General features: G+C 40.9%; 1 protein-coding gene across 1 annotated transcript; it reads left to right on the top strand.

The window, feature by feature from the left end:
- Nucleotides 1-3,138: 3,138 nt before the first annotated feature.
- On the top strand, nt 3,139-92,730 carry LOC136874366 (gustatory and odorant receptor 24). Its single transcript, XM_068227733.1, has 7 exons — nt 3,139-3,498; nt 28,410-28,670; nt 42,566-42,653; nt 47,431-47,624; nt 59,229-59,300; nt 66,030-66,119; nt 91,554-92,730. The coding sequence occupies exons 1-7, from the start codon at nt 3,403-3,405 to the stop codon at nt 91,626-91,628; spliced, it is 876 nt and encodes a 291-aa protein (XP_068083834.1). The 5' UTR covers nt 3,139-3,402; the 3' UTR covers nt 91,629-92,730.
- Nucleotides 92,731-115,891: the final 23,161 nt, after the last annotated feature.

Genomic DNA, 115,891 nt, shown 5'->3' with positions numbered 1-115,891 from the left:
GTGATACTCTTCAAGCATTTGCCGGTGTAGTTGACACTGAAATAGAGGTCGAAAATTTGAATCATATTGTAGGTTGGATGGCTAAAAGACACAAAAGCACTCAGACACACTTAGGTGTACAAACAGACATAGGAGGAACAGATCACAGTACGTCTTGTTCGGAGTCCTGGATTCGAATTCGGTCATACGGTGGTCTTACAAGAACAGTTTTTATCTATCTGTAGTGTGTTTCATGTTTAAAAATGATCTTCTGTCGACACGCAGAGCTCTTTTGAAAAGGTAAGTCATTTTAATTTAACTTATTAGTCAGTTTTCAAGTTCATATAAGGTTTCAAAATAGTATTTTACATCATTTCTTCTTCTTCTTAATCTGTTTATCCTCCAGGTTCGGTTGTTCCCTCGGACTCAGCGAGGGATCCCACCTCTACCGCCTCAAGGGCAGTGTCCTGGAGCTTCAGACTTTGGGTCGGGGATACAACTGGGGAGAATGACCAGTACCTCGCCCAGGCGGCCTCACCTACTATGCTGAACAGGGGCCTTGTGCAGGGATGGGAAGATTGGATGGGATAGGCAAGGAAGAGGGAAGGAAGCGGCCGTGGCCTTAAGTTAGGTACCATCCCGGCATTTGCCTGGAGGAGAAGTGGGAAACCACGGAAAACCACTTCCAGGATGGCTGAGGAGGGAATCGAACCCACCTCTACTCAGTTGACCTCCCGAGGCTGAGTGGACCCCGTTCCAGCCCTCGTACCACTTTTCAAATTTCGTGGCAGAGCCGGGAATCGAACCCGGACCTCCGGGGGTGGCAGATAATCACGCTTTTACATCATTTAACGTTGCAATTATATAGATATTAAAGTCAGTATCTTTCAGTTGCCAAATCAGAAAAGACGTATTGCACAAAGTTGCGCACTTTGTTTTTCCGGCTTTTAGGGTATGACGGCCTCAGTTTCCCGGAAGGCCCTTTTTGGGGTATGGCTCGAAAGCCATAGTTGATTGCATGTCTTTATTTTGTTCTTGATTACTGCTATTTATTCTTTTCCAAAACTGTAGGTAAATGTATTACGTTTCTCGTTTGTATTTTTGTCATTCGCTATCTGCAGGGTTTTTTTTTCATAGCTGAGAATGCAGTTAAATGCTTTAAATGCAATGAATATCCGCTACATGGTTAGCGTGCTGGCCTTTGGTCACAGGGGTCCTGGGTTCGATCCCCGGCAGGGTCGAGAATTTTAACTATTCATTGGTTAATTTTGCTGGCACGGGGGCTGAGTATACGTGTCGTCTTCATCATCATTTCATCTACATCACGACGCGCAGGTCGCCTACGGGAGTCAAATCAAAAGACCTGCACCTGGTGAGCCGATCATATTCTCGGACACTCCCGGCACTAAAAGTCATACACCATTTCATTTTTTAATGCAATAAATCTTGTATATTTGTTCAAAATTGTATTTTATTATTACAACTTCTCCCAAAACAACAGAATTAAGGTGTATTTTGGTGTTTAGAATTTTTTGCACCTACATTTCCCAAATACCACTGTGCTTTGTGGCTAACCTGAATCAAATACAGTAGAGACAATACACGACACTGAGCGAGATATCGAGGGACAGCTATTGGAGCTCACTCTAGCGGATAGACCTGAACGGTTCTGATTCTGTCATAAGAGCACGTGTATTTTTGTGTGAAGTTTTTGGTGTTATTTATGCGTTTTCAGTGAGTTGACATAATTAAATAGTAGCGTGTGCCATTCCTTGATATCTCCTCTCAACATGAGGGGAAAGGTATGTGCTGTGTTTGGCTGCAGTAATTACGTAGTAGAGAAAAATGCGCGCTCGTTCTTCAGGTTCCCTCGTGACAAGAACATGTAAGTAATATTGTATTTGCATATATACCGTATTCTTCCAGTGACAGAGATTTTTATAGTACTTCATAATCTTCTGACCTGCTCGACCCATGTTTTAACGGGCTTAAAATATAATACGCATATTTTATTGTATAGTGCAGCAGTAAACCTTCAATACTGATGTGTTGTTGTAGGTGTGATCTGTGGGTTGTGAAATGTCACAGAAGCGATTTGGATAAAGTGTACAAGAAAGAAGGGACGTTACGCTTGTATAAGAATTATAAGATCTGTTCAGATCATTTCCAGGCCAGCGACTTTAAAAATCCTCGACTACACAGCCAAGGGTATGTTACATTTTTACTCTAATTGTACGTAAATATTCCTCAAAGCATCACTATCGACAACATTTTCAAACTTTTATTTCTTTTATCCCTCTTCTCAGATTAAAGCCGGGATTTTATAGATTTTTTTTCTGTTAGTAGACTTCATGTTAAGAGGAAAATTGTCCAGCTATTAAATGTTAATTCATTGCGTCATATGTGTAAGGAATGTGCCGATATTTTTATTGACAAATGTCTTAATGTGATGATACATTGTTTTTAAATGAGGAAAAAAGACAAATCCAACCGTAAAATTTCAGGCAGGTATGCTAAAGCTAAAAAAGTAATGCATAAATGAAAGATCAAGCCATTTCACAGCAGTCCATTTCACACCTTGTTTATATGTCTAATTTCAGTCTTTGAATAATAACCTTTTAAATAATTCTTCATTCATTTATCCAGAATTGCTTTAGCAACTTCGAAGTTAATATCTCAATACCACTTTCTTTCTAGTCGTAATTTATTTATCCATTTCCGTATATATATTTCCATTGATATTTGAATTTAGCGCGATTTGTTCAGGTCAAGTCACTAGGAGCGCCACCGTCGAACTGTCTCCCATTTTAGCAAGGCGAAATCCGTAAGTGTCGTGTATTGTCTCTACTGTATTTGCCTGAATGTACGGAACTTGATTTGCTGTAGCGTACAGTACACTGGTGCCGTGCGCAGTGTGGGCACCCTTTTAAACTCAAAGAGTTTTTTTAGCTAGTTGCTTTACGTCGCATCGACACAGATAGGTCTTATGGCGACGATGGGATAGGAAAGGCCTAGGAGTTGGAAGGAAGCGGCCGTTGCCTTAATTAAGGTACAGCCCCAGCATTTGCCTGGTGTGAAAATGGGAAACCACGGTAAACCATCTTCAGGAAACTCAAAGAATCATAGCACCAGTTTTTCTACTCGTTCCGCCACTTGCAAACAAACAAAACAGAAAGAAACATACAGAAACTTGTTTGTTGAGTACTTTGTTTACTTGAACGAATTTTAGTGTACAGAAATAACGGTATCAACAATATGTTCTGCCCTTTCCTGTGTGATTTCAGGTCAACAACAGACTAAAAATGATACCTGATAAAACAGAGATTAATGCCATTGAATATATTTTACTACCTGAAGAAATTCCTAGAAAGTTAAATATAAACTTGAGAAGAAAATTCCGCATTAACGACGTCATGGAAAAGAATGCCAAGAAGACACCTTTCCTGTACAACGAGCTGCAGCCTCTCTTCATCATATACAAATTATTCTGTCGATTTCCAGTATGCATGTCAAAGAAAGGTAAGTAAGTTAAAATTAGTCGTTTTTATAAGATACAAATTACGAAGATAATGCTATTTTTTTTGCAAGTTGTTTTACGTCGCACCGACACAGATAGGTCTTATGGCGACAATGGGACAGGGAAGGGCTAGGCGTGGGAAGGAAGCGGCCGTGGCCTTAATTAAGGTACAGCCCCAGCATTTGCCTGGTGTGAAAATGGGAAACCACTGAAAACCATTTTCAGAGCTGCCGACAGTGGGGTTCGAACTTACTCTTTCCCGAATACTGGATACTGGCCACACTTAAGCGACTGCAGCTATCGAGCTCGGTACGAAGATAATGAAGTAACGACTTTTGTTTTTGTATAGTGTCGATAGGTTTAAAGATTAAAAAAAGCATGGTTAGTCGTTGACTTGATCGATCCTTTCCTTTTTCCTTTTCTACAGTTTGCTTTACGTCGCATCGACGACTGGAGAGGAAAGGCTGGGAGTGGGAAGGAGGAGGCCGTAGCCTTAATTAAGGCAAAGCCCCAGCATTTGCCTGACATGAAAATGAGAAACCACGGAAAACTATCTTCAGAGCTGTCGACAGTGCTGTTCGAACCCACTATCTCCCGGATGTAAGTTCACAGCTGCGCGTCTCTAACCACACGGCCAACTCTCCCAGTTGATCGATCCTGAAGGAAGTAGGTGACATTTAATTTTGTTTAGATGTGAAAGCTCCGAGTTGTTCGATTTTAAAACGTTAAAAGAAATTCTAGTGGGGTTATATTGCAGCACCTCAGCTTCTGTTAAAACAGTTTTTTTTTTTTTTTTTGCTAGTTGCTTTACGTCGCACCGACACAGATAGGTCTTATGGCGACGAGTTAAAACAGTTGGCAGTTCGAACGGATCTTACGCTATATGTGCCCACTGTTCCGTTCTGGAAGACTGAAATTCCCTTCCGTAAATTTAAATATGTTTTAATGCGGGAAATATTATTAGTGAATTACTTTGGTGCTTATGAATTTGTCAGTTATGCTCTTTTTACGAGAGTTTAATCCTGATGCAAATAAATAGGCGAAGCATCTTGTCTTTGAACGTGGACGTAGGCATAGTTCATTAGATCAGCAATTGTCGCACATACTCGACTGTATGGGAGCTTTTTAGTCACAGATGTAGTAGCTTTGTATATGTTGAAAGCTGGTCAGTCTCTTCGCGTATATATTTCCAAATCTCATCCATGACACAGTCATGTTTGGTCCATAGATTGCATCGTATTGCAGAAGAAATAAGTATCCTCTTTCCATCTGTCAACAAAGTAATTTCAAGTGGGGGAAAAAACTGTTCCTAAAAGCACCGGCTCGTGTACAGTTGTACAAAACTCATCTGCCACAGGTTTCTCTTTCGCCGGAACCTGGGGAACTTAGTTATCCGCAGTATCGTTCTACTAGGAGAACTTTAATCAAGTGAAAGATGTAGTTAAAAGTATTGATGATAGTCATACTGCGTGTGTTCTTGAAGCAAAGTGTGCATTCGAATCTGAAACACTGTATAAATATATCAGTTTCATTCCTGTGCATTATTCGTCACTTTCAAAGGAGATTAAGGGCGTAGAAACTCGCGGTGTACCCCTGCAATAATCCCTTCAGTTAATTCGAAACACCATTAGTTCTTTAAGTGGTGTCCCTGGTGAAACTGGAGAAAAGTTAAAAGGAAACTCAGTGCGGTGTTGGACTCAGACTCAGGACTGAAGAAGACTCAATCTATAAGCAACTGCATAAGTGGAATAAAGCAGTCTTTGCCAGAAGAATGTTCCGAGCAGTCAGTGCCAGTATACAAGTATTGCCCAGTTTTGCTCGTCGACGTATAACGATTATTTTCATCGTATAAATAAATTCTGTTTGACAACACAAAGTTATTGACCTCTGATTGAAAAACTGTTGATAACCAACTGTCTTGCATCATTTTGCAAGGAATGAAACATGTTTATCAATTTAACACCGAGTTAAAAATAAATAACGGGTTTGGTAAGTGTATTTTGTTTCATTTTTAGTGCATATCTGCATGCATATTTTTGGAGGTTTTAGTCCATATGCATCCGCGCCCCATATTAACTCACCTATTAACGCGAAAATTAAAAATCTGGTTTCAAGGTGCATTTGGACCCACTTTCATCTACCTACGTTAAAAACTTCTTCAGATCCCTGAGTGCCACAGATTTGACTGCACACACACACACACACACACACACACACACACACACACACACACACACACACACACACACACACACACACACACACACACTTCCTTTTATTTATAATTAGGATTTGAAACTATCAGCTACTTCTCAGACAATCTGTGCGGCCACGGGGACAAATTTTTACGCGAAGCTAATTAATATCAAACTTAAACTTGAATTAAACAAATGTACCAAAGAGCAATGCCGCAATAAAGAAATCCACAAGAAACCACTTCAAACAGGTGATACAAATCCTAAAATTAAACTTTCGTAAAAATACCCGAGTAGAGCTAGTGTAGATATATAATTTTCAATACCAATGTAAAGTCAGGTCGCCTGTATGGCTACGAAACATGAAAAGTTACCTTTACATCGAGCTGTTCTCAGTTTTTTAATTGCAGATGATAAAGTGGCTTAGGTATGAGCAATGCTAATAATGCAGCTTCTAATTCAGCCAGCGTTCTGATGAATGGTGAGGAAATATGGCGCGTTTCAACCTTTTCAGTGACATCTGGGTTTTCCGTGAAAGTTAAACGTGGTAGCACCGGGAAATTACACAGCTGTAGGTTTCAAGATTCAACAACAATAAAAGCTTTTATTTAGAAACTAGCTGTACAAGTTTGGTTAAGATGTATACCGCAACATACACACATACATCCATAATCTCTGTCATTTGAGTCATTTTCTTTTTTCATCCCTTCTCACCCTCATCCAAAGGGTGTTGAACTTGGACTTAAAGGACATCCGGAGTGTCACTAATCATCTCAGCCACCCAGAAAACTATGGATTAGACACTAATATCGGTCGTTTTTGGTTATTTCGCCCCTCCTCCTCCCCTCCTAGGGGCGTCCTGTCCCCACACTTTTTTTTTTTTTGCGGGTGAAAAATGAAAATCCACGCCTGTTTCCAGTTATTCGACCGGGTCAGGAATGGAATGAACGAAGCCCCTATCTAGCGGCGAGGATTGGAATTGTACCGGCTGCCGAAGCCTGTCGCTCTCCTCTGGGACAATGATTTTAATGACTGACAGATGACATAAAATTATATTGGAGAGTGTTGCTGGAAAGAAAGATGACAGGGAAAACCGGAGTACCCGGAGAAAATCTTGTCCCACCTCCGCTTTGTTCAGCACAAATCTCACATGGAGTGACCGGAATTTGAACCATGGTACTCAACGGTGAGGGGCCGGCGCCCTGCCGCCTGAGCCACGGAGGCTCTTTTTGCGGGTAGTTAGTCATATTTGCGCCAAGTTTGGTTGAGAGTTATGCTGGAACATACACACACATACATCCATGAACTCGGTTATTTTACGTTTTTCACCCCTCCTTTTCCCAATGCCGAGTGGGGATGAACTTGGACTTAAACGGAATACAGAGTATCACTATTCATGTCAGCGACCCCGAAAACTATGGATTCGACACTATTTTCGATCATTTTTATATGTCACCCTCCTCCCACCCTACCCCTAGGGGGTATTTGTGTTTGTTTTTGTCACTTCTATCATTCTTAGAAGTATGAGTATTGAATTTTGTTACACCTGGTATAAGAAAAAGGACAATATTAAGTGTTCACGAAATTTTGAAAATGGAGACTACAAAAAGGCCACATACAGAGCAACCAAATGTAAGATTGTAACTGCCCTAGTTTCCCATTTTTACATCAGGAAAATCAAGGCCACTGTCGCTTACTTTCCTATCCCATCGTCGCCGTAAGACCTATCTGTGTCGGTGTGACTGAAAGCATGTAAAAAATAACTGAACTGTGTCCCCTGAATCATGGATAGTGATAGTATAAGCGATTATGGGGCAGTCGCCGCCCCCCACCACTTTGTGGAGAAAACATTACATTTTTATTCCGTTTTAGCCGGCTGAAAGTAGTAATTATAGGAATGATTAAAAAAACAGTATTTACAAGCCTTGTCTTATCAGCTAACTATTTCCTTTATCATCATCATCATCATCATCATCTGTTTACCCTCCAGGTTCGGTTTTTCCCTCGGACTTAGCGAGGGATCCCACCTCTACCGCCTCAAGGGCAGTGTCCTGGAGCTTCAGACTCTTGGTTGGGGGATACAACTGGAGAGTATGACCAGTACCTCACCCAGGCGGCCTCACCTGCTATGCTGAACAGGGGCCTTGTGGAGGGATGGGAAGATTGGAAGGGATAGGCAAGGAAGAGGGAAGGAAGCGGCCGTGGCCTTAAGGATGGCTGAGGTGGGAATCGAACCCACCTCTACTCAGTTGAACTCCCGAGGCTGAGTGGACCCCGTTCCAGCCCTCGTACCACTTTTCAAATTTCGTGGCAGAGCCGGGAATCGAACCCGGGCCTCCGGGGGTGGCAGCTAATCACGCTAACCACTACACCACAGAGGCGGACTATTTAATTATTAACATAATTATTAGCGGAAATACGCTCAAAATGTCGTTCGTCATGGCTGACCGATTTGTATAGCGCCACAGCAAGTAGTGGAGACTTTCCATGAGCTGTGAGGAAGGGCAACAGGGGTATATTATTTTGCCAAGGTGAAGGACGCTGAGGTGTGATTCACCCGCTTGACGCGCGCATTCGTCAGTCTGGGAGTCTCTTTTGAGTCTGTTTGTTTGTTCGTAGTCAAATACGAAATGATTTTAACTTTATAATCACGTCATGCTTCTATTCAATTGCAATACATGTTTAATATTGTTCCTTTCGTGAAAGTTATTTTTGTATAATATTGTATTAAAATCTCAAAACATTATTAGCGCACTTTCGTTGGTAAACTGTCAACCTTTATCTCTCTGTTGAAATTCACTCGGAGAACGTGAAGAACGTCAAAAACCTAACCATTTTGTACCCTTTTTGTTTCTCAGTTTTGATGTATATACCCCCCCCCCCCTCCCGCCGGTATAGACTATTCCTCAAATCCTGGTACTTTTCTTTACCTGTACATCCCCCCACCCCCCACTTCTAATTCTCAATAGCCGCTACTGATAGTGATGTCCGGCTCCATGGCTAAATGGTTAGCGTGCTGGCCAGAGGGATCCCGGGTTCGATTCCCGGCAGGGTCGGGAATTTTAACCATTATTGGTTAATTTCGCTGGCACGAGGGTGTGTCGTCTTCATCATCATTTCATCCCCCATCACGACGCACAGGTCGCCTACGGGTGTCAAATCCAAAGACCTGCACCTGGCGAGCCGCACATATCCTCGGACACTCCCGGCACTAAAAGCCATACGCCATTTCATTTCACTGATAGTGATTACTGTTAATCATTTCAACGTTCTGTGTGAATATGGTCGGTTCACGTGAACATGGTCTGTGACTCTCACAAGTCGGAAATCTGTATTTTACATCCCTTCAACTACTCATGGTCTTAAGAAATGCCGGAGTGTCGTAATATGGACCTACGAAAGAATGCATTAATCACCTATGTAGTTAAGTACGTTAAATAGGTAATTGATTGGTGTGGAATTCGATTCTGCAACCATGCTCAGTGGAGGTGGGTACCTAAGCAATTACACTGCAAGTTACTACTCGCAACAGATTTGTTGTATCTGTTGAAGACTTGATGTGTGAAGAGTATGAGAAATGGCTTGACTATTCTGCGTTTTATTTGTATTATATACTTTGTGAAATACAAAAATCCTATACTATAATTGTTCAAAAGAGCCTCGTTTATTCGTATTGCATGGGACTGGAGGTGATCCAGATTAACGAAAATTTGGTATAAAAGCTACATAACCTAAGTTATACAAATGTTTATTCTGACACAAACAAAGATTGCTGTACTAATTTATATTTACTTAAATACTGTGTAGTTTTCTTTTATTTCAAAATTGATTTATCGGCATTATAAATTTGGTTTGGCATTTAGGTTTTGGAAGGAATAATGCCTTCAATTTTCTTGTTTTTTTGACATGTTCTGTAACCACTTTATCTCCCCAAAAAAATTCACCGGTCACTGAAAGCTGATATATGTCATCACGATCTTTCCATACTTGTAACTAACTCTGCCTTGCAGTGAGATCAGGACATCCATCGCGTAGGTTCTGAATAAGCTTCTTTCCGCAAGATCTTATTGAATGTCGGAACACTATGCTCTCTGTTTTCACTGAAATCAGACGAATAATATGTTATCTTGGGACACATTCCTTGCTTTCTTTATCGTATCACCATTCTGTAAATTGTTTTTCGTCATGATTCTGAAGCAAAATACCTCAATATTTTTCCATTTCTTTTTCCAGTCATACACAGTCGAAGTTGTCCTTGTTGACCCTAGTTTGAAAATTTTCATTTACCGCTCCATTTCTAGAAAGAATGCTTCCTAGGTAACAGAACTTATTAACTCGCTCTATTTCTCTAGTAGATGTAGGTTCGTGGTTCTGGCGTTTACCCTTTGCTCCATAGTCTTGGCAACGTAAATTTTAAGTCCCATCCTATGCGCCCCGGTGAAACGAGGTTCTTATGTATGTTTTGTAGAGTGTTGGATAATGTATCGTTTTCTTCTGTGATCATACATTTCAGGTCATGTGCTAGCCTCATTACTCTCCAGAACCAGTCTCTGCGCAGCCATTGTGCAGTTATTGTTATCCATCAGTGCTATCTATCTGTTTTGTGAAATCATACCGCAATACGGAGGCGAACTAAGTGTTCTAAATTTCTTTATATTAACTGAATCCATACTTGTGTCTGCCGCTGCAGTCCTATACTCGATTACTATGTGGCGGGATGCCAAACATTTGGTCAAATATATCAATGGTTGGACAGAGTTTGAGGTAAGTGACCATAGAAATATATCATGCTATTATGTAAGGTGAAGGTCATTAAATTATCTGATGGCCAGGTGGTTGAGGAAACTGCATTACTCGATAAGTTTTAACTCACGGCCATCCGCGCTGCACAACACACGGTCGTAGCAATCTTAGAGTGACAGCGTAATAAATCCCAATGCACTTATAAAATTACGTACTTAACTCATGTCACCTAACGAAGTTCTGGAACTGTCTACCTTCATTTTCCAAAAATTTCTGCCATCCGCCTATGAAATGGTCTATTATGTGTCCCGAATTAATCTGCTAGCCCGATATTGTCATTCAGTTTCTTCAACCAGTTCAGACCTGAAAAAAAAAAAAAAAAAAACATGGCTTCTTGAATGAGCACAAAATGGGAAGACGTTTAAAATGTATGTATGTATGTATGTATGTATGTATGTATGTATGTATGTATGTATGTTTAGCCCTTCTTTCGTTTCTCTACGGGGCCGTGTGTGTTGAATCTTTGTGGCGAGTTTTTACGACCGGATACACTTCCTGACTTCAACCTCATCAGAGGAGTTAATGAGATGAATTGAATGACGTGCTATATGATAGGAGAAAGGAAGAGGTTGAAACCCGGTGTCGGCACATAGCCTACTCCTGTCGAACAGCACCAAGAGGTCTGCTCAAAGCTTAACGTCTCCGTCCGACGGGTGAATTACCATCAACAGCGTCATATGCCGTCACTCCATATGAACACTGCCGAGAGATTTGGAACTGAATCCGGGCTTGTGGCACGCAATCTAGTGATTATGAATTATGATTATGAATTGTATACCTCTACCCTGCCGGTCAACATTTTGATGGCGATTTTTTTTTTGACCAACGGGATTCGAACTAGCTAACCACGATATCAAACATATAGATTTGACGCCTTAACGATCATAGTCATAACGGGAAAGAACATTTTTCAAATTATTTTGAAAATATTTGTTAACGTTTATGAATTGCAAATATTTTTATACTTTTTGTTGTGAAAGGCGTCGTTGACTTAATCTTGAATTGTATCATATTTGTGCAATTACATCCCATATGAATATACACAGATGAGCGATTGAATTAGACGCACCGGGGTAGTTGCGTGTAGCAATCCTTTCACCCTGATGACGACGGTAGTGCGGCGTGACAAGAATTCCACAAGATACCGGAAGCATGATAAATCATACTGTTCGATGACCAGTACGCAACCTACCGTAATGCTCAGAGATGTTCGAAGCAAAATCGACGGCGCGCGCATCTCTCTCGACAGCAACCTAGATATGCTCAATAGGATTGAGATCGGGTGACCTTAGGAACCAGACAAACATCCTTATGTTCATAGTGCGTTCATCAAGCCAATCAACCACAATTCGGGAGTGACTGGACGGTGCCTTGTCTTACGGTACATTCAGTCACGTACGTACGTACAGGTGTCCTGCAGTGTGCTGGAGGTGAACAAATAGGTGGGCAAGACCTGACAGCTGGTTCCTGTGTCGTTCGTTGGTGACAAGAGAATCCGATGTCTCGAGTGTTTGGTGACGCACTCCTACCCTGCCATCATAGTGTACAAACTGGTGAGACGACTCATTTGGCCATACGATCTTTCTGTATCCTACGTCAGTTCAATGGTGGTGGTGTTCTTCCAATGTCGTTCTTTGTTCCTTGTGACGTGCGGTGAACAGTTGAACCCAAGTGAGACGGTGGCTTCTGTACTCTATGGGTACGTCCAAGATACACGGTGGTTTTCTGAGTCAGACAGTCGGCGCCGAGTCGGTATAAGTATATCCTTTGTTGCCAAGCGGGACTGACCATAATGCACCTGCACGCAGGAAGCCTGCGCACTGGTAGTCTGACTCAGATGTTTACCGGAATGATTAGTTCATTCTGGTTTCAGACAATCTGCCGCACAGGCTGTTGATTTTCGTGTTGAGTGTGTCTGACATTTTGTTAACGATGGATATCGAGGAAGAACAGGGGTTTTATGGTAATTCGCTCACTTCTTCGTAAGCCTGTGTTCAATTTTTTAACAAAATAAAATAAAACGTATCCGAAATCATTCTGAAATATTCGAAAAATCTCTTTCGTCGGCAAGTAACTGTGGAAAAAGGTGTTTGTACTCCCCGTAAATAGATCTTCATTCATTAATTGGATGTATATCACTTCTCATTCGTTTCAACTTGGTTGTAACATTGTCACTTAGCAGCAATGCAGCTGTAGCCTGTTCTTATGTTAGTTCCGTGCTACACTGATCAGTTGTATCTCATATCTTTTCTTTTGTGGCAGCTCTGTCTGCGCTGACAACCAGCTTTCATAATGGCCACATCCCACCTGCCACCAACGCCGACTGTCTGACTCAGAAAACCAGCGTGTATCTTGGACGTACCCTATATTGCTAGAAGTGTGGTCCTGGCTGGTATGGCTGTCACACTTTGTTATTATCGAGCACAGAATTGGGGAGTAATCTGTTGCACTGTGACCCGTCTATTCGCTCTTACCATACAAGTTAGTGGACTATGACAGCTGTCAAAAACACACATTCCACGGCACTTGTCTTTGGCGATGGAGATTTTGCCCGAATCTACGTACTAGTGGTACACTCTGGACACGCTTGTTGATGGAAGGCCCATTGCCTGAACGACTTCGGAGATGCAATAGCTCATACGTTTGGTACCCACAATCTGGCCGCAATCTGACGCTCTGAGATCTCGTGTCTTACTCATCCTGTACTCACCTGTTATTCACACGGCCAGTACAAAGTTTGACGACTTAGTAGTCATGGGAGTCATGTAACACGCCCAACTATTACATTCGACGGGCCGACAACAGCGACATTTTTTCCAGCTGGTAGTTATCTCTAATTCAATTGCTAATCAATACGTTTTTATTGCTAGTTGCTTTACGTCGCACTGACACAGATAGGTCTTATGGCGATGATGGGATAGGAAAGACCTAGGAGTTGGAAGGAAACGGCCGTGGCCTTAATCAAGGTACAGCCCCAGCATTTGCCTGGTGTGAAAATGGGAAAGCACGGGAAGCCATCTTCAGGGCTGCCGACAGTGGGACTCGAACCCACTATCTCCCGGATGCAAGCTCACAACCGCGTGCCCCTGACCGCACGGCCAACTCGCCCGGTAATATAATATGTTACAGGCCCTCAATATAAAATAAAATTTGTCTACTTTGTGAGGGCATTGTGCAAGGTCATGCGTATAAACTTGTGTACGAATGAAAATATTTAATTATGACTTGAAAATAATTGTTTATTACCAAAAATTCTGAATAACCTTAATACATTTAGCCAGGTAGTTGAGTTTTAAAATTACTCAAATATTAAATAGAGCAAGTCAGGATGGAGAGGCAAAAGATGTTCTGTGCTCTGGATACGGTAACGAAATTATAAAGACCCGTGATAATTGAATTGAAACTTTATTAATAAGCAGATTGTAACAATAAAGTAATGATTGTTAAAAGGATCTAGAGATGGGTGGGAAAGAAGTGGCAGAGCTATAGAAATGGACGAATAAATGACCACATAAAGGAAAACTCTAATATACTTCTATCTTAATATTTTTTTCTCTTTCTGGTACCTTTCTTTCAACAATAAATAATTGATTAGTAGTGGTGTTTATCACCCTTTAATAGCAATGAATAACAACAATAGAGATTCTACAACAGTGGGATTGCTCTCAGAGCTTCATCAATAAAAAGAGAGAATTGAGCTCCCAATGTCCTAGGCCTACGGACCTTTACATACCATAATATACTATAATGAACACTCGTCGCCCTTTCATTTGTCAGGGAAACCAGCGAAAATGCACATAGCATCGGGAAGAACCCTGAGCTAATCAGGAGCAGAGCTCATACTACAAATACAGGCCAAGACTATGTTAACTTCCAGAAGATAAGAATAGATCAACAAAGAAAGAGGCGATGCTGAAAAACAGCAAGCAATCCTATTTTATAGCCTAGAATAAAACCAAATTGGGCACAAGACCCAGATATACAGAGGATAAACCCATACTATCTTGTGTCTAGAAGGAAGGAAGGAAGGAACGAAGGAAGGAAGGAAGGAAGGAAGGAAGGAAGGAAGGAAGAATATTGACCGTAAAGTGAAATATGCAATTAATTTAGAAAATCCTAGTCACAAGAAAGAAAATTTGAGAAAAGGGAAACGATGGTCCACACTCGTACATCCCCTTACACCCATTAGGGTGGTTTACCTTCACTGCTTGAGAACGTTAGAGAAACATACATGATATAGCAAAAATAAATGAAGATCCCTACATGAAATAGGTACAGAACGATCCAAAACTTTACATTCTAATGGAACGCTGCTATCTTCCCGAAGGCACTAGAACCTTCTAGAGTTACATAGTTTAGAATAGGAACCAACCTTACTTGTTACAACAGCACGTCAGTTACCTCACACGAGGTGAGAGTCTCGTCCGTCGATCACACAGCCAAAATAATTTTTAGCAATTCATTTTATAGAGGCAGATTAGGTTATGATTGGTTGAATAAAATTCAGTAGGGTTGCCAACCTCAAACTATTACATTTCCTACCAAATGAACATAAATAAATGTTCCAACATAGGTTCCTAGGTTGCACCCTAAAACTAGAAAGTGCTATCTGTAGGTAGGCTTCAAGACTTCTTATTAACATATAGTTCAGCCTATCTTCACCATTGGCCATAATAGGTAGAGTTGCCAGTGCTGTCTATCTCTATGGAGAGGGCCTCTTCATGTTACAGAACTCCCCTCCTAGACTTAACAATATTTCAAAACTACAGAGGAAGAGGTTTTGAATTGATCAAAATCAAATCAATCTTGAAACTCAGTTGATATTTTATAGTTTATCCAGCGGGGGAAGTTCAGTTGATGTGGGAGACTGCATCCAAAATGTCCGTGCGCATCTGACCATGGTTGAGGGCGAGTGAGGCCAACGTTGCCGATCCACGAGCCGGACCCCGCAAGTACGCTGAGATACCATGCAAACGGCACTGTGTCAGAGAGAGATTATGGGTTCTGTAGAAGTCCCAACCATAGATAGAGCCTCCATACAGTATGAAGTAATATATGCTGTTGCGCCGTTCCAGGGCAGCAACCCCTGCCGCTAATGTCCCAGAGTGACAGAGAATAATAAAGATGATGATGATGATGGCACAGCAAGACTGCGGCTCGAGGTAGATTCGAACAGGGCCCAAGTTCACGATCATCACAACACATCCCGATGATACGTCTGCGTAATCCGTCAGCACAAATAATGGGTACCGAAACACAACATCACTTGGCGATAGTTAAGTTGATTGACTGCGTTGTTTAAAGGTTGAACACAGCTATGTGAGAAGATTTCGGCTGGAACTTTGCTTTATTACGGGGCTGAAGTATCTTTCTTACATAGGGTGATATTATGGGCGGTTGGGGCAACTAGGCAAAACTAAGAGACTTCGGGAGATTTAAGAAATATATGTTTATCAATATTATATACTGTAGAAAAGGGGAGGAGAAGCAAAATACCACACATTTATGTTAAAATGGGCACACCCTAACTTATTTATTAGACGACTACATATTTTCTGCAGAAATGGAAGACTAATTTAGTGGTTGTCAAACATTAACATTTGAACACCTGTAGTAACTGAAACACAGAACATCTCTTTATTGCCCACCACAGTTTACACCATCGGCTTACAGGCAATAAAGACAGAGCGAAAGAAAACACAGAAAAGGCAAACAAACAAAATCTACTATATCTGTCTTAAAAACTACTTAACTACCTCACTAAATCTACTGAGCTGCCTCTAACATAGGCGGATATCCTAACTACATGCTAGGGCACCCCCTACATAGCGAAACAAAAACACAAAAAAGCAAACAATCAATATCCACTATATCTCTCATAAAAGCTACTTAACTACTTCACTAAATCTACTGAGCTGCCTCTAACATGGGCGGATATCCTAACCACATGTTAGGGCACACCCTACATCAACTCTAACATGCTAACTATTTATTTTACTACCTACAACTAATTAACAGAAAAACTGACTGGTCGCTGTATCGCCCTGGTAAGGAAGCACCCGTTCCAAACCGTGATACTACTCCAGCCACACCCCGTGGGTCAGCTGTCTTCCCCCACCTACAGCTAGTTGGCAATGTGCTTCCCTCCCCTCCTTTGTGTGGCGAATCACATGAGGCGGAAACCAATCCATCATGCGATCCGTCACGCTCTTATCTGCTGTCCCGCCTACTGTACCCGTGTCGTATTTCTTATACATTGCCTGCAGCCATCTTTGATTCTCCTGTTCCATCACGTGCGGACATGCTTATTCTTATCACCCTGGGATGGGTACGTCCCATCCCCCCTTTCCACCTCTTAAACCTCCGACTCCCTATTCCATGTCTTCAGTCTCTATTTCTCACTTACAGCCTCCTTGATCTACCTTATTTGTAACTTATCCTCTGCAGTTACACACTGCTTGCTCCTTTTCTTCCACTATGTCCTAGAGATAATATTTACATACTTTTAACAACACAGAACTTGTCAACAATTCAACAGTTTCCTTCTTTCGCACAGTTCTTCCATATTATTTGCATCTCTTAGTCTAAAACCACTCACTAATTGCACATTTCTTTACATTACCAACTCATTTATTATACCATCTCTTTACAGGTCCTCTCTCCACTTACTTTCACCTATCTAATTTCTTTATAACAAGGTTTTCCAACCTCACCCTTATCTAGCAATTATCTGCTCATCACTTGATAGAGTCTTCTACTAATATTTACAGGCTTCTTCTTATTGTTCCTAGATTATCTATAATATAACACATTTGTCAACTCATCCTCATCTTTATCTAGCTATTACTAGCTCATTACTTAATACCAATATCTACCATTTTCTTCTTTTGTCTAAATCATCCTCATCCTTATCTATTACCAACTCGTCTCTTAATGCAAATATCTACAATCTCTTTTTATTGTCACTACATTCACTGTATATAACACCTTCGACAACATCTTGTTCACCCCTATCTAAATATTACCTATTCTTCTCTTAATACAATCTTCTACCAATATCTACAATTTTCTTTTTGTAATACATTATTTTCCAGTATATATAGATCTATTCTTATTATATTTACATTATATATAATCTAACAATTTCATCTACCTCTTACTTCCCATTTCTCTGCAACACCATTCTACCTGTTATTCCCTTAATTTCTTTAAAAATCTAGCTCTAACCACATTTAAATATTTTGATACATTTGTTCCTCTTTCCCACTCTCTACACAGCCATGATGTCATATCATAACACTTTTCTACTTTTTCTATATCCTTTTTATTCAACACTTTCTTTTTTAATCTCTTCTAGCGCACTACACTGGTTAAATATATGCAGGTCCGACCATCCCTCCCCACATAAAATACATCTATCCTTATTTTCTGGACCTACCCATTCCCTATTTTTTGGAACTCCCATTATCCACCAGTACAAACCTCTTTTTCCCCATCTGCTCTCAAATTCGGTTCTCGGGTTCGTTGTTTCCACCAATTTGTTTAATACTGATAGCGAGTCTCTTTCCCTACATTCCATTACTAAACTCTGTCTTTCTATATCTGCCACTCTCCCTTTTGCCTTTTTATATACCCATTCTTTCCTCTCTCCCATCCCGCATACACTATATCTCCTAACCCTAAATTTTGTAATTTCTTTTTATACTTATTCACCCAGTACCCCTCGTTTTCCATATTTTTCTGGAACGTATACACCTCATGTATTAAATCCCCTCCCTTCCCTTATTCCAATCACATCCAATACTTCATCACCCTCTTAGCTATTGTAATTTCTATCGATTCTTTACATACTAATCTAGCCCCCACATTTGCAGTACAGTCTGGAACCCCAATCATAATCTTACTAAATTTAGCCACCACTTGGTTTAGTTCCTTCCTACCCTCCTCCAATCCACAAACTTCTACCCCATATAACATTTTTCCTTTAACCAATGATTGGAATTTTATACCTTATACTTTACATCCGGGAATTTCTTTTCTAATCCCCCACTGCTGCAAGTGCTCCCCTACCCTTAAATTTGGCCCTTCTGCACTGATCCTTCCTTCCAAGATCCGTTGCTACTAAATAATCAATTTATTTCCCTGCACTTATTTCTTCCTGCTCCACTATCCAAAATTTATTTTCTTTCTTGGCTTTCCTTTTCCTGCATACCATTATCTGAGTCTTCCGTACATTTACTCCAAGTGCCCGTCTTCTAACCCTCTTTGCAATCCACTTGCTGTTAATGCCAAGATCAATAAATCGTCTGCAAATAGCAAGCCCGGTATCTCTCGCTTCCATATCCAAGGACATTGCCATCTCTCGCCTTCATGTATGTCTAATATATTATTTATAAACAGTAAAAATAATATCGGTGACAGCTTACAACCTTGTCTCACACCCTTCTTTGACTCAATACTCACTCAACCTATCCCCCTGTAATTTAACCATCACCATTACTTTCTCATATATTCCTTCTACTGCCATCCTCATTTTCTTCGATAACCCAATATCTCTTAATCTAGTAAATAACGCCTCCCTATTCACTGTATCAAAGGCTTTCTCTAAATCTATTGCTGCTACATATAATCTCATCCCTGCTATCTTTACATACTTCGTAATTAAGGTATTCAAAATCCACACATCCACCGTGTTTCTTTTCTAAACCCATTTTGATACTCCGATATCCTTCCATACTTCTCTGCCCAATTTGTAATCCTATTGGCTAGAATTCCTGTATATACCTTCGAGAACGAGTCAAGGAGTGGTATTCCTCCATAATTATTAGGATCACTTCGACTCCCTTTATTATATATTGGACATAATACCCCATTTCTCCACTCGCTAGAAAATTTCACCGTTTCCTATATCTTATTAAAAAATTTAACCATCACCTTCAACATCTGTTCATTTGCCCCTACTACCGTCTATACCCTGTTTGTAATACCGTTGGCCCCACCTGCTGTATTAGTTTTTTCTTTGCTTAACACCTTAATTACTTCCTGACTTGTTATTTCCTCATCTAGCATCTGTACTCCTGCTTGTAATTCTGTTACAATATAAGTCTTGCCCATTTCCCCATGCCAGTCTCCCCTCCCACCCAAAAGACCTCTAAAATATCCTACCCACTCATTTCCCCTATATTTGTTCCCTTCTCCGTAGGCATAATTCTCTTTATATCTTATTTATAGCTTCCGAAATCCTCTCAAATCTTTTCTCCTTGCAATATCCGTTTACTCTTTCAGCTTCCGCCTCTCTCCAGCATTTATTTTTCTCGTTCAGTAACTTCTTGTAATCTCTTCTTATTTCGCAATATCCCTCAATTTTTTCTTGTTTCTCTCCCTTCTTAAACTCTGCTAGAGCCGTCATTACAACCTCTCGTTTCTTCTTACAGTCTTCATCAAACCACCCCATACATCTGTTTTTGTCTCTCTCTTCTCTTATCTTCACTTTCTTTCCCACCTGCATTACTGGGAGTTCTATTAATTTTAAAACTTTATCCATATCCTTCCAGCGCCCTTTCAATTTCTAACGTTACACTATCTCCCCTCTCTTTTAACTCTAGTCTCAATTTCTCACTCGTAGTATCATCCCAGATAAACTTCCATCCCTCCTTATACCTCACCCTTTTTCCTATCCCTCTCTTCACTTCACCGTCATCATCTCTTAGTTTTATCTTAATGGGCATGTGTTCTGTTGTCCCATATTCTGCCACCTCAAAACTTAATATTTTACTTAACGCTGTTTCCGTGCTTACTCCTATATCTACTACACTCCTTCCCTTCGATGTGATGAATGTCAATTCCCCTTAGTGTCTCTCTTCATCCATCCGTTTAAAATGTATAATTTTTCTATGGCACATAGCTCCGATAACCTTACTCTATGGCTATTTATACATTTGTCTTTACTACTTCTTCTATACCCTCTCACTTCGGTATCCTCCCTCCCATAATCTGGAACCCTGTTACTCACTCTTGCATTCCAATCCCCCATTAATATCATTCCATCTTCCAAATACAGGCCTTTTTGTTTATTTCTTCAATCAGTTCTTTAAAAAAATTTATTCGCATACATTGAATCCTTAGGATGATTATATAATAGAGCCAGACAAATTGCCTCCTTTGCGTCACTTCCCATTTTAATTCTAAACCACACCACCTCTTCTACGTCATTCTGTATCGTCTCTACCTCCCCTCATTTTTTATTAAAACTGTTATCCCACCAGGGTTTCTTCCCATCTTCCCCATTTTTTCCTTATCCCGTTGACTACCAAGTTTCCACTAGGGCAATAATCTCAAACTCTTTTACTATTTTTTCAATTTCTTTGTTCCCTAGCTTCCCCACCAACCCCTCAATATTCTACAACCCTATCGTCATATCTAGTTATTTATTCCCTCCCTCTCTTTGCTTCTGTGCTTCTCCACTTCCACCCTTACTCCTTGTCACTCTTCCTTGCAAGTCTTCTCCATCTCTCTCCTCTTCCTTTCCTTCCTTCATTCCTCTCCTCCTCTTTCCCTTTCTCCGTACCTACGCCTTTTTCCTTCCCCATAAATTTTTCAAACTTAGTGATATTTCCTTATTTAGCACCTGTCTCCTCTCCATCTTACTTTCTGCGTTCCTTTTACTCGGTGAGGATGAATCATTACCCTGCCTCTTATTCCTACATTCACCCCTTTCATTTCATTTCACTCAGCACCACTCGTGACACATTACTTGCTTCATCCACCTCTGCCTTGTGCTGGCTCTTCAAGGTCTCTGCATTCCCGACCGTCTGGTTGCTGTCACTGCTGTTCAGCACTTCTCTACTTCCTGCACCTGCTATGATGTGGACTTCGCTCACTTCCGTAATATCACTCTCCACTACGTCACTGCCACTTCTCCTTGTGTCCTTCGTTGCTACTCCCTTTTCCGCCAAGGTCTCCTTCTGCTGCTGTTTGTGTTCCTCATCAAGTTTCTTTAGTCGAACCACTCCCCATATACGTGACCATCTGCTGTCTTCAACCGCCAATTGCTGCCCTCTCATACATGCTTTAAGGCCTTGTTTTTTGACTCCCTTAAATGTCTGTTCAGGTTTCTGTTCTTCTCGATGCCTTCCCTGATCATCTCCCTTCTTATCCACACTTTTTCTCTAAATTGCTCGAATTCCTTATCACAATGTCAGACATCAATGTAGATAATAATTTCACTCTGATGGGCCTCCTTCCCTTAACTTTCCCCAGACGGCGCACATCGTCTATATCAACTTCACTAAAGTTGATCTTCATTCTATTCTGGACCACTTCTACCACTTTATATACTAGTTCCGCTTTAGTCTCTTTTCCCTCTTCTTGCTCACCATACATATGAAAATATTCTTTCTCACACTTTCTTGCTCACCCCTCTCTACTAATCTCTTCGTTTCTCTCAGGTCACGCTCCAAACTTCTTACCTTCTGTTTCAACAGATCCAACTCATCTTTATTACACCCCTCCTCTTCTAAAACCTTCTTCACGTCTTCCTTAATACTCAACTTTAAGTCTATAAACTCCTTGGATAACTCTCGAAACATTTCTCGTATTTGCTCTGTCTGACAAGCCTCTCTTATCATCTCTCTTATCGGTTCGAATTCTTCCCATCCAATGGAACCCACTGGACCTGGACCAGGATTCACTTCCACTCCTCTTATTATCAACAGCACCATCACCACCACTGCCACTAGTAGAGTAGCCACCATCCCCCTCTTTTCACCCTTCAGCTCCATTTTTTGTCTCCTTTCTACTTCCCTTTACACAGTTCCAGCTATCAATCGCTATTCTGTATTATGTCAACGTGTTGCCCATTGCTCCGCGCTCCACTCTGCACATCCGCACTCCTTGCTGACTCCAAGACGACTGACCTGTAGTAAATGTAAGACGATGAATCGAACCTAACAGTTAGAAAATACAGTAGTTTTACCAGTAGTTATTAAAAAGAGGAAAGGCTCAATATACATCCAGTAATTTAACGTTTTCACAGTAAATCGGTAAACGGTTACGGTTAATCTTGCACATTGGCACTATATAGTCATGTTGTTTTTTCATGACTTGTAAGATTTCCGTATTGACACTTTCGCATTATGAAAATCACTAGTGTTATATTTGCGGGTATAAGTAAAGCTTATGTTGTTTTCCTGTAGGATTATAAATCTGTTTGGATAATACCAGGTAAGTAGAATTGTGGTATTCGAGTAATGAATTTAATAATGTAGCTGGTGTTAAATGACGAACGCAGCATTTTAATAATGCGGTTTTATTTTCTCCAATTCGTATGTATAGAATGCAATTAGGATGTGTAAGAAGCAAAAAAAAAATCTTCAAGAACTCCTCCGAAAAGGAAAGCAGCATTGCCTTCTCTATAAAGATCAGTTCGGTTGAAATGGAACCTTGTCTTGTTCCCGATATCAAATTCCAAATTATTTAAAAAGAAATAAACATAAATAATTATTTCTAAATATTTGAGTGTAATTAATTGAACATGATGATGTTCTTACAAGAACGAAACATGTCATTATATTTTAATTACCGTAAATTGTTTTTTTTTGCAGATGTAAGATGTTACCATAGGTTTTCTTTTTCAGGTAGTTTTTACATTTATTTGCTCAAAGTTAGTTTCGGCAGATTTAAGAGCCTAACAGTTATAAATTAACCGAGTAGAAACTCAAAAGAGATGGATTCAGTTATTAGAAATATTGTAGCAGTACTGCTGAGACAGCAGATGAAGATGCATCAGTCTGAACAGTGAACTTTCTCGAATAATAGGCATGGCCAGGACCGGGGTATTACATAAGCCAAGTTTCAGATCATCAGATATCGCCTATTGGGACGAACATAAAACAAATATTCACTGCCTTACGACACAGAAGGTTAAGAGGAACAGCACGGTAAAATTTGGGAATACATTTCCCGAAGAAATTAATCATGCCAATAAATATGGCTTCCACTTTAACGTCAGTGGGAGGTTTAAAATCACGAATAGCCTTGCGTCCTACGTTGATCAACAGACATTCAGATAGGCGAAGCAGTATAATCTAGAAAGGACATGCTACATTTAGCATGGACGGTTTGACCGTAAAACCACCCTTCCTAAGGCGCTGTAAAACCTACTCAACATGAGCAAAGTGGTTCTCAAACGACTCACTGTACACAACATCGTCTAAATAATAATAGATTCAGTGAAACTTGACGTGATATAAGGTTTGGTCTAGCAACCTTGTGAGGACGGCCACACCGGTAGATAATAAGAACAGAACTCTGTTAAATTCATGTGCGTTCTAGTCGGTAGCGAAACTGTCAGAGGTTTAGACTCCTCGAATAACGGTATCTGATAATAAGCTTGTTTGAGATCAACGGTCGTAAAAGATTTAGCCTTTGGAGATTGACCATCTAAATGTCACCAGCTAAGGTCGTTCAGACCTGAACAGGAAACGGTATTTTCGGTTTCTGTCATTAATCTGTATCGGTTTCATTAAAGTACCGGTATCGAATAATTTGCTTCCTTCTGTACGTTACTCACTAGTTCCCTCCTTTGTCCATTCATCACTTTACCATTGAGTTTCGAGGAAACATCAGCCATTTATTAGCAATAAGTTAGACAACGAAACTAAACATGTACTCTCGCCTGTGTGCAAGAACCTACTGTCCTACGCTTCAGTGTTCTCAGACAGGCACACATTCGGCACGGTACCCACTCCGCTCATCATCCTCTCCCTCCGCTGCGCTCAAACAACCTGGGACCTGGGGGGATGTTTTCATTCCCCGGGAAGGGGTGGGCCACCTAGAATGTTACGCCTTCTCTCTGGCCAGGAGATTTGACGGGGTTTGGAGGTTTGCTGGAGTTAGGAGATGGAGAAGGGGAGCATTAATTATTAGGGAGGTGTGAAGATGTGACCTCTTGGCTAAGGTGCGTAGCTGTTCCGTGCTTTATTTACAACTAGCTGATGTATCCGTGCTTCGCTACGGGATTCTCAGAAAGACTGACGTGGTTTTCCTAACTGAAGTCAACATAGGTCATTACAAAAAACGTCAGTAGGAATGTAGCGACTAAAAGCAATGTAATCATATAAAATACTCGATCAAACGGAAAACCGCACTCTTCTACCATTATTCCGTTAAATATGCACACTGCTCATTCCAATCAGTGCCTCAGAGAAGGGATCAAAAAGCTCGAATGCTATGATGAGCCAGTGTGTTACGTACCAGTAGTATCAGAAAATGTGTGAACCAGAGGAATGGCATGCTAAAGAAGAAAGTTATCTAACTCCCCAGCTAATTCCCGCCAATATTCAGGCAGTCTGTTACACTCGGTACGACTGGGCGAGTTGGCCATGTGGTTAGGGGCGCGGAGTTGTGAGCTTGTATCCGGGAGATAGTGAATTCGAACCCCACTGTCGGCGCCCCTGAAGATGGCATTCCGTGGTTTTCAATTTTCACATCAGGAAAATGCTGGGGCTGTATCTTAATTAAAACCAAAGTCGCTTCCTTCACACTGCTAGCCCTTTCCTATCCCATCGTCGCCATAAGACCTACACCTATCTGTGTCGGTGCGACGTAAATCAAATTTTAAAAAAATCGGTACGCAGCAGTAATCCTATCTATCGGAGATCAGTGGCAACAGAAGGCACAAAGCACATCACAACTAACAATAGTCAACGTATTGCTATTGTTGATCCATTTTTGAGCTTTCTATATTGTAGTCCTTCACATTTAGTTTTCTTTCAACTGTGTGATATTAGGGCGTCTTATAAAATTATTTGTAGCGTAGACTGTAGTTGCTTATTCTCCGACTTCACATACCGACTTTCATTAAATTCTGTTCACCAATTTTCTCGTGACTGCGCTGATATGGACTTAGCAACAAAAATCCAAATTCATGAATATCTCTGTGATCATAACCGGTATAGTAACAATGTATGAGACATAAATGATCGGAAATGTAATACCATATACCTTTAGTTATGTAGTATTTATAGATACAATCACTAATAACATAAATATTTGAGAATTAAATTTTAGGCCTTCCCCTAAACTACCATTTCACTCAGCGTGAATAAAATCATTTAAGTCTAAATTATAGCGACTTATTCCCCGACTTCGCATGCCGATTTTAATTACGATAGAACCACTAATAACATAAATATTTGAGAATTACATTTTAGGCCTTCCCCTAAACTACCATTTTCTCAGCGTGAATACAATTATTTATAGCCTGGATTGCATAGACTTATTCCCAAATTTTGCCTACCGCTTTTCATTAAGATACGACCATTAATAACATAAATATTTGAGAATTAACTTTTAGTCCTTCCCCTAAACTACCATTTCACTCAGTGCGAATACTATTATTTATGACCTAGATTGTAGCGACTTATTCTCTGACTTTGAATACCGATTTTCATTAAATTTGTTTCAGCCGTTTTCTCGTGATGCGTGTACATACATACATACATACAGATAGATAGACAGACAGACAGAAATTACGGAAAAGTAAAAAGTGCATTTCCTTGTTACTGGTGACACGACTGATACAGAGATACCATCCATTTTAAATTCTGAGCAATGTACAGACAAAACTCTTATTTTATATATATATTATATATTTAAAACAGTAAACGTCATTATTAAGAAATTATCAGCAAAATTATCTGCACCGCCATACAGTTTGTATCCGCCAAGACACTAACTTCGCGGATAACCGCGGATGAAACCGCGGATGTCCGCATCTGTGCAGGGCTCTAACTATCAGCTAGTTACACAGCAATTTCACAAATTTACTGTAGCTACAGTTGTACTATTTGGCTTATTGTCACAAAACTTAACAGTGATTTAGAGTAACTCAACAGGTTTTGTTTTGTTGCAGCCACATTTCAGATTTCTGCCACGAGAGTGCAGCTGATGTTAGCAGTTGAGTAAATATGACCACAGACGCTGAGGAAGTTTATGATGTGCTCGAATTTCATTCACATCAATCTGCCGTGACAGTGCAATGACACTTCAAGTGGTGGTGGTGATTACTGTTTTAAAAGGAAGTACAACTAGGCAACCATCCTCTATATAACACTAATCAGAGAGAAAAAATGGAAAGGGTCCGGCACTTCGAAAAATGAAGGTATCGGGCAAAGGTAGACAAGGGGCATGAAGAGCATGGAAATGAGAGACTCCCTAGGCCTCCATACGTAATACCGTCGAGGTCGGAAAAGAACAAGAGTTGACCAAGGGAGGTTGGATAGGATAGATGAAAGTGAGGAGCGTGGCACAAGTAAGAATGACACTTCAAAACAATGTACAAGAAAGATGCACCAACTGCCAACTCCATTCGACGATCTTATGCGCACTTTTACAGTTTCAGGACGCTTCTATAAGGGGAAATTAACGGGTCGGTCTAAAAGTGACTGAAGAAACGGTCGAGATTTACACGTAGCCTACAGAAGTCGACGTGTAGAGCAAGCAGAGTGCTGAACATTCCTCGACCGACCGTTTGGAAGATCTGACGGAGAAAATTGAAGAAGAAGCTTCTCCGCTTGCACGTTCTACAAGCCCTGACGTCCAATGACAATGCCGCTTTGAATTTGCGGCACAGTTGCAACAACTTGTGGAAGAAGATGGGTTTTGTGAGAAACCCATCTTCAGTGATAAAGAAACATTTCTTTGTGAATGGCACATTGAACAGGCACTATGCTCGAATCTGGGGCACACATAGAATCCCCACGCTATCGTGCAGCGTATTCGAGACTCACCAAAAGTTAATGTGTTCTGTGCAATCTCACGGTTTAAAGTGTATGGCCTCTTTATCTTCCGCGAAAAGATCGTTCGAGGACACGTGTGTTTGAACATGCAAAGAAAATTGCTCATGCCTCAGCTGGAGACCGACGGTGTGGACTTCGTCTACCAATAGGATAGTACTCCTCCTTACTTCCATAACAATGTTCGTGAATTCTTATACAGGAGATTAAGAAACCGACGGATTGGTCGTGGTGGGGATAGTGATCAGCAATTACTGCCATGGCGTCTACGCTCTCCCGACCTAACCCCATACGATATTTCTTGTCGGCACACAGCCTACTCCACCGGGCGAGTTGGCCGTGCGCGTAGAGGCGCGCGGCTGTGAGCTTGCATCCGGGAGATAGTAGGTTCGAATCCCACTATCGGCAGCCCTGAAAATGGTTTTCCGTGGTTTCCCATTTTCACACCAGGCAAATGCTGGGGCTGTACCTTAATTAAGGCCACGGCCGCTTCCTTCCAACTCCTAGGCCTTTCCTATCCCATCGTCGCCATAAGACCTATCTGTGTCGGTGCGACGTAAAGCCCATAGCAAAAAAAAACAAAAACAAAAACAGCCTACTCCTGTCGAATAACACAAATGAGTCCACCTAAGTTTTAACGTCTTCATCCGATGGACGAGTCACCATCAACTACGTCATATGCCACCATTCCACATAAACATTCCGGAGAGGTTTTAAAATTTGGGTCGAGGCATTTAGCATGCAATCTGGTGATTATCAATTGCATACTAACCATACTCTCCTACACTGCCGGCCTCCTCTACCAGGAAACCTTGAGACCGCGATCTCTGATCAACATTAATCTTGAACAGATTGATAGGACCATGCTGCACCGAGTGTGGGAAGAACTTGATTATAGATTTACGATAATATCCGCGAAATCCGTGGGAGGGTGGTGGGGGACATACACCGAGCCCTTGTAGTATGTTAAATAAAACCTGGTGAGTTTTCCTAAAAGTATTGTGATAATATGTCAAGTAATATAGCTATAGTAAATTTGTGAAATCGCTTCAATAATTTGTAATAACTTGTATGTATGCATATAACCAGTTTATTAAATTAATGACACTACTGTTTCAGGTCCTATTTAAGAAGTGCACGAGACAAGAACTCAACCTGGGACTTAACAGAATAAGCAAGATCTTCGCAATTATCTGCATTATTTTGACGATTTTGTATCCGATCTACTTCACTGTGTATAGAGACTTATGGAAGCATATTTTCATTCTATTACTTACGTTGATCCATACAGCAGGTTCAACAACGTGCTTTATCTCCCTCTGGTGCATCAACTGTATGGCCCTAGCAAGAGCTGGTCAGCGACTAGCAGATAATTTCGAGGTGAGACTTTCTATTCTTCTTCTTCCGGACCTTTTCCCCCAATTTATGGGGATCGGCACCTGATGTGAATTTGACCCATTTTTACGACTGTACGCCCCTCCTGACGCCAGCTCTGTGTAAAGAAATGTATTCAGTTCAGTTTTGCATGCTTCTGTGGTTGTGTTTTAGTGAGGTGTGTTGTATATAGTGGGAGAGAAATGTATTAATACGAACACGCAGTCCCCGAATGAGAGGAATTAACTATTCGCAGTTAAAATCCTCGGCCCGCCCGGAATCGAACCCTCTGAAGCGAAGGCCAAAAGGATAACCATTTATCCAAGGAACTATACGATCTCAATAACTGACATTTTCAGACCGGAAGAAGGCCGTATAATTGGGATGTATAGGCTATAAATATCTCATGAATGAGTGCACTGTAGAACGATTTACAGATAAATTTTCACCTGAAGTCGATAGGAAAAGCAGGACAAATTGCTTCCTCAACTTGTTCAGTCATCCGTCACGATTTCTACCCGAAAAGTCGTACCACGGACATTTCGTCACACTTACAGTTCGTGCTAACGGACGTTTGCTTATACGCTCTATACGGTCCAAAGGACTCTTTGCCAAGGAAAAATTGCATTGATATGCTGTGTAGAAACACCAGCAATATTTTGTTTTATTTGAATGATATTTTCAATAATAGTGTGCAATACATAATTTGTCCGACTCGTTGGCTAAAGGTCAACGCACTGGCCTTCGGTTCAGAGGGGCTCGGGTTCGATTCACGGTCAGGTCGGGGATTTTAATCGCTTCAGTTTAATTCTTCTGGCTCGGGGACTGGGTGTTTGTGTCCGTCCCAAAACTCTCCTTTTCATATTCGGACAACATACCACACTACCAACCACCACAGAAACACGCAATAATGATTACATCCCTCCATATAGGATTGGCGTCAGGAAAGGCATCCGGCCGTAAAACAGGGCCAAATCCACATTGTGTGACACCGTTCGCACCCGCGACCCCACAGATGTGGTAAAAACTGGTAGTATAAGAAGAAGAAGGAGGAGGAGAAGATTGTGCTATACATATTTTCCTTATTTCAAAATATGTTTATAGTAATTGTATTGCGTTGAAATCAAAGATTGTCATATTTAACATTTTAAAAGTTCCGACGAAGTTTTGGCCATTACGGTTTCTCTGATAATACCGGACACTGTAAGCTCAACCCACTTATCAACTTCCTCACACTGCTTCTTTACACAGTTCAGCCTAAGCCACTAACGAGTGCAGACGTATTGAGCGGAGGGTCCCTGGAGTGGGAGAAGGGAGTGTAGGTGCTGAGTGCAGGAAGGTAGTGAGGAGTTTACTGACAATGATTCGTGTGGAGCAATACAGGGCGATCATAGGAGGATGGCAGGGAAGAAAGGAGAAGTAAAGACAGGAGGGTGTAAAATAGAAATGGAAACGAAAGGAGAATTAATGCTATCAGCGGCGGTGATTATGACAATGCTATGGATTGGGGGGGGGGGGGTAGAGCTGAACCCAGGTCCGACTTCCAGTGGAAATATGAGCTGGGAAGACATGGAAGCAATCAGAAGAGTTGTAAAAGAGGTGGTTGTAGAAGTCTGCCCCTTTGAGAAACTTAAAAATATGATTCAAGAGCAAACGGGGGAGTTTGAAAAAATGAAGGGATGGTTCCGAGAAAGGACAGAAGACACAACATCGCAAGTGAGGAAAAATACCGAAGAAGTTGCAGCATTAAGGGAGAAAATAGGACGATTAGAAGAGGAGGCGCTGAAACTGAAAGCAGAAGTGGAAGCCAACACTAAATCGTAGGAAGAAATGCCTATTTACATACGGAGTGCCTGAGGAGAAGAGGGAGGACAAAGTGCTTACAATTTATAAATTAGTGGACCTGATTCAGGGGAAAATGAAAATCAATTTTAGTGAAGCGGACATAGACGATGTGTAGATAGTGGGAAGAATTAGAGGGAACCGCCATATCAAAGTACAACAGTTTTCTACGTTGATGGCTGATATTGTGGTTGGCAATGCGGGTAACATGCAGAGGGAAAAAGTATGGATCAAGAGGGACTGGGAATTGAAGCGATCAGGAACGAAAAAATTTTCAGAAAACATATGATACGAGCTAGACATCAAGGGCTGAGAGCAATCATCAGAGGACAGGAACTAGTGGTGTCAAGCAGCAGCTGGAGTAGAATCTGGTCTGTGAATAGATTGATGGACCTAGAAATGAAGATAAAACAAGACGAAGAAACAGAGAGAAGTGTAGCGAGTCGTGGGGAAGATACGCAAGTGAAAGATAGTGATATTGGAGAAGATGGGGATGGTAATAATATAAATACCGAAAGTATCAGTGTGCTGTGCGAAGTGAGACAGGGAGAGGTGCCAAGTGAAACTGAGATTATAAACACCGACAAGGAAGGAGCAGTGGATATTGGGGCGAGAGTAGGTAGGCCAAGGGACATAGACACAGTCACAGCTGGAGGCAAAGGAAGTCAGCAGAGTGGAAACAATGAAGAAATGGCGGCGCAGAGAGAAAGGGAACGTGCGGAGACAACCTGGAAGAGAATAGAGCGGCGCTGGAACGAAGGGTGGAGCAGAAGTTTAAGGGACGAAGGAAGAATAGACGAAGGAAGGCCTAGAAGCTTAAGAGGCATGTGGAGAATAGGTGGAAATGAGAAGGGTGTTGTTACAGGAAGTAAGAACATTGTTACAGAAGGTAGGATGACAACAAAAGGGGTGAGCATGGTATCTTTGTGAAATGGGCTATGGTAATTTTATGTTAAGTGTATGTGAATCGGTGTTTGGTATGATGTATGAAGAAGAGGTGAATGGGAGGTATGAGATTAGAGAGTTTGAAAGTTCGAAGGAAATTTGGAGAAGTAATTAGTGAGTTGTTTATTGGATTTAGGAGTGAAGTATGGTAATTTATGCTATTTGTATGTGAACTGTCTTTGGTATGAATAGTGAATTGATGAATATGGCGGTATAAGGTTGAGAGAAGTGAGTATTTGGTGTGTAATTTGGATAAGTAATTAGTGGGTTATTTGATAGTGTTATTTGTTTCGAGGTTTGTTTATGGGGTATAAGGCTGAAAAAGTGGTTAATTGGTGTAATGATAGTTGATGTTAATTGTATGTAAATCTGTGTTTGTTATGAGGTACGAATAAGAGGCGAATAGGAGGTATGAGATTAGAGAGTTTGAAAGTGAGAAGGGGATTTGGAAAAGTAATTAGTGAGTTGTTTATTGGATTTAGGAGTGAAGTATGGCAATCTCATGTTATTCGAATACGAACTGCGTTTGGTATGAGTAATGAATGGATGAATATGGTGGTATAAGGTTGACAAAAGTGAGTATTTGGTGTATTGATGATGAAAACATGAAAGTAATTGAAGGTTGAGGTGTGAATAATTGGCGTAATGATAGATGAACATGTTGGATGCTATTTGTGCGTGTGTGGTTAGTATGCATAGTAAGTTGATGAATAAGAGACGAGGGAGAGGTATGAGCTTGGAGAGTTTATGGTATTATAATTACCTAGAGATGTTATTAATTGTAGTAAGCTAATGAGCAAGAAGGCATTTAATAGAAAGTGAAAATAGAGTTGGATATAGTTGAAGAGCTCGAATCATTGAACTGCCTTCTCATTGCACAATTGAGGGCAAGATAGAACTCTAAATAGTGCAGTGCTTGTGTGGTAACAGAGATAGTACAGCGCAGCAGATTGAGTAAGTGGAGTAATGATATTAAGAAATTGAAATGTTAGAAGACTGCCCTGTGTAAACATAAAAGTAAGCGCACTCAGCAGTAAACGTGATCTTGCCTGGGTTTGCTAGGAGTGGAATCGTGTTCCAGACTAGCTTACTCAGGCAGGCAAATCTGGGACATGGTTAATGTTGCGTAACCCCAGCGGATGCGCAACATAGTCAAGTCAACCGGTTACCAGTATCTGTCGCTCACTGTCATTTAATTCTGCCCCTATCAGTGGCGCATTTCATTTCAATTTAGTTTGTTTTATTGTATTTAAACTTTCCATTATAATTTACCATTTTAAATATGCCTGTTTGTAAATAAGTGTGCCGTTAATGCCGCAGTGCCAGGGCCATTGGATCTCCGGTAAGGAGTTGTGCATGGCCATTTGTCAGTATTTGTTGTTCATAGCATTGTAGTTTAAATCTGGCTATAGGCTGGACATTGTTATTTTTCTCATTTATCATATCAAATATTTACTGTAGCTCTGGAGAAAACTAATAAATAAATAAATACTAAATACTAATACACTGAGAAATACTAAATACTTCTTTAGAGGCGATTGTCCACTAAGCTCTGTGAAGTAAGTAAATGTACAAGTGGAGTGACCAGATATTTATAGACAAAAAGCGGGACCTGATCAAAAATATGGTCTAGTCTCGAACTTGATCGCCGAAATTTCTCGTTTCCTTTTAAGCGGTACCAAACGTAAAAAAAGCATAAGTTACAACAAACCATACATTATTACTCACTATTTAAACACACTCTGATTTATAGATTGTATAACAAAGGAAATAATATGTTTCAATAACAAAAATTACCAAATTTTATAACCCACTCACCTATTATTACAGTTATTTTTACATTACAACACACAGTGTTACATTAACACGTTGCAGTGTGAAGTCATTGTGACAGGCTCTCGTACTTTTTACTTGAATGAATTGCCTTCAGCAACTTAGTTTCCAAGCAATATGTCATAAAGAACTCTATATGCTGTACTTATAATCCAAGTTACACCTTGTCACTAGCATATGTTGTACATTTTCAGGCTTTAGGCTGGATTTTTCATTTGTCCAACGATTGCTCATTAATGAAAATATCCGTTCGGTAGGAGTATTTGTAGCAGGCAAGCTTAACCCAAATTCTACATCACCTAAGTTCACCGGACAAACAGTTAGTCACGCTAGTGCGAACGCACAGACGGATCATTAAGCATGTACAGAGGACGCAGCGAAATAGTCTCGTGCTAAACCGCACGCTCACTGCCTCTACATGAGCATAAGGTAGTAGCGATCAGTGAGACGTTGATGTTTCAAGCGGACAATGTACATCAACATGGGTAGATGCAAGGATATGACAGAGTGGCAAAAAGGGGCAATCGTGTTTGGCCGTGCCCAGGGCCATACGGTGCATGAAGTTGCAGGATTTGTTGGTGTTTCGCAGCGGACTGCTCAACGTATCTACGAGCAGTGGTGTACTACACGTGGCCACGAAACACGAAGTCAGAATTATGGTCGGAAGTAGATCCTAACTGAGAGGGACTGGAAATGCTTTTCACGGTTTGTGAATCAAAATCGCTTTCAAACCCGTTAGGAATTGTTGCAGTCACTGAATGAAGATCCATCCCAACCTGTTAGCGAGAAAACATTGCAACAGGAACTGCATGCTGTGAACATTTGGGGTCGGTCACTTCGAAAGAGACCATTGCTCACACAGGCACATAAAGCTGCATGTCTTCAATGGGCCAGAAATCATCCAACATGGACAGTAGCTGAATGGCGGACCGTAATGTGGTCTGACGAATCACGTTTTTCCTGTATTCCAATGACGCACGTCGCCGAATGCACCGAAGGCCAAATGAAGCATTTTATTCTGGATTTGTGCAAGGTCAGGTTGAAGCCGGAGGTGGGTATGTGATATTTTGTGGGTGTTTTTCGTATCATGGATTGGGCCAACTCACTGAGGTGACCAATAACATGAACCAGCATGTTTATTTAAACATAGTGGATGATCAGGTGTTGCCTTTCAGTCAACATCTTCATGATGAGTATGCTATTGATACTCCGATTATTCAAGATGGCAACAGCAAAATTTCATCGAGCTGGCCGCATAAGTAACTGGTTTTATAAACATTCCCATACCCTATTATATTTCGACTGGCCTGCAAAATCACCTGACTTGAACCCCATTGAAAATCTCTGGGACATGTCGGAACAGCGGGTAAAACGCCGACATCAGCATCTCCGCAATTTCATGGAAATACGTGATCAAATCCTCAATGAGTGGCGACCTACCTGCACAATCTTGTGGACTCACTTCCTAACCGATTAGCCTATATACCTGAAGCCAATAGTCTTATCTTCAAAATTAGTGAATATTTCCACCCACCTCAAATAAGTTGGTGTACGAGCCGAATTTCATCCTTACTTAGGAACTATGAGATATTCGCTGACATTAACAATCTCACCAAAAAGCACTGTATTATATATGTATATCCCAGTGCACTTAAGTACACAATCTAATGACCTTTGTACTGTGACTATAAATGGTCACAAATACAGGTAACGATATATGAATGAAATAGCATTAGAATATTCATCAAATAAAATACTCAATCGTCGAACTATGTACTCACACTTAGAACTTACCTGATTATATACACATATAATTGTTGATGGGCGCCAGCTACAGATCAGTGTAACGATAATAGAATGAGAGTCTTGAATGTCTCTAGGATGTGAGGTAATTAGCTTACTTTGACAGCATAACATATAGGTTCTAGGAAAAGGACATTGAAGTATGGTTTTCCCATTAAAAATTGAGGTTATCTAATTCTACCACTGAAATAAAACCATAACTTGTATTTGATACTAAACTAAATATATTCTTTAAATTGATAATTGAAATGGCAAGACTTGTTGCGATAATATCGATATAATATAAAATTCTGTAATTGTAACTGGAAGAAACTCTAGGCATTAAATTTGAAATCCTCTAGACCGGGCATTTAAAAGTTGTACAAGAATTTTATCCCTTACTGGTTCACGTAACAGTACCTTCAACAGTTTGAGTGTTATTACGACGTATTCCTTTGAGTTGGTATCAGCTGTAGGTATCTCAAACCTAATTTGATGATGTATCATTTTAGTTTCACAAACGAGATATTTTTTTGCTAGGGGCTTTACGTCGCACCGACACAGATAGGTCTTATGGCGACGATGGGATAGGAAAGGACAAGGAGTTGGAAGGAAGCGGCCGTGGCCTTAATTAAGGTACAGCCCCAGCATTTGCCTGGTGTAAAAAGGGGAAACCACGGAAAACCATTTTCAGGGCTGCCGATAGTGGGATTCGAACCTACTATCTCCCGGATGCAAGCTCACAGCCGCGCGCTTCTACGCGCTCGGCCAACTCGCCCGGTACAAACGAGATATAGCATGACTTGAAATTATATTCACACTTCACAATCAACTTTACAAGTAATTCACTGATAACTGTTAGCCTGCATTACAACGACTCAATATTCGACTGTCACCGAACTGACACAAGAATTTGACCGAACAGATACAAGAAACACACTCCGAACATATAATCCATTTGGTCACTGACGGTTACGTATCCATATCACTGTTCGCCATCCGTCTCCTTTCAATTGACTTCATGGCAAGTCTCTCCATTCAACTTCCAACCAACTGAACCATCCAACTGAACTATCCAACTAAACTCCCGCTATAGGATACAGCTCTTTATATAGACATATGTTGTCACGCACACGTCATTTCTAGAAGAATACATGATGTAATTCCCACCCAGCTCCAAAGTATTTCATATAGTGATGAAATAGCATCACGCAAACCAGGAGTTCCCTAAATTATCTCATAGTCTAAATGCATACAATGACAGAGCAATGACTCGCCAGTTACTGTAACAGTATTGCACCATATGTAGCAATAGTTTAAAAGTAGTATCACAAATAATATCCATATCTGATATTAGGCAGTAAGTCTCATTCTACATGATTTTAATGCTAACACACACATATACATAATAAATGAAATACCATAAGGCAAGCGATAAATAATTAATACATAGCGAAATCAGATTACAGAATTGAATCAAACAATAATAATAGTTACAATAATAATAATAATAATAATAATAATAATACAGATGAAAACATGAAATGGCGTATGGCTTTTAGTGCCGGGAGTGTCCGAGGACATGTTAGGCTCGCTAGGTGCAGGTCTTTCGATTTGACTCCCGTAGGCGACCTGCGCGTCATGATGAGGATGAACTGATGATGAAGACGACATATACACCCAGCCCCCGTGCCAGAGAAATTAACCAATGATGGATAAAATTCCCTGCCGGGAATCGAACCCGGGACCCCTGTAACCAATGGCCATCATGCTAACCATTTAGCCAGGGAGCCGGACAATAATACAGATGAATGCTTGTAACGGGATTTGAACCGTTACAGTACATCACTCCATTCAAACACAGAATTAACATCTTCCTAAATTAACACACTGAGTTCAGAAAAATGAAAAATGGACCACCGGTCTAAGTATTCCAAGCAAGTAGAGTAAAATAACATAACAATGATTTGGAGATATTGGGTCGCGAAATGTTAATAATTTGCTGACTCGTTTAGATCCTACGACCAGGATCGTCTTCAGAGCAGTAACAAATAATGTATTGTCAACTGTCACTCCATAGTAACCAGACCCAAGGATACAGAGGCCCTGTTAATAATATAGTTCATTCCAGGGCCTTCAGAGTAAAGGAGAAAGATGTTGACGAGTTAACTATGGAGAGTAGCCATGATCTACTCACTATATAGCCGTCAACTTTGTTAAATTACTCGGGCGTTTAGCAATTTCTAGCACCTCTCGAATGATTCTAGGTATAATAATTTCCTGACGATATACAGAATGTTAAGGGTATACGTGCAGATATTTCTTGTAGCAATCGAGAATGATGTGTTGAACATACATATATCAATTTTTTATAATCGTCGGAAGTTACTTTAGTGAGCATAGGGATATGATGTTTTTAGAGTAGTTAATACACCTCTCTAATGTGAAAGGATAGCTTTGCTCTGTTTATGTATGTGGGCAGCCTGTCCGCAATAATAGCTGAAGACTGGTGCTACTGGATCATGACAAGTTATGCTCCATACCTGTCAAACTGGTTTTGTTCATGTGTTTGGGCGGCCTGTTCAAAATAACAGCTGAAGGCTGGTGCTACTGGTTCATGACAAGTTACGCACCATTCTTGTCAAACCGGTTTTGTTTACGAGTATGTGCATCCTGTCCAAGATAACAGCTGAACGCTGGTGCTACTGGTTCACGATATGTTATATAATATTCTTCCCAAATCAGTTTTGTTTATTTACGAGCAGCCTGTCCAAAATAAATTGTTAGCATTTTGTTTCCGTTTCAAGATCTTCAGGGAGCCTCCGTGGCTCAGGCGGCAACGCGTCGGCCTCTCTCCGCTGGATACCGCGGTTCAAATCCCGGTCACTCCATGTGAGATTTGTGCTGGACAAAGCGGAGGCGGTACAGCTTCCTCTGGGTACTCCGGATTTCCCTGTCTTCTTTCATTCCAGCAACACTCTTCATTAACATTTCATTTCATCTGTCAATCATTAATGAAATTAAATGGCGTATGACGTTTAGTACCCGGAGTTCCCAAGGACAATTTCGGATCGCCAGGTGCAGGTCATTGCCCCAGAGTAGTGCGACAGGTTTCGGCAGCCAGCACATTTCCTATCCTCGCAGCTAGATTGGGCTTCAATAATTCCATTTCTGACCCGGTCGAATGACTGAAAACAGGCTGTGGATTTCCATTTTCAAGATCTTCAGATGCCCTTGGTCATCGATCTCGGTTAATGGAGATGTATTGAATAGCCAGTGTTAATGTGGGTTCTGTTGCTGTTAGGTCCTTTAGGGGATTGGGGTATTTGTCGTTATCAGTCCCATAATCTAGTGAGTGTGGAAATGGCCTGATCATCTGTGTCGGTAAGGGGTCTGTAAGATTGTGTGGTATTATACTTATTCGAGAGTTGTGTTAGGATAGGTACTCCAGGACATGAAGTATGCTACTATCCCGTTTTGTATTGCATAAACGGAACAACGCTCCTTGCGTCAAGGAAATAATACATGAGATAGGATATCTAAATAGGTAGTATTGAAAGTGAATTATTAAAGCTCATCGAACGTTTTTACATTATTTTTTTTTTTTTTGCTATTTGCTTTACGTCGCACCTACATGGATAGGTCTTATGGTGACGCCCCTAACCGCACGGCCCACTCACCCGGTCGTTTTGTTTCAAACGGATAATGAACATATTATTAAACTGCATAAATTAACGTACCTACAGTTCATCCTTCGTAACGAAAAGAACATGTATAAAGGTAGAATAAAAACATATTAACTTGTTGCTGCGTTTGCAGTGCTTATTAACCGCATCAAAATTCAAGTTTACGGGCTGAATGGCTCAGACGTTTAAAGCATTGGCATCCTGGCCCTTACTTGGCAGGCTTAATTCTAGCTCAGTCTGGTGGTATTTAACCTTCTCAAATTCGTCAGATTCCTATAAGTAGACTTACTGGCACGTTGAGGAATACATGTGGGACAATATTTCGGCCCCTCGGATCTCCGAACAAAATTCCGGCACCTCGGAGTCTCCGAGAACCGTAAAAAGTAGTGGGACGTAAGGAAATAACGTTATTATTATTATTATTATTATTATTATTATTATTATTATTATCATTATTATTAAAATAAAAGCTATCCGTCACACTCAAACTTTGTAGCTCTTAATTTGTCACAATACACGAAAAAGAAAATAATGAACTGTAAAAACTCCGAATTATTATCCGAATTGTTAATCATAATTCTACCGGGCGAGTTGGCCGTGCGGTTAGAAGCGCGCAGCTATGAGCTCGCATACGGGAGATCGTGGGTTCGAACCCCACTATCGGCAACCCTGAATATGGTTTTCCGTAGTTTCCCATTTTCACACCATGCAAATGCTGGGGCTGTACCTTAATTAAGGCCGCGGGCGCTTCCTTCCCATTCCTATGCCTTTCCTGTCCCATCGTCGCCATAAGACCTATTTGTCTTGGTGCGACGTAAAACAAATAGCAAAAAAATCATAACTCTGAGCACGACTGCGAAATTACTGAAACATGTACTTCAAAGGCACCGTTCTGTTCCTTCATAGGAGGTGCTCGAAATGTTGTCCGTTAACTCGACGACAGACTTCCATGTGGTGACAGCATAAATCCCTCACCCACCTCCATGTCAGCTCTCAAAGTTACGATGGCATTCCCAATACGTCGTCTTACAGTAAATTCATCGGCATTTCCACTTGGTACACCAAGTCTTTGAGGTGCACCCAGAAATTAAAAAATCTAGTGGATTGAACTCGGGGGAACTCGATTGGCAACTGACGAGACTATACCGACAAACCCACCGATTGGGGAAACGACATTCTAGTGATCGACGAGCATACATACCGAGGTGAGGAGGTGCCCCATCGTGCATGAGCGACATCCGCTTACGTATCTGTAGTGGAACGTCGTCCAGAGGCTCTGGCAGAGACAACTGCATAAATTGGAGATAACTAGAGCCAGTCAGTTGCGCAGGCAGCTCCAATGGTCCAAGAAGCAGATCTCCCGAATTTACAGCCTTAATATTTTTAGAAAACCTGTGCTGGAAATGACCTTGGTGAATGTCATGAGGGTCTTCTTTTGCTCATGTATGGCCATTGTGAAAAATAATTATACCCCACCTCCCTGGTAAATGATACCTCATCTGTAACCAACTCCCTGTGCGGAACGTCTGCATTTCGTTCACATTGTTACAAGAACCAGGTACAGAATTCAGCTCTTGGTAGGTAATCCGCTTCTTGGAGATGCTCAACATTTTTTTTACAATTGCCTATCGCATCGTCTTACTGCGACGATGGGATAGGAAAGGAATGGGAAAGAAGCAACCGTGGCCTTCATTAAGATAGAGTTCCACCATTTGCCTGGTGTGAAAATAGTAAACCACGGAAAACCTTGTTCAAGGCTGCCGGCAGTGGGGTTCGAATCCACTATGTCCCGAAAGGAAGCTGATAACTGCGTGACCCAAACCATGCGGCTACTTGCTCAATGAGATGCTGAACTTTGTGGTAATGCTGTGGGTACAACAGCTATTCACGGAATGTACAATGAGCAGTCTAGTTAGATGTACCTACTTGTCTTGCCAAGCTCCTTGTGCTTATAGTCGGTCCCTCTTGGACTTCTTTTAAATCCTTCTTCCCGCAGAAGATCCAAGGGATCGCGATGCGATCCACGGCACTCGATCCGAGAATGAAGCGAGCCTGATTCCCGAAGCCTTCGGTACACAGTGGCGAACGGTCGGCTACTGGAAATACGGCAGTTTGGAAATCTTTGTCTGTACAGCTTCCTCGCTGCATGTGCAGTTTCTGCAGTTGTCCGTAAACAAGGTGAATATCAGCTAATTCGGCACATGTAAATGTTTCCGTTATGTAATCAATTGGCTACAGTGATGTTAACCCACGACTGCGGGACAGCCAGCAACTTGCCAGCAGTGACAGTCGGGCAGGTAGCGTGGAGCCTACATCCAGTGTCACATTCACTTGTTCACGCACTACTACTAAATATAACGTCACTCGGATTGCTTACATAACAGCTGCGTAAAATCTTCTCCTCATCTGATGGGTATACGTAGATTTAACACTGTCTTGAGATTCAAACATATTACATTTAAAATAAAAACAAGAATGCATTTTGGAATAAATCAATGGAGCGGAGGCATATGTAATAATAATAATAATAATAATAATAATAATAATAATAATAATAATAATGGAAGAAGAAGAATTGACTACTCGTAATTAATGCTCTGCCTAGAAAACACTAATCAACGTTTATAACTATGGATCTCAACGCGTGTATAATGTCTTAAATATGGTGAAACGGATGCTCTAATTCCACGTTGATTAGTTGGACGGTACAGCGCTGGCATTCTGATCGCAACTTGGCAGGTTCGAACCGGCTCAGTCCGGTGATATTTGAAGGTGCTCAAATACGTCAGCCTCGCATCAATAGATTTAGTAGCATGTAAAAGACGTCATGTGAGACAACATTCTGGCGTCTCGGTGTCTCCGAAAATCGTAAAAGTAGTTAGTGGGACGTAAAACCTATTATTATTATTATTATTATTATTATTATTATTATTATTATTATTATTATTATTATTATTATTACGAAAGCTAGACCGGTTTACGAGTACGGCATGACGTCGTCTCGCACGTGGCCTGTCACCCCTCTTCCCCAGGGACAAGGGGAGGAGCACACCAACATGCGTTTGCTTGCGATAGCAAACAGGTTCAACATCTCCTATACTCTGGTACTGTAGTTGAAGACGTGACTCAACGACACGAGGACAGTATGACATAACCAGTGTTTCCTACTACGGCAATTGAAAACACATTAGCTCCTGAAATATTTGGCTCATTTATAGGGAAACTAATAAGACAAGGTAAAACGTACATAGTATGTGTTGTGAGGTGTACTTTTCTTTCCCGACTAGCGAAATATCTGCACGTATACACCTAACATCTGTATAGTACTACGGAACGCTGAAAAGAGGATACGCTGTACTGCTGCTAGGAACAGTCGAATGAACTCGTAAGAAGTGTCCAGTGCCAAGAAGAGGGTACTACCAAGAAATACAAATATTATATTTTTTAATAATGATGAAAAATGAGGACAATAAAATGAAATAATACTCATTAAGTTGGTAATGGATTAAGTTTCTAACTACATTTGGAAATGTAATGCTTGCCTTACATGCTTGATACATACTTACATTTTCCTTATATTCTGTTATGCATGTGATCATTCCGTCAGCAAGTCTTTGTGTTTGAACAAAATGGCACTGTAAATTTATTTATATTCTCACCTTTCAGTCTAAAATGATTTATCATTTCATATTTTATTTTTCATCCTTCTAAATGTCGCCGTCATCCTTAGCGAACATGTTTCCTTTCGGGAAGCGTAAGCTCACTGTATCCTTGATTTCAGCATTAATTCAGTGTGCCCTTGTTTCTTTACAGGAATACTCACGAAATGTTATTACGCCACATCGTCTGTACGAATATCGTATGGCTTGGAGAAAGCTGTCTTCACTTTGTGATGAATTAGGTAAGTCACTACTCAGTTCCAAAGCTATAGCCATTAAAAGTATTTCTCACTTTCCAGAATGTTTTTTTCGGACACCAATAATGAGCTGGAAGGAACAAATTAATTTTAGTATGGTTACTATGTAATGATTCTTTAATCGACCAACTCCAAACAGTATACCAAGGCCGACTTCAATCCACAGACCGTAATATAAAAGAACATGGCGGCCGAAGTAGCCGGACTGCTGGTATTGGCTAACACGAAAATGTAACGTGCATATTATAAAATCGGCGGTAATTTAACATGATAAATGTAACATCGTAGGGAAAATCACCTTTTCAGGGATGAAAAACGCTTCGGCAATAAGTACGCACCGCATATAATTAACTAGAATCACATAAATTTTACTGGAAAAGAGAACAACAGCTAATTATTTAGAAATTTTAATTTGTCAAATAACGTTTTCTCTTAGATTTTGCATCGCTGGATAGATGAAAATACATGGTAAAACTGTTAAAATGATATTTATAATCATTTTGAATGTTTCAAAATAAATTAAGATGCGAAATTCCTCAATTTATTCGCTCTCATGAGAACATTTCCGCAGGCAAGCACAGATTATTTTAAATACACTTGGATCTCAATCATTCGACACTTTGAAGCTCATAGACACTGACGGAATATCACAATATCAATTATATTCTATCTAAATTAATATTTTTCGAGGAACACGAATAGGTTCACCGTTTGGAATTACAGAAAAGTCTTCCCTAACCTCAGACTTATTATCAAAATTATGTATGCACACTACAGTTTTGTAATCACGATGGATATTCCTAATCCATTTCTCTCTTAATGTTTTATTTCTTAGAAAACTTAAGAATAGTTGTATGAGAGTCATTGCCTGGTTCACAACGCGATCCAAACAAACGCATTCTTATATTACTACATATAAATTACATATCCTATGTAAGTATCCACTGCTTCATATAAATACACTCGCACACTTATATTCTACAAAGAAACTAACATTTATCGTCAACTTTCATGAAATTACACCGACTACATACGATAACAACAAACCAAAACAAACCCATCTTCCGTTTACTTAATTCAACATCTTTGAACGATCGAGAGTAGCATTAGGTCTGAGGATTGGAGTCGGTCTTGATTATACAGTAACGCAGAATCCAACATGCAGTCTTAGGCCTTAGCCGTACGCCTAATAGGCCCTACCGCTGTGTGCAATTATATTAGAGGAAAAATATGGACGTGTATACCACCTTTTAACAACAAATCACAACACTACAAACTAGATTTATGGAAAAAAACATAAAATACCAACCCTATTACCTGAAAATGTATTTTTCGCACAACAAAGTACAGTAAACAGCTTTAAATCTGCGCATAAAGACGTATTTCTAAGAGTATCAAACTATTTTCAATGGCATCACTAAAGACTGGATACAAAATATGTCACTAAATTGACACGTTACCTTCTGAAGAGGATCACTTGCTGATAATTTGTGGCATTCCCTTAATTTTAGGTCAGGGACCAAATACACTATAGAGAATTTTACCATCCGATGTGAAATGGGGAAACTCCTGTAATCAATTTTTAATTCAAAACAACTTGGAACCTGATACTTTCGGCATAATTTGTAGTGTATAGTGCATTACTACACTCAGTTTCAAGGCCGTCTCGCTAGGTGCGCTGGCAATAATCAATGTCTTGCTATATCTCCCAAAGTGGCAGTGTATTTACTGAGACCTCGTATACAGAAATAGTACTACTCTTCTTCTCATTTTTGATCTGGTTTTCCTTTGGAAGTTCCTTAGGAATTTTTTCAGCAGCTTTTATATAATTTAGTAGAATTCTTTGCTACCCACGTAATCTGCTTTTTAATTATTATTTTCAAAATAACACCACAAGGGCACTCATCATCAAGATTGTACATATTTGTATTCTATACTTTGGCGAATTTGACTTCTTTCCACACTCAAAAGTGCAGGGAAAATTGAACTTTACGCTTCGTAGTTATTTTCCGTACAAATAATTTTTAAACAGCGTCTCTGATTGGTTCAAATTTCCCCTCGAGTTTTGATTTTCTGAACTTCCCTCCATGTTTATCATTGTTCATGTATTGTTGAATCGACTATGTTGAACACGGCCGCCTCGAGTATGCATGATTTGGGTGGTAACATGCCAAAGTTATTTACAATAACATATTCAATTCAGAATAAGTAAATTCGACGTAGTATGGAATAAAATATTGTACGCAACAACCACTGAAGTGACCCATTTACCTTTCTCGTTCCGAAATTCATACATTTTACTAGTAGCTGTTGAATAAATAACTATTCCCACTCAATTAATTTCTAAAAATTCAGATTCATGATTGGCACTGATCATGGCCTAAAAGCGTCTGATAACTTCGCAACACAAGAACATAATCATTGTAAGAGGACATATACTATCTCTTTTGAATAGATTAAACTATGAAAGAATTTCGTTCCCAAACTTGAAAGGAATCACTGTATACCAAGGGCGTCTCGTCTTAAGGATCACGTAAGCACGTGAACACCCTGGTAATACCAAAACTCTTGAAATTTACACGATATTGTATGATGAGAACAAGATTTCTATACGTTGAGAACGTATTTACGAAGTTATAAGTGCCGATTCACTTTCCGTTTCCATTTGAAATACGCGCCACGCCAGCCGATCACAACACTGTTTTGAACTACATACAGTACTTCGGCAGATTGAATAACTAGAGCTTGAAGGGGCAATGCTGTGTGTATGGCGAATACGATCACAGTTTACTGTGTGATCATGGCACTGCCTGCTCGATATGCATCCGATGGCTTCTTCATATCGAGCAATCAGTGGATTTTAAGCATCCGAGGCCACTGCTGCTCACCATAGGAAAATCTTCCTCCCTCATGATAAAAAAAAAAAAAAGAAAAGAAAATTACGCTTAGTCCGTGGCAGTGGTTAATGCACAGAGCTTGTTACCCCGGAGTGAATAATAACTGCATGATGCTGTTGACAGTGGCATGTGTAACAATACTGCTTAATGAACCAAAGAGGTGACACAATAGACTAACTGAGCTCCTGTTAACGTATTGACCGACTGAGGAGCAACTTAGGGCTATATATAGGATTTTTTTAATGTACTGTCAGCTCTGTGTGAACACCCAAAGATTTTAAGCACGCGACGCCACTGCTGATCACCATAGGGAAACCTTCCTCCCTTATGATAAAAAAAAGAAGATAAACATATTTAATACTCCACGAACTACTGTCAGTTACTTCAAAATTACTGCGATGAATATCCCAAACCAGTTTTCTCCGTAATTGTGGTCCTTAGGAAATCCTTGTAGAGTGGTATTTGCAGATCAATAATTAAATCGACAACCAGGCAGAGAGCATTTGCTGTACTGCACGTATCTATTAATTGTTCTTATTTAAAACAACTCCCCTAACGCACACCAAACCAGTTAACAAAAGCACCACAGTAAAACATTCTGAATTCCGTATACTTAGATGTATCATTAAGACCTGGATCACTAGTAAAACGTACAGTATTCAACTCATAAAAAAGAACTATTAGGTAAATAAATCTCGAATTCACACAACAAGAGGAGGGGGGGTGGGTTCGATTCTCTTCTCAGCCATCCTCGAAGTGGTTTTCTGTGGTTTCCCACTTCTCCTCCAGGCAAATGCCGGGATGGTATCCAACTTAAGGCCACGACCGCTTCCTTCCCTCTTCCTTGTCTGTCCCTTCCAAAATTCCCATCTCCCTATAAGGCCCCCTGTTCAGCATAGCAGACCGGACCCCCGTTTACTTGTCCCCATATCACTGGTCTCGTCCAGGCTCTACCCTAATCTAACCAGACCAATGGTCTTGTTCAACCCCTACTCTAACCAATCCACACCGATGGTTTTGTCCAGGTCCTACCCTCCAACCTGTGGGATTACTTCCTAAGTAAGTGCAGGCTTCGCGGCTCCAACCTGTGGGCTTAGTTCCTAACTAGGCTGGTTGACAGCCTTGTGCATCGCCCGACTACGTCCTCCGCGAGAAGTAAACAAATGATAGTTGTTCCGCGCGTACGTGTATGTGTTCAAAGTTGGGTGGTGAGGGCTGGAGTAATGATGAAATCAGAACAAAATCATATATCTGAGACTATCTAGGCCTACCTCATCCGCCACGCATTGAATATTGACTAAACCTATGCACAATGTCACTTTCAATCAATCACGGTCGTCTTTTCACTAAAATATAATCGATTTGAGGTTATTGCACCTGATACGTAACTGTTTGTAAATTATCGAAGGTGATTCCCAATCGTTTCTGGTTCGTATCCCAACGCGTAGTACTTACGAGACAACGAATAAACCAAATATGGCAGCAATCACAAAGAGATTTGCAGAAGCGATCCAGCACATTGGTATGCAATAAATTCAATTAAATAATATTAAACACCTAGTTTATTTTCATTTTATGAATGTTGTGTAATAAACATTTAATTCAGTCGTCTTACCAAATAAAAATCGTGGTTCCATCTTGTTCAGATAATTTCAATTGCGCTGCGCCCTCATGAAATTATCGAAAAGATTAAACACTCTAGTTATATTGCCCTTAATTAGTTTTTAAGACATACTAAAGCTAAACTGCACTTATTCTCTGTTAGAATGTTTATTCCCGGTCGTTGACCAAGACGACCCTGGTCATAAAATAAAGCAAACCTGAAAGCATACCCGAATCTAATTTATTGTTTATTCTTGTTTCAGGTGACGTGTTTTCTCTCGTCCTATGGATACTTAATATGCATGCGTTTCTGGGCTTCACCCTAGCGGGATACGCAACAGTATTCTACGTGCGCCGGTTGAAGCTGAGGCCACTTGCTATTACACTTTATAGTAACTTACAATACGGGGTAGTAATGTTCATCCTGTTCGACTTCCCTGGTCGTGTACCCAACTCTGTGAGTACACAAATCATTTTTCTATTTATTTATTTCTTTCTTCTTGTTTCGTTGAGGCCCATTGTACCACGTGGTTCCTATCTTCTTAGCCCAATATCCCTTCATCTTTGTACTGTGTGTTGATTTCCTTTCCTGAATCCACTTCACTCCCACTACAGGACGCAATATTTCAACTGTCAGTGACTGGAGAGTGTCGGATGTTCCGATCAGCTTTCTAAATTTATCCCTGTTGAATACATCCTCGGGATCAATTTTTTAAAATTCTACGTCTTTTCGAACCTGTTTCGTCCATTTAGCATTTGTCTCCTTCCCTCTAGAAATGTTGAAGATTCTTGTGGTCAGTCTCTTGTTGCCCATTCTGACAATGTGACCGGGGAAGGTAAGTCTCCTTTTTCTCATGGCTGATGTTATGCTATATAAATGTTGGTAAAGCTCGCTGTTATGCCTGATTCTGTATTCACCTCTCTCTTTAATGGTACCCATGACTTTTCTCAAGATATTTCGTTCTTTCTGTTCCTAACTCATGAGTTGTCCTGTTTTTGACCATGTTCAAGCATTCTAAGGTATACAGCACCGAAGGTCTCCCTACGGTTTCATAGTATCAAAGTGTGAGGCGAAAGGAAAGGGATTTGGGCTTGTAAATGTTCTTACAGATATGGAAAGCTCTCTCCAGTTTGATACACCTGGCTTTCAAGGCTAGATCCCCACTAAAGTTCCCTGTTATCCATTATCCGAGGTGTTTGCAGATGTTAGTCCTCTTTATTACTGTATCCTCATGTGCCATACAGGTGGGTGCATCTCTGATATTGGTGATGAACTCCGTTTTGCCAATGGCAATCCTCAATCCTACTTTAGCTACTATTTGACTGAGGGAGGAGAGTTGGTGTGTAGCTTCCTCCAGATTTGTTTATTTATTTATCGTACGGCGATATATATAATATACAAATATCTACTTTCTCATATGGCAAGGGCTTACGGAATCAGACCAGATGCCTTGATCCAATTCGTTAGGCATATTGGCCTATAGCTATCCCGAAGCTTTGAATCTCTATCTGGGTTGGGTGTTGGTCTCACAACTCCCTCATGTCAATGAGTTGGAAAATGCCCCCCAATCCATATTCTAACGAATGAAGTGACGATATCACTGAGGCATAGTTCATTCAAATGTGTATGCATCTAATTGTGAATTTTGTCCGGCCCAGGAGCCGTAACCCTGCACAGCGCGTGTGTGTGCGCGCAATTCCTACTCCGTGAAAGGCATGTTACAAGATTACAAAGCACTAGTTAGAGGTAAAAGGAATGTGGCGAGTATCAGCGTAGGCAGAAATGCAGAAATCTTCCATAGTTAAAAGTATGTACAAAAATGACGCGATGTAATCTGCAACGATGAAATGAATCGTAACTGTCTCTCCAATAATGAAGACTTTGCAACAGTCAAAATTCCAATAGTAATGGAACAAACGTGATCGTCAACAGGCCCAGGCACCCCATCGGCGATCACTGCACGTTTCAAAGACTCTGCCCAATTTGCTTAACAAAGGAGCCAGTGCTTTGGCCATTTACTCTGTTTTAATTCAAGATCTTGCGATCTAACATATAGGATAATGGTCACTGTAACTGAGGTTATCCTGTACTTGTCACCGTAACAGGAGAGCTAGCACGTAGCACCAAACGAAATCCAAGGTGTGAGATTATTGTATGTGCGCTTCTGAAGCGTGTCGGTGCACGAAGACGGAGTGTGTCAAAGGGTATTGTTACGCGGCCCCGTGGTAGCCCCTTTCGGTACTTCCAGGAAGGGGCTGGTGACTCAGTCGAAATAGGATCTCCAGCCGGCTTGAGAGGTGGGGCCGACATTTCCGTGTATTGTTTCCGTCGGCCGGCTTACTTGTGAGTCTCTTGGAAATTCAACGGGAATGTTCCGCCTCTAGCCACCTCGCGAAAATTCGGACTAATCACCCGAGCTGTAAAAAGGGAGGCTAGCCACGGACAGTCAGTCAGTGCTTGACTCGAGGTCAGTATTGGACTCCGTGGTGATGTGGTGAAGTCGGTGAGAAACTCCGTGCGTTAGGGTTCGGTGGCTGGGCTGAGGGTGACAAAGGTGTTGGCTGTTAATAGTGTTCCACCGAGGTCTGAACCAGGAGCTGTTGTTGTGGTGTTGGAGAGTCCAGTAAGTAGGTGGGCTGGAGAAGATGGAGCAGAAACTGTGTACTGCCTGAGAGTACTGTATGTTTGCGTATTTCTGTGGACTGAGTATCGCCGTGAGTCTGCGAGGGAGGCCGCCATCGTGAGTGTGAGGGTAAATGGGCCTGTGTGAATATTCGCTGTTTTGAGTATCGTCCTGCTGTTTAGTTCTTCACTGCATGTGACTGTGTGAATTACTGGACTGTCTTTGCAATCGAACCAACTAACAGTCATCCTGTGTCGAGTGGCCCGTAGCCCTGTGTTCAGATCCAGCTCTCTACACACAGCTGCTGTATGAGGTGACTGGACTTGGGGAAAGTGAAAGTAAGGATTAAGCGTCCGCAGGTATAGCAATGGGCTGGACTGCCTGCTGCACCGTAAGGAAGGGGGTCTTATGAATAGACTTGTAATTAGTACGTGTGGCCATTCATGGTTATTTATAATTATGTGGGTATCCGTGGCGGTTTCTGGTATAGCGCAATGGAGCAATGAACCTCCAGTTTATATCATATTGTACTTAACTACTTAATTTTCACAACTGCCTTGTCAATTTCGAAGCTTTTGCTAAGCTCATCTATCCGTAATATACTCGTACTGACTTTCAATTCAAGCGAGCCGCACGAAGTCCTGGCTGGATACTCGTCTGGAATGCACCCCCAATGCAAGGCCACATCTCCGTCCGTACCTTGGCGAAGGGTGTGGTGAGGTGCGGGGAAATGCCGACCAACACGTATAAAGACTAGGATATCGCAGAAACGAATATCCGTGATTTACGCATGCGCAATATGCCACTCTCTCTCACCCGTCTTCGTAATCGCAAGTCGTGTTGTTGGGGTTAGAAAACTAGTACATGCCTGCCATCTGTTGCCCTTGCAGGAATTTAACTACGGCAGCAAAGAATAGTACATCTAGTTAACACTAGTGTTGGAAAGCATCATTACTACCAATCATTACTACCAAAAGTCACATTAAACTGCCAAATTCCGATTGATATTTTGTCCCAAATATATTACTAATACTTACTGAACATCTATTCATTTGCCTTCTTTGGAGTAATCACTTCTTAGAGAGAAACTTAACTTAAAAATCATTGAGGCAAAAAATAGCGGGAAGGTAATACCAATGAAAATGCTAACTGCCTAGCCAACACGAGTTCATAAAATTAAGTTACCAACGTTGTCAACAGTGCGAACACACATCCCTAAAGTTTCCTTCTGTTTAAGTTTCCTTCTGTTTTTCAAATGTGATAGTAGTGTTTATAAAACTTTGCAGTATTTATCATTATTCGTTATATTATTGTACACTGTGCAAGCGTGTCAGTGTACTATTGTGTCGTATAGAAACTTAATTTTTAGAACATAAAGAAGTTACAATCATATGTCCGTGTGTGTGTTTTTGTGCATTGTGGTTGCGTCCACAATCTTTGTGCTCGGGAAAGGTAAGGAGCTACAAAATGAAACAGTGTCCAGATACCTAGAAAGACAAAATTTTCTTCTCTCTCTCTTGAGCGCAAACTTGATATTAAGAATGCCGGCCGCCCACTGCCTGATCTTGATATAACGATGCAGATTAAAAGTAAAGAAATCGTGCGTACATTCAGAATGGATATAGGCCCTATGCAAAAGAATCGAGTGGATGTGTGGGTGCGAAATTACCAACAGGATGTTTTGTTTTCCCCGTTTATTTTTTTGTGAGTGATAAAAGCGAAGGGACTTGGACCAAAGTCGGAGTGATAGTATGTGTGGGCGAAGGGCGGGGGGAGGGGGGCGGCACAAGAATTCTTCCTTCTGCTGAACCCCCAGTGACGAAAGTCACGCGCCGCCACTGGTGGGTATAATGTGTCTGTGCATTTATTGCGTCATCCTGAAATAAATTAGAGTAAGGAAACAGATGAATTTCATTCGTAACAGTATTATGAGCTTTGACTTCTCCCAGCGAGTGGAAAGGATAAGGCAACTCAGCACCTAGATCTTGCTCACTTATGTGAAAATCGCAATCTCGTACAACAATTTGTCATTGTCATTACGGGCAACGGAGTGGGGGTTACGTGAATGATGTTGATCCACGAAATATCACTGTAATATTTGTCACAAATGGAAGATAGTAATTGCTTTTATTCAAATAAAGTCTCAAATCGGAGGTTGATTAAGAAATAATACGAAATATTTTATTTTAGAGATACATACTTTACTGCCTTACAACTACTATTTCTGCTACGTCGCAGCGCTTCCGTAAGTGTTTTGTTTATCTAACACTGTCGTATGTGATGTCTTTGCTCACTGAAGTTCTTTGGTGTCATTTTATTGATTTTTCTCATTCGATGTAATTTGATGGGCTGTCACTTAATGTGCCTTAACAGATTCATTAAACGATTTATTGGTCCAGTGATCATGCTGTTTTCCTTTTAATATATATATGTGTGTATTGGTCCAGGGATCATGCTATTTTTCAACAAAATACCCGTGCTCGACATACGGAGAAAAAAAGAGAATTCACAGACATAGCACTCACATTCATCGTGCCAGCCCTGGACGTCAAGAAAATACAAACGACGGCGCGAGCAGAGGAATGCAAGACATATGGACAAAGATAATGAGAATTCACAGACATAGCACTCCCATTCATCGGTACCAGCCCTGGACCTCAAGAAAGAAACAAAAGACGGCGCGAGCAGCGGAATGCAACATAATGGAGTCCTGTTTACAGCCAGTAAATACGTATACCTTCTTGCTAGTAACGATGGTATTTCTTAATCAACCTCCGATATGAGACTTTATTTGAGTAAAATCAATGATTATCTTCCTTTCCTGGCAAATATTAGTGATATTTCATGGCTCAACATCATACACATAACCCGGAGTGGGAACTAAAACTGCCTCCGCCTGAGTTCATAGCGGTACTTATTCACTGAATATTTCAGGAAGGACAAGGGCACAAGTTCCCCCTAGCCACCCCACAATTCAAAACTGGTCGGCCCGAGCAAGTGGCTGTACGGTTTGGGTCACGTAGCTGTCAGCTTGCATTCGGGAGGTAGTGGGTTCGAACCCCACTGTTGGCAGCCCTGAAGATGGTTCTTCAAAGTTTGCCACTTCAGACCAGGCAAATGCTTAGACTGTACCTTAATCAAGATCACGGCCAACTCCTTTCCACTCCTGGCCTTTTCCTGTTCCATCGTCACCATGTGCCGGTGTGACGTAAAGCAAATTGTGTAAAGAAATAAAAAATCGTCGGTCTTTGGAATAAATATGGAATCTTATTATGGTCGTGTCGTGTCATGTTCACCTCTTAGACGATATACCTATAGATAAGCTATGGTGGCCGAATAGAAATATATCAGGTGACGCAACTCAGGCGACGGATCAAAAGGATGGAGAAACTAGGATAATTGCTTGTTCTTCTTATGCCCAACTCACTGCCAGGTATTGTCGTCGTTGCCATCCACGCAGTTTAGTGGCTCTGCCGCCATGTTCTCAACAGCGGGTAACGTGGAGATTGAGCACGCTGCAGATGGTGAGCTCGCTGATCGAGAACGCTGGACTTTCTTTCTTGAAGTATAGGCTCCCCTGAAAAGGAACGAGAAAGACGACGCTGAGGCTCCTCACTTTTGCCACTGTTTCCTTTCCTTTAAGAGGACAGCTGCCCGATTGTTTGCCAGGATTTTTGGGCATGCGGTGAACCCCGATCGAGATGGAGAAGGCTTCTCAACGGGAGCGCTGTGGCCTTCCCTTCTCCTTTCTCTTGGCTATGGTAGATGGGCTGAATCCAGCACTACTTGGGAAAGTCTTTCTTCCGTCCTTGTGGAGGAAGACTTCCCAGACGAAAGTGTCCGGAAAGTGTTTTTTTCAGACGACGTCGGCAATAACATACTAGTAAACAGAGTGGATGGAACGGTAGTTTATTTATATACTGGCTGCTGTTATTAACTATCTGATGGTTTAATCTGGTTGTTTGCATATGCTGCGAGAGTTACTAAACTTGCAGGTGTTATGCGTACACTCGAGGCCTTCTTAGGGAAGGTGATGGAGAATTCCGGGTGAACCGTGCACTTGATCTACTGCCGTGCCTCTGGATAAAAACCTTCTTATCCAGAAACTTCATCTCCTTGATCTTTCTTTCATCCTTAAGTGCAGAACATTTCCTGGACTGGTGGTATGCTCACCAGTGCAATTTACATACGAAGGGTGTTAAAAAATAAATCGACTTTTACTGTAACATCTTTATCGGTTATTGTACAACATTTTAAGCACTGTCCACCTCAAAATAGTCCCCTTTACTGGCAATACACCATTCTCATAATTTATTAAATTTTTGGAAAGCCCCTTGGAACTCACCTTCTGGGATGACACGCAAGTCTCTTTCCTTATTGTCCTGAATCTCTTCTTATGGTTTCGAAACGGCGTCTTTTCAACTTGATTTTAAGTTTGGGAAACAAAAAAAAAGTTTTCTGGGGATAAATACGGAGAATACGGTGGATGGGACACAACGGGAGTATGAAGTTTTGCTAGATAGCTGCGGACAAGGAGTGACGCCTGAGCCGGCGCATGTCATGATGCAACATCCAAGTCTGGTTTTCCCACAATTCAGGCCTATTCCTGCGCACAGCAGCCCTCAAACGTGCTGGAATTCCTTGGTAGACTTCCCTGTATACCATCTGACCACACGGTATAAATTCCTGATGGACAATGTCTTTGCAGTAAAAAAACACAACCAATATTACCTTGATCTTTGAGCGACTCTTACGGGTGGTTCTTTTAGATCAGAGACCCTTCATGAAAGTTATGCCAAGTTAGTAGCAAAGTTTCACACACGCACACACACACACACTCCCTCTCTTTGTCATTTTGGCTCTAATCTGACGAAGAACTTTGCGAATGTGCTCACGTCAGTGACTGTAGCTTGCCAACTAATGGTCAGAGCGAAACGCGGCAAATGGCAGTTTGTTGTCTAAACCTGGCACTCCGTGCGCTCAATAGCTGCAGCGTGTTCCCTCCACCAGTTGACGCGCTATTTCAAAAAATCGGTTTCTATCTTAACACACCTCGTACGCTGGTGGTGCTCACCTGTGAAATGTATACACGCTAGTGGTATTGTGCATTCTACCTCGGCATGCTCCCCTTTCCCACGTCTTTCATATCTTGCCGATATCTGGCAGCGCATGAACCTGTGACCAAAACTCTGGCATTTGTAGCATCGCGTCGGGACTGGAATATAGGATGAACATTAAGGCGACACGCGGAAATATTTATACGTTCGGGCAGTGTCTTTGAATCAAAGGTTAAGATGAAAGCACATGCGTCGTACAGATTACCACCGACACGCCTCTTGAACCACTTAACGTCCGCAACTCCCGACAACAAGTCTCTAGAACAGCTCTTCATGAAAGGCTATGATTAAGTCCGTATGGGAGATAACTCCCTTACAGGAGTTCAAGGACTTGATGCTTATCTATCTTAACAGGTATTGGTCCGAAAATGTGGCTTCCAAAAGCTTCATGCTCTATTCAACCGTACTCTTTTGATGAGTAAGCAACCATCATGCTGTTTTCGCATTTCATCAACTTTGCCACCTGCAATCCTTTCGACTGTACTGTTTATTTATTTATTTATTTATTTATTTATTTATTTAGCGTATGTGCTTCCGTGGCTCAGGCGGCAGCGCGCCGGCCCCTTACCGCTGGCTTCCTTGGTTCAAAACCCGGTCACTCCCTGTGAGATTTGTGCTGGACAAAGCGGAGGCGGGACAGGTTTTCTCCGAGTACTCCGGTTTTCCCCGTCATCTTTCATTCCAGCAACACTCTCCAATATAATTTCATTTCATCTGTCATTCATTATTCATTACCCCAGAGGAGTGCGACAGGCTTCGGCAGCCGACACAATTCCCATCCTCGCCGCTAGAAGGGGGCTTTATTCATTCCATTCCTGACACGGTCGAATGACTGGAAACAGGCTGTGGATTTTCATTCTCATTTTTCATTTAGCGTACGGATATGGAGTACACGGATGAACTTAAAGGTGATTAAGGGGGTGCCAGAGGACATATTCGGTTCTCCTGGTGCAGGTCTTTCCATCTGACTCCCATGGGCGACTATTAGATCTAGATGTGGGATGATGATGATGATGATGATGATATTGAGGTAGGGAGAGGGTGAAACCCTGTATCGCACGTAGCCTTACTCCTGTCGAAAAAGATATTTGGAATTGAAACCCGGGCTTTTGGCACGTAATATAGTGATCTGTAATTCTGTACCACCACTTCTCCTACCCTGCCGGCCAACATTCTGATGGTGAATGCTTTTCCTCGAACCGGCTAACCACGGTGTCGGACAATATAGAATTGAGGTGTTAGCAATCATGGCCACCAGGCAATAGGGGAGGCTGATTTAACCGGTATAACTAGCGGAACTGTCCGTTCTTTGCATAGTGTTTGGATGTGACTGTCTTACAACTCAGTCTCATGAAATTTTGTTCTCGGGTCCATGGCAATTACTCTTGAAGAATACGCAGTACATTTAATGTAAATATATCACTGCATAGGTCGGTCGTTGGAATACATGTTTCACAATCATCCTGTTGACGTCATCAGGCCGTGGGGGGAAACTGCGCCGTGGACCTCTGATTTCGAGTCGTTCACTATACTTCGAACCGCTGTAGCGAACAAACGGCTCATCCGCTCAGAGCAATGATAGTTCCAATTTATGCTCTAACAAGCAGACAAATATAATATAATATAATATAATATAATATAATATAATATAATATAATATAATATAATATAATATAATATAATATAATATAATATAATATAATATAATATAATATCCAACAAACAGTCCGGCTCAATCGCTAAATGGTTAGCGTGTTGGCCTTTGGTCCAAGAGGTCCCGGGTTTGATTTCTGGCTGGGCCAGGGATTTTAACTTCTATTGGTTAATTCCAATGGCTCGGGAGCTGGCAACTCGTAGGACCTGCACCAGGCCTTTCCGGAGGTCACACGCCATTATATTTTACGAACAAACACACATATTGACTTTAAAACCCAAGCAAGCATCTTCTTTGCAGGTTACGAGCCAAACCAGCGAGGTGATAATCTAAATATCAATTTTGACCCGACTCCCCTCCCTCTGCTGTGTCTTTCTGCACACATACTAGGCAGACATTTCAAGATGGTACTTTTCCGGAGTTATGGAAGTAGTGTCTATTATTTTTGAACGTCCTAAATAATGTATTATTTAAGTTTAAAAGATCTCTACATGTTCTGACATTTTATGAAATCCGTCCCTACGTCCCTTCTGTTATTAAAGAAGGACGAAAGATCCTATGTGTAAGGCCATGTCCCTACGGTTGGCAACACTGGTTAGAAGGAATGTGCGTGACGTCAATGTTGTTACAATAACAACTACCTTCGTTACAGAACACCACTTCGACCTATACCAATGGTTTACTACACTAATTTTAATCTCTTTGTTAAGCTGTATACACTTTCGGGGAAAGAAAAACATGCAACATCCTCATGGACTGTGTTCAGGGACACCATACTGAGGGGATTGTTGTGTTAGTGATTCATTTGTCACGGACATCAGCGATCAGATGGCGCTCAGGAGGCCTGTTCGTACGCACTGTGTTTTAATTCTGCAGGCAGTAACTGTGCTGAGGATAGAGGTTAACAGTGTTTGCCACATTCATTCTAGGGTACAACCATGCCCCGCCGGCGATAACGTACTCGTGTTGAACTGGGTCGCATTGTGGGCCTGCGGAAAGCTGGATGGACGTATCGACGGATTGCTGCACATGTTGGGCACAATGCATCGGTGATGTGTCACTGCTTTCAGCAGAGGTCTGTGGAACAATCCCACACCCGTAGACCAGGTTCCGGACGTCTGCGTAGTACACGCGCACGTCAACATCGACGCATTGTGCGAGCAGCGGTGGCCGACCGAACATCATTCAGGAACGAAATCCGGTCACATGTTACACCTGCTGTGTCACCAAGAACCATTGGGAACCGTCTGCTTGTTGCAGGATGAGGATCACGTGTGCCTCTCGCCAGACCACCACTGACACCACGACACCGCCAATCACGGCTACTCTGGTGTCGTGAAAGAGTCGAGTGGAGGGTGGAATAGCGCTCTGTTGTCTTCAGCGACGAGAGTAGGTTCTGTCGGTATGCAAGTAATGGACGTATACGTGTACGGCGTAGACCTGGAGAGCGGCCTATTCCAGAATGTATTCGCCCACGACACCCAGGTCACACCCCGGGCTTCATGGTGTTACAACTCGCTCTCACAGTTGGTATTTCTGCAGGTAACGTAACCGGTGTCCGCTACATTGTCCCTGCGCTACTGCAAACAGACGGTTCCATATGGTCCTTGGTGACACAGCAGGATGGTGATGTACTTTTTCAGCAGGACAATTCACGTCCTCATACAGCTGCTGCGACGCAACGGGCTCTATGTGGTGTACAACAACTGCCCTGGCCAGCAAGATCACCGGATCTCTCGCCAATTGAACACGAATCGGACATGACGAAGCGGGAACTTACGCGTTCTCAAGAGCCTGCAAGAATCATTGCCGAAATGCATCAAAAGGTGTAAGATACTTGGGACAATCTATCGCAAGATGCCATTCGGAACCTTTTTTAATCGTTTCCATGTGCGAATACACGCCTGCATTGCCGCCAGAGGGGACACACTTTGCATTGATGTGACTGTTAAGGCAACCTTTGCTGTTACATGTTGTTTCGTTTGGTTTGAATTTGTAACCATATACTCTTGCAATGATGAACTGTTACATTATTTGTGAATAAAATGACCTTATCATTGAGGATGTTGCATGTTTTTTCCCGGCAGTGTTTGTGCCGTATATTAAATAAGAAAATACAACTATCTCCTATTAAAGCCACCACAAAGTGAAGAACCACTGCCGCATCAGTATCTGTACTTTCCACATGCATATTTACGTAAAGGATTACCAAATTTTCTGTGACATGAAACACATAGAATAAAATTATTTCACTTTCAACCAACACAACAAAGCAAGAAGCGGAGTTGCACACTGCTCCATCTTAAAATATCGTGTTCCTGGCACAGCACAGAGGAAGTCACAGCAAGAGATATAGACGTTACCAAGTGGCACACAAATGAACTATTACAGCAGCCCGCAACTTACCGCTCCGAAACATTGCCCATTTTTGGAGCCCCCCACCCCTTTTGGGTTGGTTGTATAAAAAAGTGCCTGACGTGTTACGCATGGTTAAGAGGAATCTCTATGGTCTATGCCCAATATCATTCTTATTAGTTTTGTCATTCCTGAGATATAATGATGGCATATTGATAGAATGGTATTTTCTATTTGTGTACATTACAGGTATGTATATTTTATACAGATAATGTATGTTCATGGAAAACTTGATATAATTTATATTCTAGATAACCGGTGGAATGATGCGGGAACTTAACAAGATTTCACCACTATCAGTCAACGAACAAACATGGCGTGAGGTACGTATATAATGCACTATACCTTTACTCAGTGAAGGGTGATGTAGAGGTAATTGGTTGTGGAAGTATTGGTTGATTGATTTAGCGACTGAATTACTCGCAGTTACTACCAGTGGAATCAAAATGAGGTACAATCCAATTCATAGTCAAGCGTTTGTATAACACTCTTATCAATATGCACTGTTCTATTTAATACTAGCTGATGTACCCGTGCTTCGCTACGGGATTCTCAGAAAGACTGACTTCGTGGTTTTCCTAACCTGAAATCAACATAGGTCATTACAAAAACGTAAGTATGAATGTAGCAATTAAAAGCAATGCTATCATATAAAATACTCGATCAAATGGAAAGCCGCGCGTTTTATCACTTTTAACGAACAGTGCTGCGGTTAGATTGCGGTGTCAATCTAATAGTCCAAAGTTCCAGAGCTGGGATGACCAGGCCGCAGATTGCCAAGAACACTCATCTGCCATTATTCCGCTAAATATGCACACTGTTCATTCCAATCAGTGCCTCAGAGTAGGGATTCAATAGCCCGAATGCTATGATGATCCAGTGTGTTACGTACCAGTAGTATCAGAAAATTTATAAACCAGGGGAATGGCATGCTAAAGAAGAAAGTTATCTAACTCCTCAGCTACTTCCCATCAATATTCAGACAGGCTATTACACTCTGTACGACTGGACGAGTTGACCGTGTGGTTAGCGGTGCGCAGCTGTGAGCTTGCATCCGAGAGATAGTGGATTCGAACCCCATTGTCGGCAGCGCTGAAGATGGTATTCCGTAGTTTCCCACTTTCACACCAGTCAAATGCTGGGCCTGTACCTTAATTAAGGCCTAAGGCACTCCTAGCCCTTTCCTATCCCATCGTCGCCATAAAACCTATCTATGTCGGTGCAACGTAAATCAAATAAAAATACTCTGTACGCAGCAGTAATCCTATCTACCGGAGATGAGGGGCAACAGAAGACACAAAGCACATCACGACAAACAATGGTCAATGTAATGTTATTATTGATCAATGTTATGAGCTTTCTATATTGTAGGCCTTCACATTTAGTTTTCTTTCGACTCTGTGATTTGTAAAATATTTTATACCATAAACTGTAGCTTCTTATTCTCCGACTTTACATACCGATTTTCATTAAATACTGTTTACCCATTTTCTCGTTACTCGGCGCTGATATGGACTTAGAAACAAAAATCCAAATTCATGAATATCTTTGTGATCATAGCCAGTACGGCAACAACGTATAAGACATGAATAATAGGAAATTTAATACTATATAACCTTAGTTATGTAGCATTCATCGATTACACCTCTAATAAGAAATATTTGAGAATTACATTTTAGGCCTTCCCCTAAACTACCATTTCACTCAGCGTGAATAAAATAATTTACAGCGTAGACTATAGCGACTTATTTCCTGACTTTGCATACCGATTTTCATGAAGATAGGACTACTAATAACACGAATATTTGAGATTTAAATTCTAGGCCTTTCCCTAAACTTCAATTTTTCTCAGCGTGAATACAATTATTGATAGCCTAGATTGTAGCAACTTATTCCCCAACTTTGCATACCCATTTTCTTTAAAATACGACCACTAATAACATAAATGTTTGAGTATTCAATTTTAGACCTTCCCCTAAACTACCATTTCACTCAGCGTGAGTAAAATGATTTATAGCCTAGATTGTAGAGGCTCACCCCCCGACTTCAGATACCGATTTTCATTAGACCACTAATAACATAAATAGTTGAGAATTCAATTTTAGGCCTTCTCCTAAACTACAATTTCACTCAGCGTGAGCAAAATTATTTATAGCCTAGATTGTAGAGGCTCATCCCCCGACTTCACATACCGATTTTCATTAAATTCCCTTCAACCGTTTTCTCGTGATGCGTGTACATACATACAGACAGATAGACAGATAGACAGACAGAAATTACGGAAAAGTAAAAAAATGCATTTTCTTGTTACTATGGACATGACCGATACAGAAATACCATTATTTTCAAATTCTGAGCAATGTACAGACAAAACTATTATTTTATATATAGATAGTTCGTGCTACAAACCAAACTTTGTAGCGTGCCGAACCATATGATTCAGCTATGGTCAACACATTTTTCAGGAAGCGTCCGTCGCATCTAGTCACCTACAGGAGCTGTGGAAGAAATACACAGATTGATTACTGGGTGGTACGAAGACGTGATCTAAAGTAGATCACTGAAACAAAAGTTATTGCTTCAAACATCATTGCACCCCAACATTATCTACTCCTCCTGAGCTTCAGGATTCACCCTTATATTCGCGTAAAAACTCGCAAAACCACAGATGAACGAATTAAGTGGTGGAAATATAGCCAGTACCGTGCACAGCTGAAAACCTTCATTGGTGATTCAGATTTTATACAACATGATCAAAATGCTTCTTAGGTTTGTGCAAAAGCCACCAAGACTTTAAAAACACGTGCCGCAACCATTGTGGGCACAACGAAACCTGGTCGTTGTTTCATCAACAAGGGGGTTTGGTGGTGGAATAAATCTGTGCAACTATTAAGGCAAAGAAGTTAGCCTACGAGACCTAGCTTAGGTCGAGACTTGACAAGGATCGTCAGAAGTACAGACAGTTGAATTCGATGGCAAAACGAGAAGTGGCAAATGCTAAAGAAGTCCACCAAAAGGCTGTCTACGATCAGACGAACACACCAGAGGGTGCTAGAAAGATCTATCAGTTAGCGAAGGATCGCCGTCACTCTGCGCAGAATACTGAGCACGTTATGAGCCTAAATGATATAAACCAGAAACTTCTGCGAAGTCTAACTGAGATCCCTAACCTTTGGAAGAGGCATTTTGGGACCATCTTCTACGGAGAATTTCCGCTTCCACCAATACCAACGGTAGAACCTATGCTTAGACCATCTCTAGCCATCACTGATGAAGAAGTTACCACTGGTATCAAATGATAAATGGAATGACGACCGGGCCAAATGACTTTCCGGTTGAAGAATGGAAACTGAGCCAGGTCAGTTTCTGGCAGATCTGTTTAGTAAAATCACTGATGAATATGAAGCCCCTCCCATTTGTCTAACTAACATTACAGTTCTAATATCGAGAAGTAAATGTGATGTCAAAGACTTCACCAGTTATAAACCAATCAACCTACTTTGCCACACTATGAAGATTTTCTAACGTGTATTGGACGCGCGTCTTCTTAGTATTTTTGATGTCTCTCCGAACCATACATGTCGCACGCCTCATAATGGAACGTAACCGAGAGGAACGGAAACCGCTCCACATGGCATTCCTTGATCTTGAAATGGCATTTCTTAGAGTGCCACATGATCTTATTTGACACGCACACATGTTGCACAGTGTACCAGAAGTTAACTTTCGATGGATCCAGTTCCTGTATCGGAATGTCATAAGCTATGTCCGACGTGGTGCAAGAATATCTGCACCGTTTCAGATCCAAGTTGGCGTTCACCAGTGATGGGTCATGTCTCCAATTTTGTTCATCCTATACCTGGACACCATCACTGTAGAGGTGCAGACACCATATCTTTGGGGTCTGGTTATTGCTGATGATATCATGGCCTCCTGTCAATCTCAGCAAGAACTAAAACAGCAATACCAACGCTGGAAAAGTAAATACGGACTACGACTTAACGCTAGGAAAGCGGAGTACTTGGCATGTGCAGAACAAAGAAATTACCCCATTGACATCGACGGAGTTGATCTTCCTAAATCAAATCACTTTAAATAATTGAGATCAATCATTTTTTCAGATTGTGATAAACTGCCGAATGCAAGGAACAGAGTAAACGCAGTCTGGATGAAGTGGCGACAAGTTATTGGAGACATTTTCGACCGGAAGATACCGTTGTACTTAAAATCAAAGATTTATAGTTATATCGTTATTCCAGTAGCACTATAGGGGCCTACACCTGTCGAATAGAACCAAGGCTTTACGTCCCTATTCGACTGACGAATCACCATCTACAGCGTCGTATGTCCTCATACCATATGAGCACTGCAGAGAGATTTGAAATTTAATCCAGGCTTTTTGTACTCAATCTAGTGATTAGAAATTGTATACCACCACCTGCCGGCCAACATTCTGATAATGAAAATGATTTCGACCAACGGGATTCAAACCAGATAACCACGGTGTCAGACTATTTATTGACTTCACGCCTTAACGATCATGGCCACCAGGGTTGGACTAACTACTGTAAATTGGACCACGTAAGAAACAGGATGTCAGAGCGGCGTTTGGAGCGACTCCAATTAGTGATAACACGAGGGAGACTCGCCTGAGATGGTATGGCCATGCACTGCGCAGTAGTACTTCAGTTGCGAAGATCGCACTAGATTTCAACACTGAAGGCCGTCCACCACGTGGACGAGATGGCTTGACGCACTACGAGAGAACATGGGCTTGGTGAGCACCACGCTCGTTGACGCCGAAGATCGGAAGCGACAGGAAGGGAAGTAAAGCGGACCCTGTAATAACATGGGATAAACGCTAGGGAGAAGAAGAAGAAGAAGAAGAAGAAAATTTCGTGCTAGAAAATTACTGTCTGATCATTGATGAAAGCTCTGCATCAGGTAATTTTGTTGATGCCTGTCTGTACGTCCTTTTTGAAGAAGAAAAAAAAAAACCAACAACTGCGCATCATTCCACGCCTCGTTTCAAAAATGAAATGAAATGGCGTATGGCTTTTAGTGCCGGGAGGTCCCAGGACGGGTTCGGCTCGCCAGGTGCAGGTCTTTAGATTTGACCCTCGTAGGCGACCTGCGCGTCGTGATGGGGATGAAATGGTGATGAAGACAACACATACACCCAGCCCCCGTGCCAGGCAAATTAACCAATGATAGTTAACATTCCCGACCCTGCCTGGAATTGAACCCAGGACCCCTGTGACCCAAGGCCAGCACGCTAACCATTTAGCCAGTGAGCCGGACTGTTTCAAAAATAGTTGCAATGGTTTGAAATGGCGTATGGGTATTAGTGCCGGGAGTTTCCGAGGACAAGTTCGGCTCGCCAGATGCAGGTCTTTTGATTTGACACCCGTAGGCGACCTGCGCGTCGGGATGAGGATGAAATGATGATGAAGACGACACATACACCCAGCCTCCATGCCAGCGAAATTAACCAATTATGGTTAAAATTTTCCTACCCTGCCGGGAATCAAACCCGGGGCCCCTGTGACCAAAGGCCAGCATGCTAACCATTTAGCCATAGAGCCGGACGTTGCGATGGTAATTTTAGGTTATTCACTTGGTTCTTCAGTTGCAATTTAGTATAATCTGCCAAGTGTTAAATTAAATGTTGTACTGAACGTTATAATTATGTCGTACCGAGCTCGATAGGTGCAGTTGCTTAAGTGCGGCCAGTATCCAGTATTTATTTATTTATTTATTTATTTATTTATTTATTTTTATTTCTTTATTTCTTTATTTATTTAATAAATGAGCCACCAACATAGACACGCTCCAATTATAGGTGGCTTTTACAAATTATTTGAACAAATAACATAGAAATACCAAAAAGAAGAAAATGTGAAAACGCTATGTAAATGAGATGATAATGCTCTGTATGAAATGGATGAAACAATATATCATATACAGAAGCCTGTTAATAAATCAAACAAAAAAATTGTAACAAAATCATGTAAATATTATACATATAAACAAATCACTTCGACGAGAAAAATTCTTTTAATATATTTACATATGTGTCATATTCATAAGCAAAGTCAAGATCTATATGATACTTATTAATTAAGTTATTGTATGTTTCACACATATTGATAAACGGAGAGTTCTTAAAAATACAGTTTTGGAAATTGGAGTAATAAACAATTGCCGAAATCTTAAATTTCCTTTTCTAACATTAAAGCATAACTCGTGAAGTGAACTATTATCGTCAATTAATGCATTAACCATCTTATAGAGATAAATTTGTTGAGCTATTACACGCCTACTGGCTAGCGATACATATTTAAATTCATTCAACAAAAATCCATATGAAACATAATTTCTAAAGTGGAATATCTTATATTTTTTATAATAAATATATCATAAAAAGCGTTTCTGCACCCTTTCAATTTGATTTTGATAAGTTTATAACATGGAGACCAAATTATACATGAATACTCAAGTTTTGATCGGACAATACTATTGAATAATAAGGTGAGTGCATACGTGTTAGAAAAATCTCTTGAATTTCTAATTATAAAACCCAATTTCTTATAGGAATCATTAACCATTGTATTAATATGCTCCTTGAAAGATAAATTTCTTGTAACAATTACCCCTAAGTCATTAACAGAGTGAACAACTTTGAGTTCTTCATTATTAATTTTATATTTATAATTCAATGCATTTTTCTTATTTGAAATCTGAAGGAAACAGCATTTATTTATATCAAGTTGCGGCAGCTCTGTAGATGGTTTTTCGTGGTTTCCCATTTTCACACCAGGCAAATGCTGGGGCTGTACCTTAATTAAGGCCACTGTCGCTTCCTTCCCATTCCTAGGCCTCTACCATCCCATCGTCGTCATAAGACATATCTGTGTCGCTGCGACGTAAAGCAAATAGCAAAAAAAAAAGAAAAGTAATTAATGTTTGCTAGTGTCTTTTGATAAGTATGAAGGACTTAACTGAATTTTCTGGCAATCTAATGAAAGCTACTTTCCACGTCTTTGTTGCAGGTTGAAACGTTCATACGGGTCATTGGTGACAACAAAGCTGAAATTCACGCAAATGGTTTCTTCGTCTTGAACAGACAGCTTTATGTATCTGTGAGTCTATCATATAAAATTGTAATCAGTTGCATTGAGTTCAAATGTTACTAGAACTCGTGGTAAGAACGCGAAATCTATTATTAATTACGGAAAATCATGCACATTTTCTAATAAAACTTACTGTGCTCTGCACCATTTTTTCCAATAGTTTGAATGCAATTTTTTGAGTTTCTATGCAACTAAAATAGCAGAGACTCTTAAAATCACCTACATTTGCATCGACTGCGCATTGTGCATGGAGTACGTCACGTGTCGTGAAATGGCTTAATGGTTTTGCACTATCTCATCAAGATTATAGGGACACCTACAGTACTTGAAACTGTCCTCTTAGTGTTCCTCGGATATAAATTACTGCCCAGTAGTGGACTTAAATACGGACCACACCCTTGGCCTTCATTCCATCTCTAACGTCTCCGGGGGAATGACCGACCGTTCTTTCTGTAGTGTTGTTGCAAGCGTAGTTAGTCATATGGGTCGTTGGGGTCAGGAGCGAAGTCACCGTTGTAGTTCATCTCAGAGGTATTAGATAAGATTGAAATCGGACCTCTGGCTTGGCCACTTCGTTATGAAACGGTTCAAATCTCGTTACAAGATATCTGTATTTTATTTTTATTATTATTTCATCTGTGATATTATTATTATTATTATTATTATTATTATTATGTCCGTATTATTATTATTTTATCTGTGAGATCACTATTATTGTATTATTATTATTAATGTTCAATTCAATTATGCAATGATGATCGCTTGCGTGATTGTACTTAAATGTATGTATAATACGTGTGTGTAGATTAACACTAAAACAAAGTACAGTAAGAGTTTCTGTATATCAGATGTGGATGTGACATTGCTACATGTTGCAATACTCTTAGCGTAACTGCCGAGTCATTGCTACGTCATTGTGTGCATTTGGCGGTGAGCTCATGTTCTTGGAAATAGCTAGGGTGTCGCAGGCGGTTTCACCACGGTGTGTCATTTGTCGCTGGGACGGAGTAGATCATAGTTATTTCTGGAGATTGCGTAGGTGTGTCAACTAATGTCTATATAAGCTGGTCCAGTGCCTTATAGTGTCAGTCGAAAGGATGGAGAGGCCTCAGTGAATCATTAGTCAGTGGTCATGGGGAGAGTGAGGCCGCAGTTGGTCGGTCAGTGCAGTTGGAAGGAAAGGCTTGCCACGAAGTCATAGAAGGATAGACTTGGCATGAAGTCATATAGGACAGACTTACCAAGAAGCCATCTGAATGGAGAAGAAGCAGTCACATGGATACTTAGTCGTCAGTGAAACAAAAAGGATACATCACCAAATTAGGCTTGATACATCTACAGCAAACACCGAATCAAAGAAATACGTCGTAATTACACTCAAAGTGTCGAAGGTACAGTCAAGTGAACCAGTGAGGGATAAATTTCGTGTGTAATTGTTAAATGTCCATTCAAGAAGAATTCAAATTTAATGCCAAGTTTATTTCAGTTGTAATGTCATACTTTTATATTCTCATCCGATTTGCTGATTTTACTATTGTTTCTAAACAATTCAAGAATATATTTTGTTCTATTAAATTAATTTATCATTTTATTTCAAGGGTAGAACTAGATAACCTCAAATTTAATAGGGAAACCGAACGCCAATCTCCTTTTCCCAGAAACTATATGGTATGTTGTCAAAAGTAAGCTTATTACCCCACACCCTAGAGATATTCAAGATTCTCATTTTATTATTGCTGCACTGAGTTGTAGCTGGCGCCGATCAAATAACGTATGTGTAAGTAATCAGGTAAGAACTAAGTGTGAGTACAAGGTCCGACGATTGCTTCTTTATTTAATGAATATTAATTTTCATATTTTTCAATTTAAATGCAATTGTATGTTTTTAAAGTTAATAAAGGTGTCAGGAACATCTAGAGTTACTAGAACCTCATTGCACATAGACCGCTCACGAATGGATCTCGCTTTATGCCGGAAACGTTATCTTGTTGATGATCTCGACGATGATGCTTGTTTAAAGGGGCCTAACATCTAAAGTCATCGACCCCATTGATGATCTCGAACTGCTCATGTACAATAGATGTGGCTGGTCAAAGTGTCATTTAACGTGATCTGTAGTGTCCCTTCCATGAAACACACCCCCAATCTGTCACCTCACCTCCACCAAATTTCACCATGGACACTGTACAAGCTGACATGCGTTCGGCTGGCATTTACCACACCCGAACCCTCCCACCTGACTGCACATTATATAGCATGATTCGTCACAAGAAATCATGCTTCTCTAATAGTCCATAGAGCAATGGCGCAGATTATCGTTCATCGCCCAAGTTCCCATTCAGGACTATGGAGCTCAGGGCTCAAGAAAAGGTTCGCGTAGTAAGAGTGTGCCTGAGCCTTGAAACCCAGTCTTCCTCTCGGCGCAAAGTCGTAGTCCTAGCTTAACAATAACTAGTAGACCAGTGCTGCTATGCATCATTCGTTATAAATAGGTCAGATAACTCGTCTTGATACGCCTGTCGCAGTTATACTGTTTTGCTTACCCTTTTCAATAGTTTCATGAGCATTTATTACCGGTAATGTAGTTTATAACTCTTCTTTCCATACAGTATTCTCTGTGCTTCGATCATTCGCCCGTATCTGGATTTCAACATTTTCAAACGATCTTGCTCGAGATAGTGCGACAAACAGTTGACCGTGACTGAATACTGGTTCGGGTAAGTAGATTACTCACTTGTACAAGAGTTTGTCCCTGCACTTTATTAATGGTCTTGCAGAAGGCTAGTCGACTTGATACCTTCCCATCTGTACGTACGTAGACTGTTTTGTCCTATAACAGCATGTAAGTAATTAGGAACGTTCTGCCATCTGCTGAGTATATTGAGAAGCTTTGGAAGGTCAGATAATCAAAGAGTATCTAGCAGAGAACAGTATTCTTCCATCATCAGAGGAAGTGTATACTCTCTGGCTTCACAGGTGATATTCGAACATGGCTGCATGCAACGACATTACTAAGGATGAAAACTACATATGTCAGAACATTAATGAAGGGTTAGTCGCTTAGCAATCTGGTTAGGGAAAGCCTTCTCCTGCAATTGGAGTGATCATTTAATGATTTGATTTTATGATCACTCAAAGTTGGTTGAACTTAGAGACATATCAGTGTCTCATGATTCATTGGCAGGTAATTCGGAGAGAAGGAAACAGGAATGAAGCAACCCGGTCCAGTAGAACGGACGGACGGACGGATTTGCCAAAGCTGTTTTTAGTAAACTCTTTTAATATAGTTTGGTGGCATTGGGGAGTTCATGGGTGGTGGTGTCATTTTCCTGATGGTCAACACACGTCACCTAACCGGCTGTAGTTGTGTATTCCCGTTTCTAATTCACAATCACAAACTCGTAGTCGGCTTGGGTAACTTGAGAAGGGCAGAAATAGCTCTATGTGGCTATCAATAACAATTCTACTCTTGAAGTTACTAATCTCCCTTGCTCCGCCCATTCTCCATGTATCACATGACAATGAACAACATCGAACCCTCGGCCGCCTCTTATAGCAATAGCGGTGGTCGTAGTGATATCGTAGGCTCTAGTTTACGTGTACAGAGGGGTTTCCGGATACTTTTTATCAGATAGTGTATTATATGCGATAGGCCATCTGCACTCGTTGATGATTACAGAAAGAGAGGTGTGTCGGCTTTCGAACTATTGGTGAAAATATGTCCGGTAGAACATATTTTGTGAAATGTTTGAGTAGCGAAACTTTATCGTGAGTAGGTAAATGACATCGTTGCGAATAACTGACGTGAAAACTGTGGGGCGCCACGTTCCATTGGTGTAAGGTGAACGTTGGCTACGAAGATGCGTGAAAGCCAAGTACATTGGAACAACTTGCCGTCGAAATGAACCATGGTTCCACCTGACGTGGGTCTACAACGGCATTTCAACGAACCCTGCTGCGCATGGAGCTGTGAAGCAAACACTGTCACAGCACCTACGCTATCGAAGGTACATTGTTGGAGAATACTTGAATATTTACGGAAGTATCAGAACTAGATCTGTCCGGCTCCATGGCTAAATGGTTAGCGTGCTGGCCTTTGGTCAGAGGGGTCCCAGGTTCGATTTCCGGCATGGTTGTGAATTTTAACGATCATTGGTTAATTTCGCTGGCACGGGGGCTGGGTGTATGTATTGTCTTCGTCATCATTTCATCCTCATCACGACACGCAGGTCGCCTACGGGGGTCAACTCGAAAGACGTGCACCTGGCGAGCGAACATGTCTTCGGACACTCTCAGTACTAAAAGCCATACGCAATTTCATTTCATTTCAGAACTTGATTTCCACTGATTAACAAACATTTCTCTTTTTCTGCTTCAACATTTTCCAGCAGTTGTGCGATTCACTGCAAGCAGCAGATTCTTGTGACAAAGATCCAGCGCTTTACTGATTCTCAGGCTGTCTAAACAGCTGTCATTGCTGCACACGGACATTATTCTGGACATTAGCTATAGATCATAATTATGTGACTCGACTATTTATGAAGGTCGTTGCCTTGTAAGAGAGGCATCAGTGTTTTTTGTCATTTACTTGGATTACTTGAGAGCTTTTACAAATCTGTACGGTGCATTCTAGTATATGATTTACGTACTAACAGAGCATACATTTTTGTGATACCAGTCTTGTCAGTCTCAAACTGTTGATCTTTAGATAATCATCTTAAGTCTTGGACGACGTTACGCTTTGTTCCGTCCAAATCAAATTAGTCTTTAATCTCTTGGTGGCGTTTGATTCCACATCATAATCCTGGTTAGGATCTGACATTCAGTTAGCCGATATTTCGCGCAGCCACCGTGTTGGTCCGAAGGCGGGGCAGAAACCTCGCCCGATAATAGTTAAATTTGTGTCATACAGAGATCGCAGCAGACTGTTTCATAATAAGAGGAAGCTTAAAGGGAGTGGGGTCACTATCCGGGAAGATCTGACGACCTGCCGGCTGAGCATCCTTCGTGCAGCAGTGGAGCTCCACGGACTGCGTAACGTGTGGACCAAAGACTGCACGGTCATCATTCGTAAACCAGACGGCAGCAAAATCCGAGCAACACGGATGGAACACATCACATTGTAAATATTAAGATAACATTATTTTCCATAGTTATGAAACTCCGTTGCCCACTGTTCTGAACTGTAACTTTGAAATTTCAGTATTACTATATTTGTATATACATTTCCTATTCGTAACACTTCATTTTAAATTTTAATTAACTTTTGAATTTAACCAAATACGTGTATTTGCGTTCTTATTTTTTATGATTAGTATTAATGTAATATTTTTTAAATAGTTTCAATACTTTACCAGTAATATATACTTCATTAATTTAAGACAAGACACCCCTAGTTTAGTTGTCCTTTAAAAATATTAGGTAATTTTATGCACAGTCAATTCATTACCTGCACCCTTGTAGTTCAGTTCCTCCGCAGTACGACCTGTCGACAAACAGAAACTTATGAACCATTACGATACACACCCCACCCCTGATAGAGATAAATTCTATTTCAGTCACGTGACACCCCTCCAAGTCAGGAAAGCAGTCCTTAGGATAAGCACAACAGCGAAAGGAATTGATGACATTGGGACTGACATGGTGAAACTAATTCTTGATTTTATATTACTAACTTTAACCCATATAATCAATTTCTCTCTTCTATACTCCACATATCCAACTCTCTGGAAGAAGGCTATTGTGCTACCTCTTCCGAAAAGTCAAACGCCTTCGAACAATATGTATTTTATCAGCTTTATCTAAAATCTTAGAATATTGTACCGGTTACGACCTGTACATGAGTATTTATTGAGTATAAATAACATTTAATTATCACGCGTGATGTTATGAGCACGCCTGGTTTGTCTACCGTCAGCGGGGCAAGCAAACGAGTGAAGGACAGCTGTGAGCTGTGACGTAGCCACAGGGGCTAGTTAGACCACCCGCCAGTCACACACGTGTTCCCAGCCTGGACTCGTATATTCTAGATTCCACGTCACATCTTCCAGATTGTTCGACGGGGAAAATTTTGTTACTCCCGTAATAATTGTGCTAGCGGCTTGAGCGATATGTCATCTTGTTTGGGATCACCTGAAGGTCGCAATGCTCGAGTTTGAAGTAAATCCATCGAGGGATTCAGGAGATATTCAGTCAAGCCGTATTGTGACGTAGACGTCCCGAATCGAATAAAAGGAGGGCCCACTGTAGCCTGTTCACTCAGTTACAGCTGAGTAGTCAGCGTGGACACTCTCGCTGCTACTTTCGTCGTGTAGTGACAGTCTCGAAGAGGAACTCTGTAATTTTCTAAGTATTCATAAAGTGAACTTGTATTTTCTTCGAGTGTAGGAGAACGAATTCTTCCAAGTATTCTCAAGTGGACTTGCAATATTTCGAGTGTTAAAGAACATTTTCTAAGTCTTCATAATTGAACTTACAATATTTACGGGTGTTCGAGACTGGAATTTTTCCAATTATTCATGAAATGGACTTGTATTATTTACGTATGTTAAAGAACGAATTCTTCATAAATTGAACCTGCAATATTTGCGAGTGTTAAGAGACTCATTCCTCTAATAAACAGTGATTTATAAACATTGCCGGTGATGAACTCTAACTTAATTCAACGTCTTTAAAACGTACATTTAGGATTTCACTTGTGTTTTTCGTACATGTTCACTCAAAGACTTGTACATTCGCCAGTGTTGATTCAAAGACTTATAAATTTCGCCAGTGATAGACTGTAAATTTATTCATGTGGATGGACTTGTGTTTTTCGTACATGTTCACTCAAAGACTTGTACATTCGCCAGTGTTGATTCAAAGACTTATAAATTTCGCCAGTGATAGACTGTAAATTTATTCAGATTTTCATGTGGATGGACTTATGTTTTTCGTCCGTGTTCATTCAAAGGCTTGTACCTTCGCCAGTGATGAACTTTAAATTGGGTCATAGTTACATGAGAAGGGACTTGTGTTTTTTGCCAGTATTTATTCAGAGACGAAGACTTTTGCTAGTGGTGAACTCTGAAATTATTTTCCTCGTATACAGAGACATATCATTTTTACGAGTGTTAAATTTTGAAAGTCTTGATGAATAATAACCAGTGACTTCGCTAATAGGTTAATCACCCAAGGCTTTTATGAACTCAGATTTATCAGTACTGCGAGTGACCTTGGAGACATCAACCCTCTCAGTCACATTGGACTGAGGTAGTAAATGATTATCTGCAACATCACCAGGATCATCGGGGTTCAACCTGGGCCTCGAAAGTTCGAGGCATCTCTACCTTCTACCAACCCAGACAGTCCAGCTGCTTCTGTACGGAGTCCCTGGAATCTTCTGGAACGTGTTCCAACCTGCTCGGCTTGGTGAACTGGAGAATCCGAGCCATATTATAGGACTATGTGGAAGACAGCTTATATCTACCTGGAGGTGATGTGCAATTTCATGTCTTGTATGAATAAACTCATATGCAGTCAGAGTCAAAGTTTTCTTGTAGATAGGACCCTACCTCCTGTACCGAGCCCTAGCTACTAGTCACCCAGTTTTTGCCCTGAGAACTATATACTTGCTTACTTTTAAAATATAATCTGAGAGTCGGGCTCTTTTACCGGTACAGAGAGGAGGGTAATATACGTGGCACCCTACACGTTGGGGCACGATAGCTAGGTTAACAGTGCTATCAATTAATAGACAATCACAACACCCTGGACGTGGTGTTCTTTTTTTTGTTTACAAAGTGAAACTTATGCCCTGGACGTGGCAAATAATTTGTGTTTTATGTGTTCTTTTTCATATGGTTGATTTCTATGTGTTGATATATGATGAACTGAGTGCTTTTGAACTTTTAAAGCCACTGATATTGCAATTTCCATTTGAAATTTTCTAAGTGTCACATTTTGAAATATTTACATTGCTCTAAACATGGAAAATATACTAGCAGCAATTGAAGCCCTTAGGCTTAATATGAGTGAGGCTCATGCCAATTTAGAGACCTGCCTTACTTGAACTTGTGCTAACTTAGAGCGACGTCTTACCGAAACTAATACTAATCTTTCTAGCTTGGCTGAAGCTAATGTTCAAACTAATACTAATCTTTCTAGCTTGGCTGAAGCTAATGTTCAAACTAATGCTAATCTTGCCAATGTAGACCAACGTTTAAATAATTTAGTAGAATCAAATGCCAACCTAGATAGGCGCTTAGCTGAATCAAATGCTAAGTTAAATAATTTAGCAGAATCAAATACCAACCTAGATAGGCGGTTAGCGGAAGCTGATGCCAGATTAGATAAGCGCTTACACGACGTGGTTCAATCCCAATTTACTGAAATGAACACGAAATTAGAATCGCGTTTCGACCAAGCAAGTGTTAGGATAGAAGAAAGAATCTCTGAATCCAATAAGAAAATTGATGACCGATTTACGGAAATTAATTCTCAGCTTACTCGTAACATCGAGGAGATGAGAAAAACTATTAAAGGTCAAGTCTTAGAAGTTGTTAAGGAAGATTTACAGAAGGTTGTTCCTTCCGTTCGACAGCTTTCACAGGATATTGAGGAATTCAAGGCCGAATTTCAAGAGTCACATGGTCAGCTTTCGCAAATGCAGGCTAAAATTGTTTCTGTCCAAGATACTCTTCGGGACACGGTTAAGAGTGACATTTCTAGAGTTGGAAATGAAGTCACTTTATTAAAAGCTAAGCAAGGCGAGTTTGACAAAAAGTTCACTCAGCAAGCCGATGATACGACCACTCAAATTAGTCGTATTTGCAAAGATGTTGGTGAACTTAAAACTGAATTGAAGAACGATGTCAAACAAGTCGAAGGAATAGTCCAACTCCAGTTGGGAGATGTCAAAAATAATCTCGAACAACTAGCCACTAAGGTCGTTAATCTTGAATCTCGAGATACTTCTAGACCTATTTCTAGTTCGATAGAAGGAGTCGAAGGAACGTCATACCAGACGACTATCGTTAAAATCCAAGAGGAAAAACCTTCTAAATTCTCCGGTAAAGAAGATTATACTGCTAAAGGATTTCTGATTAATGTAGCGGAATACTTTCAAGAACATAAGATTAGCGAGGATAGAAAGCTAAGAACAGTTGCCCGATTGCTTGAAGGCAAAGCTCTTTCTTGGTATTCCGTATTCAAATCTAATTTCAAGGCATATTCTGATTTTGAGAAGGCTTTAATTGACCGTTTTTGGAACGCAAAAACTTAACACCTTATCAAACTTTACCTGTATTGGAGAAGGTATAACACCTCCATCAATACTTCTCGATACGCAGATTTTTATTATCTCAGTTGAAGAAGATGCAGTATTTAGATCCTCCTCTGCCTGAGAAGGAACTTATTCAGGTTATTACATTACAATACCCTTCTCACGTTCAAGAGATCTTAGTAGCTGCGAACATTCAGAACTTGGATCAATTCGATGCTGTATTACGACGTCTTGATACTGCTCATGCACAGGGTACTTTGAAACCGAGCAAGAGTAAGGACATAGCTGCTCATCCAGTTTAGGTTAATGCTTCTGAACAACCACGACAAAGTCCAGAACGAACGGATAGAAAGGAAGAAAGGGATACTCAATCATCACCTACGCGGTATAGAGGGTTTACGAAACGCCCATACCGTGGCCAGATGCCATACCAAACCAAACCTACTTGGTTAAAACAAGAAAAAACAAGAGAGTAGAGACTCAAATAATTCGGACTTGCACAAACGATGGAAGGAAACACAGGACTACCTCCATCAGATGAAACAAGAGGGTCATCAACCTGGAGCGACTTCTCTTGAATATCGAGAATATCATAGGAGAAACAACACCTTTGGTCAAAATCCAGAATCCACAGGTGCTGTTACCAAAAAAAAAACTGAAATTTTTCAAAAATAAGATTGCCTGAAAATGAGGAGGTCGGGTCATTTCACGTAGACATAATAAATTATTGGCACTTCGATGATGACTTTGTGTTTGAGGACGAGTTACCTATTCGTCAACATGTCCAACGAAGTTTACCCATAATTAGTATTACCATTGGGGGATTCCAAGTATCATCATTAGTGGACTCGGGAGCGCAAGTGTCCCTAATTTCTGACAAACTGATAACATTAATTAAGGATAAATGTGATCTTCAGATTTTGCCAGTTGCACAAGTGAAAATCAAGGGCATTATTCCTGACTGGGATATCAAATGCAAGCAGCAAGTATTCCTTGAATTCACCATTAATGAGGAAGTGTGGAACATGTCTTTCTGATAGTTGCGCCTATGAAATTCAACCTTATTTTGGGTTCAGACTTTTTGTCTAAATATAAGGCTACAAGTGACTACTCTGCCAACACCATTCGTCTATGTAGGATTGGATCTGTAGAGTTGCAGCTGGTGGATGGTGAAGATTTTAGGCTTCAAGGGATTGATTTACCCTGTACACAAGTCGATGGTGTGATTGGCGATGCCGCCCCAGTCGACCAGGCACTGAAAGAAGAGGGTGATCCCGAGGAAGAAGAGGGACCCGTGTCAGAAGAAGAAGGAGATCCCGATGAAGGGGGACCCATTGATGAAATTTTAAATGACAAAGGGCCCGATTTTCTCACCTATATCTCCAGTGTAACTGAAGCCCCAGATTACCACCCTGACATAGCAGCGGCGGAGGAATAAATCTATCAGACTTATCCGGACGTCTTCGATGAGAAGCCCGGAGAAATTAAGAATTTTAAGCACCACTTCAACGTCAAGGATGCTTCGCCTTATAAACGCAAACCATATCCAGTGCCCGAGAAGTACATGGATGAAACCAGGACACTGATTCGTCAGATGGAGGCTGACGGAATTATCTCAAAATGCGTTACGCCCTATATTAATCCACTTACCATAGTAAGGTAACCCGATGGTAATCTACGTTTGTGTTTGGACGCTCGTGCCTTGAATGACCGACTGGTCCTTGAATATGACCACCCTCCTCCGCTTAAAGATGTCATTAAGCGATTTTATGGAAAGAAATATTTTTCAGGTATGGACATGACACCATCGTACTTCCATATCGTACTGGATGAACATAGCCGGCTCTTCACTGGATTTATCTTCGACAATATTACCTATGTCTTCAACCGGTTGCCCTTTGGCATTAAGAACTCGGGAGCCGTTTTAATAAGAGTGTTGGAAAGCCAGTTATCTGATAAAGTAAAGGCCATCGCCACTATTTATGTCGACGATATCTTGATAGCATCTGATACATGGGAGCAGCATTTGGAAGATGTACACACTGTACTTAAGGAATTGAGAGAAAAGAACTTTAAAATTAATTTGAAGAAAAGTCAATTTTTCAAGACGGAAGTTCTTTTTCTTGGGCATGTCATTAGCGGGGAGGGCATCCGCCCAAATCCTGCCAAAATTCAATGCATTGCGGATTTTCCTATGCCTTGCAGGATTAAGCAAGTTCGGCAATACCTGGGACTTTGCCAATTCTTTTCGCAACATTGCCCTCAGTACACAGAAACTGTAGCGCCTCTCCAGGAATTACTGAAGAAAAGAAATCGCTGGAAGTGGACTACTGAATGTGAGCAATCATTTATTGCTACTAAAAGGATGCTCAAAAATAATGTGCAGCTCTGCTATCCTAATTACGAGTGGCCTTTCCATATTGAATGTGACGCCAGTAAGATAGGAATTGGAGCCGTTCTTTACCAAGTCGACCCTAATAGGCCCGATGTCAAGTTGTTCATTTCATTTGTGAGTCGGAAGCTTAGGACACATGAAAAGTCATACACCATTACGGAGCTAGAAGCCCTCGCGATTGTATATTCGCTTTTGTATTGGAAAAAGGTTGTCTTTGGGTTTCCAACCACCATTTACACGGACCACAAGGCACTTACCTTCATTCTGTCTTCCGACCTTACGAATGAACGAGTCACCAGATGGGCATTATTCATCCAACAATTCAATGTCTCTATTGTGCATCGATCTGGAAAGAACAACGTATTAGCCGACGCTCTCAGTCGGAATCCTTCCGATGCGGCCGTAGCTTGTCCAATTTCAGTCACTAATAGTGATGACGAAGAATTTCTGAGAAAACTTCGATATCTAGCCCAAGCCCAACGGAGAGATCACAGGCTAAGAGAAATAATTCGCTTCTGTGAAGGATCGATTCCACAATATGATCCAGACTATGCACGGATCGAGCAGGCAGCCCAATATTTTTCTTGGGACAACAACCTACTCTACAAGTACATTAATACAACCAAGACTGCTAAAAGGATTTATGCCCCGGCTAAACTTCGGAAAGCCATCATCTGGCATTGCCACTTCATCACAGGACATGCTGGAGTAGACAAAGTGGCTAGTGTAATTAAAGAAAGGTTCATCTGGGAATACCTCCGTAATGATATAAGAAAGACCATAAGAACCTGTGAATTGTGCCAACGGATTAAACCAAACAATTACCTTATGAGGGAATATCCGAGACCTATCATTCCGGAGAAGCCACGGGAGGTGATGGCGCTTGATCTGTACGGCCCACTTCCAAAGGCAGCCAGGGGTAACAAGCACGTCTTAGTTATTGTCGATGTCTTTTCAAAATTCACCATGTTGTTACCTATCCAAAAGGCAAACACTGGTAATATTTTAAGGAGACTCCGCAGGAATGTCTTCCCTGAGATGGGGAAACCAACGTTTCTACTAACCGATCATGGAAGCCAGTTTACATCTGCAGAATTCCAGGCGTCGATAGAAGAGTTGGAGATTCATCATGTAATGAATTCCATTCGTCATCCCGAAGCCAACCCTGCTGAGTGATTGATGAGAGAAATTGCCAGATTCTGTCGGGTCTACTGCCAGCAGGAACACTGGAGATGGATTGAAGTACTTCCAGTGATGCAGAAAATAGTCAATTCCACTGTCCACGAATCTACAGGAGATATTCCGATGTTGGTGCATCATGGGCATATTCCTCATCGCCCTTGGGATGCTATTCTTCCTGCTCCGCCTGGTGCAGCCATCGGTCAAGAAGCAAGAATCGCTAAGGCCCTGGGAAAATTGAGAAACGCTGCAGATATCAGACAGCGGAGAAATAGGAATCGAAAATTCAGACCACCCTTGCAAGTGGGAGACAAGGTGTTAATTCGCAAACCGGCGATGTCTCGTCCGGAATTGAGGATCTATGCGAAATTTTGCCCCTTGTACATTGGACCTTTCAGGATTTCTAGATCTTTGGACAACGGTGCTCATGAGATCACAAGATTAGATGGCAACCTTGAAGGCATCTACAATGCTTCCAATCTCAAAAAATACTTTGAATAAGGTTAACTAATGAAAATCCTCATCGTATTTTCTTTTCCCTTAGAGGGAGGGATATGTACCGGTTACGACCTGAACATGAGTATTTTTTGAGTATAAATAACATTTAATTATCACGCGTGATGTTATGAGCACGCCTGGTTTGTCTACCGTCAGCGGGGCAAGCAAACGAGTGAAGGACAGCTGTGAGCTGTGACGTAGCCACAGGGGCTAGTTAGACCACCCGCCGGTCACACACGTGTTCCCAGCCTGGACTCGTACATTCTAGATTCCACGTCACATCTTCCAGATTGTTCGACGGGGAAAATTTTGTAACTCCCGTAATAATTGTGCTAGCGGCTTGAGCGATATGTCATCTTGTTTGGGATCACCTGAAGGTCGCAATGCTCGAGTTTGAAGTAAATCCACCGAGGGATTCAGGAGATATTCAGTCAAGCCGTATTGTGACGTAGACGTCCCGGATCGAATAAAAGGAGGGCTCACTGTAGCATGTTCACTCAGTTACAGCTGAGTAGTCAGCGTGGACACTCTCGCTGCTACTTTCGTCGTGTAGTGACAGTCCCGAAGAGGAACTCTGTAATTTTCTAAGTATTCATAAAGTGAACTTGTATTTTCTTCGAGTGTAGGAGAACGAATTCTTCCAAGTATTCTCAAGTGGACTTGCAATATTTCGAGTGTTAAAGAACATTTTCTAAGTCTTCATAATTGAACTTACAATATTTACGGGTGTTCGAGACTGGAATTTTTCCAATTATTCATGAAATGGACTTGTATTATTTACGTATGTTAAAGAACGAATTCTTCATAAATTGAACCTGCAATATTTGCGAGTGTTAAGAGACTCATTCCTCTAATAAACAGTGATTTGTAAACATTGCCGGTGATGAACTCCAACTTCATTCAACGTCTTTAAAACATAAATTTAGGATTTCACTTGTGTTTTTCGTACATGTTCACTCAAAGACTTGTACATTCGCCAGTGTTGATTCAAAGACTTATAAATTTCGCCAGTGATAGACTGTAAATTTATTCATGTGGATGGACTTGTGTTTTTCGTACATGTTCACTCAAAGACTTGTACATTCGCCAGTGTTGATTCAAAGACTTATAAATTTCGCCAGTGATAGACTGTAATTTATTCAGATTTTCATGTGGATGGACTTATGTTTTTCGTCCGTGTTCATTCAAAGACTTGTACCTTCGCCAGTGATGAACTTTAAATTGGGTCATAGTTACATGAGAAGGGACTTGTGTTTTTTTGCCAGTATTTATTCAGAGACGAAGACTTTTGCTAGTGGTGAACTCTGAAAGTATTTTCTTCGTATACAGAGACATATCATTTTTACGAATGTTAAATTTTGAAAGTCTTGATGAATAATAACCAGTGACTTCGCTAATAGGTTAATCACCCAAGGCTTTTATGAACTCAGATTTATCAGTACTGCGAGTGACCTTGGAGACATCAACCCTCTCAGTCACATTGGACTGAGGTAGTAAATGATTATCTGCAACATCACCAGGATCATCGGGGTTCAACCTGGGCCTCGAAAGTTCGAGGCATCTCTTCCTTCTACCAACCCAGACAGTCCAGCTGCTTCTGTACGGAGTCCCTGGAATCTTCTGGAACGTGTTCCAACCTGCTCGGCTTGGTGAACTGGAGAATCCGAGCCATATTATAGGACTATGTGGAAGACAGCTTATATCTACCTGGAGGTGATGTGCAATTTCATGTCTTATATGAATAAACTCATATTCAGTCAGAGTCAAAGTTTTCTTGTAGATAGGACCCTACCTCCTGTACCGAGCCCTAGCTACTAGTCACCCAGTTTTTGCCCTGAGAACTATATATTTGCTTACTTTAAAATATAATCTGAGAGTCGGGCTCTTTTACCGGTACAATATATAGTCCATAAACAAATGTCAGAGTACCTTCAAACGCACAATCTCCTTAATCCTTTCCAGTCCGGTTTCCGACAAGGACATAGTACAACTACAGCCTTGCTCAAAGTGACTGAGGACGTTCGACAGGAAATAGACAGAGGACGAGTCACAGTTCTAGTACTACTAGATTACAGTAAAGCTTTTGACAGCGTAGACATTGACATATTACTTGTAAAACTTAAGGCTCTACATTTTTCTCAAAGTACGATTGCTTGGATGCATTCCTGTCTTTACGGACGTCAACAATGTGTGAAAGGTAACAATGGAATTGTTTCATCGTGGCGTTACGTGAATAGAGGAGTCCCTCAAGGCTCTGTACTTGGACCACTTCTTTTCGCACTCTTTGTGAATGACATATCATCGAATTTAAGACATTGCAAATACCACATGTACGCTGATGACCTTCACCTCTACACAGATTCTACAGCACAAGATCTTGTCGGTGTGCGGGAGCTGCAATGAAAATATTCAACTTAAAGAGGACTTTATCGTATGTGACGGCTGTGGTAAGTCTTATCATAGAACTTGTGTCGAACTTAACAGAAGAGAATTTAAAAAACTTATTTCCTCTAAAATGGTATTGGTGGTATTGTGGTGATTGTGACGACAGCGGATGTGTTAGCGACAAAAGCAATAGTGACTGTCCTAACCTCAAGGACCTGGCTAGTGTGATTAACCAAATCAACAATAGACTCACTAAAATTGAATCTATCGAGTGTGAACAGAAAGATATTCAAAAGTCTGTATCGTTTTGTGCCGCAAGTTTTGACGAAATGAAATCTGAATTAATCAAAATGAGTGATAATTTCAACAAAGCTATGACGGAATTCACTGTTCTGCGAAACCATGTTCAAACACTTCAGAACGAGCGTGAAGTAACTAACAACGAGATACAGCGGCTCAGATCAGAAAATAACGAGCTCCAGCAATATGTTCGCATAAATAACCTAGAAATGCATGGGCTGCCTGTGGTTATCAATGAGAAGCCTGTCCAAATCGTGAAAGATGTTGCCAAGTGTCTAGAAGTAGACATAAACACCAATGACATTGACGCGTGCCACAGACTTCCTCAGAATAAAACAGAACTACCGCCCCCTCTGTTGGTAAAATTTTGCAGTCGTTTGAAGAAAGAAGAAATACTAACAGCAAAGAGAAGCAAACCAAGACTGACCTCCACTGATGCCGGGATTCAAGCTAAGTCACGGAATATATATATCAACGAACACCTGACATCCCAGAATAAATATCTCCACAAAAAGGCAAGGGATCTTCGACAGCACGGATTTAAGTATGTTTGGACGAAGGACTGCAAAATTTATGTTAAAAAGGACGACAGTGGAAGGACTACGCGTATTACCTGCATAGATGACATCTACAAACTCCAACCCGAAATAACGAGCAAGACATCTTATCAAGACAATGTAAGCCATATTAGCAGCAACTAGAAACAACATCTCCATGGACATTCAAGATGGCCTTGGCGGTAAAACGGCGATGACGACAGGGACGATACCGACGGACCACACTATCTACACTAATACCTACGACTGTAGGGAATTAAAATTTGTGAGTGTGCATGACTACGCTATTCATAGTTATAACATTCTTCCTGACTGTAATGAGATAAAAAATTCTCCATATTAACAGTAGAAGTGTTAAAAATAAGCTAGACGAATTAGAAATACTGCTCCATATCTTAGGTGAAATCGATGTCTTGGTTATATCCGAAACATGGGTTAAAAGCAACGAGGCCAAATATTACAATTTAAGTAACTACTCATGTTTGTTTTCTCACAGAGATACACAAGGGGGTGGTGGGTCAGGGATATTTATCCATAAAAAGTGGAAATTTAAAATTCTTAACAAATGTGAAATGAAACATAGCTTGATCTGGGTTGAGATTTGGGGAGACATCTTAACTGGTAATTCCAATTCAGATAGTCTGCATATAGTTGGAGGATACAATCCTGTGAGGGGCAATGCTACGTCATTTTTAACATCTTTGGAAAATTTCCTTCGTCAGACTAACAATACTCCTTGTTTTTTTTATTGGTGATACAAATATTGACACTTTTACTGAAGATCATTTAAAAAAGCAGTATATAAATATCCTTTCATGCTATGGGTTCACTCTGTGTAACAAGATTTATGCAACAAGCACGACTGACAAATCATCAACTCTTCTGGATCATGTAGCAGTTAACACAGATAAAATATATTTCACAGTTTCGAATGTAGATAATGACATAAGTGATCATAAGATCCTTATCACAGATACTGTATGGCCACATAAGAGAAGCTATATCCAAAACAACACTTTTAGTTTACCCTTAAAATGCAGGGATAAAATTAATTTAAATAACACTAATTTCCTTCCAGAGAATGCAAGACATTCTGTCCAGGATATTAAGATGAACCAGATGTACAACTCCCTTATTACTCAAATCCAAAAAAACCACACAAATAGAGGCAATCACCATACCATAAAGGAGAAAAACGCATTCAAAGCAGATGTGGCAACTCCCTGGATAACATCTGAATTGATAAAACTCGTTAAGCGACGGAACATTCTCCACTCTAAACTTAAGATTGGGCAACACAAAGATAATATTCCTTTGAGAGAGGAATACATTAAATGTAGAAATGCAGTAACATTCCTAAAAAGAAAACTTAAAACAAATTATTATTCGGAAAAATTAAACGTGTATGATAAGAATCGTAAGAAAACGTGGGAAATTTTGAATGAAATTATATATAACAAAAAGCACAACTCAGAAACTTGCAAAACTCTGTCAATAGGGAATGTCGTAATTAATGATAAACAAGAAATTGCTAACGAATTCAATAAATATTTTACATGCATAGCCGATAATCTTGCATCACAGATCTGAATAGTAACCGCCAGCTTGAGGCCCTTTTTTTATATCCAACAGATAACACGGAAGTCAAATGCATAATTAAAAATTTAAAAAGTAAAAAATGTTGTGGAGTAGATGGGATTACAGCTACTATGATCAAAAGTTTTGATGAACAGCTAATAACTAAGCTTGTTACATTAATTAATGAATCCATGGCAACTGGGGTCGTACCGCAGGCTTAAAAATTGCTAAAGTTATCCCGATTTTCAAAGGAGGGAACACTAGTAACGCAGGGGACTATAGACCTATATCCATACTACCCATTATTTCCAAAATATTAGAAAGCATTATAAAGGTAAGACTAATGGCTTTTCTTAACAAACACATATTTTTTATCGATCCCAGTATGGCTTCAGGGAGAATTCCAGCACAGAACTGGCAGTTACTGATCTTGTGTCGATGCTTCAGGAAAGCGTTGACGGTAACCAGATTGCGGCCGGATTGTTTATTGATCTCGCTAAAGCTTTCGACACGGTAAATCACGAAATTCTGTTATCTAAATTAGAAGACGCTGGAATTCGTGGTGTTGCATTAGAGTGGTTCCGCAGCTACCTTAGCGGAAGAAAGCAATTTGTTTCCGTCAATGGTTATCAGAGCCCGGACAAGGAGGTGAAATGTGGGGTTCCACAAGGGTCTATTTTGGGCCCTACCTTGTTTCTGATATACATAAATGATATAAATATTCTAAATTTAAAGGGTAAAATTATGCTTTACGCAGATGACACAAATGTATTCTACACTGGTGACAAAGTGGACTCGGTGATCAAAAATATGCAAGAAGACATCATCGCAATAAACAAGTGGCTCAGTATCAATAAATTAACTATGAACGTCAATAAAACTAAATATATGATTATAACTAAGCCGAGTATAAAAAATATTTGTCATTCAAAGATATATATTAACAACGCGGAAATAGGTGAGGTCGATCACTTTAAATATCTGGGTCTAATAATACATAAACATTTAAGCTGGGTAGAGCATGTTGATTACATTGCAAAAAAGATAGCTCCAGTATCTGGGCTTTTGAGAAGATTAAGATATATTGTCCGTAGGGAAGTTCTACTTACAGTATATTACTCACTCATCCACAGTCACTTACAATACCTAAACGTAATTTGGTCTCGTTGCAGAAAGACAGTCCTTCATGAACTTATGGTAATACAAAATAGAGCAATCAAAAATATCTATAATCTTCCTTTTGACACACCCACTCGAGTTCTATACGCTAATAGTAAAATTATGCCCTTATATATGTGCACTGCTTTTAGATCATCAATATTAATTCACAAAATTAAACTAAACAGTGTCCTGCACGATAGTAACTACACCCTGAATACAGATATTCATAATTATAACACACGACAAACAGGTGACATAGCTCTCTTTCAAATACACTCATATAAGTATGGCAACTGTAGCTTTAAGTTCTCAGCCATTCAATCATATAATCATCTTCCAAGAGATTTAAAATCAGTTTCCAATCTGTCTTCTTTCAAAATTAAATTAAAGAAAGTGCTATGGAATCAGTACCTAAGTAAGTAGATGACTCTCTTTACAAGACTTTGTGTAATGGTAACGTAAAGGAAATGTTTAGAGTAACGTTCACTGTAACAACTTATATATTTATGTGCAGCCAATGTATATGTATCATATTAATTTTAGACGCTAAACAAATCGCATTGTACAATTCCTGTATATGAGCCGTTGGCTCGTTGGAATTAATTGATAAAGTAATAATAATAACTAAACATTGACTTACAGACCGTTAGTGAATGGTTCTGCTGCCCACGGCCTGCAATTGAACCCTACAAAGTCACAAGTAATCCTTCTCGGCCACCAAAATAGAATGGCAAGTATCAATAAACGTCCATTGCCGAGAGTAATCCTTCAGAATGTTGCAATTCCTTTTGTACCACAAGTGAAGAACCTTGGCGTTATCATGGACGAACGTATGACTTGGTCTGGACATATCTTACATATCTGCCAGAAGGTTTTCTCTGCTCTTCATTCTTTATATAAATATAAATACATATTTCCGATAAAACTTAAGCAGAAATTAATCGAGGCTCTTGTAATGCCACATTTCGACTATTGCGATGTTGTTTTCAATGATGTGAGGCCACTGCTGTCCCTAAGGCTACAACGCGCTCAAAACGCATGTGTGAGGTATATATGCAATCTAAGAAAATATGACCACGTGTCATCATCTTTCCTAGAACTAGAGTGGTCGCGACTCCACGTTCGTCGTCATCATCATACTCTGTCTCTCCTCCACCGAGTCCTTACTACATCTTCCCCAACTTACCTTTCTTCGCGTTTCCATTATTTCTCAAATGTGCATAACAGAGGTACACGGGCTCAAACATCAAACCTGCTCGTCATTCCTCACCATCGAACTGCAACATATAATAACTCATTTTCTGTGTTTGCCGCCCGAGAATGGAATCGCTTACCGGATGACGTCAGAGGAATACCAACCACCAGGTCATTTAAAAGAGCGTTAAGAGGTACAGCAGGATACGAATGAACTGTGCATTTCTAGTCCTTTACTGATGGTGTTAGTACATTATTACTACTAGCTATTATTATTATTATTATTATTATTATTATTATTATTGCTGTTATTATTATTATTAGGCCTATTATTATTGTTGTAAGTATGTTTATCTCACTGGGGTGGAATTTTATTTCTGTTATAAAATATTTGGATTGTCTTTAACTGTGCTATACTTAGTATTAATTACGGTAGTGTTAACTGTGATTCTATGTACAAATTGGTTTAGTGTAAGAGAAGGCCTAATGGCCTTAACTACGCCAATAAAGACATTTATCTATCTATCTATCTATCTATCTATCTATCTATTCTAGGTTAAGTAGCGTACACGTTGTAAGTAAGATGGTATTAAATTGCATAGCTCTTAATATTACCCCAGGAACGGGACGAGGAAGTCACCACACGTCTTTTCTCGTGTGAAGACCGAGTTACGGAATTTTCAGTGTAATGACAGGCCTTCTTGCCTACTGCCAGTCAGAATCGAGTTGGGCAGTTTTCATTATAACGGCAGACACTCAGTCTCCACATGCTTTTGTACATCCTCAGAGAGAGACTGTCTTTGTGGTTATGTATTCTTGAATAATTTGGAAGTAAAATTTGGCTTTTCTTCAGTATTATGACGAAATGACTTATCTTGTGTCCGCCTCCGTGGTGTAGTGGTTAGTGTGATTAGCTGCCACCCTCGGAGGCCCGGGTTCGATTTCCGCCTCTGCCACAACATTTGAAAAGTGGTACGAGGGTTGGAACGGAGTCCACTCAGCCTCGTGAGGTCAACTGAGTAGAGGTGGGTTCCATTCAGACCTCAGCCACCCTGGAAGTGGTTTTCCGTGGTTCCCACTTCTCCTCCAGGCAAATGCCGGGATGGTACCTAACTTCAGGCCACGGCCGCTTCCTTCCCTCTTCCTTGTCTATCCCTTCCAATCTTCCCATCCCCCCGCAAGGCCCCTGTTCAGCATAGCAGGTGATGCCGCCTGAGCGAGGTAATGGTCATCCTCCCCAGTTGTATCCCCTGACCCAATGTCTCACACTCCAGGACACTGCCCTTAAGGCGGTAGAGGTGAGATCCCTCGCTGAGCCCGAGGGAAAATCCGACCCTGGAGGGTGAGCAGATTAAGAAAGAAAGAAAGACTTATCTTGTTAGTGTCAAAAGATAGAGAGCATTGCAATTAGTAGGTTATTGTAAAAATTAAAGAAACTGAAATAATAAAACACTTATCTGGTTTTCCCCCAGGATGAGTGATATTCCATTTTGATGTCGCTTTGCTTTCTGAATGTACTCTTCTCTGTGACTCATCATATCAAACTTCATGGTTTATTTCATTTAGCGAGGTCTGTCACTTGCCGAAAGAGCATCAGAGTACCCCATTATCACATGGGTCACCGTCCGGCTCCATGGCTAAATGGTTAGCGTTCTGGCCTTTGGTCGCAGGGGGCCCGGGTTCGATTGCCGGCAGGGTTGGGAATTTTAACCATCATTGGTTAATTTCTCTGGCACGGGGGCTGGGCGTATGTGTCGTCTTCATCATAATTTTATCCTCATAATCATGACGCGCAGGTCGCCTACGGGAGTCAAATCAAAAGACCTGCACTTGGCGAGCCAAACTTGTCCTCGGATACTCCCGGCACTAAAAGCCATACGTCATATATATATATATTTACATGGGTCGCTGATTTATCTTCACTGCTTAAAAGACATCCACCTGCCAACCTCCTTGTCTCTTTTAGGTGCTTATCCATTTACTACTCAGTTAATTAGTATGTACAAGCTCTACATCAACAATCAGTGAGTATCATCGGTGGAATTTCTGTTAATTCCATGACTCCAGTTATAATGGTTCCACTGTGCTCTCAATTATTTCTTATTAGCATCGTCCTTCATTCCGTGCATACCTGTGGATACCAAACCAAACCCCATGGCACTAAAGCCCTTGAAGGGCCTTGGCCTACCAAGCGAGCGCTGCTCAGCCCGAAGGCCTGCAGATTACGAGGTGTCGTGTGGTCAGCACGACGAATCCTCTCGGCCGTTATTCTTGGCTTTCTAGACCGGATACCTGTGTATAAGCAATATTTTATTTAGTGCTATCTCTTTCATATGTCTTAATTTATTCTTCAGCTGTGAGCTTGCACACGGGAGATAGCGGGTTCGAACCCCACTGCCGGCAGCCATGAAGATGGTTTTCCGGGGTTTCCCATTTTCACACCAGGCAAATGCTTGGGCCGTGGCTTAAATAAGGCCACAGTCGCTTCCTTCCCACTCCTAGACCTTTCCTATCTCGTCGTCGCCATAAAACCTATTTGTGTCGGTGCGATGCAAAGCCAATTGTAAATATATATAGGCCTATATATATTCTCCAAGAAGTGTTACAACTAATTTCGGTGATGCAACTCCTGAATTATAGTGTCGAATGTATCATACTTATCATCTTCAGACCACAGGTACACAAATGTGCACATCCATGTCGTTATTTGGTTACTGGCTGTCTCTGTTACGTGAATTATGACTACAGGAACAGATTTGGGAACACCCGAATTCATAAAATTTATTCCAGTGCCAGCTTACACTAGAACAAGACCATTCTGGAGGGAAATATTAAAAAATATGTGTTAGACTGTGATACGTGTGATCCAAAAGATGTTAGAAATCCAACATGGAGCGACTCAGGCGACGTCACAATATAGTAATAACGGCAAGCTTACGTCGGGACAAGACCATTGGTCTGCTTTGGTTAAGTTACATCCCAACTTGCACGGCATGCAAAGGGGTACTGGGGCTAAGTTAACTGCCGCAAGGTGGCGCACAGGCCTCTAGCATTCCTTATCAGCTTAGGAACCTCCACTGATTTGGATAGTTGTATTCACCTGATCAACAGGAGGGTTAAAATTCGAAATAAGTGTTGTCCAGATATTCAAGTCTGTATCATACTAATGCAGGTATCTCGACACACAGGGCCATTAACTTCGTCTCTCATCTGTTTCCCAAGGTTCATGAATTACTGCATAACTTAAGGAACTCACACCATCAATAACTTTTATTTCGGAACTAACTCAAATGAAAAAGAGTTCATCGTCTTGAAGAAATGGACCTGATTCAAGTAAGTATAATACATTCGCACTCATTCAACGAAAACATAGTTTGTGAAGGTCAAATACCGGTAATTACGGTTTTTTTCGCTTGCAGTTTTTCACATTAATCTTGACAACTTTAATAATGAGTAACGCGTCATCCTGTTCAGACATTTACTTGAATTCACGTTGGCACATCGTCTCAAGGTCATCAGTTCATGATTGGTCCAATTTGTCCAATTCATCACTAAAGCTCCGAATGAAAATCTTGCAGATTATATGGAGAAGGCCAATGTCGACATACTGTTCATAAATAGTTCGTTTGAAACTATACCAGATGTTTTCAATAGGGTTCATATCTAGCGCAGACCACTCTAATCGAGTGACACTAACACGATGAAGGGAGGTGTAGATTATACATAGTTGACATGTGTTTTACCGTCCATTCATATAAAGTTCTGCCCGAAATTCTGATGATATGTATACGAAAATTCAGCAGAGCCCATTCAGCATTCTGTCTTTCCAATCTATAACAAACTGCATGATTTCGAGGTACAAGAGATCGCTTTCGCTATGGATGTAGTGAATAGAGACTGGCAAAATGTAACGTCTTCTTAACAGCTTTATTAGGCATGTTGCCATCCCGGAAGCCGGATAGTGTCTTGCAGTCACACAAGTGAGTCATGGAGGATTCAGCTCGGGATTCATCTGAGCCAACAGTAGCAGATACTGGTTATCGGCATCAGTGGACGATCAGTCCGTGCTGTCATCTGTAGTACCTGTTACGAACCACATCACTTTGGATCGCTAACATATATAGAGCAAGTTATCTTGTTGACAATTCTTGGCGTAAAGAGGTTACGTGGGCATGATGTCGACACTGACCTTTAATCCATTTAGCCATTTAGTCCAAGAGACCCCGGTTTGATTCCCGGCTGGGTCGATGATTTTAACTTTCATTGGTTAATTCCTCTGGATTGGGGCTGGATGTTTGTGTCGCCTTCGTCATTAGAGTCCATCTTAGGTAGTGGCTCCTCCTCACAGATTTGCAGGTCGCCTACAGCAGGCATCGTCAAACGTGAGTGAAATGCCTTCGGAGCCGGTTTGCTCTCCGCTCTCGAGGAACGAGAGCAGCTTAGCGAGCAAGTAGGGGACGTACATGATGTAGTATGTACTGCAGGCTAGTGGCGTAAGTACAGTACTGCCACGGTATGCAACCCGCCTGACTGCTGCTCTCTTGTCACGTGACCAACACCTGTCCCGAGCGGAGCAAGTAACACCGGCTCTCTAGAGCAACTACGTGATGACGTCTGGTCTATTGGGCGTCAACTCGAAAGACCTGTACTAGGCGTCTCCGGAGGCCATACGTCATTACGTATATTGAAATTTTACTGCGTTGCTCAGAATACGGCTATAATGTTTCCTTACAGGTGCTAGAGCTTCAGCTGAAGTGCTGCCTATCATTCGAGTTAGAAGCTACTTAGAAGGGCGATCAACACTCCTTTTGATGTGTATAAATGAGACGTTGTACTCAATGCACTGTGCAGTTGATTAATACTTGATATGGACATTTATCAGTCAATAATTTAAATAAATATCACACTAATGTATATTTCTTACCGTGTTGCAGTTCATTTCAACAGTAGTTACTTACCTCCTGGTGATGGTGCAAGTGGAACAGGATACCTGGTACCAAGAAGAGTAAGACGACCAGATGTTGCTACCAGAATGAACAAGATACATGCAGGGAATCATCCTTCGAATGAAAGAAGTATTCAAATGTCTGAAAACTAGACACCAAACGCACTTCGGAATTAAGATTTATATATATTTCCCAGAAGAAAAGCATGGTTCAAATATTTTAGCTTTTTAAAGAGAGTAAATTGTAGGCCACCTAGATATGAAGTACTGGTATACCGTCCACTACATTTGAAATCGTCATTGCTGCAATATTGGAGCTGTTTACAAGTAATCAGTGTTTTGAACAAAGTAGACCTACTGAATAGAATAGAATAGAATAGAATAGAATAGAATAGAATAGAATAGAATAGAATAGAATAGAATAGAATACTCCCATCCCCTAATTCTGGATCGCCTGAAAATGCGGAGAGAGCATTAATTTATTGCAAATCGTTTATTTGATACATGCATTCAATTAACGTTCTTGCAGTTACTTGATTATTACATTAAATATTTTACTTAAAGCTAATAATGTTTATATTCATTCCACAAATTATCATCCCTTTTATCTTCTTCTTTTAACTTCCTTTTTGTGCTAGATTTAACATTTATACAAATTACTGTTTTCTAATTTTCATTGTAAATAATACAAAATAAAGCATTCTTATTAGTTTGACAAATTATACATGATTTTTATTAATATATTATGGTGATCTTATATTGCATAAGGAAAACAATTACAGGACCATTGTACTAGATAAAAGAGTGGTTGAATGGGTGGCTATATTTCAAGAAAATAGAACGCAGAGAATTAGATTAGGTGAAGCATTACATAACTAACAGACGGCAGAAATATTTAGTCAGCAGTATGTACATATAGTTGGATATAATGATAATGGAAAAGTACTGATATTTACCTGTAGTAATTAAGATATTTACAGAAAGGTACAAAAGTTGAAAGCTAGAAAAGCAGCTGCGATTGATTAAATTTCTTGGGATATAATAAAACGCAAGGATGAGACATAGTGCCGTATCTAAAATTGCATGAAGGAGTCATACCAAATGAATGAAAAGTTGCTGTAGCAGATCCAATGTATAAAGAAAAGAGTGGTAAACATAAAGTGTAAAATTACAGGCCAGTCACCTTGACATGTGTTACATGTAAGTTCTGGTAAAGTATTCTTTCATTTTATATGAAACGCGTTCGTGGAATTTCTAACTGGTTTGATAGAAGGCAGTTCGGATTTCGGAAGGGTTATTCCAGTGAGGCTCAACTTGTAGGATTCATGTAAGATAAAGCCGATATTTTAAATTCAGGAGGTCAAATAGACTGTATCATTATTTACCTATGCAAGGTTTTGATGGTATAGATCATGATAGACTGCTGAACAAATTAAGGGCTATTGGACTAGACAAAAGAGTGGGGTCGCTAAATGTCAAGGAAATAGAAATTGATAGAGTATCTGAAGCATTATCTAATTTTGTAACGGTTGAGAAGGGGATCCCACATGGCAATATTATTGAATCTTTTCGTTTTCTTATGTATATCAATGATGAGATTAAAGAAATGGAATCACAGATTAGGTTTATTGCAGGTTGTGTTGTACTTAATAGACTCCAAAAACGCCTCGGCAATGTTGTGAAACTGACAGCAGACAATGGTATGATGGTAAACGAGGTGAGGGGTCAGGTTGTAAGTTCCATCAAGAGGAATAGTCCTCTCAGTTTTAATTGATGAAGTTAAAGCACATTACGGGGATCACTGTGTGTACATAGTTGTAATATAAGGAAATGTCTTCTTTGGGGAATCACATTAACGAGGTTGTAAATAAAAGTAATAGATCTCTTTTAGTTATGATTAAGAGGGTATTTATGGGTTGTAGTAAGGAAGTAAAGGAGAGGGCGTATAAGTCTGTGTTAAGACCCCAATAATATGGTCCCTGTATAAGGGATCTATGCCAGAACTGGATACGAGAACTGGAAAATAATAACAAAGGAAAGCAGCATGGTTTGTTCTGTGTGAATTCCGACAAAAGAATAGTGTTAAGAAATTGTTGCAAACTTCGGGCTGGGAAGACTTGGAAATAAGGAGACTAGCTGCTCGACTAAGCGATAGGTATTGTATGTTCCGAGCTGTTAGTGGAGAGATGGCGTGGAATGACAATACGGTTGTAGACGAATTAGCTTGAGTGGAACTTGTAAAGATAGGAAAGATCACGTTATGAAGTATAAGTTGGAACTCAAGAGGACAAATTGGGGTAAATACTAATTTGAATGAAGGAGAATTTTGGATTGGAATAATTTCTCAAGAGAAATGTTCGATAATTGTCTAAGTTCTTTGAAATCATTTAAGAAATACTAGATAAACAATATTGATGAGGAATCTACTACCTGGGCCCTAAGTGTATATCAGTGATGACTGATCGAAGCTTGTTTATTTCTTTGACATAATCGAAATATTTCCCCTCTTCCAGTTGCTTTTATGTTTGTACACATACTTCTTATAGTTACGTTCTAGTATTCTTCACCTATTATCACAATTATTAGGTGAGATATTAATTTGAAAGTCTCCGCTTAATTGATGTTAAAGCACATCACGGGGATTACATTCCACATCTGCTTTATATTTCTAATTGTTCATAGAAATCGATCAGCATTATTGTATTTTGTATAGTATATATACAGTATAGTGTCAGTATTCTTGACAGCACTTGGCACTGAAACAGAAATGTTGATGGTACTGATGGCACAATGATAAATTAATGTAATTCTGAAATAAAGACATTATTTTAGAAGCAGGTCCGTTGGTCTATTATTTTATTTTTATCTTTATTTTTACTCTGCAGGAGCTTTTTTGTACTAATTACCACATGCAGTCTAGAAACCTGTATTCAAACCAACAGAAATATCAGCAAACTACAGCACAAGCAGTGGAAATGAAATTCTTAAGAACTATGATTCAGAAAACGAGGAGCGACAAAATAAGAAACGATGTGATACTTGTCCAAGTGAGATCTGTGTTGAAGCCAGGCTGAGATGGTTTCGTCATCTCAAAATAATAGGCCCACAAAGAATAGCTAAAGTGTTGTTTTGAGAAGAAAATCAAAGGCAAAAGATGAAGAGGTCGGCCAAGGAAGAGATGGATCGAGCAAATTAGAAATTATCTGACTGAACGAGGTATGGATTTGCAGCAGGTTATGGAAGAAAACCTCTACATGGACAGAAATAAATGGAGAGCGCTCATTCACCGCACCCGGGAAACAGGAGCTGGTTCAAGATGATGATGATGATTGACAATTACGTATCTTCCTTTGAGTACAAAGCACGGGTGACCAAAGGGACTTTTCCAAATTAACTTTCCAGCTGTGGAGAAAAATATCAATTCTGTTTTATTACCTACTTATCGTTATATGACTTTTTCACTTCTGCAAATCAGTTTCCTTCGAAGTGAACTTTCACGAAAGGAAGAAATAAATTATTTCTTTGATTCACAACTAAGAGTGTGTGGAGTTCGTTCATTAGGCCTACTAGGTTAAGTTTATGACTAGACCAGTGACCGAGACCAGAGCTTGTTAAAAAATTCAAAATTGTGTTTGCACCCGATTTGATATTCATTTCTTCCAAAGGCTGGAACCCAAAGAATACTTTCATTAAACCATCACTAGGTATACTCTTTACGAACCGAATTCCAATAGACAGCTGCACGGTCCCATATATGTCAGCTATCTCGTCATCAATAACAGAGAAGGCATTGCATGAATTTGCTTCTATAACCGATATCTCTCGTCCTTTCTGTTCATTTCTAAATCGATGAGAAATGTAAGCCTACTTGGCATTTTTTTTGCAGAATTTGACAGATGTTCTTGTAGTACACCATCTCCCGCTTCCAGGCGGAATTCCGACAAAACATGAAAAATTCCTCTGTTTGACGTTTTCCCTCAAAGTGAGATATAATGGATGCTACAGAAAAATAATCGTTGTCAAAGATTGGTTTCAGCTTATTTCAACTTTTTTCACTCTCATGGCGAAGACTGATAGCAAACACTCGTAATCGAGTAGGTTTGTCTTCCAGGTAGGATGTCTCTTCATCTGTGTGTTCGGAGGTGACTATACAGTCCAATGCGGGAGTTACACAATTTGCCACAGTGATGACAGGTAGTCCCAGGTGGAGCAGTCATGTTATTTCTATGTCTTCTCAGCACTTCTTTTTCTTTCCTACGTTGCCTCTTGTAATTCGCTGTTCGTCGGCGGTTTTCTTCAAAAGACAGTGTGCCGTAGTGGACTAGCGATCTCCAGGATGAACGGTCAAGCGCTAAGCTCTCCCAGTTATCAACATCAATGTTACATCTCTTTAAGTTAGCCTTGATTACATCTTTAAATCGCTTCCTCTGACCGCCTACACAGCGTTTACCTACTGATAGCTCAGAGTAAAACACTTGTTTGGGAATGCGATTATTGGGCATGCGAACTACGTGGCCTGTCCATCGTAGCTGGCGTCTTAAAACCATCAATTCTATACTGGTGGTGTGTGCCTCTTCAAGAACGCTGATATTTGTGCGCCTGTCTTGCCAAGTTATTTGCAGTATTCTCCTCAAGCAACGTTGATGATACTGTTCTAGCTTCTTAAGGTGTCGACTGTAGCATGTCCAGGATTCAGATCCGTAGAGTAAGGTTGAAACTACAACAGAATTGTACACAAGAATCTTTGTTGTGATATTGACATCATGATTGTCAAAAACTCGAGATCGTAACTTAGCAAAGGATGCTCCTGCACGGTTAATTCTGTGTTGGATTTCTGAATCTATATTTGCGCTTGATGAGAGGGTGCTGCCAAGGTATGGGAAGGTGTTTACAACTTGGAGGCTCATTCCATCAATTGTGGCATTGATATCTCTTTGACCTTCCCCAGGGGCTGGTTGGTATAGGATCTGCGTTTTGCTGGTATTCAGTTTGAGTCCAATCTTGTTGTACGCAGCAGAGAAAGCATTCAGGATTCTCACAAGCTCTTCTTGTGTCTGAGCTACGACAGCATTATCATCAGCGTACTGTAACTCAACTAATGCTGAAGACGATGTCCGAGTTCCTGCCTTTAAACGGCTCAAATTAGAAAGTTTACCATCCATCCTGTAAGTTATATGAATTCCTGGAGGGAGATCATCTCTTACAAGTTCCATGACAGTGGCAACATACAAGGAAAACAAAGTGGGGGCTATCACACAGCCTTGCTTAACACCGGTATTGATATGGAATGGCTCTCCAACAGAGCCGTTGCCAATGACAGCTGCCATCATATCAGTGTAGAGCAATTTCAAGATGGCAATAAATTTCTGCGGAAAGCCATATAGAGCTAAAATTTTCCACAAAGCTTCTCGGTTCACAGAGTCAAATGCCTTAGTAAGATCAATAAAGGCAATATAAAGAGGTCTATTTTGTTCTCTACATTTTTCCTGGAGTTGACGAGCTGTGAATATCATATCTGTGGTTCCTCTAGAAGGCCTGAAGCCACACTGACTCTCTGGAAGTATTTTCTCCACCAGGGGTACAATACGATTTGCCAAGATTCGAGCAATAAGCTTTCCCAGGCACGACAGTAAGGATATTCCCCGATAGTTACTGCAGTTTGTTCGATCCCCTTTCTTAAATATGGGAACTACCAGACTGTCTCTGAAATCAGGAGGCATTTCTTCTGTGCTCCAAATTTTGACAATCAGTTCATGTATGTGTCTTACTAGTTCCTCACCACCTTCTTTGAGAGCTTCCACTGGTATACCATCAGGACCAGAGGCTTTGTGACGCTTTGCTTGATTTAGAGCATGCTTAACTTCATCTAGTGTTGGTAGGGAGCCAAGTTCATCATTGATGGGAGCTTGTTTTAATATATCATACACCTGTTCATCAATAATCGAATCCTGGTTCAAGAGGTCTTCAAAATGCTCTTTCCACCTATTCATGATGGAGTGCTGATCTTTTAAAAGTATACTCTTATCGCTGGACCAAAGAGGATTCCTCCCAAAGGTGGTGGGACCATAAACTGCTTTTGTCGCTTGGAAGAACTGTCGTGAATCTTTATCTGCTAGATATTCCAACTCTTTTGCCTTTGCTGTCCACCATGCATTCTTGAGCTCACGGGTTTTTCTTTGGACATTTGCTTTGGCAATATTTACGGCTTGTTTCTTAGAGTGGGAGTTAATGTCCCTTCGCCATGCTTGCAAGGCTTTTCTCTTCTCTGAGATCAATGCTTCAATTTCTTCATCATTTTCATCAAACCAGTCCTGATGTTTTCTGGTCTTATATCCTACTGTTTCTTTGCAAGCATCTTGAATAGTGGTCTTCAGACTCTCCCAGTGTTGTGTTACATCAGGTTGATATTCCTTCGGCAAAGTCCGATGAAGGAGCTCTCTGTATTTTGAAGTAATTTCTGCATTGCCAAACTTCTCGATGTCAAAAGTATGTCTGAAGCTCTTCCGTTGTTTCCTCCTCTGGGTGGACAGTGACAAATGCATCACTGATCTAATAAGTCGGTGATCTGTCCAACAGTCATCAGCTCCCGTCATTGCTTTGGTGATGAGAACATCGCGTAGATCTTGCTTGCGGACAATCACATAGTCAATGAGGTGCCAATGTTTCGATCTAGGATGCTGCCATGATGTTTTGAAGCGATCCCTTTGGCGAAAGATGGTGTTGGTGATTATCAACCCATGCTCAGCACATTTTGAGAGGAGTCTAATACCATTGGAGTTTTCACTGCCAACTCCCTCCTTGCCAATGACACCATTCCATACTTTATGGTCCTTTCCCACTCTGGCATTAAAATCACCAAGCAAGATGATTTTATCTAGTCGATTGATGTTTGATAGGATGTCATCCAGATCTGAATAGAATGTTTCTTTGATGTCATCATCAGAGTCTAATGTGGGGGCATATGCGCAAATTACTGTGGCATGCTGGTCGCCACTTAATCGAAGTCTTAATGTCATGATGCGTTCATTACGTCCAGTTGGAAGCTCCTGCAGGTCTCTGAGAAGCTTATTCTTGATAGCAAAGCCTACTCCATGTGTTCGGTGTTCACTGGTAGGTTTACCCTTCCAGAAGAAAGTGTATCCTGCTCCGTTTTCATTCAACTGACCTTCTTCAGCAAGACGGGTCTCCTGGAGTGCTGCTATGTCGATATTGTATCTTCGTAACTCTCTACCCACAGGGCTGTTCTCCTTTCGGGTCTCTCATTTGAAGGGTCATCATTAAGTGTTCTTACGTTCCATGTAGCAAAATATAATTTCTTTCTTGTTCGACCGCATTGAGGTGATACCATTGGACGCGGCTATCCAATCGGTACTAGAAGTGGCTGACTATGTTTAGGGCACCTTTTCTAGCCCCTTCCCCATGTGAGGTAAGCAGAGTGGACCCTAAATAGGACTGCTCAGTCGTAGATGCAGCAACCGAATTGCTCTACAGCCACAATCCTAAGCAAGACGACCGATCACACATCTACCGCCTACGTGCCAAGTTATCACTAGAGGCTTCCAGACATCACAATCCTGCCCCCGTCGCAACTTCCTGATCGCCGCAGGACTTTTGGAAGAGTCAATCTGTTGTTGGAAGACTGCTGTGCGTGTGATTCCTTTAGAGTGAGAGTGTTGGTGCACTTCAACAAACGCACTGTACTTGATGACTTACGAACTGTTTTCAATGGCAAGCCGATGCAAGACGATTGAAGGGTTCATAGTCACTGCAGCCTTCGTCCGCCATTCCAGCCGAGGAGGGACTTCCTGTCCTTACGCCTGGTCCGCCGTTGAGGACTTTCTATGCCGTTGACCAAATATGGTTCATCCGCCTTTAGGGGAAGTTCCACCCCAAGGGCAAGAGAGTGCCCTGAACTTGATGAATTTATGTGTTATTTCCTACACAAAGGCTTCATCAAACCTACTAAGGGAGAGCTCATCCGCCCGTAGCCGTTGGTTCTCCCCTAGTTTGCCAGGTTTGGTACTGGCCGCCTGACCCTCGGCCAGACAGTCGCAGGTAGTACCGTCTACTGTCACATACGGTAGCAGGGTGACCCTGACCTGACCTGAAGACTGCTGGCGAAGACTACTGTTGATTTGATTAGCCATCTTGAGTTGCCTTTCGCCTATAGATATCCAGAAAGTTCTGTTACCTTTTCTGATCATTCTCTGTGTCAGTTTGATTTTATATGATCTTTGGCGTTGGTAATGAAGTTCTTGTATTTTGTGGAAGTTTTGGGAATGAATGACCCTTAAAGACCTCTTTTAAGGTTCCGCTTAAACACAACACATATTCGACTTAAGCGTTCTTCAGTTCGTAAACATAGCTTAGCCACGTAGAATGATCCTTCAACCACCGGTGCCTGAAAGCACGGCTGATCCCAGCTAGTAAATCACCTTTAAGATCGTACGTTCGTTGTGGAGCCAATGGTTTTAGCAATAATTTGCACTTAAGATTGTCACATATTTTCCTGCGTTAAGAACCTGTCAATGTCCTTCTGTTGCTTTTCTCATTTAGAAACACATTTTTACCGATTATAGGTGATGATTTTCATTGATTAAAGGGACCTAACAGCTAGGTTATCAGTCCATAGTGGCACGAGGTAGGGTCTGCCTGGCCGAGGCGGTAAAGGCGTGCTCGGTTCGTCCGGAAGGACGTGGGTTCGAGTCCCCGTCAGGAAGTCGTACATTTTAAGAAACGAGATTTCCACTTTCGGAGGTGCATATGGCCCTGAGGTTCACTCGGCCTACACCAAAAATGAGTACCAGGTTAATTCCTGGGGGCAAAGGCGGCCGGGCGTAGAGCTAACCACTCTACCCCATCACTTGCCGCGGTTAACAATGGTGGAAGCCTTTACCTTCCACTCCTCCACGGGCCTTCATGGCCTGTACGGAGGTGTCTTTTTCTTTGTTTAGTGGTACGAGGTGCAACGAAATGAAACGATAATTAGAACTTTAAAATGTATCCACTGACTAAAATATAAAACGAATGATGATGAAATAATGACCATGAATCCAAATGAATCCACAATGCTTTGTTTTCTGAGATGACGCTTGTTATAAAAAGGGGTCCAAAATTCAGGTCACCGGCCCCTCATAATAGTACTAATCACTGGTAAAGCAGACCCATGGTATATCACACATAATAGTACCACTCGCAGGCAACACAGAACCGTTGTGTTCCTTATGTAAGGGCACCATTCGCAAGCAATTATTGACTATAACAATTGTCAGTTGACTATCAGTAACTTCATTTTCTGAAAAAAATCTGGTATAACATTAAATGAAAATCAATATTTTAATAATTTCGGGAGGGACTGGGGTGAGGGTTGGGCTTGCGTGCGCCCTGGTACCAAATTCCTTAATCTCTTAAACATACGGTACACGAATCTGCCGCGTAAACACATGGGGATTATCGTTTCTCTTGATTGTCCACACTTGCAGTAGACTGCTGTTTTGCGACGAGGGTTCCCACCAAGTACATATCTAATGCATGCGCTTACATCATTCATGAATCAGTACGAAACCTTATGCAAACTCCTGGCTGGAACAAACCTATTACCTCCCTGGTTTAACCCTAGCACAACCAGCCGGGGGATTGGGGGGTGGCACATATTTTTTTTAAAGGTTTAGTCACAGTATATTTTTCAACGTTTACTATAAGGAAAGTTATTGTCTTTTTTTTAATCTGGTTACCTAACTGCATTTTTTTAAAGTTTTAATTCTAGTAAAATATATTAACAATTTATGGGCCCGTTGGTAGTTAATGTATTCTTCGTACTACAATCTACGTTTCTGATACCATCTACAGAGCGCACTGTTCGGTGTTGCATTCTAACTTATTATGGCGCTCTTCGTCTTCATCATCACGACACGCAGGTCGCCTACGGGCATCAAATCTGGCGAGCCGAATTCGTCTTCGGACACTCCCGGCACTAAAAGCCATACGCCATTTCCATTTCATGGCGCTCCTGCCCTGTTCAGTGAGTGCATTTTTAGTGTGTGGAACTCATTTTGGTCTGATTACATCTGAACTGTTCGTGCCGTGCGAAAGCATATATTTAAATCACTTGACAGATGATGCAATATTACGAGAAGTAACGTCATTAGTTAGGGATTCTGACTCAGAAAATGACGTTAGTGAAGAAATTATTTACAGTGAGAACGAATGTGCTCAATGTGGTGCTGTAGATATCGAAAGTAAAGATGCTGGGCGTGGAAGTGAATCGGATAACGAAGACAACATAAGCAGCAACACATATAAATATGAACTAGCAGACAATAGTAGCAGGTTTCTAGTACTGGTGTAATAATCGTGGTCGCCACGACATTTACATAATTTGATTGCCCACCCGAATTAATTGTGTATATATATGTATCATGTATCATATGTAATTTATTCATTATTAACGTCCATCATCATCATTTATGTAATTGTACGTAAGAACGAGATATAATTTTTAATTTTGATACATTGGAATATTCCGTGGTAATGTCAAGAAAGATCTTGCGCTAACAGGCTACTTGGTGTCTCGCAATAGTCCAGGAAGGTTAATTTTGGATGGTTCTTGGAAACGTACGCAACAGCAAGAGGAAGATACCTAATTTCGTTGTTGCGACGCTCAATTATCCCATATCACGTGCTCCTATCAGGAGGGCTTTTTCTGTCAAGGACAGACACTTCATCTATATATCGACAGGGTAGTGACGTATATCGGCTCTCATTGGAACGAGATATCATGTGACACCAAGGGAGGAAGTGGGAATCTGAAGAGGATTTATATAGATCTACACGGCGTGGTGAAGATCATTCGGTATTCGGTATTCTGATTCTGTATTCGGCATTCTGCATTCTGCACCCAACTCTGCTATTTGAGTGCATCGCATACGATGTGCTTATACTCAACATTTCTTACCGGCTCTGTGAGACTTACTCAGATTTTTTAGAAAGACAAGTTCAAATAATATAGAAGGACTGGATGTTTTCCGTTCTCTCTATTCAATTAATTCCGATGTGGAATGATATATTCAGGGTGGAATCCATTCCATGAAGCAGATGACGAGGATGATGCTGTTGGAAGAAGGACGACGACGATCAACCACGGAAGCAGACTACGAGAAGATCAACTCCGGTGAGCATGAGTTAGCCCTGTTATCGCAAGTCCACGAGTGTAGTATTGAATTGTAATCTCAGTCAGTAATTTTTTAATTTTGATAAAAAACTCGTTTTCACGTAATTTCATATCTTTTAGAATAAAATTTTTTGCTTTTTACATCGTTAAATCATTGACTTTTTAGTAGGTTCCCTATGTTTTTCCAAATGGTATTTAATGGTTAGTATCCCTAGACCTCACGACCGAGATAGTCTCATTAAATTATGTTTAGTACTTTTTATATCTAAATTCGGTTTCAAATTACATTTAATTTCGAAGCCTGGCGTCCAGCGTGCAATTGTTGTTAATTATCTATATCGGGTGTATGATCCGTTACATTATGACACCATAACGTGGGGCGCGAAAACCATTAAATACGATATAGGGAACGGCAAATCTGAAGATAGTGTCTGTGTTTTGTTAAGGGGCGAAAGTGCAATCAATAAATCCAAATTTCAGTATATGTTTGATATTAGAGAATCATGGCAGATCAAACGCAAGGTATGATGTTAAGTGATGGTAGTGTACTTAGAGGTGGTTCGTCAACTAACGATAAAGACATGGTAGATGAGTCTCTGGAGGAGATGAGAGTAAATAAGACAGATAACCAGACCCAACATGATGACACAGAGGGTAATATATTGGGGGGCGGAGTGGAGGTTATCCCTACCACCGAAGAAAATAGCACTGAGTTAAGAGGTTTTATACAGTCTATGTTTAAAGAGTTAAAGAAGGAGTTGAAGGATCAGGGGAAGGAAATTAATGAAAGATTAGAGCATCAGGGGAAGGAAATTAATGAAAAATTAGAGCATCAGGGGAAGGAAATTAATGAAAAACTAGAGCAGCAGGGGAAGAAAATCAATGAAAAATTAGAGCAGCAGGGGAAGGAAATTAAGGCAGACCTAGAGAAAACTAAGAGCTATGTGACGAACTTAGAGAGTACAAAGCAGAAACTGATAAGAAAATGAAGGAACATAGTAAGGAAATAAGCGAGCTGTTAAAAAAGAGTGAGAATTGCGATAAACGGTTAGAGGAACAGAATGAGAAAACTGAACAACATAAGAGAGAGGTGGATAAGAAGTTGGTAGAGCAAAAAAGCGAACTTTTAGAAGTTATTGGGAAGGAAAATAATAAAAATAGGGAGAGAGTAGAAACACAGGAAAGTGAAATTAAAGCGTTAAGAAACAAACAGACAAGCATGTTAAGTGAGATACAAGGTAGAGATATGAAAGTTGAGGAGAGAGTCAATAATGTAGAAGCGAAGCTGAGACGAGAGATACGAGAGAAACAAGGTGGCTGTGATGGGGTGAAGCACGGAGGAAATTACGTAAGAGAAGAGGAATTACCGAAGTTTAACGAGAGGCAAACCAACCCACTGGACTTCCTTAACCTTATTCAGAAGCGGTTTGAGCGAAACATAAATGAGGGGTATATTGAATGGGAACAGGTTTTGGAAATTATTAGCAGTGCTTTCGTGGGAGAAACGAGATCCTGGTTCGCGGTGTACCGTAACAGTATGAAAGACCTCAACGAGTTCCAGAATAAATTTAAAGAAAAATACTGGAGCGAGACAATTCAGAGTCGTGAGAGGGAAAAAGTCGTTTTTGGCAAGTTTAGGGCGAATGAAGGGGTATCCATGACGGAGTACTTCTTGGCTCACGTCATGATATGCCAGAATTTAGCTGGGATAGCGACGGATACTGACGTAGTAAGGCTACTACTCAGGCATTTTTCTGAACGAGTAAGAACTGCAGCGGTAATGCAGAAAACTAGCACTATTCAGGAGATGGAACAGCTGCTCACTAAATTTGATGGGTTGGGGAATATGGAGAGTAGAAACGAGAACGCGCAAGATTATGCCCCGCAGTATGAGCGCAGGGAAAACCGTAGGCAGCCGAACTACGAAAATAGAAATCAAGGAAACCCTAGGAGTAACGGGAACCAAGAACGAGCGGATCGGCAAGCAGGTAACCGACAGGCGGATAGGAATGTGAGCACTAGCGAGACGAATGGTCAGGGCCAAGTAGGACATTTAAACTAAGTACGGGCTGTAATTCAGGGTCTGTATTTCAGCCGTATCCACCGATAACCCGAAGTTGTGTCATGGAGTTATCGTACGACCTAGATGTAAGATATGATTTAATGTTTGAGCCACAGCAGGTATATATTAGTAAACATGAGCAAGTGGTTAATCCCATTGTTAAATTAGAAGTATGGGGGGCTGGTGATCAGGCACTTATTGACTCAGGTAGTCAGAGATCATGCGTTAGTTATGAGTTTTGTACAACGAGGTATTCATGTGGAGGAAATGCCAGTTAAGAGTACGTATATCATCACTGCTGTTGGCAAGAAGTCCAAACAAGTATGTAAGCAGGTGGCATTACCTATAAGTATTGCTGGTTCTATTATGGTTCAGATATGTTTAGTTATTCCGCATCTTGTATTTAATGTCATCTTGGGATGTCACTGGCTGACGTCACACTCAGCACAGTTAGATTACAAAGAAGCTGTGGTTAAAAAGTGGAACGAGGCTCATATTAAAGTCAATTTTGAGGGAGACATTCATAGGAAACAGGGTGATTGTGCCATGGGGTGTGTTTTCAGGGTTTCACAAGCTATCGAGGAAGCTAGAGAGAGCTTCAGGGAAGACGAAATTAGTGAGAGCTTCGTTCTGTGTCATGTGTTGTTTGATAAGGGTCAAAAGGACGCATTATGGGAAGCTGTGAGCAAGAGTTGCTTGGAGGAAGGACGGCAAGACGAGTTGTTGGCAGTGTTGCTTGAACACGTCCATGTATTTTCTGTGAAACCTGGCCGAACTCATGTGTATGAGTATTCTTTTTCTGTACTGGATAGTGGCCTTTTTAGTGGACCGAGGTATGGCATTCCACACAAGTTTTCCAAAGCAGTAGACGAGCAAATACAAAGTATGCTATCAGACGGTGTGATAGAGCCATTAAGTAGTCAGAACGTAGATAACGGGAAGTCAGCCTGGTTACTGTGTCGAGGTGTTGGTGTGTTTGTGTATCAGCTGTGTGTATGTAAGAAGTGGATTTTCCGGATTATGTCTGTAGAAAGGTGGGGTGCATGGTGTGCTGTTTGGAGTGAGCTCACTGTACTGCTGAGCACGTGAGTCATGTCAATCGGCGTGAATGTGCTGCCATGAATTTTTTTTGTAAATGTAAAAGAGATAATTCAGACTTGCCCCATAGGAAGACCTACGTAAAAAAGTTTTTTTTGTAAAATAGAGACTCGCAGGCGGATATGTGCCATGAGAGGACTTGCGGTAGCACGGTTACATGTTCCAACGGCGTGTGCGTGAACGTGAGTAACAGTGCTTGTAGGGTCATGTGTGGGGATACACTTGGTATTGGATGACACCAGGTGAAATGATGATCTCACATATGGAATAGCGTGTGGTTGCGCTATATGCTTTTTTTTTGCCATTTTAATGTGGTGAAGACAATCTTAAAACTGATGAACGCTTCAGTGTGAAGAACTCAGAGGAGATGTTGTATAGTAGTATTTTTAGGTATTGTTTTCGTAATTGTGTAATGTGTGATTTTTGATGGAAGTTGAAGGACAGTTGAACACTCGAGAGCGTGGGGGCTGAGATATATGTATACATGGTTGGCAAGTTAAAAATGGGTAAATAATGTGTGTCGGTCTAGATAGAGGTGATACCACATGATAGACTGGTGCAAGATTAACTGCATAAGATGTCGAGAGGAGTGTAAATTTGACAAGCTGTAAATGATGATTCGATGTATGAAAAACTAGTATATTTTCTGTGTTATATATAAATATGTTGTGAGTGATTCCGACACTATGTGTTACGCATGCCAGAATCAGGGGGGCGAATGTAATAATCGTGGTCGCCACGACATTTACATAATTTGATTGCCCACCCGAATTAATTGTGTATATATATGTATCATGTATCATATGTAATTTATTCATTATTAACGTCCATCATCATCATTTATGTAATTGTACGTAAGAACGAGATATAATTTTTAATTTTGATACATTGGAATATTCCGTGGTAATGTCAAGAAAGATCTTGCGCTAACAGGCTACTTGGTGTCTCGCAATAGTCCAGGAAGGTTAATTTTGGATGGTTCTTGGAAACGTACGCAACAGCAAGAGGAAGATACCTAATTTCGTTGTTGCGACGCTCAATTATCCCATATCACGTGCTCCTATCAGGAGGGCTTTTTCTGTCAAGGACAGACACTTCATCTATATATCGACAGGGTAGTGACGTATATCGGCTCTCATTGGAACGAGATGTCATGTGACACCAAGGGAGGAAGTGGGAATCTGAAGAGGATTTATATAGATCTACACGGCGTGGTGAAGATCATTCGGTATTCGGTATTCTGATTCTGTATTCGGCATTCTGCATTCTGCACCCAACTCTGCTATTTGAGTGCATCGCATACGATGTGCTTATACTCAACATTTCTTACCGGCTCTGTGAGACTTACTCAGATTTTTTAGAAAGACAAGTTCAAATAATATAGAAGGACTGGATGTTTTCCGTTCTCTCTATTCAATTAATTCCGATGTGGAATGATAGATTCAGGGTGGAATCCATTCCATGAAGCAGATGACGAGGATGATGCTGTTGGAAGAAGGACGACGACGATCAACCACGGAAGCAGACTACGAGAAGATCAACTCCGGTGAGCATGAGTTAGCCCTGTTATCGCAAGTCCACGAGTGTAGTATTGAATTGTAATCTCAGTCAGTAATTTTTTAATTTTGATAAAAAAAACTCGTTTTCACGTAATTTCATATTTTTTAGAATAAAAATTTTTGCTTTTTACATCGTTAAATCATTGACTTTTTAGTAGGTTCCCTATGTTTTTCCAAATGGTATTTAATGGTTAGTATCCCTAGACCTCACGACCGAGATAGTCTCATTAAATTATGTTTAGTACTTTTTATATCTAAATTCGGTTTCAAATTACATTTAATTTCGAAGCCTGGCGTCCAGCGTGCAATTGTTGTTAATTATCTATATCGGGTGTTTGATCCGTTACACTGGTAGAGTGTATATTTCCAATCCACCTCGCGCCAGACGCTTAGCTCAAAACATTTTGACAAAACACGAAGGAATACGCAGTGAAGAAAAAGTGTCTACATGACGAGAATTTTTTGAGAAGTTCTTTGTGCCTGAAATATTACACATTATCATCAAATACACTAACGAAAAGGCAGTGAGGCAAAAATTTTTGGAAACAAATGCAGTTGAACTCATGGGTTATATAGGATTGTTCATCTACATGAGATCTACGGTCAAATATTTCTGGGAAATTTATTTTCACCGCCACAAAGAGCAAGAATAGATTCTAGCAAATCATGGAAATTATAAAGGTACCCGAAAGATCCACAAAGATGAAGATAAATTCGCAGCTTTTCGGGACGTTTTCAACCTAATTATTTTACTCGTAATATGCATACAGCAGGGGATGAAATGTTGTCCTTATTTCGGAAAAGATGCACGTTCAAAGTGTTTCTGAAAGAGAAAACAGGGAAGTATTGAATTCTAATACGTATGCTCACTGTCATACCAGACACATTCTTAGCATAGAACAACATGATGAAAAAAACCCTCAACCTTCAAATTCAGCCACCGATGGTATGGAGCTTCTCATTTGTCCCATAAATAATTATGGTCGTAATGTAACCACTGACCGATATTACACTTCAGTAAATCTAGCAGAGGACTATAGTTGGGACTCTTCAAGCAAACAGGAAGCATACACCAACGGAACTCAAAGAGCTTGCAGGAAGACAGCACATTCTCCTTCGGACCCAGGTTCCAGTAACGTTCCTGAGACATTAGTGTCCTTCATTCCTCGTGAGAAGCCCAAGAGAAACCTTCTGTTGTTATCCACACACCATACTGACGCAGTCGTATGTAACCCATGAAAACTGTGATAAATGTGTGTTACAATGAGACTAAGGGTGGAGTGGACACCGTGGATCAGATGGTGCAGATATATTTCACAAAGAGGGCCACTCGAAGATGGCCACAATCTTCTTTTTACACTCTTTTATTCCGGCATTGAATGGTTTTACAATATTTGTGCTGAATTTCCCAAATTTAAACGAACATAAACCTAATCAGCGAAGACTGTTCTTATGATAACTGGCTGTTCAGTCCATAATACTCTTAGGTGAGGAGTGCTCAGAATACGGAGGTACAACGTAAATTAGTAATTTTGGCCATAGCAGAGATAATGGGGTTAAAATAAATCAGGCAGCGAAAGCCAAGAAAGCTGACGGTTGAAGCGGGTGTTGCCACTAATGCGCCAAAGACTGTTATGCCAAAGGGCAAAAGTATAACGAAGTAAGAAAAAAACACCATAATTTGTTCCCGTTGCAAGAGATGCACATGTGGAAAAAACAGTACCAAAACAATCGCATGTTCCAACCGTGCTGAAAATAGCGAAGATGAGTGATGAATAAGATGAATAATTTATTGACTGAAATTATGTTTCCATGTTATAGAAAATTTGTATGATTTTGTTGCAACTGTTGTTCATTAAGTTCTATTATTGCCCTTAAAGGTTCAAAATATATGTCATGTTGGTTCAAGAGTAATACAAAATCACATAAAACAAATTTAGTCTGGTTGCCACAAAATACAAAATTCCCCCCCCCCCCTCCCGCACACTAACACTCCTGGTACCTGGCGGTTTTAAAAGTAACTTGTTACAAGATGTTAATCAGGTCTATCACCCATGTTCATGTTATTGCCGTAATAACAGTAAGTTGCGTTATGTAGGTCTGAGGGACTGTATGTCCATGGTCTGCTGTAGTTCGCAACACAGCACAGACCGTTCCTACAATACCTACATCAGACAATCCTGAAATGTTATTATGTAGACATTAATGCAACAAAATATACTCGACTTTAATATTCAATGATGAATGATAAAGTACAGCTATTTATTTCAAAGCATGCAATCTGAACTCGCCTGTCTGAAGTGATTATCATAAAATCTCTGTTGATTGTCAAGTAATTTTCGATAGTTTAAATCGAGTTTCGAAAATTTAAAGAAATCTTTCGCTCCTTTTATTAATATTTTATCCTCCTGAATAACATTAAGCTTTCACTGAGACCTCTCATCTATGCTACAGATAATATGTGTCCATTGTTGAGTGTTAATAGATCTATTTGTGTGTATGTCCAGTCCTCAGCCCTAAGGCTGCTTGGATCCTCAACAGCTCCGCCATCAGCTGTCATAGATGGTCTAGGCATTACTGAAGAGGCGTACTAGGGAAGTGAGGAGTGAGGTAGTTTCCCGTTGCTTTCCTCACCGAGCCAGAAGTTGCTATTACATATCAGTCTGCCAAGCCCACTGAAATGCAAGCACCAACCGACCCTATGAGCAATATTTTCACACCATTCATAGCAGGGACTGGCTGCATAAGAAATGGCATTACTAGCATCGCTCATACCTCAGTCTCTTTCATATTGTCAAAGCCGAGGATGAGACTAAGACAGGTCAATGAAAGTAACAAAAGTAACAAAATTGCTCTAGCCTATACCAGAAGACATAGTGCACTGTAAACACTAGGTGCCGCAAACAAAGGCATTTAATAGATGTAAAAACTTGAAAAACCGGAAAAATCGGATGAGGTACCAGTATCATACACGGCCATAGGTCGGACGTGAGAATAATAGCTCATTAAAGGAGACTGGATCGCAAAGAGAGAAAGCGAACAACCTAGGATAAGTAATTAGAAGTTATTTACGGTAAGCAGAGGATATAGTAGATGTTGTCTAGCCCCCACCCCTCTCTCCTGCATACACACACAGGGGTTATTTCTAATCTTAAGATCGGAACTCGACCATTGTATCTCCACATGTATTTATTCTTCATCTCGTGTTGGTGACAGTTTAATTCCTTGCGTGGCACCTATACAGTTCACTGGACCACACTTGATGATGCAGTGCTAATGTGATTACGCTAGGGAGGAAACAGTGTTAACTGGAGTTGGAATGCTAGTCTCCGAGTGTTGAAAGTGCAAATTTCTCTAAAATCTCCTCAGCTAAAATTTTGATATTTTTCGGTACCCATTTTAGGTTCACTGAACTAGAATGAAGAGACCGTTCTGACTTTAATACAATTTATGATTTGATTTTGTTCTTTAATTTACTTCTTCTTAATCTGTTTGCCCTCATGGGTTGGTTTTTCCCTCGAACTCAGTGGCCTCAAGGGCAGTGTCCTGGAGCGCTAGACATTGGGTCAGGGGATACAACTGGGGATGATGACCATTAACTCTCCCAGGCGGCCTCACCTGCTATGCTGAACAGGGGCCTTGTGGCGGGATGGGAAGATTGGAAAGGATAGACAAAGAAGAGGGAAAGAAGCGGCCGTGGCCTTAGGTTAGGTATCATCCCGGCATTTGCCTGAAGGAGAAGTGGAAAACCACAGAAAACCACCTCCAGGATGGCTAAGGTGGGAATCGAACCCACATCTACTCATTTGATCTCCCGAGGCTGAGTGGACCCCGTTCCAGTCCTCGTACCACTTTTCGAATTTCGTGGCAGAGCCGGGAATCAAACCCGGACCTCTGGGGGTGGCAGCTAATCACACTAACCACTACACCACAGAGGCGGACTCTTTAATTTACTACTTGGCGTAAGTATGGTGTAATAAGTGTACTGTACATCATTACTAATTAGAAGCTGTAAAAGTCGCTCTTAATAAACAAGCACATCAGTCTAAAAATATGAAACAAAATCTTACACATTAAACAGAAAAAGGAACTAAGAAAAATGTTATTATGGTTTTTCCCTCGGACTCAGTGGCCTCAAGGGCAGTGTGCTGGAGCGCGAGACAATGGGTCAGGGCATACAACTGGGGAGGGTGACCATTAACTCTCCCAGGCGGCCTCACCTGCTATGCTGAACAGGGGCCTTGTTTGGGGACGGGAAGATTGGAAGGGATAGACAAAGAAGAGGGAAGGAAGCGGCCGTGGCCTTAGGTTAGGTACCATCCCGGCATTTGCCTGGAGGAGAAGTGGAAAACCACGGAAAACCACTTCCAGGATGACTGAGGTGGGAATCGAACCCACCTCTACTCATTTGATCTCCCGAGGCTGAGTGGACCCCGTTCCAGCCCTCGTACCACTTTTCAAATTTCGTGGCAGAGCCGGGAATCGAACCCGGGCCTCGGGGGGTGGCAGCTAATCACACTAACCACTACACCACAGAGGCGGACTCTTTAATTTACTACTTGGCGTAAGTATGGGGTAATAAGTGTACTGTACATCATCACTACTTAGAAGCTGTAAAAGTCGCTCTTGATAAACAACCACATCAGTCTAAAAATATGAAACAAAATCTTACACATTAAACAGATAAAGGAACTAAGAAAAATGTTATTAGTAACAAGTAAGCAGTACACCATAGAACTGACTCTACAAATGTCTGCTCAAAATTAATATTGACCCCAGGATGTTAGCTACAGCTGTGTTTCTCAATAGTTGCATTTTGAGAGGAACAAATATTGCAAAGGAGTGCCCATTTCAGGCAGCAAAGAAATCATTGCCTCCATTTGGGTTGTGGCCCCTTTTTATTTGATTTAAAACATTGATGAAAATGTCTATATTCTCCTTTTTGTAGTTGGAGAGATATAGGAACATATCATATTAACAAATGCCAAAAATTACCTCCAAACTAATGAATCATGTGTTCTCATAGAAAGTTGTTTCCCAACCCTTGTCCCGTTTCTCTACGGGGTCGGGTATGAGGTGAGATCGTGGCGGGGTTTTATAACCGGATGCCCTTCCTGACGTCAACCTCACCAGAGTAGTTAATAGGATAGAATGAATGACGTGGTGATATATGATATTAGGTAAGGAGAAAGTGAAACCTGGTGCCGGAACATGCCCTACTGCTGTGGAATAGCACCAAGGGGTCTGTATGCTCAAGGCTTAACGTCCCCATCCGATGGACGAATCACCTCCATATCTCTATATAAGCACTGCGGAGAGGTTTGGAATTTAATCCAGGCTTTTGGCACGCAATCTAGTAATTAAATAATGTCACCTCTGTTTTTGATGCATGTGGTCGAAGCCTCCATTTTCGAAAATACTCTGGAAGCACAGACAAATTATATGTTAGAGTTTCTTCCATGGGTTCAAAGTGGGTGTGCGTAGTTGCAATGGCCCAATCATCAGCATATCCAATACTTTTTCTGGCAGTTTCTGGCATATCAGCAATGTAAAAGCTAAAAAACAGTGGGGCTAGAACAGAACCTTGTGGGATGCCATTTTGGAGGAATTTCTGGCTACTAGTTCTGTTTCCCATAATGACCTGAAATTCTCTGTTTCCAATCATGTTATCAATAAGCTTTGTAACTTGTTGGAATGGAATTCTCTTCATCAGCTTGTAGAGTAGTCCTTGCCGCCAGACGGTGTCATAGGCTGCTGATAAATCAATGAAAGCCACAGATGTTTTCATCATATTCTGGAAACCTGCTTCAATATGTTACGTGAGTGCCAAAACTTGATCTGCGCAACTTCGGTTGGGACGAAAGCCAGCTTGTTCTACAGGGATCACCGAAAGTATTGTTTGGCCAATCCTATTAAACAATACTCGTTCCAAGAGTTTATATATCACGCCACGGAAACTGTCCAAAACCAGGAGAGACCTGTAGTTTAAGAGAAGGCCAGGCCGTCATAAGATCAGCTACCATCCATATTTTATCCTGGACACGAATGTACACACTGGAAGGAAATTTCCCTTTAGGAACTGTTCTTTGCTTGAAAATTACACAGGGAGGAAGTTTTCGCCCGTCCGCAGTAACAGCCAACATAACTGTGCAGCGAAGCTTCTCTGCCCAGTAGTCCTCATGACTAGGCTGGATGCTCCCTTTTCGGAAATTGTAGTATTTCTCGGCATATGAAAGAAAATTGGAATTTGATCTGCATTTCCGATTTGCGATAGCAGATAACTGTATTCGCGCCGCTTCCTGATTACCAATCTATGGAATTATGGAACTTTTTTCACTGTGGGGCTTCGGAAGTCGCTGACATAGATATGTCCTTCTTCGAATATAAAGATTGTTCCTTTTCATGAACTGACAAAGTCACCCTCTGCTTGCTTTAAAATCAGGAATTTTCAAGGGTTTTGCTACTATTACAGCTTTTAACTGGAGCATCTCGTGGGAAACTGAAAAGCCATCATTTCTCAATTGATTTACGTAAGAAACAACTTCCTTTCAATTTCTGGATGCCTCCCGATTTTTGGTCCCCGAAATGATAAAGTTTCTTTTTGGTACACTGTAATTCTTCTTTCTGCTTCCATCAGTAACGCACGTGTGATGGTGCTACGGAAAATTCACGAGATGCAGCACGATTGCCGTTATTTTCGGCAAATTCTATTACAGGCGATTTAAATTGTGCGTCGTAACTACTGTTCCTCTTTCCCATCACGCCACTATCAAACTCTTCGCACAACAATTCACACGTAGGAACGCCGTTGAAAGCGATTACTGTACGCGTGCGGGTCACAGCTAGAGATGGGAGTTACATATCGATACTGTATAGTTGGGGACAAAAACTGATGTCCTCGCCTCAGTCACACTACTACACTCCAGTGGCAGCCCGGTGTGAATCAGCTGCTTCTAGGATTTACAACGTCTCCTGTAGCCGGAGTTGCCAAATCGTCAAACTGCAATCGACAAGAAGAAAGGGTAAAGACTGAAGGCAGCGTTCAAGAAAGTGGTTTGACAATCTCTCCACACCAAACAAGGATCAATTAGAACACGTTAACTCGGCAGGGTGCAGGGTGTGATTGACTGCAGGCTTCTAGCTCGCTTCCAGGAACTGAGGCCGTCATGTTTTTTCCTTGAGCATATCCTATTCCATCAGCATAAGCTGCTCCAGAAATATTATGTTCTACCGAAGACCCTAATACAAAAGTAACTGTCTGAGCGAAACCAAGGAGTTTCTGATTGGGTAACGGATGTTACGAAGCATAGCAGCTCGCTTTAAGCGCACACTCCTGCGCAGGCGCGAACGAAACCGTTACGCGTGGTCTCACCACTTCGCATGACGTGTTTCACGCCGTATTGTGTACAGAGAGCTAAAGACCCATACGATTGATGTGGATAAAAACTCAATTAGAGGGAAACGGTTTCTTAGGAACGCGATGTAAGAAGGTAAATAATAATTCTAAAAACTCAACTGGTTAATGTAGTTCTCAAGTAGTACTAAAGTATCAGGTCTTGAAAAGCCATCTGTCCCTCCTGAAACTTCGTCAACGACTCCAACCTGCAAGGCAGTACAGCAAAAGCCGTTATCATAATTTTTACCAGTACAGAGGGAAAGGAGCGTTATAGAGAAAAAGACGCTGGACTAGCCACTTACACGGTTGTTTACCGCATATTTCCAACCTTCATCCTATAGCGGAAGACGAAGATTTTGGAGACTTTTATATTGGAGTTCCAGGGCGAGTTGGCTACACAGTTTGCATCACGTAGCTATTAGCTTGTATTCGGGAGATGGTGGGTTCTAACCCTACTGTCGGCAGGTCTAAAGATGGTTTTCAGTGGTTTCCCATGTACACACCAATTAAATGCTCAGTTGAGGACACGATCGCTTCCGTCCTAGTCCTGTCCTATCCTACCTCATCGTCACTATAAGATCAGTCTGTGTCGGTGCGACGTAAAAAGATTACCAACAAAAAAAGAGTTCTGGACTAAACTCTGCTTACGTCTTGCCTGATAGGACTGTTTTCTCATCTCTTATTCCGGCAGCATCTGAGGTGTACTTATATGACACTCGTTCATCAGCATATTTTATAATGTCGGGTCCGAGTGTCTGTTTAAATACAGATCCTTGGACATCTAGGAATACACAGGGATACCTAGCAATCACGACGATTTTTACAAATGAACGTTTCGAATAATTCGTTTTCGGAGTGTATATGGGTCACTGAAAACATTTTCTAGGAATAGTCAAGAATGTGAGTAACGAGCTGGCGAAAGGGAGAGTGGGAGAGAAGAAAGTGAGATGAAGATGTAGTATTATTATTTATAAATACTTACTAAGGTACCGTTAGGTTAGGTTAGGTTAGGTTAGGTTAGGTTAGGTTAGGTTAGGTTAGG

This window comes from Anabrus simplex, chromosome 5, assembly GCF_040414725.1.
Source record: "Anabrus simplex isolate iqAnaSimp1 chromosome 5, ASM4041472v1, whole genome shotgun sequence".
Taxonomy (NCBI): domain Eukaryota; kingdom Metazoa; phylum Arthropoda; class Insecta; order Orthoptera; family Tettigoniidae; genus Anabrus; species Anabrus simplex.
The sequence above is the reverse complement of the archived record's forward strand: the minus strand, read 5'-3'. Positions and strand labels throughout refer to the sequence as shown.

Excerpts from the sequence above, each read along its gene's own strand:
- LOC136874366 (XM_068227733.1), top strand. The coding sequence starts at position 3,403 with ATGCCAAGAAGACACCTTTCCTGTACAACGAGCTGCAGCCTCTCTTCA. Across the intron at positions 47,625-59,228 it reads CTGGTCGTGTACCCAACTCT|ATAACCGGTGGAATGATGCG; the intron begins GTGAGTACACAA and ends TTTATATTCTAG. Across the intron at positions 66,120-91,553 it reads ACAGACAGCTTTATGTATCT|TTCATTTCAACAGTAGTTAC; the intron begins GTGAGTCTATCA and ends ACCGTGTTGCAG.